This window comes from Dermacentor variabilis, chromosome 3 (genome assembly GCF_050947875.1).
Source record: "Dermacentor variabilis isolate Ectoservices chromosome 3, ASM5094787v1, whole genome shotgun sequence".
In the NCBI taxonomy this organism is placed as follows: Eukaryota; Metazoa; Arthropoda; class Arachnida; order Ixodida; family Ixodidae; genus Dermacentor; species Dermacentor variabilis.
In genome coordinates, this window is record NC_134570.1 from 123,642,052 (window position 1) to 123,786,230 (window position 144,179).

The window sequence follows — 144,179 nt, forward strand, 5'->3', positions numbered from 1 at the left end:
AAAAATTTACACCAGCAGCGAAGTAGAATACACTTGGTTACGGCAATAATTGCTGCTTTTGTCCGTTTGAGCTTTCCGCCGCCAGGTGGATGCACCTTGCAGGCCCCTCCCGTTTATGGCTCCGCCCCAACGCCCCAACTGCGTTTATCCGAATACCGGACACGCTAGACATCTGTAATATATGTAAAAAACGACGTTTGTCGACACTTGCCGAAAGATTTATTAGATTATCTACCCGCTAGCTACTCATAAGTTCTCCGACACCGCGAGAGTCACGTAGGTAACGTGACCACTTAGGGGCAGCGATGTTTACGGCCAGCCAAACAATCCAAGCAAGCGAGTAGACGTAGCCGTCTGCGCATGCGCAGTACCGTCGCCCCTAGTTCTTGCGTAAGCAAACCGCTTGCGTCCCCTAAACTAAAGCTCCCTATTTTGGGATGCGTTATATGACATCACGGTGTCAAAACTAATCCTGAGTCAGCCACTACGGCGTGCCTCCTAATTCGATTGTGGTTTTGGCACCTACAGCCCCATGATCGAATTCAAGTTTGATACTTCTGCCACGATGCGATGTGCCATGTGAGGCAATGACGATGCTCAACCCTCTCGGAGATGATTAAATATGGCGCACAACGTCTAAAGCAAAGATCTCTCCCTGTCTGTGTTCGTTGGCCTACGCGGACAAACAGCAGTGGCGCACGCAAAGCAACGTTTAAAATGATCTCACTGCTCTCGTGTTAGACTAAACGTCGAAGAAATAAAGCTTTCACCGTGAACATCACCGCTAATTATCGTCATTGAAAGCAACCAGCACAGAAAGCGTCGCTTACGTCGATTCCCACAGTGCGTGGAGCCTGCACAATTTTGTTTGCGCTTGGCAATTCCAGGTGGACTTCCCCAAAAAGAAAAGCTTTGCTGCGAAGGAGCCAGACAATTAGTCAAGGTCGAGATTTGGGTGTCGTGGACGGTGGGTGCACCCATGATTTCTAAAAATTGACCAACCCGCCTGCCAGTGTCCGTCGACTGTCGCGCAGACGACAACGCAGCATGGCCACGTTTTCACGAGGCTGGTCCGGGATGTGCCAAAACCTGCCATGCAGGCACATCCTTTTGTTTACCCGTTTCGGTCGTGCGTTGGTCAAGAACAACAATAATAAGCGCAAGTGCTGCGTTTCCCAGTGGAGAAACCGAATTTACCACAACGAGATCAGTTTTCTTCATTCCGGCAAGATCGGCCGAGAAACAATGGTTGGTGAGGCTATGGAGATGTAAGGCCCTGACCTCACCGATGAAGAGGATAATGTGCAATTACAGAAAGTTCGGCGGCCACTTCTTTTAGGAATAAGAAAAATTTGCGATCTGGAGAGGAAATATATAAAGACACCCGCACGTGTGGGTTAGGTCAACACTTGATTACACTTGATCTAGATTCTTATCTTCAGCGTACCGGCTCCAGGATTTTCGGCAGTCATAATAAGCAAATCAAATTTTGTGGTATGCTTACTACTCTTTAATGAGTTACTACGTCCTCAACGCGTTCAAGGTTACGCGGCATAGGATAGGTTGCATAAAATAGGCTGAAAAACATATTTTTCCTAGTATGCTTGCAAGAAGTCGGAGCAATATGTCAGAAACGCACTATTTTATGTCTTCCAATACACTCCGGTGTATTTATTAACAATATTCATGTCGTAGGTCCTTTGCAGTATATTTGCGCGAACGGAAACGTGCAAGAATGGGAGATATTGATATTTCATGTATTGAATATTGCTACGAACATCGGCGAATTCATTTTCTTACCTGCTTATGTAATGTTAGTTAAGTCGAGCATATGAAATAGTATTACTCGTAAGCTTTCTTCGCTTTTTGGTGTTAGTGTGATAAAGCATCGGGTAGGGCAGGTAGTGGGGTGTTGCAGCCCCTCCCCTTAAAATTCTCCCGTGGCGCCCTTATGTACACGACTGGAACGAGCTGTATAACGCCGCACAAAATGAACTAGCATGGATTTAATTTGTGCTTATTGAGCATCATTACCTATAGAATCGCAGTTCCGCTTCCACGCGGCTCAATATGCGAAATATTAAAAGTGGCAGAGTGGTGCAAAATTGTCACAACCCGCCCTACAACACGTTTCCGTGCTCTCAGCTTCAGTTGCGATCCTTTTCCGGACAGCCGTCTTGGTTAGAGTTACTATATATGCTACCGTAGGTAGCAGAGTTGCGCGTAGGTCCGCCATCTTGCCTTAGAAGCAACCAAGTCTATGCGGCGAAGCCACACTCCGTTTTTGCAGGCGACATGCCTAGCGTATCGTCGATCGACCGTGGGCGCTTTTGCATCGCTTGTGCACCGCTTTTCCGCCTAATAGCAAACAAAGCGCATCGAAACAGCTGACCGGATTAGATTGTGAAGAAAAAGACGCTGCCCTTTTCTAGCGCGCGGCGTAAGATGCAGCGCGTATATTAGTTTTTTTTTTGGACTTGCATTCACCTGTGCACTTTATCCGCTCTAACGATTAGATCGCACCGAATAAACTTAGGGAGTATGGTGACGTTATATTATAGATTCCGGAAATCCTACAAAAAGTTTCGTGTGAAAAAGCTACTTCTCAAGGTAGTATAAGTTTCGAAATAACATGGCGTATTAAAAACTGGACAAACTTTACTAATTGAGGTAAACAATCAAATACTTTAATAACTTTCCTTCGCTTGAATACTGCTTGGCACTCAGGTTTTGTTTCAACAGAGATAAATACGCTGCTAAGAGCAGTACAGTGCTCTTTTAGCATGTAAACAGTAACAAAAAGCACCGAGCCGCAACTACCTCTTTTCTGGCAATAAAATCACGATGCGAATTTAGAGAAAAAAACAAGAACACTAGTGAATGCGCGTGCGAATATTTTGATATAGTGAGCTTTATCAAGTGGTGCTCTTTTACAAAGGGAACTGTACTAAATATAATGAGGCCCATACTTGCTTATGTTCCATAGCTCTCAACATGTAGCCAAACTAAAATAGTACTGGTGAATCTATGACCAACCATTGATATTTCGACTCTGGTACCCCATTAGATCTTGTGTAGGAACATATCCATCTACCAGCAAGCAATGGATGTCAGCTACACCTGCAAGTGTGATTTCATTATGTGCCTTTTCGCTGCAGGGATTCCAAAAGTACCCTTCTGTGAGAGTGTAGCGAAAGTTTTTCTCACAGGATTGACGTAGCTACATTATAGGGAATAATTCAAAACACAGTTAGGCGCTTACCGTATGTTACATGACGACATTCATTCCTCTTGCATCCTGCTTCTCATAAGCTGTAGTAGATTAAATATCTTTACTTAGTAGTAACTTCTTTCATACTCAGAAACAACCCAAGCAGTGCATAATCATGATAATGTGAGCTGGCTTTTTTACGACACTTCTGTGAAAGCAGTGTGGTGCATCATATGCAGAAAACTGGTAATTCCAGCTAAATCTTCTGTATAACTCTACGTGCTTCTATTATTTTTAAAACATACAGACTTGCAGTAGCTTTTAATATTCCAGCTGTGAATTTTTTAGCACACCCCAAAAAGCACGTAGCTGCCAGTCAAGCAATTTCATCTCATACACAGTTGACGCAATAGGCAGCTGACTGAAAATTTGTTTGTTCAGGTGTCTTTACCTGAACACCCTTCACTAGTTTTACAAAGGAAGAAAAGCAATTACTGCAGTAAGGTGTCACGAGGCAGGTAAGGTGTCACGAGGCAGGCCGACGAAACAAACGTACGTGAGATGCGCTGCGCACGTTGCGTTGTTGCTACGCAGCTAGGTAGCACGTGGACAGCGAACGGCAAGATCGGCCGGATTGGATTTTAATATGACTGGCGATAACTTGTGTCAATCCAGTTCGCTGCAGCGGCGGCGTCGGGAAATACAAAAATTGGCCCGAACATCTGCTTCTTCTCAATGCACGGTTGCTTGACTACCACGTGATGACGTTCTGCCAACAGAGGCGCTAGCGGCGTGATAAAACAGACGCGCAACTCTGCTACCTGCGGTAGCACATACAGTAACTTTAGTCTTGGTTTGCCACGGGCGCCACCTGTAGGTCGCGGACATCGAGAGTTCGAAACTTTAATGACCTGCAGGTGATCCACCTGCGCGTACAGTATGGTGGACATATTTATAGGCGCTACGCTGGCTCAATGCATAGGTTTCGAGAGGAATGAATTTGTTTCAGTTGCAGTACTATTGAGAAAATGTTGAGTACATGACCACAGCCGCGATAAACAAATAAATGCGTAAAGTTCAATATACAACAGCCTTTCAGTGGCAGGAAACGCAGCAACCGGTCGTTTGTTTACCTCTGAAACATTGATTGGACGTTGTGGAAATGCAAAAGATGAACATGCATACGAGCCCAATAAATAGCAAATAATTCTTGGGAACGCATTTTACTCCACATTTCCCGGCATGTATACTCGGCAGCGTATCGGTAAGCTCAGCTCTTTCTTTAGCGAGGGCGGTGAAACTCCTCATGGTTTGTCGCAGCGTATTAGGTTTATGAAGCGAACGTGAAAACGCCTAAGCTGTGTTTCCGTTCCTGTAACCAAATGAAGCAGTGAATTAATTGTTCTTCGAAGTTTACAACCTAACTGGAGAAACAACACTGAAGCCAAGTTCGATTGCAAGTGACGCTGCTTTTGTTTAGTACCCTTGATCACGACAGAACGGTAGCCTCGACACGTTCACCACCACTGCACAAAACCAATGGATGGGCCAATGTGAAGTCATTTGGACAGACGTTGCCTCTTCTTGTGATCGATTTTTTTTTTCTGTCAGGAATGGGATCCCGACAAGGATACAATGCGGAACGACACGAGATTGACGGGTAAACAACTACTGCCGTAGATCTGAATGTTTGCAATTATATGATTCGTATATTATTATCTCATGTTTGAACCGTTTTTTGTTAGTTAATATTTCTAATAATGAAGACCTTGTTGCTTCATTTCATTTTAACGTGTTGTTTGGAAGATGTATAATTGGCCTAACTTTTTACTACTGCCGTCTTATTGGTTCTTTCCTTTTTCTTTGTGCTTGTCAGAATTAACAGTATTTGGTTTACTTGTGTTCTAACGTTACATAATGTGTACAAAGAATTTGCGGTGTATGCCCGCCGACCCCTATGCAATACCCTCAGGCGTGAGAGGCTTTAGGGGTATGTTCTATAAATAAATTAAAATAAACATAGCAGAGTGTGGGTATATATCAGTTGGTGATTCATTATTTTGCGAAGTTGCCCCAAGCAAAACACGAGACTTGAACAAATTGACAACATGAACCGCTTCGAACTGTCCTTTTCTTTAAGTCTGCTGTTTTCCTTGCGGTAACATCTCAAAATCTGTAATTAAAAATAAGGCACTTTACAGGCGCTTGAAACTCGCAATAATGGGGCAGGGATTTTCAACCAGCAACTTCTGCTAAGTTGCTTATGTCTCAAACATGCAGAATAGGTGGCGCAGCGTGCTAAATATGCAATCAATTTCCCGGCTCTCTCTCTGCACGGGAACTGACCGTGCATGACGCGTACGAATGCAACCCTTCAATGCAAGAGCGTTGACACCGTCGCCAAAGTTGGGCGCGATGATGTCGGACGCGCTTTTGTCAGGTCAAAGGACACGCTATGACAGGCGTCTTTTGCGGGGTCTATGACCTGTACGGAGACGATGTCCACAATCCTGCAAACGTAGAACAGCCCAGTTGTCTAAAGCTTTTAGGGGCCAGTGCAGTGACAGCGTAGCATTTCACATAAACGCTCCTTTGACGGAGTGTTTTGTGATTGCCTGTGCGCTTGTCACTTCTCGCATTCTATGAGAGCGGGCCTGCGGACAAATTACGCAGAAGCGCGATGCCAGAAATTAGAGGCACCCACGCAGCGGGCAGTAGCTAGCAGAACGGGAATATGAGAGAGAGTTATAGCCCTTCGGGAAAAAGTGCGAAACGCTTTCCTAATGTCCGGCGTCACTGCATGCTTATGACATTGGATCAACTTCAAGAAAAAAAAAACAACTTTTCTGCTTCTTTGATGCACCCATCGGCAGCTGCGGCTTTCTGTTTGTCTGTCATGGTTTTGAACAATTCATATTTTCCACAATTCAGGCTAAACATCAATATCGCTAATCGAACAACTACATTGCGCGAAATAATCTGGCTTAATCCTTTGAGCCCTTTACGACAGCGACATTAACTAGTAGATATGGTAGCTTGCGCTGCAATCGCGACGCTCAAGCGGGCAAATCATGTGATATTTTTTGTATTTTGCGGGCATATGGAGTAAGCGGAAAAAGACTAATACGTAATGGATAGAAAGTTAGAAACTGTTTATTCAGATGCCTTGCAAAGCGCCCTATAACTTTCTAATTGTAATTTTTTGCCTTACTTTGTTGCTTCACAAGTTGAACAATTACACTTGACTAATTATGCATTTAAGCAAAAGACATAGAATAGTCTGCAACGTGCATTTGGTAGTGTGGCCTTAGTGCATCGACATTCTTTTAAATTCTGGTTAAATTTAGCTGAGATAACTGTATAGTAACATGAGAAGTGGGTTAATATCGTATATAGTTAATATTGGCAAAGCTGTTCAGAGTCAAAGATTTAAAATTCAAGCAGCGCATTATTATGCGGGCAAATTGTGCAATCAACCGATTCAGCTGCTTTTCGCTATGCTTTGTCGTTGCTTTAGCAGAAAACGGTCAAGACAGCTTTAACTTGTAGGCTCTAAGTGCCAGATTTTGCGCTGTGTAGACAAAAAAAGAAAGTCTTACTCTAAAACCAATTGACACGATCCAGAAGATTCGCTAAGACCAGTGCAGTTATCCGATATTAAGCACGCAGGAGGATGTGCAACGTAGAATATTTCAGAATTTAGAATTTGAAACAATCGTATTCTTGCACAAGGCATCAGGTGATGGCATGGAAATTGGTAATGTCGAAATCCATGACCTGGTGGGAAAGTCATGAAAGTGAATAATGGTCATTCATTTCCCGAATAATACAAGTGCGCAGATACAACCCGTCAACGGGAGGCGATAGTAATTCCCCCACTTAAAGGGGCGGCGTTCCACAGGGCGTGAAAAGCAAAAAGCAGATTTGACACTTCCAAAGACATAGCAGCATTGCGCGTTAGACGAGTTTCTAACAGGTTCCTAACAGGTTGCTGTTAAGAAATAACACGCCACTTAACGTTGCACCAGTCCGGCTAAAGAAAGAGCGCTCCATGTAATTAGTAGCGAATGAAAGCAATGTGCAAATTGTTGCCGCCACAATATCCGTAATGGCGCGCAAAAAAGAAATTTTCTCTGATAGGCAACACAATTTCCATTCCTTTTAAATGCTGTCACATATTTCAGCCCAAGGTGCGCCTAAAAAATGGCGCAACAAATCTCAATATCAGTTGAGATGGAAGAGCAACATACAGTCTCGAATCCGGGTCAGTTCGACGACAATGGGCTAACAATAATAAAAAAGAATTTATTACCTGCAAATAGTAATGCAGGATATCTACTGCAAAATCAAGAGCAAGAATTGTTTGAGCTGCCGGAACGTCAAGCGCAATAAAAGAAACCAAGGCTGAAAAAGAAAACTGAGAAAATGATGGGGTTCGTTCTCAATATTTCGTGGCTTATTGGTTCATAAAAAAAAAACAAGCACCATCGTGGTTGCATAGGAACTGCCAATGGACCAGATCATCTTAGTCAATAGCTATATCTTAATAATGACAACAGAACTAAGAACACACGAAGTACGCCTCCACTAAGAGCGGACTTGTGACAGGGCAGCACTCTTGCCCTGTCCGTCTTCTCCCTCCTAGACATATTTCCGCATCACCACCGAGTCAGCGTAAATATTTTAGCACGTATATATTCCACGCCAATTACACCGGTAAAATTTAGGCCCTTTTGCAGCCATATCTCATCTACCATGAGGAATTTATTGTGCGTGCCATCCATATTACATCGTTAACATTGTCACTTGTCATGGCGATCTTTGGCCAAACCTGGCCTTTGCGCCATAAATTACCACACATCATCATCCATACTAGACATTGGTACAAATCGATGTATTTTACCATATACCTGTCCTAAATCACAGGAATCATTGCGACTAGTAAAGCACGATGTCCGTAACAGCCCGTGTTTGTTATAAAGCCAGGGGCTCACATTGAAGTTTCACGCACTGTTCTTGCATTCCTAGAAGGTAGTCGCGTTGATTGCAATGTGCATTAATTTTTGTTCGCATCCTTCGCGTTGTTCCCACTCAGGAGTGTAGGAGCAACTAGCCGATCTCGCATCATTATTTCGTATTAGAATGGTTTGAATGATGTGTGGCAGCACACATGTGCGGCAAATCGCTAGTCTACACCAGCGTGCTGTGACTTTAACGCTCACCATCCCCTGAGGGGTAGCACTTCGATGAATTCTCGTGGCAAATATTTGGCTGACTTTATGTGTAGTCGGGGACTAAATGTGCTCAATGACGGGTCTCCTACAATTATTCGTGGCACGTCCTACAGCAGTTGTCTTGACCTAACGTGTGTATCAAGGAGCCTTCTGTCTTCAGCATCCTGGTCGACGGATCTAGAGACTAATGGTAGTGACCACCTCCCCACTTACGTTCACTTTAGCTGGTTTCGCCGTTCAGCCTCACGTTGCATTCGTCAAACAGACTGGATTGCATTTAAGAGCTCTGTCGACACCGCCTAGCCGGAGTATGACATCTCCATCCGAAATAGAGGACATCATTGCCTCTACCCTGCGGGACAAAACTAGAGAAGTCAGCATACCGAGGCACAGGTCATCGGTCGACATACAATATGAGGCCCTTCGTGCGATCCGTCGCCGCGCGGAACGGCGATACAGAAGAACAAAGTCACCGTCCGATCTTTCGAGCAGTCGCCGAGCTCAACGACATGTTCTTCGACATCTGGAAAAGCTTGACAGACAGCGTTGAAGGGCTTTCCGTGGATCCCTAGATCCAAGACAGCCTCTATCGAAGATCTGGCGGGTCATACGAAGTCTCCAGGCAACTCCACAACAAAGAAACCCATCCCATGCGGTGGCTCTACATCAACGCCGGACCGAATTGGAGGTAGCAGAGGACTACTGTAAACTGATTGTGGACGCATCTAATGCAGTGACTGCATCCCTTGTCACCATAGCACCCCGTCACCTGATGAGCGACTCGAAGTACCGTTTACGATGCAAGAGCTTGACGCTGCGCTTTCAGTTTCTCGATGCTCATCGGCACCAGGACCAGACGGAATCACGTACGCTGCACTCTGCCATCTTAGCACCGAATCACGACGTCTTCTCCTATCTTTTTATAATACGACGTGGGAGACAGGAAATGTTCCAGATTGTTGGAAATGCAGTCGCGTTGTAGCGCTGCTTAAACCGGGAAAGTGCCCCAACGAGCTTTCCTCCTACAGACCGATAGAAATAGAAATATGATAGGTGCCAGTGATACTAGCCCAAACTGTGAATGCTGTGAAGTGCCAGAAACACTTGAACATATATTTTGCGTGTGTCCCGCGTACGCGCAAGAACGACAGCAACTTGTCCCTTCCATAGCAAACATCCATGAGAGACCGCTATCGGACGAGTTTCTTTTAGGTCCTTGGCCTAATGCAACCAGCGCAGCCCTGGTAACAAGAGCCGCTGTAGCTTTTCTCCAAGCCACTGGGCTGGACGCACGCCTTTAGAGACACCACAACTCTGTGAATTTGTATATACGCATCTCTTCCTTATACCATCATCATTCATCAGCCCTTTCCCTCCCCGTCCCTTTTCCCCAGAGTAGAGTAGCAGGCCAGAGCAAGTTATAGCTCAGGCCGACCTCTCTGCCTTTCTGTAAATAAAGTTCTCTCTCTCTCAGTGTCTAACAGGACTGGCCGACTGGCGTCCTCCGCGAGGGCTCACATTTCTCCGCGCACGGGTGTGGTCTGCTTAATCCTGCCACGGAAAGAAGCGCGCAAGAAAGAAGAGGCACAAGCAAAGAGAAGCGCGAAAGAAGGAAATGACGCACCTATGTTGTTTGTCGACTGCTGGTTGGGTGTACCATACGCGGATTTGCCCTTTCTGGTATAAAACCCGAGAGGTGGTGCGTCCCCGTAGTTAAGCCGCCCCCGGCTCGGCGGACCGTATAAAGAGCGGGGCCCACATGAAATTATCTGTAAAAAAAAAAAAAAAAAGAAACCGCTCAGCTGAATGGGGTAACAAAAGGTTGCTTTTATTTAAATCACTTAAGTCGTTGTATACCAGCCAGCAAAAGGCTACTGCTAGTATCCTTTCTTATTTCTGACGAAATGACACTCCCCTTGAGATGGTCTATCGCTCAACATTTGAGCAAATATGTAACGGTAATGTTCTAAACAATACAGTTCAAAACCCAATATGAAGAGAAGGCACAGTCAGCTTGTATGAATATTTCGAGTATAAACTGACCGTTCCACAACTATAGTACAGGGTTGTTTAGAATGCAATATCTTTATTTAAAATTGCAACATAGGATACACCACAAATACAGCAGGCCTTGCTGGCAGATGACTAGATTGGAAACTTCAAAAGAATAGTATTACTTGCATAATATCACACGAAATCACTTGTATCTTATCACGGTGTTTGTGCCATGCATGTCATCAGAAATCCGTGTTAGCTGACTATGTAAAAGATCGTACTGCAGTCAGGAAGGAAGAAAACAAGGCAAAGGTTAAGTGTATGAGATTCAAGGCACTAAAGCAGGAATGTACACTTGTGTTCAAATCCACCTTGGACTCCATCGAAAAGAAAAGCTTTACACATCCTTTGCAGCTTTAGAGCAGGACAATACACACGTTCCCAATGCAAAGTAGCAAATGCAAAAATATATACAGAGTTTCGGCTATGGTGACACCTAAAAAAGAAGACGGGTCATAAGGCCATGCATGCTTCAAAGCCAATATAAATGTAAATTGGCATCAAGACCAAAAACTAGTCTTTGAACCTGCGTCTCAACAAAGAGAAAATGAAAAACACGTGCTGAAATTAGAGTTTTATACATGTCCATGTAAGCACTGGAGGCAGCATTTTTTCTATGCATGTGAGCAATAAGTATTTCTCAAATGTAGTAACATTTGCATCGTAATACACTACAAGCTATACATGACATCAGTGAAATGATGTTGACTGTCTGTCTAAGTTTGCACTGCGGTTAGCAAACAAGAAAACGAGGAAAATTTGAACTGCACCACGATGTTACAGTCACAACAAGAGGAATGGGGCAACTGTTATTATATTAGCTTTCAAGACCGCACAAGTATTGCTGCACACCCTGTGTACAATAATAATATGGTTCAAAAGACACTCCAAGTGCAATATAGCAAATGCAAAAGCAAATGCAAAAATGTTTGATTACGGGTAACATCTGAAAAAGAAACACTACCATAGAGCCAAGTACAGCGCTTCCAAATAAATATTATAGGGAAAGCGGAAGGGAGAAAAAAAGCAGCCTTTGATGCTGTAATTGAGCATGAATAAAATTAACAACGTATGCTGAAATTAAACGTCTATACATGTTCATGCAAGTAGTAGAAGCAGTACTTGCATTCACGTGAGCTAATATTAAAATCTTAGCAAATATAGCAGACAAATATTTCAAACATGCTGACTAATGTGTAGCAATGTAAAATTGTAAGATCATCACACTTCAATTGTGGCATTTGAGTGATAGAACACACACACCACCACAGATATCAAGAATCACCTTAAATAAAGTATGGCTCACTAGTGAACATTTCTGGGTATTTAAAGTAAATGCTCATATTGCAAATAGAAAATCAAGACTACTGACATTGGTCACGTTGTAATATACATTTCTATTGCTGGCATCACAAGTATTCACTTCGAAGTCTCCTTTAAAGCACGCTGATCTTGTTAAACAGGCTATCGTGTAAGCAACATAGAAGCTTTTCGCTGTGTTTTACTGCGATAATGTATCAGGATCACAGAAAACCATGTGACACTAATAGGACACCTATGGCATCTATAGATGCTATGTTCCTTTGTACGCGGACACTTTGTGAGCTCAAGGTTGCTGTGTTTTTTTTTTCTTTACGGCCATGACGCAATAATGAAAGAAACCTTCGAGCACAGCGCTGCGTGGCAGAACACGTTTATTGCTACAGCAGCACCAGGAATGATGGACATAGACATAAACGTTGAAGGTTCGTGTAAAATATATCTAAATAGAAATACATATAAGTTTTATACCATCATAAGGAAGACGATCTCAGCTCTGTTGAGAGCACAGTCATGTCTCTTTGCGGCCAGTATGTCAGCTGCTAATTCTCCGATCTCCTGTGGAGCCTACAAGAACAGAATAGTAATCTTAAACAGTTATAGTTACTTGTTTAAGTCGCACTGCAAACCGCTATCAACATGTAATGAAAGAGGCATAAATTAACCACGAACAGATAAAATGTTACCACAGAACTTATATTTACAACGCAAAATTTAAGTATGTTCTATCAAGGACATTTTGGTAACAATAGAAATTCAAGGTTAAATATTAAAGAAAAGTAATCAATTCAAACAAATCATGTAAATTAATTTCCAATTCAGTTCGTACTCCTTTTCAGTACAAAAAACAAAACCGGAAGAATGTGACAGTTTAACAGAGGAAACGAGATATCATGTGATTACGAAAGGAATTACTGCAATTATTATTCTTTAATTTAGGATGGTTTACAATTCAGTTCTAAACATATGACCATATCAGCACAAAACACCAGTTCCGTGCATGATGTCTATTGCTGCGTGTACGCACAAAAGTGCAACATGCACTCGAGCTTTATGAATAACCAACACGGTGACTCGTGTTGGTTATTTACTCGTGTTGGAAAAAGACGTGTTTATGAAGCGAGAGAGTTGTGCGCTTCAATAAAACTCAGTAGCGTGAGCATGAGCATGAATTGACGGTGAAATATACGACACACACACACACACACCACCACCAAATAAATAATTGAAAAAGAAGAATTGTTTACCTGAGTCACATTTATGGATATCTTCAGTATTCGTTACAGCACTCACAACATAAGCGATGCCCACCACTCTCGCTTAAGCGAAGGACACTTACCATATTCCATCGGCAATGCGGCTCCTTGCAGCAGCCAGTGCCACGCGGCGCGCCAATATGTCGCTGATCTGCGGCGGCAGTGCTTCTTTTCAGCGGCTCGCGCAGCTTTAGGCGTCTTTTTGGTGACTGGACCACGCGTCATGAGCGACTCAGACAGACAACACGCGTGGTAATCGCACACCACGAAATCAGAGAGCGTTTAACCGTGGATAAAGCGATGAAACAAAGCGCGAAACGACCGTTACAAAAAGACCGCATCGACGATACTCTTCCCGGCATGCTTCTTGAGAGCTACACAACGCAGAGGAGATTTGACTGCGCACGCGTTTGGCTGAAGCTGAAGCCCGTTTGATTATGGCGTCCATCTACAGAGCGCAAATAAAAGCAGTAATCAAGCTACAGTTCCGTCAAAGTGTCACATAACAGTATATGAAGATTCTAATATTCTATAGTTTAAAGATGTTGCTGTTCGTTTGTATTTGTATATTTTCTTTCAGCTCATTTCGCCGGCCGCCATTGTGGCCTCATGCCGTGAGTGCCCGTTCATCTCTCTACGAGACCTTGCTGGAGCGGCTGTCGCCCTCTGTCACGTGAATGTACCGGTGTCATTATGGCGTGTTAGCAAAAGTAGTGCGTGTCTGACGTTCTCTATAGGGAACCCGACATTCGCTGCAGGTTAAGAACCACCTCCTATTATGCGTTAGAAAGGAAAAAATTAAAAAAAGACACAGCGGCATATTACATTCTGTTGCAGTGTACAAAACAGTTCTCTCCCCTACGGAATAGTTATTGGGCCGGCTCGACGCTTTCATTCTGTCGGTCGTCGACCTTTTACAGTATTCCAGCGTGCGCCCGCGTGCACCCTTGAATGTGCGCCCTCCTGTCAAAGGATGTCGTGTTTCAGGAGAAGATTACAAACGCGACTAAAGGAAGCGTTGATTCTCAAAAAAAAAAAAACCCCATTGGGTACAAATGTATATTCAAACACCCTAATTATAGCATCTGCGTTTAGTTTTTCTGAAGGCCGGTTTTATACCACAGCTCTCTACATCTCAGTAAGGTGCCTCGCGGTGGTCTCGTGCTGAAGATGCCCTCTCGGTGAGCGCATATTTCCCCCCTCATCTTTTAAGAGATTCAATACATACAAGCATTTGTCTCGCAAACCAGATTTATTTCAAGGGAATTTCCCACGTCTCAATAATTTCTCTCGTCGTATACGAGTGCTGATTGCCGTGTTATAGTTTGTTAACGAAGCTTCCCCTCAAGTCTAAATATTTTAAGGCAGTTTTCCTAGTCTATAAAGCCGCTCGAGTTCACGCTGCTCCTCTGGCGGCCATTTTTCAAAGAAATTATGCCTTCCAACCACTCAGAATGCCGGTGACAACTTCACGTTTGATCAATTCTGGATATTGTAAATAGTAAACAGCTACTTTTGCTTACATGATCGGCCATGACATTGAAATTGCTGATACAACGGAAAGCATTGCACCGGATGCATGTATATGGAACTGTGTATGTTGAGCGAGATAAGAGCTGCACTATAGGCATCGCAGGCAGTTTTAATTGGAGGCAAACTTGGCAAGTGCGCCTCGAATGATAAATTGTTTTGTCTAAACCGAAACAGCGCGAATTGGTAAGCTGCATGAAAGAGAGACATTCTTATTGAATGACAGGAAGTTATTCGGCATATATCTGGCGATCACTCAGGAAATGGTTGTTGTGGAACGACGAGTCGGTTCTGATGTACTTCGCTATAAAAACGCGCGAGATAGTGTCGAGCAGCCTATATTGGCTTTTGTGTGTGTATATATATATCAATTCTAAATATTGTAAGGCAGTTTGTCGTGTGCGTATCATGGACACGCATGCTTATATCGCCTTCCGTTTCCCTACCACGGTTGCGCTTTAAAACCAACAGCGCGCGCATGCGATCCCATAGATGAGATGAATACATATATATAGAAAAGTATCAGTCATAGCTCTCGTAGTATAGCCTTCTGAGCCGTTTCCCTTTTCTTTTTCTTCTCTTTTTTTTTTCTTTGAAAGAAGTCCTATTAGGGTTATTATAATTACACGAAGGTATTTCGCCCTCGCCAGCAGCAGTACTTGAGATAGCTATTCCGGCGGCTAGCTTCCCACGCTATGCGTGCCGCCCCCGCACATGTTTAAGCTTTTTCCTAGACGCTAGAGCTATACAATATCCGCGCAACCTTGAGCGATCGGAAAGCGCGTTTTCCACCCTGGGCCGGCGGAGAGGGGAGATTTCGTTCCGGCCGCGAAGCTCTCTACATCTCAGTAAGGTGCCTCGCGGTGGTCTCGTGCTGAAGATGCCCTCTCGGTGAGCGCATATTTCCCCCCTCATCTTTTAGGAGATTCAATACATACAAGCATTTGTCTCGCAAACCAGATTTATTTCGAGGGAATTTCCCACGTCTCAATAATTTCTCTCGTCGTATACGAGTGCTGATTGCCGTGTTATAGTTTGTTAACGAAGCTTCCCCTCAAGTCTAAATATTTTAAGGCAGTTTTCCTAGTCTATAAAGCCGCTCGAGTTCACGCTGCTCCTCTGGCGGCCATTTTTCAAAGAAATTATGCCTTCCAACCACTCAGAATGCCGGTGACAACTTCACGTTTGATCAATTCTGGATATTGTAAATAGTAAACAGCTACTTTTGCTTACATGATCGGCCATGACATTGAAATTGCTGATACAACGGAAAGCATTGCACCGGATGCACGTATATGGAACTGTGTATGTTGAGCGAGATAAGAGCTGCACTATAGGCATCGCAGGCAGTTTTAATTGGAGGCAAACTTGGCAAGTGCGCCTCGAATGATAAATTGTTTTGTCTAAACCGAAACAGCGCGAATTGGTAAGCTGCATGAAAGAGAGACATTCTTATTGAATGACAGGAAGTTATTCGGCATATATCTGGCGATCACTCAGGAAATGGTTGTTGTGGAACGACGAGTCGGTTCTGATGTACTTCGCTATAAGAACGCGCGAGATAGTGTCGAGCAGCCTATATTGGCTTTTGTGTGTGTATATATATATCAATTCTAAATATTGTAAGGCAGTTTGTCGTGTGCGTATCATGGACACGCATGCTTATATCGCCTTCCGTTTCCCTACCACGGTTGCGCTTTAAAACCAACAGCGCGCGCATGCGATCCCATAGATGAGATGAATACATATATATAGAAAAGTATCAGTCATAGCTCTCGTAGTATAGCCTTCTGAGCCGTTTCCCTTTTCTTTTTCTTCTCTTTTTTTTTCTTTGAAAGAAGTCCTACTAGGGTTATTATAATTACACGAAGGTATTTCGCCCTCGGCAGCAGCAGTACTTGAGATAGCTATTCCGGCGGCTAGCTTCCCACGCTATGCGTGCCGCCCTCGCACCTGTTTAAGCTTTTTCCTAGACGCTAGAGCTATACAATATCCGCGCAACCTTGAGCGATCGGAAAGCGCGTTTTCCACCCTGGGCCGGCGGAGAGGGGAGATTTCGTTCCGGCCGCGAAGCTCTCTACATCTCAGTAAGGTGCCTCGCGGTGGTCTCGTGCTGAAGATGCCCTCTCGGTGAGCGCATATTTCCCCCCTCATCTTTTAAGAGATTCAATACATACAAGCATTTGTCTCGCAAACCAGATTTATTTCGAGGGAATTTCCCACGTCTCAATAATTTCTCTCGTCGTATACGAGTGCTGATTGCCGTGTTATAGTTTGTTAACGAAGCTTCCCCTCAAGTCTAAATATTTTAAGGCAGTTTTCCTAGTCTATAAAGCCGCTCGAGTTCACGCTGCTCCTCTGGCGGCCATTTTTCAAAGAAATTATGCCTTCCAACCACTCAGAATGCCGGTGACAACTTCACGTTTGATCAATTCTGGATATTGTAAATAGTAAACAGCTACTTTTGCTTACATGATCGGCCATGACATTGAAATTGCTGATACAACGGAAAGCATTGCACCGGATGCACGTATATGGAACTGTGTATGTTGAGCGAGATAAGAGCTGCACTATAGGCATCGCAGGCAGTTTTAATTGGAGGCAAACTTGGCAAGTGCGCCTCGAATGATAAATTGTTTTGTCTAAACCGAAACAGCGCGAATTGGTAAGCTGCATGAAAGAGAGACATTCTTATTGAATGACAGGAAGTTATTCGGCATATATCTGGCGATCACTCAGGAAATGGTTGTTGTGGAACGACGAGTCGGTTCTGATGTACTTCGCTATAAGAACGCGCGAGATAGTGTCGAGCAGCCTATATTGGCTTTTGTGTGTGTATATATATATCAATTCTAAATATTGTAAGGCAGTTTGTCGTGTGCGTATCATGGACACGCATGCTTATATCGCCTTCCGTTTCCCTACCACGGTTGCGCTTTAAAACCAACAGCGCGCGCATGCGATCCCATAGATGAGATGAATACATATATATAGAAAAGTATCAGTCATAGCTCTCGTAGTATAGCCTTCTGAGCCGTTTCCCTTTTCTTTTTCTTCTCTTTTTTTTTTCTTTGAAAGAAGTCCTATTAGGGTTATTATAATTACACGAAGGTATTTCGCCCTCGCCAGCAGCAGTACTTGAGATAGCTATTCCGGCGGCTAGCTTCCCACGCTATGCGTGCCGCCCCCGCACCTGTTTAAGCTTTTTCCTAGAGGCTAGAGCTATACAATATCCGCGCAACCTTGAGCGATCGGAAAGCGCGTTTTCCACCCTGGGCCGGCGGAGAGGGGAGATTTCGTTCCGGCCGCGAAGCTCTCTACATCTCAGTAAGGTGCCTCGCGGTGGTCTCGTGCTGAAGATGCCCTCTCGGTGAGCGCATATTTCCCCCCTCATCTTTTAAGAGATTCAATACATACAAGCATTTGTCTCGCAAACCAGATTTATTTCAAGGGAATTGAAATAAATCGACTGCCGCGGACAAAATCAGTCCCTTTCCACATAAGTATGAGGCTCGGAGCAGGAGCTTTGGCGCTTGAAAGTAACCGTTGGCTTGACGAACCAACCGACTGAGCTACCTTTCCGGGCAATATTGAAGGATCACGAGTTCAAATCACATGTTATGTTCCTTTTTTTTTTTCCTTTATTTTTCTTTTTCTTTTAATGTATTTTCCTTCCTTTTATCACTGTACGGAAACCCTCCTAAAAAAAATTATATATCCTCAATTATGTGTGGCCACACTTGTGCAGGTCATAAATACCAGGTTCTCTAGCCGAGTGCCATCCATGCGGTATAACCGAGCTCAGATTGGTCCACCTTGACTGATCAAATAGAGCACCACTGTAGGTTAAATGAGGCGTACAACTCCTGCGGGACCCGCCGTGGTTGCTCAGTGGTCATGGTGTTAGACTACTGAGCACGAGGTCGCGGGATCGGACCCCGGCCACGGCGGCCGCATTTCGATGGGGGCGAAATGCGAAAACACCCGTGTACTTAGAATTAGGTGCACGTTAAAGAACCCCAGGTGGTCGAAATTTTCGGAGTCCTCCACTACGGCGTGCATAATCAGAAAGTGGTTTTGTCACGCAAAACACCATAATTCAATTTTTAATTTAACTCCTGCGGGGACGGTAGAGTATCCGTCTCCAGTGCAAGAGGACCGTGATTCAAATCCCGGTGACGCGCAATTCTCCACCGGGAAATACAAAAAAAAAAACCGTGTGTTGAGAAAATTGCACAAACAGGCCTGGAGTGCGGCCTGATCCCGGTGACCAGAACCGGTAACGCACTCTCTCACCAGAGCAGGATTGGCCACCCTGGTGCAGTACTTGGCCACAACCTCCTATATGAATACAACAATCAAACCCCGGCCCTCAGTCCCCAGCAGCCGCGAAGCAACTGACCACGGCGGCGGTCAGATCTGTAACGCTGCAGAGGGTGCTAAGAATACCTGGCTCCGGACAGGCCGCCATTGGAATCTGAACCTGGCAACGTTTAACGTTAGAACGCTATCTAGTGAGGCGAGTCTAGCAGTGTTATTGGAGGAATTAGAGGGTAGTAAATGGGATATAATAGGGCTCAGTGAGGTTAGGAGGACAAAAGAAGCATATACAGTGCTAAAAAGCGGGCATGTACTGTGTTACAGGGGCTTAGCGGAGAGACGAGAACTAGGAGTCGGATTCCTGATTAATAAGGAAATAGCTGGTAACATACAGGAATTCTATAGCATTAACGAGAGGGTGGCAGGTCTTGTTGTGAAACTTAATAAGAGGTACAAATTGAAGGTGGTACAAGTCTATGCCCCTACATGCAGTCATGATGACCAGGAAGTCGAAAGCTTTTATGAAGACGTGGAATCGGCGATGGTTAAAGTCAAAACAAAATACACTATACTGATGGGCGACTTCAATGCCAGGGTAGGCAAGAAGCAGGCTGGAGACAAGTCAGTGGGGGAATATGGCATAGGCTCTAGGAATAGCAGGGGAGAATTATTAGTAGAGTTTGCAGAACAGAATAATATGCGGATAATGAACACCTTTTTCCGCAAGCGGGTTAGTCGAAAGTGGACGTGGAGGAGCCCGAATGGTGAGACTAGAAATGAAATCGACTTCATACTCTGCGCGAACCCTGGCATCATACAAGATGTAGATGTACTCGGCAAGGTACGCTGCAGTGACCATAGGATGGTAAGAACTCGAATTAGCCTAGACTTGAGGAGGGAACGGAAGAAACTGGTACACAAGAAGCCAATCAATGAGTTAGCGGTAAGAGGGAAACTAGAGGAATTCCGGATCAAGCTACAGAACAGGTATTCGGCTTTAACTCAGGAAGAGGACCTTAGTGTTGAAGCAATGAACGACTATCTCATGGGAACCATTAAGGAGTGCGCAAAGAAGTCGGTGGTAACTCCGTTAGACAGGAAACCAGTAAGCTATCGCAGGAGACGAAAGATCTGATCAAGAAACGCCAATGTATGAAAGCCTCTAACCCTACAGCTAGAATAGAACTGGCAGAACTTTCTAAGTTAATCAACAAGCGTAAGACAGCGGACATCAGGAACTATAATATGGATAGAATTGAACAGGCTCTCAGGAACGGTGGAAGCCTAAAAACAGTGAAGAAGAAACTAGGAATAGGCAAGAATCAGATGTGTGCGTTAAGAGACAAAGCCGGCAATATCGTTACTAATATGGATGAGATAGTTCAAGTGGCTGAGGAGTTCTATAGAGATTTATACAGTACCAGTGGCACCCACGACGATAGTGGAAGAGAGAATAGCCTAGAGGAATTCGAAATCCCACAGGTAACGCCAGAAGAAGTAAAGAAAGCCTTAGGAGCTATGCAAAGGGGGAAGGCAGCTGGGGAGGATCAGGTAACAGCAGATTTGTTGAAGGATGGTGGTCAGATTGTTCTAGAGAAACTGGCCACCCTGTATACGCAATGCCTCATAACCTCGAGCGTACCGGAATCTTGGAAGAACGCTAACATAATCCTAATCCATAAGAAAGGGGACGCCAAAGACTTGAAAAATTATAGACCGATCAGCTTACTGTCCGTTGCCTACAAAGTATTTACTAAGGTAATCGCAAATAGAATCAGGAACACCTTAGACTTCTGTCAACCAAAGGACCAGGCAGGATTCCGTAAAGGCTACTCAACAATAGACCATATTCACACTATCAATCAAGTGATAGAGAAATGTGCAGAATATAACCAACCGTTATATATAGCTTTCATTGATTACGAGAAAGCGTTTGATTCAGTCGAAACCTCAGCAGTCATGGAGGCATTACGGAATCAGGGTGTAGATGAGCCATATGTAAAGATACTGGAAGATATCTATAGCGGCTCCACAGCCACCGTAGTCCTCCACAAAGAAAGCAACAAAATCCCTATAAAGAAAGGCGTCAGACAGGGAGATACGATATCTCCAATGCTATTCACAGCATGTTTACAGGAGGTATTCAGAGGCCTGGAGTGGGAAGAATTGGGGATAAAAGTTGATGGAGAATACCTTAGCAACTTGCGATTCGCTGATGATATTGCCTTGCTTAGTAACTCAGGAGACCAATTGCAATGCATGCTCACTGACCTGGAGAGGCAAAGCAGAAGGGTGGGTCTGAAAATTAATCTGCAGAAAACTAAAGTAATGTTTAACAGGCTCGGAAGAGAACAGCAGTTTACGATAGGTAGCGAAGCACTGGAAGGGGTAAGGGACTACATCTACTTAGGGCAGGTAGTGACCACGGATCCGGATCATGAGACTGAAATAACCAGAAGAATAAGAATGGGCTGGGGTGCGTTTGGCAGGCATTCTCAAATCATGAACAGCAGGATGCCACTATCCCTCAAAAGGAAAGTGTATAACAGCTGTGTGTTACCAGTACTCAAATATGGGGCAGAAACCTGGAGACTTACGAAAAGGGTTCTGCTGAAATTGAGGACGACGCAACGAGCTATGGAAAGAAGAATGATGGGTGTGACATTAAGGGATAAGAAAAGAGCAGATTGGGTGAGGCAACAAACGCGGGTAAACGACATCTTAGTTGAAATCAAGAAAAAGAAATGGGCATGGGCCGGACATGTAATGAGGAGGGAAGATAACCGATGGTCACTAAGGGTTACGGACTGGATTCCAAGGGAAGGGATGCGTAGCAGGGGGCGGCAGAAAGTTAGGTGGGCGGATGACATTAAGACGTTTGCAGGGACAACATGGCCACAATTAGTACATGACCGGGGTAGTTGGAGAAGTATGGGAGAGGCCTTTGCCCTGCAGTGGGCGTAAATAGGCTGATGATGATGATGATGATGATGATGATGATGATGATGATGATGATGATAAGATGCCTGCAGTGGTAGCGGTAGGCTTTCGACCACACTGAACCCGAGTTACAATTTATGGCACAGCATCGTTCGCCATCTCCGATGTATGTTTAATGTTTCTGTGGCTTGCTTTTACATTATAATGGCCCGCATGCAGTATATAAAATTGATCAATGAATTGCTGCTGGTTGACTTGAGCATGCGCTCGACCAAGACTTAAGCTTTTTTGTATATTGCGAAAACAAACATTCTGACTGGCACCAAAAATATGTTAATTTAGCAAAACCTGCCTCCATCCCGCGGCCGCACACCAAATTTTACACGTTAGACCTGGTTGAAAATATCCTATCAGGATCGCCAATGCGACACAATAATCAGCAAACTTGTAATCCATACAATAGGTCCCCTGAGCCACGAATTGCAACATGCCTCTGTTATCGCGGCCGGAGTTTACGCTATATGGGTTGTTGTTATAAAGATTATAGCTGATAAACACAAAAATGCACTCATATACACTGACTCTTTCAGCACACTGAAGGCTCTACAGCTGAAATCTGAATGCGAACACCTGATTGGAGGCATTTTAAACATGGTGGCTTTTAACGAATACGGGAGGTCAATTCGTTTCTGCTGGGTCCCAAGGCATGTTGGTATACCGGGTAACGAAGCAGCTGATCGATATGCATTGATGGCAGCGCACGAAGACATTACAAACACAACACTCCCATATAAAGATACCATCCGTGCAATTAGAAAAGCCTTAACGGCAAAATGGCAACGCGAATGGGACCGTTGAGCCGACAACAAGCTACATCTCTCGAAACCCATAGTTGGCGAGTGGAAGTCATGCTATCATCAGGAGCGGTTCATCGAAGTAGGTTTATGCCGACTGCGCATTGAGCACACACACCTCACACACAATTACTTACTTACGAAAGAAGACACGCCAACATGCGAGGAATTTCAACAGCCCCTAACAGTTGTGCACATATTACTCACATGTCCACAGACTGAAACACACAGACGAACACCTTTGCACAAATTATATCAACTACACATACCTTTACACCCTGCTCTAATTTTAGGTGATGATCCGCTAGTCCCATTATGTGACATCCGTAAATTTCTAGACGACACTGGCTTTTTACATAAAATATAGATTAACAAAGCATTTTCCTTCATAAACTGGATTTTAAAACATCTCGTGTTTGGCGTAGCATAGCTGCAGCCGCTTTTGCGCCATTAAACCCCATTTAACTAACTAACGAATTGCGACTTTCCTATATAAGTTACAATCGAAAGGTTACGAGACATTTGGCGTTGAATTAAGATTGAAAATAGCATACTTCGAAACATGTAACTTCTAGCCGCGACTGAAATTAGGGAAAATACAAGTATCAAGTTGGTCTAGTAACCTCGTAACCTTTATGTTATAGGTAACTTGCGAATAAAGGTAAACTTAAACGTTACCGTGCTAAGAGTGTAGCCGTAGAGATGGTCTGGCTACCTTTTACGTTTCATTGGAAATATCTGCATGGTAGAAAACTTATATCTCTCAGTTGTGCTGGATACTCCGGGTTGTTGGCAGCAGGGTCTCATTCCGCATCCTTTGCTTGTTGGCACAACTAGACGATCTCGCAACATTATTTCGTATCAGAATGGTTTGATGGATGTGTGGCAGCACACATCTGAAACAAATCGCTAGTCTACACCAGCGAGCTGTTAACCCGCCACCACTACCAGCACCGCCATTATGATATAACTCCGCGTACGCTTCCGTGCAACTTAAGAGTTTTTTTCTAGAAACGAATAAATAAGAGCTTTGCGAAAGGGAAAGCTGTATCGCTAATTTCATAGTAAAAAAACAAACCTGTTGTGCTTGTTAATGAAATATAAAGTGACCGGTACTTCTCAGTTATTAGCTACATCACGATTACAGTATTCACGCTAGCCACAGAGATCGTTTGCCTAACATTTTACCTAGCAAGGGAAATATCTACATGGTAGAAAACTTATACCTCTCAGTTGTGCTGGATTGTCCGGGTTATGCCAGTAGGGTCTCATTCCGCGTCCTTTGAATGTTGGAGCAACTAGCCGATCTCGCAACAATATTTCGTATCAGAATGGTTTGATGGATGTGTGGTAGCAAATATCCGTGACAAATGGCTAGTCTACACTAGCGTGCTGTTAACCCGCCACCACCACCAGCACCGCCATTGCGAAATAATTTCGTGTACGCTTCCGTGCATCTTAAGAAAATCCTTGTAGCAATGAATAAATAAGAGCCTTACGCTAGGGAAAGCTGTATCGCTAATTGCATAGTAAAAAAAAAAGCTATTGTGGTTGTTAATGAAATATAAAGTGACCGGTACTTATCAGTTATTAGCTACATCACGATTACAGTATTCACGCTAGCCACAGAGATGGTTTGCCTAACATTTTATCTAGCAAGGGAAATATCTAAATGGTAGAAAACTTATACCTCTGAGTTGTGCTCGATTGTCCGGGTTGTTGCCAGCACGGTCTCATTCCGCGTCCTTCGCTTGTTGGAACAACTAGCCGATCTCGCAACATTATTTCGTATAAGAATGGTTTGATAGATGTGTGGTAGCATACATCTGAAAGAAATCGCTAGTCTACACCAGCGTGCTGTTAACCCGCCACCACCACCAGCACCGCCATTATGAAATAATTCCGTGTACGCTTCCGTGCATCTTAAGAATTTCTTTGTAGCAATGAATAAATAAGACCTTTACGAAAGGGAAAGCTGTATCGCTAGTTGCATAGTAAAAAAAAACACCTATTGTGGTTAATGAAATATGAAGTGATCGGTACTTCTCAGTTATTAGCTACATCACGATTACAGTATTCACGCTAGCCACAGAGATAATTTGCCTAACATTTTACGTAGCAAGGGAAATATCTACATGGTAGAAAACTTATACCTCTCAGTTGTGCTGGATTCTCCGGGTTGTTGGCAGCAGGGTTTCATTCCGCGTCTTTTGCTTGTTGGAACAACTACCCGATCTCGCAACATTATTTCGTATGAGAATCGTTTGATGGATGTGTGGTAGCAAACATCCGTGACAAATGGCTAGTCTACGCTAGCGTGCTGTTAACCCGCCACCACCACCAGCACCGCCATTGTGAAATAATTCCGTGTACGCTTCCGTGCATCTTAAGAAAATCCTTGTAGCAATGAAGAAATAATAGCCTTACGAAAGGGAAAGCTGTATCGCTAGTTGCATAGTAAAAAAAAAACACCTATTGTGGTTAATGAAATATGAAGTGGTCGGTACTTCTCAGTTATTAGTTACATCATGATTACAGTATTCACGCTAGCCATAGAGATAGCTTGCCTAAACTTTTACCTAGCAAGGGAAATATCTACATGGTAGAAAACTTATACCTCTCAGTTGTGCTGGATTGTTCGGGCTGTTGCCAGCAGGGTCTCATTCCGGGTCCTTTGTATGTTGGAACAACTAGCCGATTTCGCAACATTATTTCGTATCAGAATGGTTTGATGGATGTGTGGTAGCAAACATCTGTGACAAATGGCTAGTCTACACTAGCGTGCTGTTAACCCGCCACCACCACCAGCACCGCCATTATGAAATAATTCCGTGTACGCTTCCGTGCATCTTAAGAATTTCTTTGTAGCAATGAATAAATAAAAGCTTTACGAAAGGGAAAGCTGTAACCTTAGTTGCTTAGTAAAAAAAAAACACCTATTGTGGTTGTTAATGAAATATGAAGTGATCGGTACTTCTCAGTTATTAGTTACATCATGATTACGGTATTTACACTAGCCACAGAGATGGTTTGCCTAACATTTTACCTAGCAAGGGAAATATCTACATGGTAGAAAACTTATACCTCTCAGTTGTGCTGGATTGTTCGGGTTGTTGCCAGCAGGGTCTCATTCCGGGTCCTTTGCATGTTGGAACAACTAGCCGATCTCGCAACATTATTTCGTATCAGAATGGTTTGATGGATGTGTGGTAGCAAACATCTGTGACAAATGGCTAGTCTACACCAGCGTGCTGTTAACCCGCCACCAACACTAGCACCGCCATTATGAAATAATTCCGCGTACGCTTCCGTGCATCTTAAGAAAATCCTTTTAGCAATGAATAAATAAGAGCCTTACGAAAGGGAAAGTTGTATCGCTAATTTCATAGTAAAAAAAAAAAAAACCTATTGTGGTTGTTAATGAAATATGAAGTGACCGGTACTTCTCAGTTATTACCTACATCATGATTACAGTATTCACACTAGCCACAGAGATGGTTTGCCTAACCTTTTACCTAGCAAGGGAAATATCTACATGGTAGAAAACTTATACCTCTCAGTTGTGCTGGATTCTCCGGGTTGTTGCCAGTAGGATCTCATTCCGCGTCCTTTGCATGTTGGAGCAACTAGCCGATCTCGCAACATTATTTCCTATCAGAATGGTTTTATGGATGTGTGGTAGCACACATCTGTGACAAATCGCTAGTCTACACCAGCGTGCTGTTAACCCGCCACCACCACCAGCACCGCCATTATGATAATTCCGCGTACGCTTCCGTGCAACTTAAGAATTTCTTTCTAGAAACGAATAAATAAGAGCTTTACGAAAGGTAAAGGTGTATCGCTAGTTGCATAGTAAAAAAAAAAAAAACCTCACACGTCCCAGTTGTGCCGGATTCAACGGGTCACACTATGTTTGTCTAACCTAACTAACCAGTTTCGCAACATTATTTCGTATAAGAATGGTTTGATGGATGTGTGGTAGCACACATCTTTGACAAGTAAAAGTCATGCTTGGGCTAGTTGGTTCATGCTTGAAGTAGTAAGGGCAAGGCGCGGAAGACCAGGACTCAAGAAGAAGAACACAAACGACAGGACCGTCGCCACTCACAACTAAGTTTATTTCCGCAACAAGCCTGCCTTATATAGGTTTTTCACGCCGAGTCACGCAGTAAACTTTAGAAGTAAAAAACAACAATCTCTCGACCACTCAGGAAGCATATATGGCACATAATATTGAAGGAGTAAACAAGAACCACACGTAGATCATAACGGAAGGCAATTGATCTTGTATAGTCTTTTCCAAGGCACCCGAGAGACAAAAACAAGACATAAAAAGTACCATCTACACTTCCCTATTAAACTATCCACAACATAACACACGTCAAAAGCATAAGGCCCAGTCAGTGATGAAACGCGCACGACTATGGGAATAATGACCAACGAATCTGCGACAAAACTAAAATCTCTAATTGTCACTCACCTAAAAAATTGATAAAACATGTGACCACGCGAAAAATGAACCACGTGACAATGAAATGGACAGAAGAGCTGAACAATGAAGGTCTAAAGAGCAACGTCTGCGTCAAAAAAAATGCAACAAAAGCTTAGGAGCCACTAGAAAATCGTCAACAAAATAAAAACTAGTTAAGTAAAAGGAAGACAGACGGAAAAACCAAATGGAATCTATCTAACAAGATGCCTGAATGAAACCTTCTAAAACCGAGAGAAACGCCCGGCTTGTTCGATTCAGCATCAGAAGAAGTTCACTGAATGCAGGACACTCTAAGTCCCTCTAAGCTGTGGTCGCAGCTATGTCGGCCACACAGGTCGATGTTTCTATGAGCGTGCAATGGAACATTGTTGTAATCTGTGCAACAATGAATTGAGTTTTCTTGCCGAGCATTGTAGAGACTGCACTATTTGCCGCCCTCAGTTGGACAAAACTAAATTTTTGAAGTTTGGAAAAGACAGGTTCGAGCGGGAAATTGTGGAAGCCTTTTTCATCAAGAAAGGGGGAAACGCATGCGTCAGCAGGCCGTCCGTTGTACTTAGTGACAAGGAGACGACTTTTTTTAGAAGGTTTCATTCAGGCCTCATGTTAGAGTGATTCCATTTGATTTTTCCGTCTGTCTTCCTTTTATTTACCTAGTCGTTATTTTGTTGACGATTTTCTAGTATCTCTTAAGCTTTTGTTGCATTTTTCTGACGCAGACGTTGTTGTTTAGACCTTTAGCGTTCAACTCTTGTCCCCATTTCACTGTTTGTCATGTGGTTCATTTTTCGCGCTGTTACATGTTTTATCAATGTTTTAGGTGAGTGACTGTTAGAGATTTTAGGTTTGACGCCTTTTTTATGTTTTTTCCGTGTTATTCGTTGGTCATTATTCCCATAGTCGCGCGAGTTTTATTACTGACTGGGCCTTAGGCGTTTGAAGTGTGTTATGTTGTGGATAACTCGATAGCGAAACGCAGACGGTACTTTTTATGTCTCGTTTTTTGTCGCCGTTGGCTTGGAAAAGACTATACTAGATCAATTGCCTCCCGTGCTGATCCATGTATGATTCTTCTTTGCTCATTCGATATTATGTACCAGATATGATTCCTGAGTGGTCGATAGATTGCTGTTTTTTACTTCTAAAGTTTAGTGCGTGACTCGGCGTGAATAACCTACATAAGGCAGGCTTGTTGCGGAAATAAACTTAGTTGACAGTGGTGCCGGTGCTGTCGTTTGTGTTCTTCTAGAGTCGTGGTCTTCTGCGCCTTGCCTTTACTACTTCAATCTGTGACAAATCGTTAGTATACACCAGTGTGATAACGCTGCACAACCACCAGAACCGCCATTACGAAAAAAATTCCGCTGATGTTTCCGTGCAACTTAAGAATTTCTTTCTAGAAAGGAATAAATAAGAGCTTCATAGTAATTTCATAGTAAAATTTAGTAATTTCATAGTAAAAAGAAATATCGTGCCTGTTACGAAACTGCGAAGCGACCGGAATTTGTCAGTTATAAACTACATCATGATAATGGCATTCGTAGTAATCACGGAGATGGTTCGGCTACGTTTGAGCTAGGAAGGGAAAGATACACGCTGTAGAAAACTCATACCTCCCAGTTGTGCCGAATTCCACCTGTCTTTGCGAGCAGGATCTTGAGAAGTAGCCACTTCCGAAGGTCGAAGCTACGACGCTTGAGAGCTCGAAGCTTGTCCATGGCGAGCCGCTCCACATCGTTCACGTTCAGCGCCATGGCAGTCAAGAGAGCACCTGCGACAAAAAGCAAACGATCACTTTCAGTGGTACACACAGCAAAGAACCGAACAGCACCGCGGGCAGCCACAGAATGAAAAAAACTGGAGCTGCGAGCGGTGCATACTGCCCCCACCCTTACCCAGTGGGAGAGGGCAATGATTTGAGGGGAAAACTCGCCCCTCGTTTTTAAAGCGAAACTTTCTTTGTGTCTTCCTTCGATGTTCCCTCGGCTACTCTCAGGCACGCCGCGTCGGGGTGAGGGGAGGGGGATTGTCCTTGCGTGTGTATACATGACAGGAATGAGTCAGAGAGGAAAGGCTACGCTAGAATGTCGTTTTCACCCCACCGCGTCGAATCTGCACAATGCCCCCTGTAGCTCCTTGGGCGTCACCACATTAACCTCTTGCCAGCTATAATTGCCCGTGGCTTTCCTCAGCAGCATTCCACAAACACCAGCGCTTCCCTTTCAACTGAGGTGTGAGTCTGGAGGGGACGTATGTAGAACTGTAGGGAGAAGAGGCAGTTCCTAGAGAAAGGACGAGGTGGGGGGGAGGTACGTGAGAAGTCAAAACGAAGGCGGTTTCGGGGAAACTGAATAAGCTCAAGTTCAAGGTACACTACAGTACGTTCCAACCATTTCTGTGAAATAAACACAGTGCAGATATGTGAAGCGAAAAAGGCAGTGAATACAGTGATTGGGCCCGGCCCTTTCACATCTGCAATGCAGTGACGAGGCCTGGCTCTTTAACGCCTACACTACAGTGACGGGGCCCGGCTGCACTGAAGCTTCATTCTGGTATGCTGAAATCAACTAAACGTATTGCCATAGGAGTTAATGTCTGAGCATAAAACAGCTATCTACGTAAACAGCTGTTGTGAAACGCAATCGTGCTTTCCCTGTGTCCATATTTCTGTCATCGTCACATGCTACCGGAAGTACTGCCACCGGAAATTTTAGCCTGCCTCTTGTACATAATGCGTGTGTATTTGTTGGAGTTATGACATGGAACAACATACCATCCAAAATAAAAGAAACAAAATTTAGCGAAAGCACTAAAATCATATTTATTAGGTATGAACCACTGGTTTGGTGCCTGTATTCTTGCTTGGCGTTCTGTTCTTTGCGGTGTGATAATTTATGTCATTGCTGATAATTTTCATGCATTAAGTAAAAAACAATTCTTCTTTTCTGTTTTTTTTGTGCTAATGTGTTGCACTCATCCTGTGTTCTTGCAAAAATGTCCTGGAGGGCTCCCGCGTGGTATCTTCATTTATCGACGATAGCCAAAACACTGCGGAGCGCGCCGCGTAATCCATGAGAAGACGCAATTGAGGCGCTTCCGACCGATGCCGACTCCTTAAGTGCTCACCCCCAATACCGACTTCGTTATAGCGACGGCCCCGTGGCTCCAATGTTGTTGTTAAAGTGACGGGCACCGTCACTGTAGCGCTGATGTTAAAGTACCGGGCACCGTAAGTGTAGTGATTATCAGCGGAAAAACTACGCAGGGGGTGCAAAAGCAGAGCCGCATTAATTAAAGCGCGCCGTAGGGTCCAGGCGACACTGCGAAAGCGGTCTACCGCACAATCAACACTTCATGCCCGCGGCGTTAGCTTTACGGCTATTTGGTCCCAACCGCGACAGCCGCATTTCGACGGGGGCGAAATAGAAAGCTTTGATTTTGGCACACGTTTAAGAACATCATGGTGTCGGAATTAATCCGGAGTCCGCCACTACGACGTGCCTCATAATGCGATTGTGCTTTTTTCACGTACAACCCCATAATCCAATTTAAGTTTAGTACTTCAGCCGCATTGCGATGTGCCTTATGATGCAATGACTATGCTCAACCCTTTGACAGGGTATGAAAAATGCCGCACAACAACGCCTCACGCAAACACCTCTCCCTGTATGCTCTGTGTACTACACAAACAGCAGTGGTGCCCGCAAGGTAACGTTTAACATCAACTCATCACTCTCGTCTTAGACTAAACGTTGAAGAAATTAGGCTTTAGCCGTTAGCACCACCGCTAATTATCGTCAATCAAAGCATCCAGCATGGAATGCTTCGCTTACAATGATACCTAGAGCGCGTGGGATCTGCATAATTTTTAAAGCGAAGCTTTCTATGTCTCTTCCTTCGACTTTCCAACTGCAGCTGCTGGCGCTGCTGCAGGCTGGTTTAGGGCATGTTTATACATGGCAGGAGCCGATGAGAAATATGGCGAAGTGAGAAACAACGTTTGGCCCCAACCGCATCGAATGTGCGCAGTGCCTTATGGAGCTCTTTGGGCGTCTCCGCATTATCCTCTTGACAGCTGTAATCATCCGTGACCGTCCTCACAAGCATTGTAGAAACTGCAGTGCTTCCTTTTCTACTCCAGCGGATACTTAGAACTGTAGAGAGGGGGAAGTAAAGATACAGTTCGAATACAAGTAGGGTGGGGAGGTGACGGGATAAGGCAAGGAAACCCTACTGCTATGCAACCGCGGTGGCAGCGATTCTGGATAACCTGAAGTTTAAGGTACGGTGCAGTACGTTCCTACTAGTTCTGAAAAATAAGCCCCAAGCAAAATATGTCAGCAGACAAATTACGCAGGGCGTGCAGAAGCAGAGCTGCAGTAATTAAAGCGCACTGCAGGGTCCAGGCGACACTACGGAAGAGGTCGACCTTCAAATCAACAGTTGTGTGCCCGCTGCGTTAGCCCTGCGGCTATGGCCTTGCTAGATGTCACGGATTTAATCCCAACCGCGGCAGCCGCATTTCGACGGGGCCGAAATAGAAAACCCACGTGCACTTGCACACATTTTACACGTATTGGGACGCGTTATGTGACATCACGGTGTCAAAATTAATCCGGAGGCAGCCACTAGGGCATGCCTCATAATTCGATTGTGGTTTTGGAACCTACAGCCCCATAATCGAATTCAACTTTGATACTTCTGCCACGATGCGATGTGCCATGTGAGGCAATGACGATGCTCAACCCTCTCGGAGATGATTAAATATGGCGCACAACGTCTAAAGCAAACATCTCTCCATGTCTGTGTTCGTTGGCCTACGCGGACAAACAGCAGTGGCGCACGCAAAGCAACGTTTAAAATGAACTCACTGCTCTCGTGTTAGACTAAACGTCGAAGAAATAAAGCTTTCATCGTGAACATCACCGCTAATTATCGTCATTGAAAGCAACCAGCACAGAAAGCGTCGCTTACGTCGATTCCCACAGTGCGTGGAGCCTGTATAATTTTGTTTACGCTTGGCAATTCCAGGTGGACTTCCCCAAAAAGAAAAGCTTTGCTGCGAAGGATCCAGACAATTAGTCAAGGTCGAGATTTGGGTGTCGTGCCAGGTGTGTGCGTGCCTGATTTCTAAAAAAATTGACCAACCCGCCTCGCAGTGCCCGTGGGCTGTCGCACAGATGACAACCCGGAATGGCCACGTTTTCACACGGGTTGTCCGGGATGTGCCAAAACCTGCCATGCAGGCACAACCTTTTGTTTACCCGTCTCGCTCGTGCGTTGGTCAAGAACAACGATAATAAGCGCAGGTGCTGCGTTTCCCGGTGCAGAAACCGAATTTACCACAACGAGATTAGTTTTATTCATTCCGGCAAGATCGGCCTAGAAACAATGGTTGGTGAGGCTATGGAGATGTAAGGTCCTGACCTCACCGATGAAGAGGATAATGTGCAATTACAGAAAGTTCGGCGGCCACTTCTTTTAGGAATAAGAAAAATTTGCGATCTGGAGAGGAAATATAAAAAGACACCCGCACGTCTGGGTTAGGTCAACACTTGATTACAATTGATCTAGATTCTTATCTTCAGCGTACCGGCTACAGGATTTGCGGCAGTCTTAATAAGCAAATCAAATTTTCTGGTATGCTTACTACTCTTTAATGTGTTACTACGTCCTCAACGCGTTCAAGGTTACGCGGCATAGGATACGTTGCATAAATTAGGCTGATAAACATGTTTTTGCTAGTAAGCTTGCAAGAAGTCGGAGCAATATGTCAGAAACACACTGTTTTATGTCTTCCAATACAGTCCGGTGTACTTATTAATAATATTCATGTCGTAGGTCCATTGCAATATATTTGCGCGAAGGGAAATGTGCAATAATGGGAGATATATATGTTTCATGTATTGAACATCGGCGAATTCATTTTCTGACCTGCATATGTAATGTTAATTAAGCCGAGCATATGAAATAGTATTAATTGTAAGCTTTCTTCGCTTTTTTGGTGTTAGAGTGATAAAGCATTGGGTAGGGCAGGTAGTGGGGCGTTGCATCCCCTGCACTTAAAATTCTGCCGTGGCGCTCCAATGTACACGACCGGAACGAGCTGCATAACGCCGCAGAAAATGAACTAGCATAGATTTAATTTGTGCTTATTGAACTTTAATTAGCTACAGAATGGAAGTTCCACTTCCACGCGGCTCAATATGAGAAATATTAGCACTGTCAGGGTGGGGAAAAATTGTCACAACCCGCCATATAACACTTTTCCGTGCCCTCAGCTTCAATTGCAATCGCCCTCCGGTCAGCCATATTGGTTTACCATGGGCCCCGCCTACAGATTGCGGACATCGCGAAATCGAAACTTTAATGACCTGCAGGTGGCCCACCGGCGCATACAGCATGGTGGACATATTTATAGGCGCTACGCTTGTTGAATGCATAGGTTTCGAGAAGAATGGATGTGTTTCAGTTGCAGTTCTATTGAGGAGATGTTGAGTACATGAGCATTGCCGCAATAAACAATTAAATGCGTAAAATTCTATATGCAGCAGCCTCTCAATGGCAGCAAATGCAGTAACCTGTCGTTTGTTGACCTCTGAAACATTGATTGGATGTTGTGGAAATGCAAAAGATGAGCATTCATACCGCCGAGTAAATAGGAAACAATTCTTGTAGACGCATTTTAATCCGCATTTCCCGCCATGTGCTCGACGGCGTATCGGTAAGCTAAGTTCATAGCTTAGCCAGGGCGGTCCTTGTCGAAGCCTATTAAGTCTATGAAGCGAACGTGAAAAGGCCTCAGCGGTGTTCCCGTTCGTGTAACCAAACGAAGCAGCGAATTAATTGTTCTTCGAAGTTTACAACCGAACTGGAGAAACAACATTGAAGGCATATTCGATTGCAAGTGACGCTGCTTTTGTTTAGTACCCTTGATCACGAAAGAACGGTAGGCTCGTTACGTTCACCACCACTGGACAAAACCAATGGATGGGCCAATGTCAAGTCTTTTTGAGAAGCGTTACCTCTTTTTGGGATTAATCTATCTTTTTCTGTCCGGAATCGGGGATTCCGACAAGAATGCAATGGGGAACGACACGACATTGACGGTTATAGAACTACTGCCGCATATTTAAATGTTTGCAATTATATGATTCGTATATTATAATGTCACGTTTGAACCCTTTTTCGTTAGTTAATGTTTCCAATAATGTAGACCTTGTCTTTTCATTTTAACCTGTTGTTTGGGAGATGTATTATCGGTATAATTTGTTACTATAGCAGCCCTCTTATTGGTTCTTTCCTTTTTCTTTGTGCTTGTCAGAATTAACAGTATTCGGTATACTTGTGTTCTAACGTCACGTCATGTGTACAATGAATTTGCGGTGTATTCTATTTTTCATGAATTGCCTGTACCTGTTCACGGACGCCTATGCAATGCCCTCAGGTGTGAGAGCCTTTGGGGTATGTTGTATAAGTAAATAATAAAACAAAACATAGCAGAGTGCGGGTTTAGATCAATTTGTGATTCATTATTTTGGGAAGTTACCGCAAGCAAAACAGAAGACTTGAACAAATGGACAACATGAACCGCTTCGTACTGCCCCTTTCTTCAACTCACCTGTTTTCCTTGCGGTAACTTCCCAAAATCTGTAATTAAAAACAAGGGACTTTACAGATGCTTGAAACTCGCAATAATGGGGCAGGGATTTTCAACCAGCAACTTCTGCTAAGTTGCTTATCTCGCAAACATGCAGAATAGGTGGCGTAGCGTGCTAAATATACAATCAATTTCCCGGCTCTTTCTCTGCACGGGAACTGACCGTGCATGACGCGTACGAATGCAACCCTTCAATGCAAGAGCGTTGACACCGTCGCCAAAGTTGGGGGCGATGATGTCGGACGCGCTTTTGTCAGGTCAAAGGACACGTTATGACAGGCGCCTATTACGGGGTCTATGACCTTTACGGAGACGATGGCCACAATTCTGCAAATGTAGAACAGCCCAGTTGTCTAACGCCTTTAGGGGCCAGTGCTGTGACAGCGTAGCATTTCACATAAACGCTCCTTTGACGGAGTGCTTTGTGATTGCCAGTGCGTGTGTCACTTCTCGTATTCTATGAGAGCGTGCGTGCGGACAAATTACGCAGAAGCGCGATGCCAGAAATTAGAGGCACCCACGCAGTGGGCAGTAGCTAACAGAACGGGAATACGAGAGGGAGAGACAGAGAGAAGGAGAGAGACAGAGAGAGAGCCCTTTGGGAAAGAGTGCGAAACGCTTTCCTAAAGTCCGGCGACGCTGCTAATGGGATTGGGTCAAGTTCAAGAAAAAAAGAACAACTTTTCGACTTCCTTGACGCACCCATGGGTGGCTGCGGCTTTCTTTGTGTCTGACCTATTTTTGAACAATTCATTTTTGTTCCAAAATTCAGGCTACACATCAATATCGCTAATCGAACAACAACATTGCGCGAAATAATCTAGCTTAACCCTTTGAGCCCTTTAAGACAGCGACATTAACTAGTAGATATGGTAGCTTGCGCTGCAATCGCGACGCGCAAGCGGGCACATCGTGTGATATTTTTTATATTTAGCGGGCATATGGAGTAAGCGGAAAAACACTAATACCTAATGGATAGAAAGTTAGAAACTGTTTATTCAGATGCTTTGCAAAGTGCCCTATAACTTTCTAATTGTAATTTTTTGCCTTACTTTGTTGCTTCACAAGTTGAACAGTTACACTTGACTAATTATGCATTTAAGCAAAAGGCATAGAATAGTCTGAAACATGCATTTGGTAGTGTTGCCTTAGTGCATCGACATTATTTTAAATTCTGGTTAAATTTAGCTGGGACAACTGTATAGTAACATGAGAAGTGGGTTAATACCGTATATAGTTAATATTGGCAAAGCTGTTCAGAGTCAAAGATTTGAAATTCAAGCAGCGCATTATTATGCGGGCAAATTGTGCAATCGACCGAATCAGCTGCTTTTCGCTGTGCTTTGTCTTTGCTTTAGCATAAAACGGTCAAGACAGCTATATCTTGTAGGCTCTAAGTGCCAGATTTCGCGTTGCGTAGGCAAAAAAAAAAGTCTTAGTCAGAAACCAATTGACACGATCCAGAAGATTTGCTAAGACCAGTGCAGTTATCTGATATTAAGCACGCAGGAGAATGTGCAACGTAGAATATTTCAGAATTTAGAATTTGAAACAATCGTATTCTTGCACAAGGCATCAGGTGATAGCATGGAAATTGGTTATGTCGAAATCCATAACCTGGTGGGAAGGTCATGAAAGTGAATAAGTGTCATTCATTTCCCGAATAATACAAGTGCGTAGATACAACCCGTCAACGGCAGGCGATAGTAATTCCCCCACTTAAAGGGGCCGCGTTCCACAGGGCGTGAAAAGCAAAAAGCAGATTTGACACTTCCCATGACATAGCAGCATTGCGCGTTAGACGAGTTTCTAACAGGTTCCTAACAGGTTGCTGTTAAGAAATAACACGCCACTTAACGTTCCACCAGTCCGGCTAAAGAAAGAGCACCCCATGTAATTACTTAGTAGCGAATGAAAGCAATGTGCAAATTGTTGCCGCCACAATATCTGTAATGGCGCGCAAAAAAGAAATTTTCTCTGATAGGCAACACAATTCGCATTCCTTTTAAATGCTGTCACATATTTCAGCCCAAGGTGCGCCTAAAAAATGTCGGAACCAATCTCAATATCAGTTTAGATGGAAGAGCAACATACAGCCTCGAATCCGAGTCAGTTCGACGACAATAGGCTAACGATAATAAAAAACAGTTTATTAACTGCAAATAGTAATGCAAGGTATCTACTTCAAAATCAAGAGCAAGAATTGTTTGAGCTGCCGGAACGTCAAGCGCAAGCGCAATTACCACACATCATCATCCATACTAGACATTGGTACAAATCGATGTATTTTACCATATACGTGTCCTAAATAACAGGAATCATTGCGACCCCGCAGGGCCAATGTAAAGTCATTTTGACAAACGTCGCCTCTTCTTGTGATCAATTTTTTTTTTCTGTCAGGAATGGGATCCAGACAAGGATGCAATGGGGAAGGACACGACATTGACGGGTATAGAACTACTACCGCATATTTATTTGAATGTTTGCAATTATATGATTCGTATATTATTATGTCATGTTTGAACCCTTTTTGGTTAGTTAATGTTTCTAATTATGTAGACCCGGTTGTTTCATTTCATTTTAACCTGGTGTTTGGAAGATGTATTATCGGTATAATTTTTTTACTACAGCCCTGTTATTGGTTCTTTCCTTTTTCTTTGTGCTTGTCAGAATTAACAGTATTCGGTATACTTGTGTTCTAACGTCACATCATGTGTACAATAATTTCGCGGTGTATTCTATTTTTCATCAATTGCCTGTACCTGCTCACGGACCCCTATGCAATGGCCCCCGCAGGGGCGTCTGCGCAAGCAGGCGTTTGGTGTGTTGCGACACCACGGACCCGAGCACACGAGGGTTGGACCCTCCCGCGTGTAGCCGTGCGCGGCTTAGCCGTGTCCGGGGAAAGGGGGATCCTGGGGGTTGAGCCAATGCCGGGTGCTCGGACCTTTAAGGCCCCCGGCGGAGGCAACACGCCTCTTTGGCCTCTGCTTCACGCAGACGGCACCCCCGGACTGACCCACCCGGGGGAAATCGGTAGTCGCCTTTTCCTGTCTCTCTCTTCTCAAACCTTCGTCTTTATCTCTCACTTTACATCTTTCCTGTCTTCTTGTCTCTTCTATTTACTTCCTTCTTCTTGGCGGCAAGGGTTAACCCTGTATGGCTATCCAATCTTGGGTACACCATATTTGGTTATAGTGGCGGCGTACGGCTGGCGTCGTGCAGACTTGCATGCAAGCTCTGCAGCGTCCCCTCGTTGGGCTCCGTGGTGGGCGGTCGGCGCTGTTGCCGAATTTTTATACATTTTCATGGAAACTTCTTTCCCCAAACTTCCTGATCGCCCTCAGAAACGAGGGCGCACCGAAGATGTCTTTAAGTTTTTTGGCAATCGTACACAGAACTTTCCCCGCTTTCATGTCATCCACTCTGATAAGCCTGAGAAGACAGTAAGAATGATCTCGCCTTTCGTTGTCTCGAAAACTCTGACGGAAGTATTCGGTCCCGGATACAAAGCATCGAAAATGGCTAGCGGTGATCTTCTCCTAGAGCTCCGCGATCAGAAACAATATGAAAAACTGTCCAAACTTGTATATTTTGGGGGTGTTCCACTCACAGTGACCCCACACCGTACCATGAATACTACCCGTGGCGTTGTATCGGATGCTGATCTGCTAGAATTGTCTGAAGCTGAACTACTAGAGGGTTGGAACGATCAGAACGTGATCGATGTTAAGAGAATTAAAATAAGACGTGACGGAAAAGAAATCAATACCGTGCACCTAATACTTACATTTGGCTCAAGCAACCTACCCGACGCTATCGAGACAGGGTATGTGAAAATCCGAGTGAGACCGTACATTCCAAATCCCCTACGATGCTTTAAGTGCCAGCGATTCGGCCACAGCTCACAGAACTGCCGAGGCCGCCAGACATGTGCAAAATGTAGTTCCCGTGACCATGCCTCTGAAACGTGCGAAAACGCTCCACACTGCGTGAACTGTGATGGCGAGCATGCCGCATACTCGCGGTCATGCCCGTCTTGGAAGAAAGAAAAAGAAATAGTCACTATCAAAGTAAAAGAAAACATATCATTCAAAGAGGCACGCAGGCGGGTTGCATACCTTCCTAAGGCTAGTTTTGCCGAAGTGGCGCGTCAGGGGGCAGCGCCACAACGGTCTCCGGCGGCTGTCCGACCCTCAATCAGTGAGGCGGCAGTGACGCCATCCGCCCCCCCCCCCCCCGGCGGCCGCAGCTGACGCTGCTACGCCAACACAGCAGTCGGGGCCATCGACCTCGAAGGCGGGCGCAGCCGGGGAGGCTGCCCCAACCTCCCCGGCCCCTGCCAGTGCTGGCAACAGCCGGCGCAGCCAAATCCCTCAGGGAGCCCCATCGACCTCCGGGCTGGTGGGCGCAGGGGTCTTGCCCTCCAAGGTGGGACCCTCGCAGGTAACTTCTCGCTCGCAAGAGCACGTGTCCGGCGCCTCACTAGAGGCAATGGGCACTACACCTACCATCAAGGCGCAACAAGCGCCTAAGGAGCGGCGACGCTCCCTCGAGCGCTTCAGAAAAAGCAAAACCCCGGTTACAGGGCCTCGAAAGAGCTCTGTAATCTAAGGCATAACTTCTATTTCCGTACACACAGCACCAAATTAACTTCATTATGGACACGCTAATTATGCAGTGGAACGTCAGAGGTCTCCTCAGAAACCTTGATGATGTTCAAGAACTTCTCTACGAACTCACTCCAAAAGTGCTGTGTGTACAGGAAACCCATCTTAAGTCTAAACACACTAACTTTCTTCGTCATTATGTTATTTTTCGTAAAGATCGTGATGATGCCATCGCATCATCTGGCGGTGTAGCCATTATAGTCGACAAAGGTATAGCGTGCCAACATCTACAACTACAAACGCCCCTAGAGGCAGTGGCCGTTCGAGCCATACTTCTAAACAAACTTATTACCGTCTGCTCTCTTATATACCTCCGCATTATCAGCTCCATAAACATGAATTCCATAAATTATTAGATCAATTACCCCAACCCTATTTGGTTCTAGGAGATTTAAATGCACACAGCAACCTATGGGGCGACTCTCATTGCGATGTGCGAGGTCGACTGATTGAACAGTTTCTCTTTTCATCTGGTGCATGTCTTTTGAATAGTAAGGCACCTACGTATTATAATACTGCACATAAAACCTATTCCTCTATAGACCTCAGTATTGCATCTCCCACCCTTTTACCTGATCTAAAATGGAATGTTATTGGAAATCCATACGGTAGCGACCATTTCCCGATAATTCTGTCTACACCGAAGATGAATGAATGTCCCCCACAGTTTCCTCGGTGGAAAACTGATTCAGCCGACTGGGAACAGTTCTCAAAAATTACTCTCATATCGTGGACTGACATCTGTGCTCTAAGCCTAGAAGCTGCGGTTGGATACTTCACCTTTTTTCTGATTGATGCCGCAACCAAATGTATCCCAGAAACAAAGGGATCATCTAACAAGCGCCGTGTTCCGTGGTGGAACGAGGAGTGTCGTAACGCGCGTAAAAAGCAGAACAAAGCATGGGGGTTGCTCCGCGATTCTCCAACTGCAGAAAACCTTGTTAACTTCAAGCATGTCAAATCTCAGGGAAGGAGAACGCGCCGACAAGCTAGAAGAGAGAGCTGGCAAAAATATATATCAGGAATTAACTCTTACACGGATGAGACAAAAGTCTGGAATAGAGTGCACAGAATCAATGGCCGACAACCTTACTCGCTACCCTTAGTAAATACACAGGGAGATAGTATGGAAGACCAGGTGAACTATCTAGGCGCACATTTTGAACGCATATCCAGTTCGTCACACTATTCTGACACATTTCAAAGACATTAAACACGAATAGAACGGCAGCCATTAGTACGAAAAACTGCAAAATGTGAGGTATATAATAGACCATTTGGCATAGCAGAACTTCAAGCAGCACTAAACGGCTGCAACAAATCTGCCCCAGGCTCTGACCGCATAATATATGAAATGTTAAAACACTTGCCATCTGAAACACTAAAAACTCTTCTTTTTCTTTACAATGGTATATGGTCTTCTGGCCAGATTCCCTCTGTCTGGAAAGAGGCCATTGTAATTCCCATTTTGAAACAGGGTAAGGACCCTTCCTTGGCAAACAGTTATAGACCGATAGCATTGACAAGCTGCCTATGCACACTCTTTGAAAAGATGGTGAATAAACGCTTGCTCCACTATCTTGAAACCAACAAAATATTAGACCCATACCAATGCGGTTTCAGGGAAGGCAGGTCGACGACAGACCAGCTTGTCCGCATGGAAATGTGCATCCATGAAGCCTTTATCCACAAACAGCTTGCCGTTTCTGTGTTCCTTGATATGGAAAAGGCGTATGACACCACGTGGCGCTTTGGGATCCTTCGGGATCTTTCAGGAATGGGTATACGTGGCAACCTGCTGACCATTATTGAAAGCTACCTGTCTGACAGAACGTTTCGTGTTAGAGTTGGCAATGTGGAGTCACGATCATTCGTACAGGAGACAGGTGTACCGCAGGGTGGAGTGCTGAGCTGTACACTCTTTATTGTGAAAATGAACTCCTTACACACCGTCATACCTCGCACACTCTTTTACTCGGTTTATGTAGACGATGTACAGATAGCTTTTAGATCGTGCAATCTTAGCATCTGCGAGAGACAGCTACAGCTCGGCCTAAACAAACTCTCAAAGTGGTCAGAAGAAAATGGTTTTAAATTTAACCCTCAAAAAAGCACATGTGTTCTCTTCTCAAACGAGAGAGGCATAACACCAGGACCCACTATTCACCTTAATGGACAACGACTGTCGGTCAGCCTTGAACACAAATTTTTAGGTATTATCTTGGACTCAAAACTTAATTTTATTCCGCATTTGAAATATTTCAAAGCGAAGTGCCTGAAGACAATGAACCTGCTGAATCTACTTTCTCGAACAAACTGGGGCAGTGACAGGAGGTGTTTGCTTAGCCTATATAGGTGCCTTGTACGATCACGCCTCGACTATGGAGCCATGGTGTACCAATCCGCATCGGATAGTGCTCTCAGAATCCTCGACCCAGTCCACAATCTCGGCATACGGCTGGCAACAGGCGCATTTAGGACAAGCCCTGTGGAAAGTCTGTATGTGGAGGCGTACGAATGCTCGTTACATCTGCGCAGAACGTATCTAAGCTTCTCCTACTTTTTAAAATGTAAATCGAATAACGAACATCCGTGTTACTCAACTGTCCTTGACTTGTCTTCTGCAAGACTTCACCATAACCGCCCATCTGTTCGAGCTCCTCTGTCTGTGCGCTTAGAACAACTAGCTCATGAAACTGGTATTCAACATCGAGAAACAGTCCTAATGACTCCCACTAACATTGCACCCCCTTGGGAATGGGAGAATATCCAGTGTGATATGTCTTTCGTCGCATTAACAAAACATGCGCCTGAGGTACACATACATTCACACTTCTTCGAACTCCAGGCTAAGTACTCCTGCGCAGAGTTTTATACAGACGCTTCAAAGTCAACTTATGGTGTAGCTTATGCAGCTCTCGGACCGTCATTCTCAACGTCCGGTGCATTAAATCCAAACACCAGCATTTTCACAGCGGAGGCTTACGCGATCCTCTCTGCTGTGAAACATATAAAACAAACAGGTATAATAAAGGCTGTCATATTCACAGATTCATTAAGCGTTGTTAATGCCATATCAAGTCTGCGAAAACACAAAAACTCTATCCTTAATGAAGTCTACAACCTTCTATGCTCAGCATACATGTCGAACCAAATAATTGTTCTTTGTTGGGTGCCTGGCCATAGAGGCATAGAGGGCAACGTAGCTGCTGACGAAAGGGCTACATCTGTAGCTTTTTGTGACGCAAACTTCAATATACCTGTACCCTACACAGACCTTAAGCCTTTTTTACAATATAAACTACGGAAATATTGGCAAAGGCAATGGGACACTCAGGTATCCAACAAACTGCATTTAATCAAACCAAAGATAGGGAACTGGATTTCTGAGAAAACAACAAGACATCAGGAAGTACTGCTCTGTAGATTAAGAATTGGGCATACCTATAGCACTCACTCGTACATTCTAACTGGAACTAACCCTCCAACATGCACTAGGTGTGGCAGTAGACTTACAGTCCTTCATGTTATCGTTCAGTGCCCATTATTAGAAAGGGAGAGAAAAAAGTTCTTCCCATTCTTATACCGTCATAATGTGCCTTTACACCCAGTCTTCTTTTTAGGCAATGACCCTCTATTTAATTTTAAATTAGTACTGAACTTCTTAGAAGAAACAAATACAATAGACATTATTTGGCCAGGCTATTTGTAGCACAGCCTCTGCCTAGAGGCTGTAGCTGCAATGGAATCACTCACAAAGCACATGCCTCGCAGCCCTTGCGCTGAAGGGCTCCGCAGAGGCACTGGTGCTGCTATAAATTAACACGTTTTAGTATCTACTCATTCACAACGTACTTTTACAACCATAGAGCTCACTTTTCATTGGCATTATTTTAATAGATACAGATTTTACACCATTTATAGCGAATATTTTAGGCCAATATACAGCCACTCGTTTCACGCCATATTCAACGATACTCATTGCCATTCATAATCAAATGTCATGGCGCTCTTTGGCCATTTCTGGCCCTTGCGCCAAGAAACAATATCCATCATCAGGAATCATTGCGACTAGGCTAAAGTACGATGTCCGTAACAGCCCGTGTTTGTTATGAAGCCAGGGGCTCACATTGACGTTTCACGCACTGTTCTTGCATTCCTAGAAGGTAGTCGCGTTGATTGCAATGTGCATTAATTTTTGTTCGCATCCTTCGCGTTGGTCCTACTCACGAGTGTAGGAGCAAGTAGCCGATCTCGCATCATTATTTCGTCATAGAATGGTTTGAAGGATGTGTGGCAGCACACATGTGCGGCAAATCGCTAGTCTACACCAGCGTGCTGTTAACCCGCCACCAGCAGCGCCATTATGAAATAATTCCGCCTACGCATCCGTGCAACTTAAATATTTCTTTGTAGAAATGAACAAATAAGAGCTTTACGAAAGGGAAAGCTGAATCACCAGTTGCATAATAAAAAAAAAAGCTATTGCGGTTGCTAAAAAATATGAAGCGACCGGTACTTCAAAGCTATTAGCTACATCATGATTGCAGTATGCACGGTACACTCTTAGCACGGCAACGTTTATTAAAGGGGTATATTCTCAGATTTGTGCATCTTTAATCTAAAAGTTCAACATCAAACTTTACAAATTTAACTTCCATTAAAGATAAGTAGGCGCGCACCTAGAGACCAGGTTACGACACTTTTACATCTTGTATAGGCATACAGTATTAAGCGCCTTTGCCTAAATATAGAGGTTACTTGCTACAGTATACCGGTTGAACCATTAAAATGTTTACACAAAGCGGCTTGCTGGGGTTCCCACATGGACACCGCGCTGCGCATGCTCCGTATAGCCGGTGTCGCCTATCAACGTGGATGCTGCTCTGCTTTCTTTCGGGCTTCTTTCTGCTTGCGCCTCTTCTTTCTTACGCGCTTCTTTCTGCAGCCGTATTAGGCAGCCTACAACCATGCGCGGAGAACTGTCCGCTCTCGCGGGGGACGCCCCGCGGCCAGTCCTTTTTGGAGGCTGCCTTTACACGCAGTTGCGCTTCGAATAGTTCGCGTGTCCACCTCGTGCGGTTCCAGGGCAAAGTGTGTCCCTGTGTCCCTCCCAGTCTAAGAAAAAGAAATAAACAGTGATTTTTGCAGGCAACTTAGGCCTTACGCGTACCGCGACATCTCCTGTTCCACCTCCATTATATGATGACAAAATAATGCCACATACTCCCCAAAAAGGCGCAACAAAGGTGAGCGCGGGAGCCACAGAAATTTCTTTACTTTCGAATAGTATATTGTAAGTGACAGACTCATATTCTTTTCGGTTACAATTGTGCTGCCGGTAAACAATAAGTGAGGCAAATTTTCGCCTTACAAACGTCAAGTGTTCCGACCGTTGGCTCGTGCTGTTGCTGTTTTCCTTCTCCTGCACATAAACTTGTGTTTACTCCGTGGATTGCTCCTGAGGTATCGTTTAGCATGTGAAAATGAAAAAAAAAATGAATCTCAGCTGACTGATTTTCTTTTTTAATTTTTGCATGCTGGATGATACCTTTGGAGCAATTCACACAGTAAACGTATATGCATACGCAAGTGGAGAAACACAGCTGGGGTGAGAGGCACAGGGACACCCTTTGCTGTAGAAACTACACGAGGTGGTCAGGTGAACTATTTCAAAGCGCAAGCGCGTGAAGAGACAGTGTCCAACAGGACTGGCCGAGTGGCGTCCTCCGCGAGGGCTCACATTTCTCCGCGCGCGGGTGTAGTCTGCTTAATCCCGCCACGGAAAGAAGCGCGCAAGAAAGAAGAGGCACAAGCAAAGAGAAGCGCGAAAGAAGGAAATGCCGCACCTTTGTTGTTTGTCGACAGCTGGTTGGGTGTACCATGCGCGGATTTGGCTTTTCTGGTACAAAACCCGAAAGGTGGCGCGTCCCCGTAGTTAAGCCGCACCCGGCTCGGCGGATCATAAAGAGCAGGGCCCACATGAAATTTTCTGCAAAAAAAAAAAAACCGCTCAGCTGAATGGGGTAACAAAGGGTTACATTTATTTAAATCACTTAAGTCGTTGTATACCGGCCAGGAAAGGGCTACTGCTAGTATCCTATCGGATTTCTGACGAAATGAAACTCCCCTTGAGATGGTCTACCGCTCAACATTTGAGCAAATATGTAAGGGTAATGTTCTAAACAATACAGTTCGAAAACCAATATGAAGAGAAGGCACAGTTAGCTGGTATGAATATTTCGAGTATAAACTGACCGTTCCACAACTATAGTACAGGGTTGTTTAGAATGCAATATCTTTTTTTGAAAATGCAACATAGGATACGCCACAAATACAGCAGGCCTTGCTGGCAGATGACTAGATTTGAAACTTCAAAAGAATAGTATCACTTGCATAATATCAGAGGAAATCACTTGTATCATATCACGGTGTTTGTGCTATGCATGTCATCAGAAATCCTTGTTAACTGACCATGTAAAAGATCGTACTGCAGTCAGGAAGCAAGGACACAAGGCAAAGGTTAAGTGTATGAGATTCAAAGCACTAAAGCATGAATGGACACTTGTGTTCAAATCCCACCTTGGACCCTACCGAAAAAAAAAGCTTTACACATCCTTTGCAGCTTTAGAGCAGGACAATACACACGCACCCAATGCAAAGTAGCAAATGCAAAAAAAAAATATACAGAGTTTCGGCTATGGTGACACCTAAAAAAGAAGACGGGTCATAAGGCCATTCATGCTTCAAAGCCAATATAAATGTAAATTGGCATCAAGACCAACAACTAGTCTTTCAGCCTATGTCCCAACAAAGATAAAATGAAAAACACATGTTGAAATTAGAGTTGTATACATGTCCATGTAAGCACTGGAGGAAGCATTTTTTCTATGCATGTGAGCAATAAGTATCTCTCAAATGTAGTAACATTTGCATCGTAATACACTACAAGCTATACATGACATCAGTGAAATGCTGTTGACTGTCTGTCTAAGTTTGCACTGCGGTTAGCAAACAAGAAAACCAGGAAAATTTGAACTGCACCACGATGTTACAGTACAACAGGAGGAATGGGACAATTGTTATTATATTACCTTTGAAGACCGCACAAGTATCGCTGCACACCCTGTGTACAATAATAATATGGTTCCAAAGACACTCCAAATGTAATATAGCAAATGCAAAACTGCAAGATTAAAAATGTTTCATTACGGATAACATATGAAAAAGAAACACTACCATAGAGCCAAGTACAGCGCTTCCAAATCAGTATTATAGGGAAAGCGAGAGGGAGAAAAAAAGCAGCCTTTCATGCTGTAATTGAACAAGGATAAAATTAAGAACGGATGTTGAAATTAAACGTCTATACATGTTCATGCAAATAGTAGATGCAGTACTTGCATACATGTGAGCTAATATTAAAATCCTAGCAAATATAGCACACAAATATTTCAAGCATGCTGACTAATGTGTAGCAATGTAAAATTGTAAGATCATCACACTTCAACTGTGGCACATGTGTGATAGAACACACACACCACCACAGGTATCAAGTATCACCTTAAATAAAGTATAGCTCAATAGTCAACATTTCTAGGTATTTAATGTAAATGCTCATATTGCAAATAGAAAATCAAGGCTACTGAGATTGATCACGTTGTTATATACATTTCTATTGCTGGCTCCACAAGTATTCATTTCAAAGTCTACTTTAAAGCACGCTGATCTTGTTACACAGGCTATCGTGTAAGCATGACACAAGCTTTTCGTTGTGTTTTACTGCGATAATGTATCAGGAGCACAGAAAACAATGTGACACTAATTGGACACCTATGGCATCTCTAGATGCTATGTTCGTTTGTACGCGGACACTTTGGGAGCTCAAGGTTGCTCTGTTTTTTTTTTCTTTACGGCCATGACGCAATAATGAAAAAAACCTTCGAGCACAGCGCTGCGTGGCAGAACACGTTTATTGCTACAGCAGCACCAGGAATGATGGAAATAGACATAAACGTTGAAGGTTCGTGTAAAATATATCTAAATAGAAATACATATAAGTTTTATACCATCATAAGGAAGACGATCTCAGCTCTGTTGAGAGCACAGTCATGTCTCTTTGCGGCCAGTATGTCAGCTGCTAATTCTCCGATCTCCAGTGGAGCCTACAAGAACAGAATAGTAATCTTAAACTGTTATAGTTACTTGTTTAAGTCGCACTGCAAACCGCTATCAACATGTAATGAAAGAGGCATAAATTAACCACGAACAGATAAAATGTTACCACAGAACATATATTTAAAACGCAAAATTTAAGTATGTTCTATCAAGGACATTTTCGTAACAATAAAAATTCAAGGTTAAATATTAAAGAAAAGTAATCAATTCAAACAAATCATGTAAATTAATTTCCAAGTCAGTTCGTACTCCTCTTCAATACAAAAAACAACACCTGAAGAACGTGACAGTTTAACAGTCAAAACGCGATATCAAGTGATTACCAAATGAATTACTGCAATTATTATTCTTTAATTTAGGATAGTTTACAATTCAGTTCTAAACATATGACCATATCAGCACAAAATACCAGTTCCGTGCATGATGTCCAATGCTGTGCGTACGCACAAAAGTGCAACATGTAGTCGAGGCTTAAGAATAACCAGCACGGTGACTCGTGTTGGAAAAAGACGTGCTTATGAAGCGAGAGAGTTGTGCGGTTCAGTAAAACTCAGTAGCGTGAGCATGAGCATGAATTGACGGTGAAATATACGACACACACACACAAACACCACCAAATAAATAATTGAAAAAGAAGAATCGCTTACCTGAGTCACATTTATGGATGTCTTCAGCATTCGTTACAGCACTCACAACATAAGCGATGCTCACCACTCTCGCTTAAGCGAAGGACACTTACCATATTCCATCGGCAACGCGGCTCCTTGCAGCGGCCAGTGCCACGCAGCGCGCCAATATGTCGCTGATCTACGGCGGCAGTGCTTCTTTTCAGCGGCTCGCGCAGCTTTAGGAGTCTTTTTGGTGACTGGACCACGCGTCATGAGCGACTAAGACAGACAACACGCGTGGTAATCGCACACCACGAAATCGGAGAGCGTTTAACCGTGGATAAAGCGATGAAACAAAGCGCGAAACGACCGTTACAAAAAGACCGCATCGACGATACTCTTCCCGGCATGCTTCTTGAGAGCTACACAACGCAGAGGAGATTTGACTGCGCACGCGTTTGGCTGAAGCTGAAGCCCGTTTGATTATGGCGTCCATCTACAGAGCGCAAATAAAAGCAGTAATCAAGCTACAGTTCCGTCAAAGTGTCACAGAACAGTATATGAAGATTCCAATATTCTATAGTTTAAACCCCGCAGGGGCGTCTGCGTCAGCAGACGTTTGGTGTGTTTCGACACCACGTACCCGAGCACACGAGGGTTGGACCCTCCCGCATGTAGCCGTGCGCGGCTTAGCCGTGTCCGGGGAAAGGGGGATCCAGGGGTTGAGCAGATGCCGGGTGTTCGGACCTTTAAGGCCCCCCGGCGGAGGCAACACACCTCTTTGGCCTCTGCTTCACGTAGACGGCACCCCCGGACTGACCCACCCGGGGGAAATCGGCAGTCGCATTTTCCTGTCTCTCTCTTCCTACAACCTTCGTCTTTCCCTTACTTTCCACCTTTCCTGTCTCCTTCTCTCTTCTATTTACTTCCTTCTTCTTGGCGGCAAGGGTTAACCCTGTGTGGCTATCCAACCTTGGGTACACCATATTGGGTTATAGTGATGGCGTACGGCTGGCGTCGTGCAGGCTTGTACACAAGCTCTGCCGCGTCCCCTCGTTGGGCTCCGTGGTGGGCGGTCGGCGCTGTTGCCGAATTTTTATATATTTTAATGGAAACCTCTTTCCCCAAACTTCCTGATCGCCCTCCTAAACGAGGGCGCACCGAAGATGTCTTCAAGTTTTTTGGACACCAAATCCAGAATTTCCCCCGCTTCCACGTTATTCATTCTGAAAAACCAAACAAAGCAGTCCGAACCATTTCACCATTCCTTGTCTCAAAGTCCTTGACTGATGTTTTTGGTCCAGGTTACAAGGTGTCCAGGATGGCAAGCGGGGACCTCCTCTTGGAGCTCCGCGATCTGAAACAATATGAGAATCTACAGAAATTAGTGTCATTCGCGGAGACCCACATAACAGTAACGCCGCACCGTACAATGAACACCACCCGTGGTGTTGTGTCAGATGATGATCTGCTTGAGCTGACTGAAGCGGAACTCCTGGAGGGCTTCAGTGAGCAAAATGTTATCAATGTTAGAAGAATAAAGATAAGGCGAGATGGTAAAGAGATTCAGACGAAGCACTTAATAATCACCTTTGGTTCAAGTGTCCTGCCCGATTCAATCGAGGCCGGGTACATCAAGCTCCGTGTTAGGCCGTACGTGCCCAACCCACTCCGTTGTTTCAAATGCCAGCGCTTTGGCCACAGCTCACAGAGCTGCCGAGGCCGCCAAACTTGTGCTAAATGTAGTGCCCACGAACACACATCTGAAGCTTGTCAGAATGCACTCCACTGTGTAAACTGTGACGGGGAGCACGCCGCATACTCGCGGTCGTGCCCCTCCTGGAAGAAAGAAAAAGAAATCGTAACGATCAAAGTTAAAGAGTATATTTCATTCAAAGAGGCACGCAGGCGGGTATCGTACCTGCCCAAGAAAACCTTTGCCGATCTGGCGCGTCAGGGGGCAGGGTCACAACGGCCTCCGGCGGCTGTCCGACCCACGAGCCGTGAGTCGGCAGTTACGCCATCTGCCCCCGCGGCGGTTGCAGCTAGCGCTGCTCCGTCAACCCAGCAGACGGGGCCACCGACCCCGAAGGTGGGCGCAGCCGAGGCTGTCCCAACCTCCCCGGCCCCTTCCAGCGCTGGCAACAGCCGGCGCAGCCAAATCCCTCAGGGAGCGCCGTCGACCTCCGGGCTGGTGGGCGCAGGGGTCTTGCCCTCCAAGGCGAGACTTTCCCGGGAACCTTCTCGCTCGCAAGAGCACGTGTCCGGCGCCTCACCAGAGGCAATGGACACTACACCTATCCTCACGGCGCACCAAGCGCCTAAGGAGCGGCGAGGTACCCTCGAACGCTTCAAAAAGAACAAAACCCCGGTTACAGGGCCTCGAAAGAGCACTGTAATCTAAGGCATAACTTCTATTTCCGTACACACAGCACCAAATTAACTTCATTATGGACACGCTAATTATGCAGTGGAACGTCAGAGGTATCCTCAGAAACCTTGATGATGTTCAAGAACTTCTTTACGAACTCACCCCAAAAGTGCTGTGTGTACAGGAAACCCATCTTAAATCTAAACACACTAACTTTCTTCGTCATTATGTTATTTTTCGTAAAGATCGTGATGATGCCATCGCATCATCTGGCGGCGTAGCCATCATACTCGATAAAGGTATAGCGTGTCAACATCTACAACTACAAACACCCCTAGAGGCAGTGGCCGTTCGAGCCATACTTCTAAACAAACTTATTACCGTCTGCTCTCTGTATATACCCCCGCACTATCATCTCCATAAACATGAATTCCATGCATTAATAGATGAATTACCCAACCCTATTTGGTTCTAGGAGATTTTAATGCACACAGCAACCTATGGGGTGACTCTCATTGCGATGTGCGAGGTCGACTGATTGAACAGTTTCTCTTTTCATCTGGTGCATGCCTTTTGAATAGTAAGGCACCTACATATTATAATACTGCACATAAGACCTATTCCTCTATAGACCTCAGTATTGCATCTCCCACCCTTTTACCTGATCTTAAATGGAACGTTATTAGAAATCCATACGGGAGCGACCATTTCCCGATAGTTCTGTCTACACCGAAGACGAATGAATGTCCCCCACAGTTTCCTCGGTGGAAAACTGATTCAGCCGACTGGGAACAGTTCCGAAAAATTACTGTCATATGGTGGGCTGACGTTTCTGCTCTAAGCCTGGAAGCCGCGGTTGAATACTTCACTTTTTTTCTGATTGATGCCGCGACCAAATGTATCCCAGAAACAAAGGGATCATCTAACAAGCGCCGTGTTCCATGGTGGAACGAGGAATGTCGTAACGCGCGTAAAAAGCAGAACAAAGCATGGGGGCTGCTCCACGATTCTCCGACTGCAGAAAACCTTGTTAATTTCAAGCATGTCAAATCTCAGGGAAGGAGAACGCGCCGACAAGCTAGAAGAGAGAGTTGGCAAAATTATATATCAGGAATTAACTCTTACACGGATGAGACAAAGGTCTGGAATAGAGTGCACAGAATAAAAGGTCGACAACCTTACTCGCTACCCTTAGTAAATACACAGGGAGATAGTATGGAAGACCAGGCGAACTTTCTAGGCGCACACTTTGAACACATATCCAGTTCGTCGCACTATTCGGACACATTTCAAAGACATAAAGCACGAATAGAACGGCAGCCATTAGTACGAAAAACTGCAAAATGTGAGGTATATAATAGACCATTTGGCATAGCAGAGCTTCAAGCAGCACTAAATGGCTGCAACAAATCTGCCCCAGGCTCTGACCGCATAATATATGAAATGTTAAAGCACTTGCCATCTGAAACAAGAAAAACCCTTCTTTTTCTTTACAATGGTATATGGTCTTCCGGCCAGATTCCCTCTGTTTGGAAAGAGGCCATTATAATTCCCATTTTGAAACAGGGTAAGGACCCTTCTTTGGCAAATAGTTATAGACCGATAGCGTTGACAAGCTGCCTATGCAAACTCTTTGGAAAGATGGTGAATAAACGCTTGCTCCACTATCTTGAAACCAACAAAATATTAGACCCATACCAATGCGGTTTCAGGGAAGGTAGGTCGACGACAGACCAGCTTGTCCGGATGGAAATATACATCCGTGAAGCCTTTATCCACAAACAGCTTGTCGTATCTGTATTCCTTGATATGGAAAAGGCGTATGACACCACGTGGCGCTTTGGGATCCTTCGGGATCTTTCTGGAATGGGTATACGTGGCAACCTGCTGACCATTATTGAAAGCTACCTGTCTGACAGAACGTTTCGCGTTAGAGTTGGCAATGTACAGTCACGATCATTCGTACAGGAGACAGGTGTACCGCAGGGTGGAGTGCTGAGCTGTACACTCTTTATTGTGAAAATGAACTCCTTACATACCATCATACCTCGCACACTCTTTTACTCGGTTTATGTAGACGATGTACAGATAGCTTTTAGATCGTGCAATCTTAGCATCTGCGAGAGACAGCTACAGCTCGGCCTAAACAAACTCTCAAAGTGGTCAGAAGAAAATGGTTTTAAATTTAACCCTCAAAAAAGCACATGTGTTCTCTTCTCAAACAAGAGAGGCATATCACCAGGACCGACTATTGACCTTAATGGAGAACGACTGTCGGTCAGCCTTGAACACAAATTTTTAGGTATTATCTTGGACACAAAAGTTAATTTCATTCCACATTTGAAATATCTCAAAGCGAAGTGCCTGAAGACAATCAACCTGCTGAAGCTACTTTCTCGAACAAACTGGGGCAGTGACAGGAGGTGTTTGCTTAGCCTATATAGGAGCCTTGTACGATCACGCCTCGACTATGGAGCTGTGGTGTACCAATCCGCATCGGATAGTGCTCTCAGAATCCTCGACCCAGTCCACAATCTAGGCATACGGCTGGCAACAGGCGCATTTAGGACAAGTCCTGTGGAAAGTCTGTATGTGGAGGCGAACGAATGGTCGTTACATCTGCGCAGAACGTATCTAAGCTTCTCCTACTTTTTTAAATGTAAATCGAATAACGAACATCCGTATTACTCAACCGTACTTGACTTGTCTTCTGCAAGACTTTACCACAACCGCCCATCTGTTCGAGCTCCTCTGTCTGTGCGCTTAGAACAACTGGCTCACGAAACTGGTATTAAACATCGAGAAACAGTCCTAATGACTCTCACTAACCTTGCACCACCTTGGGAATGGCAGTCTATCCAATGTGATATGTCTTTCGTCGCAATAACAAAACATGCGCCTGAGGTGCATATACATTCACACTTCCTCGAACTCCAGGCGAAGTACTCCTGCGCAGAGTTTTATACAGACGCTTCAAAGTCTACTCATGGTGTAGCTTATGCAGCGCTCGGACCTTCATTTTCAACGTCCGGTGCATTAAATCCAAACACCAGCATTTTCACAGCGGAGGCTTACGCGATCCTCTCTGCTGTGAAACATATAAAACAAACAGGTATAATAAAGGCTGTCATATTCACAGACTCATTAAGCGTTGTTAGTTGCATATCAAGTCTACGAAAACACAAAAACCCCATCCTTAATGAACTGTATAACCTTCTATGTTCAGCACACATGTCTAACCAAAGGATTGTTCTTTGTTGGGTGCCTGGCCATAGAGGCCTAGAGGGCAACGTAGCTGCTGACGAAAGGGCTACATCCGTACCTTTTTGTGATGCAAACATTAATATACCTGTACCGGACACAGACCTTAAGCCATTTTTACAGCATAAACTACGGAAATATTGGCAACGGCAATGGGACACTCAGGTATCCAACAAACTGCACCTAATCAAACCGAAAATTGGAAACTGGATCTCTGAGAAAACAACGAGACATAAGGAAGTACTGCTCTGTAGGTTAAGAATTGGACACACCTATAGCACTCACTCGTACATTCTAACTGGAACTAACCCTCCGACATGCACTAGGTGTGGAAGTAGACTTACAGTCCTTCATGTTCTCATTCAGTGCCCATTATTATAAATGGAGAGAAAAAAGTTCTTCCCTTCCTTATACAGTCATAATATACCTCTGCACCCAGTGTTCTTTTTAGGCAATGACCCTCTATTTAATTTTAAATCAGTACTCAAGTTCTTAGAAGAAACTAATACCATAGCAATCATTTGGCCAGGCTATTTGTAGCACAGCCTCTGCTTAGAGGCTGTAGCTGCAATGAAATCACTTACAGAGCACATGCCTCGCAGCCCTTGCACTGAAGGGCTCTGCAGAGGCACTGGTGCTGCTATAAATTAACATGTTTTACTATCTTATTGTTCTCAACGTTCTTTTCCAACCATAGGACTCACTTTTCGTTGACATTATTTTAATAGATACATATTTTACACCATTTAGAGCAAATATTTTAGGCCAATATACAGCCACTCGATTACCGCCATATTCATCGATATTCATTACCATTCATCACCAAATGTCATGGCGCTCTTTGGGCATTTCTGGTCCTTGCGCCAAGAAACGATATCCATCATCATTCTATAGTTTAAAGATGTTGCTGTTCGTTTGTATTTGTATATTTTCTTTCAGCTCATTTGGCCGGCCGCCATTGTGGCCTCATGCCGTGAGTGCCCGTTCAACTCTCTACGAGACTTTGCTGGAGCGGCTGTCGCCCTCTGTCATGTGAATGTACCGGCGTCATTATCGCGTGTTAGCAAAAGCGGTGCGTGTCTGACGTTCTCTATAGGGAACCCGACATTCGCTGCAGGTTAAGAACCACCTCCTATTATGCGTTAGAAAGGAAAAAATTAAAAAAAAGACACAGCGGCATATTACATTCTGTTGCAGTGTACAAAACTGTTCTCTCCCCTACGGAATAGTTATTGGGCCTGCTCGACGCTTTCATTCTGTCGGTCGTCGACCTTTTACAGTATTCCAGCGTGCGCCCGCGTGCACCCTTGAATGATCGCCCTCCTGTCAAAGGGTGTCGTGTTTCAGGAGAAGATTACAAACGCGACTAAAGGAAGCGTTGATTCTAAAAAAAAAAAAAACCCCACTGGGTACAAATGTATATTCAAACACCCTAATTATAGCATCTGCGTTTAGTTTTTCTGACGGCCGGTTTTATACCACAGTATAAGATGCCTGCAGTGGTAGCGGTAGGCTTTCGACCATACTGAACCCGAGTTACAACTTATGGCACAGCATCGTTCGCCATCTCCGATGTATCTTTAATGTTTCTGTGGCTTGCTTTTACATTATAATGGCCCGCATGCAGTATATAAAATTGATCAATGAATTGCTGCTGGTTGACTTGAGCATGCGCTCAAGCAAGACTTAAGCTTTTTTGTATATTGCGAAAACAAACATTCCGACTGGCACCAATAAGATCTTAATTTAGCCTAACCTGCCTCCATCCCGCGGCCGCACACCATATTTTACACGTTAGACCTGGTTGAAAATATCCTATCAGGATCGCCAATGCGACACAATAATCAGCAAACTTCCAATCCATACAATAGGTCCCCTGAGCCACGAATTGCAACATGCCTCTGTTACCGCGGCCGAAGTTTACGCTATATGGGTTGTTGTTATAAAGATTATAGCTGATAAACACAAAAATGCACTCATTTACACTGACTCTTTAAGCACACTGAAGGCTCTACAGCTGAAATCTGAATGCGAACCCCTGATTGGAGGCATTTTAAACATGGTGGCTTTTAACGAATACGGGAGGTCAATTCGTTTCTGCTGGGTCCCAAGGCATGTTGGTATACCGGGTAACGAAGCAGCTGATAGATATGCATTTATGGCAGCGCACGAATACATTACAAACACAACACTCCCATATAAAGATAGCATCCGTGCAATTAGAAAAGCCTTAACGGCAAAATGGCAACGCGAATGGGACCGTTGAGCCGACAACAAGCTACATCTCACGAAACCCATAGTTGGCGAGTGGAAGTCATGCTATCATCAGGAGCGGTTCATCGAAGTAGGTTTATGCCGACTGCGCATTGAGCACACACACCTCACACACAATTACTTAAGAAATAAGACATACGAACATGCGAGAAATGTCAACAGCCACTAACAGTTATGCACATATTACTCACATGTACGCAGACTGAAACACGCAGACGAACATTTTGCACAAATTATATCGACTACACTTACCTTTACACCCTGCTCTAATTTTAGGTGATGATCCGCTAGTCCCATTATGTGACGTCCGTAAATTTCTAGACGACACTGGCTTTTTACATAAAATATAGATTAACAAAGCAATTTCCTTCATAAACTGGATTTTAAAACATCTCGTGTTTGGCGTAGCATAGCTGCAGCCGCTTTTGCGCCATTAAACCCCATTTAACTAACTAACGAATTGCGACTTTCCTATATAAGTTACAATCCAAAGGTTACGAGACATTTGGCGTTGAAGTAAGATTGAAAATACCATATTTCGACACATGTAACTTCTAGTCGCGACTGAAATTAGGGAAAATACAAGTATCAAGTTGGTTTAGTAACCTCGTAACCTTTATGTTATAGGTAACTTGCGAATAAAGGTAAACTTAAACGTTACCGTGCTAAGAGTGTAGCCGCAGAGATGGTCTGGCTACCTTTTACGTTTCATTGGAAATATCTGCATGGTAGAAAACTTATACCTCTCAGTTGTGCTGGATTCTCCGGGTTGTTGGCAGCAGGATCTCATTCCGCATCCTTTGCTTGTTGGCACAACTAGACGATCTCGCAACATTATTTCGTTTAAGAATGGTTTCATGGATGTGTGGTAGCACACATCTGTGACATATCGCTAGTCTACAGCAGCGTGCTGTTAACCCGCCACCACTACCAGCACCGCCATTATGATATAATTCCGCGTACGCTTCCGTGCAACTTAAGAATTTCTTTCCAGAAACGAATAAATAAGAGCTTTACGAAAGGGAAAGCTGTATCGCTAGTTGCATAGTAAAAAAAAAACACCTATTGTGGTTGTTAACGAAATATGAAGCGACCGGTATTTCTCAGTTATTAGCTACATCACGATTACAGTATTCACGCTAGCCACAGAGATCGTTTGCCTAACATTTTACCTAGCAAGGGAAATATCTACATGGTAGAAAACTTATACCTCTCAGTTGTGCTCGATTGTCCGGGTTGTTCCCCGCAGGGGCGTCTGCGTCAGCAGGCGTTTGGTGTGTTGCGACACCACGTACCCGAGCACACGAGGGTTGGACCCTCCCGCGTGTAGCCGTGCGCGGCTTAGCCGTGTCTGGGGAAAGGGGGATCTTGGGGGTTGAGCTGATGCTGGGTGTTTGGACCTTTAAGGCCCCACGGCGGAGGCAACACACCCCTTTGGCCTCTGCTTCACATAGACGGCGCCCCCGGACTGACCCACCCGGGGGAAATCGGTAGTTGCCTTTTCCTGTCTCTCTCTCCCTCCAGCCTTCGTCTTTCTCTCACTTTTCATCTTTCCTGTCTTCTCTTTCCTTCCGCTTACTTCCAAATTTTCCAGGCAGCAAGGGTTAACCTTGTGTGATTAACCAACCTAGGTTATTTCATATTTGGTTATAGTGGTAATGTACAGCTGGCGTTTGCAGGCCGTGTTTCACAGGTCCTGCAACGTCCCCTTGTAGGACTCCACGGTGGGTGGCTGGCGTTACTGCCGAAATTACAATCTCCTATGGCTTCTTCTTTTCCCCCCTTACCTGATCGCTCCCTCAAGAGGGGGCGCACCGATGATGTTTTCGAATTTTTTGCCCGTCAAAAAGAAACTTTTCCTCGTTTCCATGTAGTGCACTCCGAAACACCAGACAAACCAGTGCGAGCAATCTCACCATTCCTCGTGTCCAAGTCTCTGACCCAAGTTCTTGGTACAGGTTACAAAGCATCCAGAATGGCAAGTCGTGATCTCCTCTTGGAGCTCCGCAACCTGAAGCAATATGAAAAGCTACCTAATCTAGTATCATTTGGTGACGCCAAAGTAACAGTAACTCCGCATCGTACTATGAATACAACCCGTGGCGTAGTCTCCGATGATGATCTCTTGGAGCTGACTGAGGCTGAGCTCTTGGAGGGCTTCAGTGAGCAGAATGTCATCAACGTTAAGCGAATTAAGATGAGGCGTGATAATAAGGAAATTCAGACCAAACACCTGATTCTTACTTTTGGCACAAGTGTTCTGCCCGAGTCCATCGAGGCCGGCTATATCAAGCTCCGTGTTCGTCCATATGTCCCAAATCCCTTGCGTTGCTTCAAGTGCCAGCGTTTCGGTCACAGTTCACAGAGCTGTGGAGGCCGCCAAACCTGCGCAAAATGCAGTGCTCATGAGCACACCTCTGAAACTTGTGAAAACTCTCTCCATTGTGTAAACTGTGAAGGGGAGCACGCTGCATACTCGCGGTCGTGCCCATCGTGGAAGAAAGAAAAGGAAATAGTTACAATTAAAGTAAAAGAAAACATAAGTTTCAAAGAGGCACGCAGGCGGGTATCCTTCCTGCCAAAGAACACCTTTGCCGAAGTGGCGCGTCAGGGGGCAGCGCCACAACGGTCTCCGGCGGCTGTCCGACCCACACTCAGTGAGCCGGCAGTGACGCTATCCGCCCCCCCGGCGTATGCAGCTAGTGCTGCTGCGCCAACACAGCAGACGGGGCCATCTACCTCCGGGCAGGTGACCTCAAAGGCCTCGTCCAACGTGCCGAGGCCTTCACGCCAAACAAAGCGCTCGGAAGAGCGCGTCTCCAGCGCCTCGCAAGAGGCGATGGACACAACCACGAGCAAGACGGCGCCACCAGCGCCTAAGGAGCGGCGAGGCGGTCTCGATCGCTCCAAAAGAGACAGAACTCCCGTCACGGCGCCAGAAAAAGGCCCGTGAGCCAATATCAGTGTCTTAAACACACAGCGCCCTACACATATAGCATAATGGATACACAAATACTACAATGGAATGTGCGAGGACCTCTACATAACCTCGACGACATTAAAGAGCTCCTACATGAATATAGACCAAATGTGCTGTGTGTTCAGGAAACGCACCTCAATCATACGCAAACTAATTTTCTCCGACAGTACGCTATTTTTCGTAAAGACCGTGATGACACTGTCGTGTCGTCCGGAGGTGTGGCCATTAGAGTTGCCAAAAGTGTTGCTTGCCGGGAATTAAGACTTCGTACGCCCCTAGAGGCAGTTGCTGTCCGAGGAGTGTTGTTTAACAAATTAGTCACGGTTAGTTCCATATACATTCCTCCGAATTACCATCTTCACAAAAGAGAATTTCAAAACTATATAGATGAACTTCCGGAACCTTACATAGTTGCCGGCGACATCAACGCACATAACACTCTGTGGGGAGATTCTCGTTGCGATGCGAGAGGTCGCCTAATTGAAAACTTCCTCTCCTCCCCAGGAGCATGCATAATTAACAAGAAAGAGCCGACGTACTACAGTGTGGCACATAACACGTACTCATCAATAGACTTAAGTATAGTATCGAGTACACTAATTCCGTATATTGAGTGGAGTGTTCTGAAGAACTGCTTTGGGAGCGACCACTTTCCAATTATTTTAAACCTAACGAAACAGGATGCATGCTCGCCACATTTTCCGCAACGGAACATTAACTCAGCCAACTGGGAATTGTTCCAAGAGTTGACGTATTTAGGCGATGATAACATTGCTGGTTTTAATATAGACGACGCTGTGGCATATATAACAGGTTTTATTATTGACGCTGCAACTAAATGTATCAAGCAAACTAACGGTTTGGCAAGCAAACGTCGCATCCCATGGTGGAACGACGAATGTCGGAAAGCACGAAAAAATCAAAATAAGGCCTGGAGATTGCTTCGAAATTGTCCAACCGCTGAAAACCTTATTAAATTCAAACAAGCCAAGTCACAAGGTCGGAGAACACGTCGACGAGCAAAGAGAGAAAGCTGGGATAGGTACATCTCCAGTATAAATTCACACACTGATGAAACAAGAGTATGGAATAGGGTAAATAAGTTAACAGGCCGGGAGTCACATCCCCTACCGTTAGTAAGTAGCCAAGGTGACAGCCTGGAAAATCAGGCGGATTCTCTAGGCGACCACTTTCAATATATCTCCAGTGCATCGCACTATACAGAAACATTTCTAAGACACAAAGAACGCGAGGAGCGGCATCCCCTAAACCGCAAAGGCTCATCGAGTGATGCTTACAATTGTCCATTTACTTTGGCGGAACTTAAGGCGTCTCTGACTTCTTGCAACCACTCGGCGCCAGGTGGCGATCGTATCATGTACGAAATGATTAGGCACCTACACCCTGAAGCTCTGGAAACACTTCTATCTCTTTTTAATACCATGTGGGCGGCGGGGTACATTCCATCTTCCTGGAATCAAGCTATAGTTATTCCCATACTCAAACAAGGGAAAGATCCGGCCTTAGCCAGCAGCTACAGGCCAATAGCGTTAACAAGCTGTCTGTGCAAAGCTTTTGAAAAAATGGTAAACCGGCGCTTAATCAGCTTCTTAGAGAGCAACAATAAACTAGACCCCCTTCAATGCGGTTTCCGAGAGGGAAGGTCAACAATAGACCACCTTGTCCGCATTGAGGCGAACATTAGAGATGCGTTCATTCATAAACAGTTTTTACTTTCAGTGTTTCTGGACCTAGAGAAAGCGTACGACACGACGTGGCGATACGGGATCCTCCGCGATCTTTCCGCGATGGGTGTCCGTGGGAACATGTTAAACACAGTTGAAAGCTACCTCTCTAACCGCACTTTTCGCGTAAAGGTTGGTAATGTCTTATCGAAATCATTCACCCAAGAAACTGGTGTTCCGCAAGGAGGCGTACTTAGTTGCACACTTTTTATTGTCAAAATGAACAGCCTACATACAGTCGTTCCACGGACAATGTTTTATTCCGTTTATGTTGACGACGTACGAGTTAGTTACAAATCTTGCAATATTGCTGTCTGCGAACGACAAGTGCAGCTTGGGGTAAACAAATTGTCTAAATGGGCAGATGAGAACGGCTTCAAAATAAACACTCAAAAAAGTACCTGCGTACTCTTCTCAAACAAGAGGGGGGTAGCACCACTGCCTAGTATTATGATCAAGGGAGACCACCTCTCTGTGAGCAGTCAGCATAAATTCCTGGGAATCACTTTAGATTCAAAGCTCACGTTTACTCCCCATATTCAAAATCTGAAAATAAAATGTCTGAAAACAATGAACCTCCTCAAGCTTCTGTCACGCACTACATGGGGTAGTGATCGAAAGTGTCTATTAAACTTATACAACAGTCTTGTCCGCTCCCGCCTTGATTACGGAGCAATAATTTATAACTCTGCAACACCAAGTGCATTAAAAATCCTAGACCCCGTCCACCATCTGGGTATCCGTCTCGCGACGGGCGCTTTCAGAACAAGTCCAATCCAGAGCCTCTACGCTGAGTCAAATCAGTGGTCACTTCATCTACAACGGTCATATAGCAGTTTCACATACTTCCTGAGAGTACAAGCGAACAATGAACACCCTTGTTATTCAACCACAAACAATATCACTGCTGCTACGCTCTTCCATAACCGGCCTCCAATGAGAAAGCCGTTTGCTTTGCGTGTGAGGAACCTAATTGAGGAAATGGGTGTTCCCATCCTTGAACAGTGTCCTATGACTCAAGCGAAACTGTTACCGCCATGGCAGTGGCAGATCATAGACTGTGATATGTCGTTTGTAGATGTCGGGAAACATGCGCCAGAGGCACATATTAAAATGCATTTTTTAGAACTCCAGTATAAGTACTCTTGCACTGAGTTTTACACGGACGCTTCCAAGTCGGATGCAGGGGTTTCTTACGCAGCCACCGGCCCATCCTTTTCAGAATCCGGCGCACTGCACCCGGAAACTAGTATATTTACGGCAGAAGCCCAAGCACTGTTGTCGACAGTGAAGCATATAATGAAATCAAAACTTCGAAAAACAGTCATATATACAGACTCTCTAAGCGTCGTAAAAGCCCTGAATTCACTCTCTAAACACAAGAACCCTGTACTTGTTGAGCTCTAATTCGTTTTGTGTAGAGCATACATATCTAACCAGCATATCATTATATGCCGGGTACCTGGCCATAGAGGTATTGAGGGAAATGTTCTAGCAGACCAAATGGCCAGATCAATTACATCGCAAGCTACTCTTACCGCTGGGGTCCCTGCTACTGATCTGAAGCCTCTCTTACGAAGAAAACTACGGAACCACTGGCAACGCCTGTGGGACGCGGAAACAAATAATAAGCTCCACGTGATAAAACCACAATTAGGATTCTGGCCCTATGTAGCAAAATCACGCCGAACGGATGTCCTGTTCTGTCGTCTCAGAATAGGACACACGTTTGGCACCCATAATTTTCTACTCACCGGAAGTGACCCTCCAACCTGTGGTAGATGTGGGGACAGGCTTACCGTCCTCCATGTCCTCCTGGAGTGCCGGAAAGCCGAAGCGGAGAGAAAGAAACATTTTCCTCTTGCATACCATTACCACATTCCTCTTCACCCGGCTAGGTTTCTTGGCAGAGAGCCCCTTTTTAATTGCAAGGCAGTCTTCAATTTCTTAAACGACGTTGTCCTACATGTTATAAGCCCATTACATTCCTAGAGCATCCTCGTTCCAGAGGATGCCGCTACGATAATTGTGTTGCATAGCACATGCCTCGAGACCCTTGCGTTTCAAGGGCTCTAAGGAGGCAGTAGTGCTCCAGCCAATCTTATAACCTTATATATTTTTACACATCCTATCATTCTTTTTAAATGCATCTTAATGTTCATAGCACACATCATACGCCATCGCCATAATATTATTATACAGATTTTACGTACTTTAGAGCAACTACACTTTAAGGCCCCTTTACAGCCACATCGCCCAATTTCATGGAAATCATTAAGTATATTGCAAACCCATTATCATCGACATGGCGCTCTTTGGCCATACATGGCCCTTGCGCCATTAAAAATCAAACATTCATTCATTCATTGTCCGGGTTGTTGCCAGCACGGTCTCATTCCGCGTCCTTTGCATGTTGGAGCAACTAGCCGATCTCGCAACATTATTTCGTATCAGAATGGTTTGAAGGATGTTTGTCAGCACACATCTGAAACAAATCGCTAGTCTACAGCATCGTGCTGTTAACCCGCCACCACTACCAGCACCGCCATTATGATATATTTCCGCGTACGCTTCCGTGCAACTTAAGCGTTTTTTTCTAGAAACGAATAAATAAGAGCTTTGTGAAAGGGAAAGCTGTATCGCTAGTTGCATATAAAAAAATAAAACACCTAATGTGGTTGTTAATGAAGAATGAAGTGATCGGTACTTCTCAGTTATTAGTTACATCATGATTACAGTATTCACGCTAGTCACAGAGATAGTTTGCCTAAACTTTTACCTAGCAAGGGAAATATCTACATGGTAGAAAACTTATACCTCTCAGTTGTGCTGGATTGTCCGTGTTATTGCCAGCAGGGTCTCATTCCGCGTCCTTTGAATGTTGGAGCAACTAGCCGATCTCGCAACATTATTTCGTATCAGAATGGTTTGATGGATGTGTGGTAGCAAACATCCGTGACAAATGGCTAGTCTACACTAGCGTGCTGTTAACCCGCCACCACCACCAGCACCGCCATTGTGAAATAATTCCGTGTACGCTTCCGTGCATCTTAAGAAAATCCTTGTAGCAATGAATAAATAAGAGCCTTACGAAAGGGAAAGTTGTATCGCTAATTTCATAGTAAGAAAAAAAACCTGTTGTGCTTGTTAATGAAATATGAAGTGATCGGTACTTCTCAGTTATTAGTTAGATCATGATTACAGCATTCACGCTAGCCACAGAGATGGTTTGCCTAACATTTTACCTAGCAAGGGAAATATCTACATGGCAGAAAACTTATACCTCTCAGTTGTGCTGAATTGTCCGGGTTGTTGCCAGCAGGGTCTCATTCCGCGTCATTTGCATGTTGGAGCAACTAGCCGATCTCGCAACATTATTTCGTATCAGAATGGTGTGATGGATGTGTGCTAGCAAACATCCGTGACAAATGGCTAGTCTACACTAGCGTGCTGTTAACCCGCCACCACCACCAGCACCGCCATTATGAAATAATTCCGTGTACGCTTCCGTGCATCTGAAGAAAATCCTTGTAGCAATGAATAAATAAGAGCCTTACGAAAGGGAAAGTTGTATCGCTAATTTCATAGTAAGAAAAAAAACCTGTTGTGCTTGTTAATGAAATATAAAGTTACCGGTACTTCTCAGTTATTAGCTACATCTCGATTACAGCATTCACGCTAGCCACAGAGATGGTTTGCCTAACATTTTACCTAGCAAGGGAAATATCTACATCGTAGAAAACTTATACCTCTCAGTTGTGCTGGATTGTCCGGGTTGTTGCCAGCAGGGTCTCATTCCGCGTCATTTGCACGTTGGAGCAACTAGCCGATCTCGCAACATTATTTCGTATCAGAATGGTGTAATGGATGTGTGCTAGCAAACATCCGTGACAAATGGCTAGTCTACACTAGCGTGCTGTTAACCCGCCACCACCACCAGCACCGCCATTATGAAATAATTCCGTGTACGCTTCCGTGCATCTGAACAAAATCGTTGTAGCAATGAATAAATAAGAGCCTTACGAAAGGGAAAGTTGTATCGCTAATTTCATAGTAAGAAAAAAAACCTGTTGTGCTTCTTAATGAAATATAAATTGACCGGTACTTCTCAGTTATTAGCTACATCACGATTACAGCATTCACGCTAGCCACAGAGATAGTTTGCCTAACATTTTACCTATCAAGGGAAATATCTACATGGTAGAAAACTTATACCTCTCAGTTGTGCTGGATTCTCCGGGTTGTTGGCAGCAGGGTTTCATTCCGCGTCTTTTGCTTGTTGGAACAACTACCCGATCTCGCAACATTATTTCGTATGAGAATCGTTTGATGGATGTGTGGTAGCAAACATCCGTGACAAATGGCTAGTCTACACTAGCGTGCTGTTAACCCGCCACCACCACCAGCACCGCTATTCTGAAATAATTCCGCGTACGCTTCCGTGCAACTTAAGAGTTCTTTTTCTAGAAACGAATAAATAAGAGCTTTGCGAAAGGGAAAGCTGTATCGCTAATTTCATAGTAAAAAAAAACCTGTTGTGCTTGTTAATGAAATATAAAGTGACCGGTATTTCTCAGTTATTAACTACATCACGATTACAGTAATCACGCTAGCCACAGAGATAGTTTGCCTAATCTTTTACCTAGGAAGGGAAATATCTACATGGTATAAAACTTATACCTCTCAGTTGTGCTCGATTGTCCGGGTTGTTGCCAGCACGGTCTCATTCCGCGTCCTTTGCATGTTGGAGCAACTAGCCGATCTCGCAACATTATTTCGTATTAGAATGGTTTGATCGATGTGTGGCAGCACACATCTGAAACAAATCGCTAGTCTACACCAGCGTGCTGTTAACCCGCCACCACTACCAGCACCGCCATTATGATATATTTCCGCGTACGCTTCCGTGGAACTTAAGCGTTTTTTTCTAGAAACGAATAAATAAGAGCTTTGCGAAAGGGAAAGCTGTATCGCTAGTTGCATATTAAAAAATAAAACACCTAATGTGGTTGTTAATGAAATATGAAGTGATCGGTACTTCTCACTTATTAGTTACATCATGATTACAGTATTAACGCTAGCCACAGAGATAGTTTGCCTAAACTTTTACCTAGCAAGGGAAATATCTACATGGTAGAAAACTTATACCTCTCAGTTGTGCTGGATTGTCCGGGTTATTGCCAGCGGGGTCTCATTCCGCGTCCTTTGCATGTTGGAGCAACTAGCCGATCTCGCAACATTATTTCGTATCAGAATGGTTTGATGGATGTGTGGTAGCACACATCTGTGACAAATGGCTAGTCTACAGTAGCGTGCTGTTAACCCGCCACCACTACCAGCACCGCCATTATGACATAATTCCACGTACGCTTCCGTGCAACTTAAGAATTTTTTTCTAGAAACGAATAAATAAGAGCTTTACGAAAGGCAAAGCTGTATCGCTAGTTGCATTGTAAAAAAAGAAACACCAATTGTGGTTGTTAATGAAATGTGAAGTGATCGGTACTTCTCAGTTATTAGTTACATCATGATTACAGTATTCACGCTAGCCACAGAGAGAGTTTGCCTAACCTTTTACATAGCAAGGGAAATATCTACACGGTAGAAAACTTATACCTCTCACTTGTGCTGGATTCTCCGGGTTGTTGGCAGCAGGGTTTCATTCCGCGTCCTTTGCTTGTTGAAACAACTAGCCGATCTCGCCACATTATTTCGTATAAGAATAGTTTGATGGATGTGCGGTAGCACACATCTGAAACAAATCGCTAGTCTACACCAGCGTGCTGTTAACCCGCCACCACTACCAGCACCGCCATTATGATATAATTCCGCGTACGCTTCCGTGCAACTTAAGAATTTTTTCCTAGAATCGAATAAATAAGAGCTTTGCGAAAGGGAAAGCTGTATCGCTAGTTGGATAGTAAAAAAAAAACCTATTGAGGTTGTTATAACGAAATATGAATCGACCGGTGCTTCTCAGTTATTAGCTACATCATGATTACAGTGTTCACGCTAGCCAGAGAGATGGTTTGCTAACCTTTTACCGAGCAAGTGAAATATCTGCATTGTAGAAAACTTATGCCTCTCAGTTGTGCTGGATTCTCCGGGTTGTTGCCAGCAGGGTCTCATTCCGCATCCTTTGCATGTTGGAGCAACTAGCCGATCTCGCAACAAAATTTCGTATCAGAATGGTTTGATGGATGTGTGGTAGCACACATCTGAAACAAATCGCTAGTCTACACCAGCGTGCTGTTAACCTGCCACCACTACCAGCACCGCCAGTATGATATAATTCCGCGTACGCTTCCGTGCAACTTAAGTATTTTTTTCTAGAAACGAATAAATAAGAGCTTTGCGAAAGGGAAAGCTGTATCGCTAGTTGCATAGTAAAAAAAAAACACCTATTGTGGTTGTTAATGAAATATGAAGTGATCTGTACTTCTCAGTTATTAGTTACATCATGATTACAGTATTCACACTAGCCACAGAGATAGTTTGCCTAACCTTTTACATAGCAAGGGAAATATCTACATGGTAGAAAACGTATACCTCTCAGTTGTGCTGGACTCTCCGGGTTGTTGGCAGCAGGGTTTCATTCCGCGTCGTTTGCTTGTTGAAACAACTAGCCGATCTCGCAACATTATTTCGCATAAGAATGTTTTGATGGATGTGCCGTAGCACACATCTGAAACAAATCGCTAGTCTACACCAGCGTGCTGTTAACCCGCCACCACTACCAGCACCGCCATTATGAAATAATTACGTGTACGCTTCCGTGCAACTTAAGAATTTTTTTCTAGAAACGAATAAATAAGAGCTTTACGAAAGGGAAAGCTGTATAGGTAGTTGCATAGTAAAAAAAAAAACACCTATTGTGGTTGTTAATGAAATATGAAGCGATCGGTACTTCTCAGTTATTAGCTACATCATGATTACAGTGTTCACGCTAGCCAGAGAGATGGTTTGCTAACCTTTTACCTAGCAAGTGAAATATCTGCATTGTAGAAAACTTATGCCTCTCAGTTGTGCTGGATTCTCCGGGTTGTTGCCAGCAGGGTCTCATTCCGCATCCGTTGCATGTTGGAGCAACTAGCCGATCTCGCAACATTATTTCGTATCAGAATGGTTTGATGGATGTGTGGTAGCACACATCTGAAACAAATCGCTAGTCTACACCAGCGTGCTGTTAACCCGCCTCCACTACCAGCACCGCCATCATGAAATAATTACGTGTACGCTTCCGTGCATCTTAAGAAAATCCTTGTAGGAATAAATAAATAAGAGCCTTACGAAAGGGAAATCTGTATCGCTAATTTCATAGTAAAAAAAAAAAAACCTGTTGTGCTTGTTAATGAAATATGAAGTGACAGGTACTTCTCAATTATTAGCTACATCACGATTACAGTATTCACGATAGCCACAGAGATGGTTTGCCTAACCTTTTACCTAGCAAGGGAAATATCTACATGGTAGAAAACGTATACCTCTCAGTTGCGCTGGATTTTCCGGGTTGTTGCCAGCACGGTCCTAAATCCCTAATTCCCAAATCCCTAATTTCATAGTAAAAAGAAATATCGCGGCTGTTAAGAAACTGCGAAGCGTCCGGAATTTGTCAGTTACAAACTACATCATGATAATATCATTCATAGTAGCCGCAGATATGGTTCGGCTACGCTTGACCTAGGAAGGGAAAGTTACACGCTGTAGAAAACTCATACCTCCCAGTTGTGCCGAATTCTCCTGGTCTTTGCCAGCAGGATCTTGAGAAGTAGCCACTTCCTAATGTCGAAGCTACGACGCTTGAGAGCTCGAAGCTTGTCCATGGCGAGCCGGTCCACATCGTTCACGTTCAGCGCCATGGCAGTCAAGAGAGCACCTGCGACAAAAAGCACACGATCACTTTCAGTGGTACACACAGCAAAGAACCGAAGAGCACCGCGGGCTGCCACAGAATGAAAAAAACTAGAGGTGCGATCGGTGCATACTGCCCCCCCTTACCCAATGGGAGAGGGCAATGAGTGAGGGGAAAACTCGCCCCTCGTTTTTAAAGCGAAACTTTCTTTGTGTCTTCCCTCGATCTTCCCTCTGCTGCTGTCAGGGACGCCGCGTCGGTGTGAGGGGAAGGGGATTGTCCTTGCGTGTGTATACATGACAGGAATGAGTTAGAGAGGAAAGGCTACGCTAGAAAGTCGTTTTCACCCCACCGCGTCGAATCTGCACAATGCCCCCTGTAGCTCCTTGGGCGTCACCACATTAACCTCTTGCCAGCTATAATAGCCCGTGGCTTTCCTCAGCAGCATTCCACAAACACCAGCGCTTCCCTTTCTACTGAGGTGTGAGTCCGGAGGGGACGTATGTAGAACTGTAGGGAGAAGAGGCAGTTCCTATAGAAAGCACGAGGGGGAGGGGGAGGTGACGTGAGAAGACTAAAAGACGGCGGTTTCGGGGAATGTGAATAAGCTCAAGTTCAAGGTACAGTACAGTACGTTCCAACCATTTCTGTGAAATAAACACCGTGCAGATATGTCAAGCGGAAAAGGCAGTGAATACAGTGATTGGGCCCAGCCCTCTCACATCTGCAATGCAGTGACGAGGCCTGGCTCTTTAACACCTACACAACAGTTACGCGGCCCGGCTGCACTGAAGCTTCATTCTGTTATGCTCAAATCAACTAAACATAATTCTATTGGAGTCTGTGTTTGAGCATAAAACAGCTATCTACGTTAACAGCTGTTACGAAACCAATCATCCTTTACCTGTGTCCATATTTCTGTTATCGTCACATGCTACCGGAAGTACTGCCACCGGAAAGTTGAGCCTGCCTCGTGTATATAATGCATGTGAATTTCTTGGAATTATGACACGGAACAACATACCATCGAAAATGAACACTGTGCAGGTATGTGAAGGGGAAAAGGCAGTTATTACTGTGACTGGGCCCGGCCCTTGAACATCTGCCCTGCAGTGACGAGGCCTGGCTCTTTAACACCTACACTACAGTCACGGGGCCCGGCTGTATTGAGCATTCATTCTGTTATGCTCAAATCAACTAAACGTATTGCCATCGGAGTTAATGTCTGACCATAAAAGAGCTATCTACTTAAACAGCTGTTGTGAAACGCAATCGTGCTTTCCCTGTGTCCATATTTCTGTTATCGTCACATGCTACCGGAAGTACTGCCACCGGAAATTGTAGCCTGCCTCCTGTACATAATGCGTGTGAATTTGTTGGAGTTATGACATGGAACAACATGCCAACCAAAATAAAAGAAACAAAATTTCGGGAAAGCACTAAAATCATATTTATTAAGTATGAACCACTGGTTTGGTGCCTGTATTCTTGCTTGGTGTTCTGTTCTTTGCGGTGTGATAATTTACGTATTTGCTGATAATGTTCATGCATAATGTAAAAAAATATACTACTTTTCTGTTTTTTATGTGCTATTGTGTTGCATTCATCCGGTGTACTCGCAAAAATGTCCAGGAGGGCTCCCGCGTGGTGTCCTTATTTATCGGCGATAGCCAAAACATTGCGGAGAGCGCCGCTTTATCCAAGACGCAATTGAGGCGCTTCCGACCGAAGGCGGCTCCGTAAGTGCTCGCCCCCAATACCGACATCGTTATAGTGACGGTCCCGTGGCTCCAGTGTTGTTGTTAAAGTGACAGGCACCGTCACTGTAGTGCTGGTGTTAAAGTACCCGTAACTGTAGTGATTAGCAGCGGAAAAACTACGCAGGGGGTTCAAAAGCTGAGCCGCATTAATTAAAGCGCACCGTAGGGTAGAGACGAGACTACGGAAGCGGTCTACCGCAAAATCAACACTTCGATCCCGCGGCGTTAGCTTTACGGCGATTTGGTCCCAACCGCGACCGCCGTATTTCGACGGGGGTGAAATAGAAAGCTTAGATTTTGGTACACGTTAAAGAACATCATGGTGTCGGAATTAATCCGGAGTCCGCCACTGCGACGTGCCTCATAATGCGATTGTGGTTTTTTCACGTACAACCCCATAACCCAATTTAAGTTTAGTACTTCTGCCACATTGCGATGTGCCTTATAATGCAATGAATATGCTCATCCCTCTGATAGGGTATGAAAAATGGCGCACAACAACGCCTCACGCAAATACCTCTCCCTGTATGCTCTGTGCACTACACAAACAGCAGTGGTGCCCGCAAGGTAACGTTTAACATCAACTCATCACTCCCGTCTTAGACCAAACGTTGAATAAATTAGGCTTTAGCGGTCAGCATCACCGCTAATTATCGTCAATCAAAGCATCCAGCAGGGAATGCTTCGCTTACAATGATACCCAGAGTGCGTGGGATCTGCATAATTTTTAAAGCGAAGCTTTCTATGTTTCTTCCTTCGACTTTCCCACTGCAGCTGCTGGCGCTGCTGCAGGCTGGTTTGAACATGTTTATACATGACAACAGCGAATCAGAAATAAGACGAAGTGAGAAGCAACGTTTGGTCCCAGCCGCATCGAATGTGCGCAATGCTTTATAGAGCTCCTAGAGCGTCGCCGCATTATCCTCTTGACAGCTGTAATTATCCGTGACCGTCCTCAAAAGCATTGTAGAAACTGCAGTGCTTCCTTTTCTACTCCAGAGGAGACATAGAACTGTAGATATGGGGAAGAAAAGAGGCAGTTCCCATACAAGGGGGGTGTTGAGGTGACGGGATAAGGGAAGGTAACGCTACTGCAATGCAACCGCGGTGGCTATGATTCCGGATAATCTGAAGTTCAAGGTACGGTACAGTACGTTTCTGCTAGTTCTGAAAAATAAGCCCCATGCAAAATATGTCAGCAGAGAAATTACGCAGGGCGTGCAGAAGCAGAGCCGCAATAATTAAATCGCACTGCCGGGTCCAGGCGACACTGCGGGAACGCTCGACCTTCAAATCAACAATTGTGTGCCCGCCGCAGCAGCTTTGTGGCTATGGCCTTGCTAGATGTCACGGATTCATTGCCAACCGCGGCAGCCGCATTTCCACGGGGCCGAAATAGAAAACCCACGTGCATTTGCACACATATTACACATACTGGGAGGCGTTATATGACATCACGGTGTCAAAATTAATCTTGAGCAAGCCATTAGGGCGTGCCTCATAAATCGATTGTGGTTTTGGAACCTACAGTCCCATAATCGAATTCAACTTTGATACTTCTGCCACGATGCGATGTGCCATGTGAGGCAATGACAATGCTCAACCCTCTCGGAGATGATTAAATATGGCGCACAACGCCTAAAGCAAACATCTCTCCATGTCTGTGTTCGTTGGCCTACGCGGACAAACAGCAGTGGCGCACGCAAAGGAACGTTTAAAATGAACTCACTGCTGTTGTGTTAGACTAAACGTCGAAGAAATAAATCTTTCAGCGTGAACATCACCACTAATTATCGTCACTGAAAGCAACCAGCTCAGAAAGCGTCGCTTACGTCGATTCCGACAGTGCGTGGAGCCTGCATAATTTTATTTACGCGTGGCAATTCCAGGTGGACTTCCTTAAAAAGTAAAGCTTTGCTGAGAAGGAGCCAGACAATTAGTCAAGGTCGAGATTTGGGTGTCGTGGACGGTGGGCGCACGCATGATTTCCAAAAATTGACCAACCCGCCTCGAAGTGGCCGTCGACTGTCGCGCAGACGACAACGCAGCATGGCCACGTTTTCACGAGGCTGGTCCGGGATGTGCCAAAACCTGCCATGCAGGCACAACCTTTTGTTTACCCGTCTCGCTCGTGCGTTGGTCAAGAACAACAATAATAAACGCAGGTGCTGCGTTTCCCGGTGGAGAAACCGAATTTACCACAACGAGATCAGTTTTATTCATTCCGGCGAGATCGGCCGAGAAACAATGGTTGGTGAGGCTATGGAGATGTAAGGTCCTGACCTCACCGATGAAGAGGATAATGTGCAATTACAGAAAGTTCGGCGGCCACTTCTTTTAGGAATAGAAAAATTTGCGATCTGGAGAGGAAATATAAAAAGACACCCGCACATGTGGGTTGGGTCAACACTTGATTACACTTGATCTAGATTCTTATGTTCAGCGTACCGGCTGCAGGATTTTCGGTAGTCATAGTAAGCAAATAAAATTTTGTGGTATGCTTACAACTCTTTAATGTGTTACTAAGTCCTCAACGCGTTCAAAGTTACGCAGCGTAGGATACGTTGCATAAATTAGGCTGAAAAACATGTTTTCCCTAGTAAGCTTGCAAGAAATCGGAGCAATATGTCAGAAACACACTATTTCATGTCTTCCAATACAGTCCGGTGTACTTATTAATAATATTCATGTCGTAGGTCCATTGCAATATATTTGCGCGAAGGGAAATGTGTAATAACTGGAGATATATATGTTTCATGTATTGAACATTGGCGAATTCATTTTCTGGCCTGCATATGTAATGTTAATTAAGCCGAGCATATGAAATAGTATTACTTGTAAGCTTTCTTCGCTTTCTTGGTGTTAGAGCAATAAAGCATTGGGTAGGGCAGGTGGTGGGGCGTTGCAGCCCCACCATTTAAAATTCTCCCGAGGCGCTCTTATGTACACGACTGGAACGAGCTGTATAACGCCGCAAGAAATGAGCTAGCATGGATTTAATTTGTGCTTATTGAACTTTTATTAGCTACAGAGAGGAAGTTCCACTTCCACGCGGCTCAATACGAGAAATATTAGAAGTGTCAGGGTGCGGAAAAATTGTCACAACCCGCCATATAACACTTTTTCGTGCTCTCAGCTTCAATTGCGGTCGCAGTCCGGTCAGCCATATTGGTTTACGATGGGTCCCACCTGCAGATTGCGGACATCGCGAAATCGAAACTTTAATGACCTGCAGGTGGCCCACCTGCGCATACACTATGGTGGGCATATTTATAGGCGCTACGCTGGTTGAATGCATAGGTTTCGAGAAGAATGCATTTGTTTCAATTGCAGTTCTATTGAGATGCTGAGTACATGACCATTGCCGCAATAAACAAATAAATGCGTAAAATTCTATATACAGCAGCCTCTCAATGGCAGGAAACGCAGCAACCTGTCGTTTGTTTACCTCTGAAACATTGATTGAATGTTGTGGAAATGCAAAAGATGAGCATTCATACCGGCCAGTAAATAGCAAACAATTCTTGTAGACGCATTTCAATCCGCATTTCCCGCCATGTACTCGACGGCGTATCGGTAAGCCAAGTGCATTGCTTAGCGAGGGCGGCCAAACTCGTCATGGCTTGTCGCAGCGTATTAGGTTTATGAAGCGAACGTGAAAAGGCCTAAGCGGTGTTCCCGTTCGTGTAACCAAACGAAGCAGCGAATTAATTGTTCTTCGAAGTTTACAACCGAACTGGAGAAACAACATTGAAGGCATATTCGATTGCAAGTGACGGCGCTTTGTTTTGTACCGTTGGTCGCGAAAGAACGGTAGGCTCGAGCCGTTCACCCCCACTGGACAAAACCAATGGATGGGCCAATGTAAAGTCTTTTTGACAAGCGTTACCTCTTTTTGGGATTAATCTTTCTTTTTCTGTCAGGAATCGGGGATCCCGACAAGAATGCAATGGGCAACGACACGATATTGACGTGTATAGAACTAATGCCGCAGATCTAAATGTTTGCAATTACATGATTCGTATATTATTATGTTACGTTTGAACCGTTTTTCGTTAAGTAATGTTTCTAATAATGTAGACCTTGTCTTTTCATTTCATTTTAACCTGCTTTTTGGAAGATGTATTTTCGGTATAATTTTTTACTGCAGCCATCTTATTGGTTCTTTCCTTTTTCTTTGTGCTTGTCAGAATTAACAGTATTCGGTATACTTGTGTTCTAACGTTACATCATGTGTACAATGAATTTGCGGTGTATTCTATTTTTCATCAATTGCCTATACCCGCCCACGGACCCCTACGCAATACCCTCAGGTGTGAGAGCCTTTGGGGTATGTTGTATAAATAAATAATAAAACTAAACATAGGAGAGTGTGGGTTTAGATCTATTTGTGATTCATTATTTTGGGAAGTTACCGCAAGCAAAACACGAGACTTGAACAAATGGACAACATGAACCGCTTCGTACTGTTCCTTTCTTTACGCCTCCTGTTTTCCGTGCGGTAACTTCCCAAAATCTGTAATTAAAAATAAGGCACTTTGCAGGCGCTTGAAACTCGCAATAATGGGGCAGGGATTTTCAACCTGCAACTTCTGCTAAGTTGCTTATCTCTCAAACATGCAGAATAGGTGGCGCAGCGCGCTAAATATTTCCCGGCTTTCCCGGCTCTCTCTCTGCACGGGAACTGACCGTCCATGACGCGCACGAATGCAACCCTTCAATGCAAGAGCGTTGACACCGTCGCCAAAGTTGGGGGCGATGATGTCGGACGCGCTTTTGTCAGGTCAAAGGGCACGTTATGACAGGCGCCTATTACGGGGTCTATGACCTTTACGGAGACGATGCCCACAATTCTGCAAATGTAGAACAGCCCAGTTGTCTAAAGCCTTTAGGGGCCAGTGTAGCGACAGCGTAGCATTTCACATAAACGCTGCTTTGACGGAGTGCTTTGTGATTGCCTGTGCGCGTGTCACTTCTCGCATTCTATGAGAGCGGGCCTGCGGACAAATTACGCAGAAGCGCGATGCAAGAAATTAGACGCACCCACGCAGCGGGGAGTAGCTAGCAGAACGGGAATATGAGAGAGAGAGAGAGAGAGAGAGCCCTTTGGGAAAGAGTGCGAAACGCTTTCCTAATGTCCGGCGTGTCTGCATGCTTATGAGATTGGATCGACTGCAAGAAAAAAAGAACAACTGTTCTACTTCCTTAACGCACCCATGGGTAGCTGAGGCTTTATTTTTTCTGACATTGTTTTGAAAAAGTGATCTTTTTCGGCAATTCACGCTACACATCAGTATCGCTAATCGAACAACTAGATTGCGCGAAATAATCTAGTTGAACCCTTTGAGCCCCTTACGACAGCGACATTGATTAACTAGTAGATATGGTAGCTAGCGCTTCAATCGCGATGCGCAAGCGGGCACATAATGCGGTATTTTTTTTGTATTTAGCGCGCATATGGAGTAAGCAGAAAAATACTAATACCTAATGGATATAAAGTTAGAAATTGTTTATTCAGATGCCTTGCAAAGCGCCCTACAACTTTCTAATTGGAATTTTTTGCCTTACTTTGTTGCTTCACAAGTCGGACAATTAGACTTGACTAATTATGCAATTAAGCAAAAGACATACAATAGTCTGCACCGTGCATTTGGTAGCGTTGCCTTAGTGCATCGACATTCTTTTACATCCTGGTTAAATTTAGCTGGGAAAATTGTATATTAAAGTGCGAAGTGGGGTTCATTCTGTATATAGTAATTATTGGCGAAGCTGTTCAGAGTCAAAGATTAAAAATTGAAGCATCGCATCATTATGCGAGCAAATTGTGCAATCAACCGATTCAGGTGCTTTTCGATTTGCTTTGACGTTGGTTTAGAAAAAAACGGTCAAGACAGCTTTATCCTGTCGGCTCTAAGTGCCAGATTTTGCGTTGTGTAGAGAAAAAAAAAAGTCTTACACAGAAACCAATTGACACGATCCAGAAGATTTGCTAAGACCAGTGCAGTTATCCGATATTAAGCACGCAGGATAATGTGCAACGTAGAATATTTCAGAATTTAGAACTTGAAACAATCGTATTACCGCACAAGGCATCAAGTGATAGCATGGAAATTGGTTATGTCGAAATGAATGACCTCGTGGGAAGGTCATGAAAGTGAATAATTGTCATTAATTTCCCGAATAATACAAGTGCGTAGATACAACCCGTCAACGGCAGGCGATAGCAATTCCCCCACTTAAAGCGGCGGCGTTCCACAGGGCGTGAAAAGCAAACAGTAGATTTGACACTTCCAAAGACATAGCAGCAGTGCGCGTTAGACGAGTTTCTAAACAGGTTCCTAACAGGTTGCTGTTAAGAAATAACACGCCACTTAAGATCGCACCAGTCCGGCTAAAGAAAAAGCACTCCATGTTATTAATTAGTAGCGAATGAAAGCAATCTGCAAATTGTTGCAGCCACAATATCTGTAATGGAGCGCAAAAAAGAAATGTTTGCTGGCAGACAACACAATTTACATTCCTTTTAAATGCTGTCACATATTTCAGCCCAACGAGCGCCTAAAAAATGGCGGAACCAATCTCAATATCAGTTGAGATGGAAGAGCACCATACATTCTCGAATCCGGGTCAGTTCGACGACAATAGGCTAACAATAATAAAAAAGAATTTAATAACTGCAAATAGTAATGCAAGATATCTACTGCAAAATCAAGAGCAAGAATTGTTTGAGCTGCCGGAACGTTATGCGCAAGAAAAAAAAACCAAGGCTGAAAACAAAGCAAACAGAAAACGATGGGGCTCGTTCTCAATACTTCGTGGCTTATTGGTTCACAAAAAAAAAAAAAAGCACCATCGTGGTTGCATAGGAGCTGTCAATGGACCAGATCATCTTATTCAATAGCTATATCTTAATAATGACAACAGAACTAAGAACACAGGAAGTACGCCCCCAGTAAGAGCGGACTTGTGACAGGGCAGCACTCTTGCCCTGTCCGTCTTCTCCCTCCTAGACATTTTTCCACCCCTGCAGGGGCGTCTGCGCAAGCAGGCATTTGGTGCGTTGCGACACCACGGACCCGAGCACACGAGGGTTGGACCCTCCCGCGTGTAGCCGTGCGCGGCTTAGCCGTGTCCGGGGAAAGGGGGATCCTGGGGGTTGAGCCGATACTGGGTGTTTTGGACCTTTAAGGCCCCCCGGCAGAGGCAACACACCTCTTCGGCCTCTGCTTCGCATAGACGGCACCTCCAGACTGACCCACCTGGAGGAAATCGGCAGTCGCTTTTTCCTGTCTTTCTCTACCCTCATCTTCGCCTTTCTCTCCCACTTTTCCATCTTTCCTGTCTTCTATTCATTTCTTTTAACTTCCTATTTTCTGGGCGGCAAGGGTTAACCTTGTGTAATATATCCAGTCTCGGGTATATGTATATTAGGTTATAGTGGGAACGTACCGCTGGCGTACGCAGAATAGAAGTTTTCTAATCCTGTGACGTCCCCAGGTTGGGCTCCGAGGTGGGCGGCGGGCATTCCTGCCGAATAAAGTAATTCTATAGATGGCTTCAAATTTCCCCACACTCCCTGATCGCTCCCTGAAGAGGGGGCGCACCGATGAAACGTTCAACTTTCTGATGAAACCAAAAGAAATATTTCTCAAATACCACGTAATACATAGTCAACATGAAACCAAGACAGTCCGTACAATATCCCCATTTGTGGTTGCAAAATGTCTGACAGAAGCAATCGGCTCTGGTTACAAAGTTACTAAGATGGGAAGCGGCGACCTTCTTCTGGAAGTGCGTGACAAGCTTCAATACAGTAAACTGACTAAACTTGTTGCGTTTGGTGACATTCCTGTCTCTGTGGGCCCCCACCGGTCAATGAACACTGTGCGTGGTGTCATTTCTGATGACGACCTCCTTGAACTAAGTGAAAGCGAGCTGTTGGATGGATGGCAAGACCAAAACGTTGTAAAGGTGCAGCGAATTAAGCTAAGACGCGATGACAAGGAAATCCCAACAAAGCATGTAATAATAACGTTCGGAACAAGTGAACTGCCTGATTCGATAGAGACCGGATATTGCAAACTTCGCGTACGACCATATATCCCCAATCCGCGCCGATGCTTCAAGTGTCAGCGTTTTGGGCATGCATCTCAGAGCTGCCGAGGGCGTGCTACTTGTGCAAAATGTGCATCTAAAGACCACACATCAGATAACTGTTCTTCCGCAACCCACTGCACTAACTGTGATGGAGACCACCCCGCCTATTCGCGATCGTGCCCATCATGGAAGAAAGAAAAACAAATAATCGAACTGAAGGTTAAACTAAACATTTCTTTTCCAGAAGCGCAGAAGCGTTTTTCTGTCCACCACCAATCAAATCCGTCCTACAGTGATGTGACGCGCCGGGGGGCAGTGCCACATCCTCTGGCGGCCGCGCAAGTCACACGGAGTGTGACGGCGGTTACGCCATCAGCCCCCTTGGCGGGAGCAGCCACTGCTCTTCCGCCCCCTAGCACGAAGGGCCAGCAGACCCCCGAGCCTGCCGGTCCCAGGGCCACTGCTCGAGCAGACAGGCCCCAAAAACCCCCGAGAGTGCCCGCTGAACGGGCGTCATCCAGCGCCTCTGACGAGGCGATGGATGTAACAGAAACTTCTCCGGCGTCTCAAACGCCGAAGGAACGGCGTTGCTCCCTGGAGCGCGTCAAGAAAAAAGAAATACCCCGCATCCAGGGGCCCGGAAAGGTCCCTTGAGCCAACCTAAGTGATATCTCTTGACACACATCACATAAACACAAACAATATGGATACACAAATATTACACTGGAACGTGAGAGGCTTGATCCACAACCTCGACGATGTCAAAGAACTCTTACACAAATACAATCCAAAGGTGCTGTGTGTTCAGGACACACATCTTAAATCTACACAAACAAACTTTCTTAGGCAATACGCTATTTTCCGGAAAGACCGAGATGATGCTGTTGCATCGTCCGGCGGTGTAGCAATAATAGTCGACAGAGGCGTTGCTTGTCGGCAACTGCAACTCCAAACTCCTCTTGAGGCAGTGGCTATCGAAGCAGATATATTCAATAAACTAGTTACCATCACGTCTGTATACATCCCCCCAAGTTATCAACTCTCTAGCACAACATTTCAAAGCTTTATTGATGAGCTGCGTCACCCTTACATAGTCGTCGGTGATCTAAACGCGCATAGCACACTGTGGGGCGACTCTCGCTGTGATGCGAGAGGACGGCTTATAGAAAACATCCTATTCACTTCAAGCTCCTGCTTGCTTAACAAGAAAAATCCAACATTTTACAGCCCTAGGCATAAAACATTTTCTTCCATAGACCTAAGCATAGCGTCTAGTACAATTGTGCCATATCTCCAGTGGGATGTCATTAATAACCCTTATGGCAGTGATCATTTCCCCATCGTTCTAAACCTTAAAAAACAAAGTGCGTGTCATGCACATCTTCCTCGATGGAACGTTGACTCAGCCGACTGGACGAAGTTCCGCGAACTAACGCAGCTGCCCTGGAATGATATCTCTGAACTCAGCTTAGACGACGCAGTAGCATACATAACCGCGTTCATTATTGAGGCTGCATCAGTATGCATTCCCCAAACAAATGGGTCGCCCTCGAAACGACGTATTCCATGGTGGAATGAGGAGTGTAGGGAAGCCAGGAAAAAGCAAAGCAAGGCTTGGAATCTCCTCCGTAACTCACCAACCACAGAGAATCTAATTAATTTCAAGGCAATCAAGTCGCAAGGGAGAAGAACGCGCCGCCGCGCTAAACGGGAAAGTTGGAAAAACTACATAAGCAGCATCAATTCATATACAGACGAACGAAAAGCCTGGAACAGGGTGAACAGAATAAAAGGCCGCGAAACTCATTCCTTACCTTTATTAAATACACAAGGAGACACTCTTGAGGATCAGGCAAATTGTTTAGGATCACATTTTGAGCACATTTCCAGTACATCTCATTACACGGATACATTTCTAAAATACCAGCGGCTTGCAGAACAGATGAATTTGGGTCGGAACAGCTCATCCAATGAAGGATACAATCGTCCATTTGGTATGGCTGAGTTCCAAGCCTCACTGAACTGTTGCAACAAGTCCGCTCCAGGAAGTGACAGAATAATGTATGAGATGATAAGACACTTACACCCTGAAACCCAAAAAACATTACTGTCACTCTTCAATTCCATGTTCTCTGCCGGCTACATTCCTTCTGTCTGGAAAGAAGCAATCGTGATCCCTATTCTCAAAGAGGGCAAGGACCCTTCCTCACCCAACAGTTACAGGCCCATAGCTCTGACTAGTTGTCTATGCAAATTATTTGAGAAAATGATTAACCGTCGCCTCATCCATTTTCTTGAAAGCAACAAGATATTCGATCCATTTCAGTGCGGTTTTAGGGAGGGTAGATCCACAACAGATCACCTTGTCCGCATCGAGACAAATATCCGTGATGCCTTTGTCCACAAACAGTTCTTCCTATCAGTATTTTTTGATATGGAAAAGGCATACGACACAACCTGGCGCTTTGGAATTCTCCGTGATCTGTTTGAAATGGGAGTTCGAGGCAGCTTGCTGAACGTGATTCAGAGTTACCTCTCCAATCGCACGTTCCGGGTTAGAGTTGGTAACGTTCTGTCTCGTCCATTTACGCAAGAGACTGGTGTTCCACAAGGTGGTGTGCTAAGCTGCACTCTTCTTATTGTACAAATGAACTCGATCCAGTCTGCCATCCCACATACTATGTTTTATTCTGTATATGTGGACGACATCCAGATAGGTTTCAAATCATGTAACCTAAGTATCTGCGAGCGACATGTACAGCTTTGCATAAATAAATTATCTAAGTGGGCGGACAAAAACGGTTTCAAGCTAAACCCACAAAAAAGTACATGCGTCCTGTTTTCTAACAAGAGAGGCATACTTCCGGACCCCGCAGTAGAACTGAATGGAGAACGGCTATCTGTGAGCCATGAACACAAATTTCTAGGAATCCGTTTAGACAGCAAGCTGACTTTTGTACCACATCTGAAGTATCTGAAATCAAAGTGCCTCAAGACTATGAATCTGCTGAAGCTCTTGTCGCGCACATCTTGGGGAAGCGACAGGCAGTGCCTTTTAAAGCTTTGCAAAAGTCTAATATTAACACGGCTTGACTATGGAGCAATAGTTTATAATTCTGCTGCGCCTAGCGCTTTGAAAATGCTAGATCCTATTCATCACTTAGGCATCCGCCTTGCTACAGGTGCCTTTAGGACTAGCCCCGTACAAAGCCTGTATGCTGAATCTAACGAGTGGTCCCTGTATCTTCAAAGAACATATTTAAGTCTTTCTTACGCCCTCAAGGTGAAATCAGATTTGCATCATCCATGCCATTCAATTATTTACGACCTGTCTACGGCTAGGCTTTTCCGTAACCGCCCAGGCACTAGACCTCCTCTGTCCCTTCGGTTGGAAGCATTGTCCGAAGAAACGGGTGTGCCGATATTAGAGAATGTCATAATGGCAACTACGCGGCTTCCACCGCCGTGGGAGTGGCAGACTATCGAATGTGACATCTCGTTTGCAGAAATATCAAAACGAGCACCTGAAGCACACATACGGTCACATTTTCTTGAGCTTCAGGAGAAATATTCTTGTGCTGAATTTTACACAGATGCCTCTAAGTCTTCGTCTGGTGTTGCTTACGCAGCACTAAGAGCAGCATTTTTAATATCCGGTACATTGAACCCACATACATGTATCTTCACAGCGGAAGCATATGCAATCCTCTCTGCAGTGAAGCACATCAAGCAAACCAATCTGACTAAGGCTATAGTGTTCACAGACTCACTGAGTGTAGTGCGAGCTTTAATGAATGTACGTAAACATAAAAACACTGTCTTTAATGAACTGCATACATTGCTATGCTCAGCTTATAGTGCTAAACAAATGATCATCCTATGCTGGGTACCTGGCCACTGTGGCATAAAAGGCAACGAAGCTGCTGACGAGAAAGCTACTTTACTAGCTTTTAGTGACACGGACATAAACATACCCATCCCAGCCCCAGATCTTAAAGCATACTTGCGTTACAAGCTCAAAATCTGTTGGCAGCAACAGTGGAATGCCGAGATATCAAATAAACTGCACTTGATAAAGCCTAAATTAGGATATTGGGTATCGGAGAGAATGTCACGATATAACGAAGTCCTCCTTTGCCGATTAAGAATAGGACACACTTACGGCACTCACTCTTACCTCTTGACTGGGGGGGATCCTCCCACTTGCAGTAAGTGCGGCCAAAACCTCACAGTCCTGCACGTTCTTATTCAATGCCCTGCAATAGAAACACAGAGGAAAAAGTATTTCATTTCTGCATATCGCGAAAATATTCCTCCTCACCCGAAATTTTTTCTCGGCAATGAACCGCTCTTTAATCCGAATCTACTTTTAGCATTTTTAGCTGAAAGAGACAGTCTCGAAATCATTTGGCCAGGACATCTTTAGCTCACGTATACCAGCCTTGTATTCAAAGGCTTTCTTGAATCTTAAGTGTCAGTGCTATGTTTTATTGCATCATGCTTTTAACGAAACCCCATTACCATAGCCCACAGCTTTACTTAGAGTCATTATTTTAGCGACTATATATTTTACGCCATCCACAGCGACCGATTCTAGGCCTTTTTACAGCCATGTCACATACACCATGAGAAATTCATTGTCTAATTCATTGCCTGCATCCTTCACAATGCACTGTTAACATTACCTTTGTCATGGTGCTCTTTGGCCATCCCTGGCCCTTGCACCATAAAACACTACACATCATCAGACATTTTTCCACATCACCACCCTGTCAGCGTAAATATTTTAGCACGTATATATTATACGCCAATTACAGCAGCAAAATTTAGGCCCTTTTGCAGCCATATCACATCTTCCATGAGGAATTCATTGTGCGTGCCATCCATAATACATCGCTAACATTGTCACTTGTCATGGCGATCTTTGGCCAAACCTGGCCTTTGCGCCATAAATTACCACACATCATCATCCATACTAGACATTGGTACAAATCGATGTATTTTACCATATGCGTGTCCTAAATCACAGGAATCGTTGCGACTAGGCTAAAGCACGATGTCCGTAACAGCCCTTTTTTGTTATAAAGCCAGGGGCTCACATTGAAGCTTCACGCACTGTTCTTGCATTCCTAGAAGGTAGTCGCGTTGATTGCAATGTGCATTGTTTTTTGTTCGCATTCTTCGCGTTGTTCCCACTCACGAATGCAGGAGCAACTAGCCGATATCGCATCATTATTTCGTATTAGAATGGTTTGAATGATGTGTGGCAGCACATATCTGCCGCAAATCGCTAGTCTACAGCAGCGTGCTGTTAACCCGCCACCACCACCAGCACCGCCATTATGAAATAATCCGGCGTACTCTTCCGTGCTACTTAAGAATTTCTTTGTAGAAATGAATAAATAAGAGCGTTACGAAAGGTAAAGCTGAATTGCCAGTTACATAATAAAACAAAGCTGTCGCGGTTGTTAAAAAATATGGAGCGACCGGTACTTCAAAGCTATTAGCTACATCATGATTGCAGTATGCAGGGTACACTCTTGGCACGGTAACGTTTATTAAAGGGGTATATTCTCAGATTTGTGCATCTTTAATCTAAAAGTTAAACATCAAACTTTACAAATTTAACTTCTACTAAAGTTAAGTATATAGGCGTGCACCTAAAGACCAGGTTACGACACTTTTGCATCTTGTATAGGCATACAGTATTGAGCGCCTTTGCCTAAATATAGGGGTTACTTGCTACAGTATACCGGTTGAACCATTAAAATGTTTACACAAAGCGGCTTGCTGAGGTTCCCAGATGGACACCGCGCTGCGCATGCTCCGTTTAGCCGGTGTCGCCTAGCAACGGGGATGCGGCTCTTCTTTTTTTCGGGCTTCTGTCTGCTTGCGCCTCTACTTTCTTAAGCGCTTCTTTCTGCGGCCTTATTGCGCAGCCTACAACCATGCGCGGAGAAATGTGCGCTCTCGCGGAGGACGCCTCTCGGTCCGTCCTTTTCGGAGGCTGCCTTCACACGCGCTTGCGCTTCGAAATAGTTCGCGTGTCCACCTCGTGCGGTTCCAGGGTAAAGTGTGTCCCTGTGTCCCTCTCAGTCTAAGAAAAAGAAATAAACAGTGAGTTTTGCAGGCAACTTGGACCTTACGCGTATCGCACCATCTCCTGTTCGACCTCCAGGATATGATGACAAAATAATGCCACATACTCCCCAAAAAGGCGCCACAAAGGTGAGCGCGGGAGCCACAGAAATTTCTTTACGTTCGAATAGTATGTTGTAAGTGACAGACTCGCATTCTTTTCGGTTAAAATTGTGCTGCTGGTAACCAATAAGTGAGGCAAATTTTTGCCTTACGAACGTGAAGTGTTCCGACCGTTGGCTCGCGCTGTTGCTGTTTTTCTTCTCCTGCACATAAATTTGTGTTTACTCCGTGGATTGCTCCTGAGGTATCATTTAGCATGTGAAAATGAAAAAAAAAATGAATTTCAGCTGACTGATTTTCTCTTTTTAATTTTTGCATGCTGGATGATTCCTTTGGAGCAATTCACACAGTAAACGTAAATGCATACGCAAGAGGAGAAACACAGCAACAGCACAGGTCAAGGGTTCGAATGCTTGACGTTGTTCACGGGCAAAGCGAAAAATTTCCTAAATAATTGCTTAACAGCTACACAATTGTACTCAAAAAGAGTATCCGCCTGTCACTTACTATGCCATTCGTAAGTAAATACCTGTTCTCCCGCGCTCACCTTTCTTGTGCTTTTTGAGGGGTAGAGTGCATTTTTTTACTACATATCCTTCCGGTCGAAGAGGAGATGCTTCGGCTTGTGTAAATTCCAAGTTGCCACTAAAACGCAGTTTCTTTTGTTGCTTAGGCTGAGAGGCACAGGGACACCCTTTGCTGAAGAAACCACACGAGGTGGACAGGTGAACTATTTCAAACCGCAGGCACGTGAAGATACAGTGTCCTCCGCGAGGGCTCACATTTCTCCGCGCACGGGTGTAGTCTGCTTAATCCCGCCACGGAAAGAAGCGCGCAAGAAAGAAGAGGCACAAGCAAAGAGAAGCGCGAAAGAAGGAAATGACGCACCTATGTTGCTTGTCGACAGCTGGTTGGGTGTACCATGCGCGGATTTGGCCTTTCTGGTACAAAACCCGAAAGGTGGCGCGTCCCCGTAGTTAAACCGCACCTGGCTCGCCGGACCGTATAAAGAGCGGGGCCCACATGAAATTTTCTGCAAAAAAACCTCTCAGCTGAATGGGGTAACAAAAGGTTACTTTTATTTAAATCACTTAAGTCGTTGTATACCAGCCAGCAAAGGGCTACTGCTAGTATCCTTTCGGATTTCTGACGAAATGAAACTCCCCTTGAGATGGTCTATCGCTCAACATTTGAGCAAATATGTAACGGTAATGTTCTAAACAATACAGTTCAAAACCCAATATGAAGAGAAGGCACAGTTAGCTTGTATGAATACTTCGAGTATAATCTGACCGTTCCACAACTATAGCACAGGGTTGTTTAGAATGCAATATCTTTATTTGAAAATGCAACATAGGATACACGACAAATACAGCAGGCCTTGCTGGCAGATGACTAGATTTGAAACTTCAAAAGAAGAGTATCACTTGCATAATATCACAGGAAATCACTTGCATCATATCACGGCGTTTGTGCCATGCATGTCATCATAAATCGGTGCTAACTCTCCATGTAAAAGATCGTACTGCTGTCAGGAAGCAAGGAAACAACGCAAAGGTTAAGAATATGAGATTGCAGGCATTAAAGCATGAATTGGACACTTGTGTTCAGATCCACCTTGGACCCCAACGAAAAGAAAAGCTTTATACATCCTTTGCAGCTTTAGAGCAGGACAATAAGGACGCTCCCAATGCAATGTAGCAAATGCAAAGAAATGTACAGTGTTTCGGCTATGGTGACACATAAAAAAGAAGACGGGTCATAAGGACATGCATGCTTCAAAGCCAACATAAATGTAAATTCGCATCAAGACCAAAAACTAGTCTTTCAGCCTACGTCTCAACAAAGACAAAATGAAAAACACATTTAGAGTTTTATACATGTCCATGTAGGCACTGGAGGAAGTATTTTTTCTATGCATGTGAGCAATAAGTATGTCTCAAAAGTAGGAACATTTGCATCGTAGTACACTATAAGCTATACATGACATCAGTGAAATGCTGTTAACTTTCTGTCTAAGTTTGCACTGCGGTTAGCAAACAAGAAAACCAGGAAAATTTGAACTGCACTACGATGTTACAGTCACAACAAGAGAAATGTGGCAATTATTATATTACCTTTGAAGACCGCACTAGTATTGCTGCACACCCTGCGCACAATAATAATATGGTTCGAAAGACACTCCAAATGCAATATAGCAAGTTCAAAAATGCAAGATTAAAAATGTTTGATTATGGGTAACATCTGAAAAAGAAACCCTACCATTGTTACGTTTCGCCTCCGAAGTGCGGTATAGCCGGCGCGGATGCAACGGACGCCGGGGCTTCGTTCACAGCGGCGGACATTTTGGTCAGTTCAGCGCTGCCCCAACACCTCCTGCTAAGCGCGTCCAGGAATGTTTGAATGCCACGTGTCTTCGTGTGTGTGTGTGTGTGTGTGTGTGTGTGTGTGTGTGTGTGTGTGTGTGTGTGTGTGTGTGTGTGTGTGTGTGTGTGTGTGTGTGTGTGTGTGTGTGTGTGTGTGTGTGTGTGTGTGTGTGTGTGTGTGTGTGTGTGTGTGTGTGTTGGAGCCCACGCTTGTCAAAGCGCGGCAGCCGGGGAGAGGAGCTCCCCAACTGTGAAGCGAGGATGTCTGACCGGTGCCGGCGCGGCGGATACTTGTCACTTATTGTCACAACGTGTCCGCGCGCCGCCTTCACGTGCGCCTCTTACGAGCCGGTCCTTCTTGCCCTCGACTGCGAGAGTATAAAAGCAGCTGCCCGCGGACGCCAAGGGAGAAGCTTCGATTTATTCAGTCGAGTAACGTGGTCTCCCGTTTCTACACTTCGGTCGACCTGACTGGCTGCTCTTTTGCGATGCTAGAATAAACAAGCTGTTCTGTTAGCAGTCGACTCATTATTTGCCAGGACCTTCGGATGCTTCCAGCTGTGCCCCAGGCCGCCATGCCAACGCTACCCTTGGGGCTTGCGACCCATTTGCAACACCATAGTGCCAAGTACAGCGCTTCCAAATCAATACTATAGCGAAAGCGGGAGTGAGAAAAAAAGCAGCCTTTCATGCGGTAATTGAGCAAGAATAAAATTAAGAACGTATGCTGAAATTAAACGTCTATACATGTTCATGCAAGTAGTAGAAGCAGTACTTGCATACACGTGAGCTAATATTAAAGTGTTAGCAAATATAGCAGACAAATATTTCAAACATGCTTACTAATGTGTAGCAATGTAAAATTGTAAGATCATCACACTTCAATTGTGGCACTTGTGTGATAGAACACACACACCACCACAGATATCAAGAATCACCTTAAATAAAGCATAGCTCACTAGTTAACATTTCTAGGTATTTAAAGTAAATGCTCATATTGCAAATAGAAAATCAAGACTACAGACATTGATCACGTTGTAATATACATTTTTATTGCTGGCACCACAAGTATTCACTTCGAAGTCTCCTTTAAAACACGCTGATCTTGTTAAACAGGCTATCGCGTAAGCATGATAGAAGCTTTTCGCTGTGTTTTACTGCGATAATGCATCAGGATCACAGAAAACCATGTGACACTAACAGGACACCTATGGCATCTATAGATGCTATGTTCGTTTGTACTCGGACACTTTGGGAGCTCAAGGTTGCTCTGTTTTTTTTTCTTTACGGCCATGACACAATAATGAAAAAAAAAAACCTTCGAGCACAGCGCTGCGTGGCAGAACACATTTATTGCTACAGCAGCACCAGGAATGATGGAAATAGACATAAACGTTGAAGGTGCGCGTAAAATATATCTAAATAGAAATACATATAAGTTTTATACCATCATAAGGAAGACGATCTATGCTCTGTTGAGAGCACAGTCATGTCTCTTTGCGGCCAGTATGTCAGCTGCTAATTCTCCGATCTCCAGTGGAGCCTACAAGAACACAATAGTAATCTTAAACTGTTATAGTTACTTGTTTAAGTCGCACTGCAAACCGCTATCAACATGTAATGAAAGAGGCATAAATTAACAACGAACAGATAAAATGTTACCACAGAACATGTATATAAAACGCAAAATTTAAGTATGTTCAATCAAGGACATTTTGGTAACAATAAAAATTCAAGGTTAAATATTAAAGTAAAGTAATCAATTCAAACAAATAATGTAAATTAATTTCCAAGTCAGTTCGCACTCCTCTTCAATACAAAAAACAACACCCGAAGAACGTGACAGTGTAACAGTCAAAACGCGATATCAAGTGATTACGAAATGAATTACTGCAATTATTATTGTTTAATTTAGGATAGTTTACAATTCAGTTGTAAACATATGACCATATCAGCACAAAATACCAGTTCCGTGCATGATGTCCAATGCTGTGCGTACGCACAAAAGTGCAACATGTACTCGAGGCTTAAGAATAACCAGCGCGGTGACTCATTGAAATTTAAAAAAAAAACGTGTTTATCAAGCGAGAGAGTTGTGCGCTTCAATAAAACTCAGTAGCGTAAGCATGAGCATGAATTGACGATGAAATATACGACACACACACACACACACCAGCAAATAAATAATTGAAAAAGAAGAATTGCTTACCTGAGTCACATTTATGTATGTCTTCAGTATTCGTTACAGCACTGACAACATAAGCGATGCTCACCACTCTCGCTTAAGCGAAGGACTTTTACCATATTCCATCGGCAACGCGGCTCCTTGCAGCAGCCAGTGCCACGCGACGCGCCAATATGTCGCTGATCTACGGCGGCAGTGCTTCTTTTCAGCGGCTCGCGCAGCTTTAGGAGTCTTTTTGGCAACTGGACCACGCATGATGAGCGACTCAGACAGCACGCGTGGTAAGCGAACACCACGAAATCGGAGAGCGTTTAACCGTGGATAAAGCGATGAAACAAAGCGCGACACGACCGTCACAAAAATACCGCATCGACGATACTCTTCCCGGCATGCTTCTTGAGAGCTACACAACGCTGAGGAGATTTGACTGCGGACGCGTTTGGCTGAAGCTGAAGCCCGTTTGATTATGGCGTCCATGTACAGAGCGCAAATAAAAGCAGTAATCAAGCTACAGTTCCATCAAAGTGTCACATAACAGTATGCGAAGATTCTAATATTCTATAGTTTAAAGAAGTTTCTGTTCGTTTGTACTTGTATATTTTGTTTCAGCTCATTTCGCCGGCCGCCATTGTGGCCTCATGCCGTGAGTGCCCGTTCATCTCTCTACGAGACCTTACTGGAGCGGCTGTCGCCCTCTGTCATGTGAATGTACCGGCGTCATTATCGCGTGTTAGCAAAAGCGGTTCGTGTCGGGCGTTCTCTATAGGGAACCCGACATTTGCTGCAGTTTAAGAACCACGTCCTATTATGCGTTAGAAAGGAAAAAATAAAAAAGAGACACAGCGGCATATTGCATTCGGTAGCAGTGTACAAAACATTTCTCTCCCCTACGGAATAGTTATTGGGCCTGCTCGACGCTTTCATTCTGTCAGTCGTCGAGCTTTTACAGTATTCCAGCGTGCGCCGGCGTGCACCCTTCAATGTGCGTCCTCCTGTCAAAGGGTGTCGTGCTTCAGGAGAAGATTACAAACGTGACTAAAGGAAGCTTTGATGCTCAACTAAAGAAAAAAACCCCATTGGGTACAAATGTATATTCAATCACCATAATTAATGCATCTGCGTTTAGTTTTTCTGAAGGCCGGTTTTATACCACAGTATAAGATGCCTGCAGTGGTAGCGGTAGGCTTTCGACCACACTGATCCCGAGTTACAATTTATGGCACAGCATCGTTCGCCATCTCCGATGTATGTTCAGTGTTTCTGTGGCTTCCTTTTACAATAGAATGGCCCGCATGCAGTATAAAAGATTGGTCACTGAATTGCTGCTGGTTGACTTGAGCATGCGCTCGGGCAAGGCTTAAGTTTTTTTGTATATTGCGAAAACAAACATTCCGACTGGCACCAAAAATATCTTAATTTAGCACAAACTGCCTCCATCCCGCGGCCGCACACCATATTTTACACGTTAGACCTGGTTGAAAATATCCTATCAGGATCGCCAATGCGACACAATAATCAGCAAACTTCCAATCCATACAATAGATCCCCTGAGCCAGAAATTGCAACATGCCTCTGTTTTAACGGCCGAAGTTCACGCTATATGGGTTGTTGTTAAAAAGATTATCGCTGATAAACACAAAAATGCACGCATATACACTGACTCTTTAAGCACACTGAAGGCTCTACAGCTGAAATCTGAGTGCGAACCCCTGATTGGAGACATATTAAACATGGTGACTTTTAACGAATACGGGAGGTCAATTCGTTTCTGCTGGGTCACAAGGCATGTTGGTATACCGTGTAACGAAGCAGCTGATAGATATGCATTGATGGCAGCGCACGAAGACATTACAAAGACAACACTCCCATATAAGGATAGCATCCGTGCAATTAGAAAAGCCTTAAAAGCAAAATGGCAACACGAATGGGACCGTTGTGCCGACAACAAGCTACATCTCACGATACCCATAGCTGGCGAGTGGTAGTCATGCTATCATCAAGAGCGATTCATCGAAGTAGTTTTATGCCGACTACGCATTGGGCACACACACCTCACGCACAATTACTTACTTACGAAAAAAGACACGCCATCATGCGAGGAATTTCAACAGCCACTAACAGTTATGCACATATTACTCACATGTCCAGAGACTGAAACACACAGACGAACACCTTTGCACAAATTATATCAACTACACATACCTTTACACCCTGCTCTAATTTTAGGTGACGATCCGCTAGTCCCATTATGTGACGTCCGTAAATTTCTAGACGACACTGGCTTTTTACATAAAATATAGATTAAGAAAGCCTTTTCCTTTATGAACTGGATTTTAAAACATCTCGTATTTGGCGCAGCATAGCCGCAGACGCTTTTGAGCCATTAAACCACATTTAACTAACCAGCTAACGAATTGCAACTTTCTTATAGAAGTTATAATCCAAAGGTTACGAGACATTTGGCGTTGAAGTAAGATTGAAAATAGCATGCTTCGACACATGTAACTTCTAGCCGCGACTGAAATTAAGAAAAATACAAGTATCAAGTTGGTTTGGTAACCTCGTAACCTTTATGTTATAGGTAACTTGCGAATAAAGGTAAATCTAAACGTTACCGTGCTAAGAGTGTAGCTGCAGAGATGGTTTGGCAACCTTTTACATTTCATTGGAAATATCTGCATGGTAGAAAACTTATACCTCTCAGTTGTGCTGGATTGTCCGGGTTTTTGCCAGCAGGGTCTCATTCCGCGTCCTTTGCATGTTGGAGCAACTAGCCGATCTCGCAACATTATTTCGTATCAGAATGGTTTGATAGATGTGTGGTAGCACACATCTGAAACAAATCGCTAGTCTAAACCAGCGTGCTGTTAACCCGCCACCACCACCAGCACCGCCATTATGATATAATTCCGCGTACGCTTCCGTGCGACTTAAGAATTTCTTTCTAGATAGGAATAAATGTGAGCGTTACCAAAGGAAAAGCTGTATCGCTAGTTGCATAGTAAAAAAAAAGAAAAACCTATTGAGGTTGTTATAACAAAATATGAAGCGACCGGTACTTCTCAGTTATTAGCTACATCATGATTACAGGATTCACGCTAGCGACAGAGATAGTTTGCGTGAACTTTTCCCTAGCAAGGGAAATATCTACATTGTCAAAAACTTATACCTCTCAGTTGTGCTGGATTCTCCGGGTTGTCGCCAGCAGGGTCTCATTCCGCGTCCTTTGCCTGTTGGAGCAACTAGCCGATCTCGCAACATTATTTCGTATCAGAATGGTTTGATGGATGCGTGGTAGCACACATCTGAAACAAATCGCAAGTCTACACCAGCGTGCTGTTAACCCGCCTCCACTACCAGCCCCGCCATTATGATATAATTCCGCGTAGGCTTCCGTGCAACTTAAGAATTTTTATCTAGATACGAATAAATAAGAGCTCTACGAAAGGGAAAGCTGTATCGCTAGTTGCATAGTAAAAAAAAACACTTATTGTGGTTGGTAATGAAATATGAAGTGATCGGTACTTCTCAGTTATTAGTTACATCATGATTACAGTATTCACGCTAGTCACAGAGTTAGTTTGCCTAACCTTTTGCCTAGCAAGGGAAATATCTACATGGTAGAAAACTTATACCTCTCAGTTGTGCTCGATTGTCCGGGCTGTTGACAGCGCGGACTCATTCCGCGTCCTTTGCATGTTGGAGCAACTAGCCGATCTCGCAACATTATTTCGTATCAGAATGGTTTGATGGATGTGTGGTAGCACACATCTGAAACAAATCGCTAGTCTACACCAGCGTGCTGTTAACCCGCCTCCACTACCAGCACCGCCATTATGATATAATTCCGCGTACGCTTCCGTGCAACTTAAGAATATTTATCTAGATACGAATAAATAAGAGCTTCACGAAAGGGAAAGCTGTATCGCTAGTTGCATAGTAAAAAAAACACCTATTGTGGTTGGTAATGAGATATGAAGTGATCGGTACTTCTCAGTTATTAGTTACATCATGATTACAGTATTCACGCTAGCCACAGAGTTATAGTTTGCCTAACCTTTTACCTAGCAAGGGAAATATCTCCATGGTAGAAAACTTATACCTCTCAGTTGTGCTCGATTGTCCGGGTTGTTGACAACACGGACTCATTCCGCGTCCTTTGCATGTTGGAGCAACTAGCCGATCTGGCAACATTATTTCGTATCAGAATGGTTTGATGGATGTGTGGTAGCACACATCTGAAACAAATCGCTAGTCTACACCAGCGTCCTGTTAACCCGCCTCCACTACCAGCACCGCCATTATGATATAATTCCGCGTACGCTTCCGTGCAACTTAAGAATTTTTATCTAGATACGAATAAATAAGAGCTTCACGAAAGGGAAAGCTGTATCACTAGTTGCCTAGTAAAAAAAAAAAACACCTATTGTGGTTGGTAATGAAATATGAAGTGATCGGTACTTCTCAGTTATTAGTTACATCATGATTACAGTATTCACGCTAGCCACAGAGTTAGTTTGCCTAACCTTTTACCTAGCAAGGGAAATATCTACATGGTAGAAAACTTATACATCTCAGTTGTGCTCGATTATCCGGGTTGTTGACAACAGGGACTCATTCCGCGTCCTTTGCATGTTGGAGCAACTAGCCGATCTCGCAACATTATTTCGTATCAGAATGGTTTGATGGATGTTTGGTAGCACACATCTGTGACAAATCGCTAGTCTACACCAGCGTGCTGTTAACCCGCCACCACTACCAGCACCGCCACTAGGATGTAATTCCGCGTACGCTTCCATGCAACTTAAGAATTTTTTCTAGAAACAAATAAATAAAAGCTTTACGAAAGGGAAAGCTGTATGGCTAGTTACATAGTAAGAAGAAAAAAACCTATTGAGGTTGTTATAACGAAATATGAAGCGACCGGTACTTCTCAGTTATTAGCTACATCATGATTACAGTATTCACGCTAGCCACAGAGATGGTTTGCCTAACCTTTTACCTAGCAAGGGAAATATCTACATGGTCGAAAACTTATACCTCTCAGTTGTGCTGGATTGTCCGGTTTGTTGCCAGCAGGGTCTCATACCGCGTCCTTTGCATGTTGGAGCAACTAGCCGATCTCGCAACATTATTTCGTATCAGAATGGTTTGATGGATGTGTGGTAGCACACATTTGAAACAAATCGCTAGTCTAAACCAGCGTGCTGTTAACCCGCCACCACCACCAGCGCCGCCATTATGATATAATTCCGCGTACGCTTCCGTGCGACTTAAGAATTTCTTTCTAGAAACGAATAAATATGAGCTTTACGAAAGGAAAAGCTGTATCGCTACTTGCATAGTAAGAAAAAAAAAAACCTATTGAGGTTGTTATAACGAAATATGAAGCGACCGGTACATCTCAGTTATTAGCTACATCATGATTACAGTATTCACGCTAGCCACAGAGATGGTTTGCCTGACCTTTGACCTAGCAAGTGAAATATCTACATGGTAGAAAACTTATACCTCTCAGTTGTGCTCGATTGTCCGGGATGTTGACAACAGGGACTCATTCCGCGTCCTTTGCATGTTGGAGCAACTAGCCGATCTCGCAACATTATTTCGTATCAGAATGGTTTGATGGATGTTTGGTAGCACACATCTGTGACAAATCGCTAGTCTACACCAGCTTGCTGTTAACCTGCCACCACTACCAGCACCGCCACTAGGATGTAATTCCGCGTACGCTTCCATGCAACTTAAGAATTTTTTCTAGAAACGAATAAATAAAAGCTTTACGAAAGGGAATGCTGTATGGCTAGTTACATAGTAAGAAAAAAAAACCTATTGAGGTTGTTATAACGAAATATGAAGCGACCGGTACTTCTCAGTTATTGGCTACATCATGATTACAGTATTCGCGCTAGCCACAGAGATGGTTTGCCTAACCTTTTAACTAGCAAGGGAAATATCTACATGGTCGAAAACTTATACCTCTCAGTTGTGCTGGATTGTCCGGTTTGTTGCCAGCAGGGTCTCATACCGCGTCCTTTGCATGTTGGAGCAACTAGCCGATCTCGCAACATTATTTCGTATTAGAATGGTTTGATGGATGTGTGGTAGCACACATCTGAAACAAATCGCTAGTCTACACCAGCGTGCTGTTAACCCGCCACCACCACCAGCGCCGCCATTATGATATAATTCCGCGTACACTTCCGTGCGACTTAAGAATTTCTTTCTCGAAACGAATAAATATGAGCTTTACGAAAGGAAAAGCTGTATCGCTACTTGCATAGTAAGAAAAAAAAACCTATTGAGGTTGTTATAACGAAATATGAAGTGATCGGTACTTCTCAGTTATTTGTTACATCATGATTACAGTATTCACGCTAGCCACAGAGATGGTTTGCCTAACCTTTGACCTAGCAAGGGAAATATCTACATGGTAGAAAAATTATACCTCTCAGTTGTGCTCGATATTCCGGGTTGTTGCCAGCACGGTCTCATTCCGCATCCTTTGCATGTTGGAGCAACTAGCCGATCTCGCAATATTATTTCGTATCAGAATGGTTTGATGGATGTGTGGTAGCACACATCTGAAACAAATCGCTAGTCTACACCAGCGTGCTGTTATTCCGCCACAACTACCAGCACCGCCATTATGATAGGTCGGCGTACGCTTCCGTGCAACTTAAGAATTTCTTTCTAGAAACGAATACATATGAACTTTACGAAAGGGAAAGCTGTATCACTAGTTGCATAGTAAAAAAAAAAAAAACCTATTGAGGTTGTTGTAACGAAATATGAAGGCACCGGTACTTCTCAGTTATTAGCTACATCATGATTACAGTATTCACGCTAGCCACAGAGATGGTTTGCCTAACCTTTTAACTAGCAAAGAGGAATATCTACGTTGTAGAAAACTCACGCGTCCCAGTTGTGCCGGATTGAACGAGTCACAGTATGTTTTTCGGCGCCCTTTGCATATAGGAGCAACTAACCGATTCCGCAACATTATTTCGTATAAGAATGGTTTGATGGATGTGTGGTAGCACACATCTTTGACAAGTAAAAGTCATGCTTGGTCTAGTTGGGTCATGCTTGAAGTAGTAAGGGCAAGGCGCAGAAGACCAGGACTCAAGAAGAAGAACACAAAGGACAGGACCGTCGCCACTCACAACTAAGTTTATTAGCGCAACAAGCCTGCCTTATATAGGTTATTCATGCCGAGTCACGCACTAAACTTTAGAAGTAAAAAAAAACAACAATCTCTGGACCACTCAGGACTCATATATGGCACATAATATCGAATGAGCAAACAAGAATCACACGTGGATCAGAACGGGAGGCAGTTGTTCTTGTATAGTGTTTTCCAAGCCAAAGGGGACAAAAAAACAAGACATAAAAAATACCATCTACGCTTCACCATTATACTAGCCACAACATAACACACTTCAAACGCCTAAGGCCCAGTCAGTGTTGAAACCCGCACGAATATGGGAATAATGATCAACGAATAACACGGAAAAAACATAAAAAAGGCGTCTAAGTACAGCGTCTGCGTCAAAACTAAAATCTCTAATTGTCACTCACCTAAAAAATTGATAAATCATGTGACCACGCGAAAAATGAACCACTTGACAAACAATTAAATGGACACAAGAGTTGAACGATGAAGGTCTAATGAGCAACGTCTGCGACAAAAAAAAAAAAGTAATGCAACAAAAGCTTAAGAGCAACTAGAAAATCGTCAACAAAATAAAAACTAGTTAAATAAAAGGAAGACAGACGGAAAAACCAAATGGAATCTATCGAACAAGATGCCTGAATGAAACCTCCTAAAACCGAGAGAAACGCCCGGCTTGTTCGATTCAGCATCAGAAGAAGTTCATGAATGCAGGACACTCTAAGTCCCTCTAAGCTATGGTCGCAGCTATGTCGGCCACACAGGTCGATGTTTCTATGAGCGTGCAATGGAACATTGTCGTAATCTGTGCAACAATGAATTGAATTTCCTTGCCGAGCATTGTAGAGGCTGCACTAATTCCCGCCCTCAGTTGGACAAAACTAAATTTTTGAAGTTTGGAAAAGACAGGTTCGAGCGGGAAATTGTGGAAGCCTTTTTCATCAACAAAGAGGGAAACGCATACGTGAGCAGGTCGTCCGTTGTGCTTAGTGTCAAGGAGACGACTTTTTTTAGAAGGTTTCATTCAGGCCTCATGTTAGAGTGATTCCATTTGGTTTTTCCGTCTGTCCTCCTTTTATTTAACTAGTTTTTATTTCGTTTTTGACACAGACGTTGTTCTTTAGACCTTTATCGTTCAACTACTGTGTCCATTTCATTGTTTGTCACGTGGTTAATTTTTCGCGCGGTCACATGTTTTATCAATTCTTTAGGTGAGTGACTATTAGAGATTTTAGTTTTGGCGCAGACGCTGTACGTTATCCCCCTTTTCATGTTTTTTCCATGTTATTCGTTGGTCATTATTCCCATAGTCGGGCGAGTTTTATTACTGACTGGGCCTTAGGCGTTTGAAGTGCGTTATGTTGTGGATAATTTGATAGTGAAGCGCAGACGGTACTTTTTATCTCTCGTTTTTTGTCGCCGTTGGCTTGGAAAAGACTATACTAGATCAATTGCCTCCCGTGCTGATACACGTGTGGTTCTTGTTTGCTCATTGGATATTATGCACCAGATATGATTCCTGAGTGGTCGATAGATTGCTGTTTTTTACTTCCAAAGTTTTGTGCGGGACTCGGCGTGATTAACCTACATAAGGCAGGCTTGTTGCGGAAATAAAATTAGTTGTGAGTGGTGTCGGTCCTGTCGTTTGTGTTCTTCTTCTTGAGTCCTGGTCTTCTGCGCCTTGCTTTGACTACTTCAATATGTGACAAATCGTTATACACCTGCGTGGTGCTAACCCTCCAGAACCACCGGAACCGTCATTACAAAAAAATTCCGCTGATGCTTCCGCGCAACTTAAAATTTTCTCTCTAGAAATGAATAAATAAGAGTTTTTCGAAAGGAAAAGCTGTATCGCCAATTGCATAGTAAAAAAAGAAGCTTTTTTCGTAGAGTAGTTTGCTGGGCTAGTTGGCGCATGGTGAACGTATAATGGTTTCCAGCAAGTACGGACGCGAGCACAAGTAGAAACGGACAGAACAACGCTGGATTTACAACTGAAGTTTTTTTCTGAAAAGATTCCACAAATCTCCGCCACGCATGCGTATACACCCAAGATCAGTAATAAGATTTGTAGTCAATTATCAACAAAGTTATACACGCACACAAACGCGAAGTCACACCTCTTCTCGACAAAGGCAACAACACGTGGCTTAACGTGATAAATTTAGAAATTGAATTTCTTTATCATTGATATAAGGCGAAGGTTCACTCACACTTGTATGCGCGCCCAACTTTTTCATGTGGAACGCTTCGGAAATTTCTTTGTCCAGTTTACTGCGCTCTCTCCCACTTCATATCAATCATAAAGAACTTTAATTTCTAAATTTATCATGGTAATCCAAGTGTTGCTTTTGTAGGGATGGGGTGTGACTTCGCTTTTGTGTACGTGTATAACTTTGTTGATAATTGACTACAAACTTTGTCATTGATCTTGGGAGTATAGGCATGCGTGGCGGAGATTTATGGAATGTTTTCACAATAAACTTCAGGTGTAAAAAAAAAAGCTATCGCGGTTGCTAACAAAAAATGTAGCGACCGATACTTCTCAGTTATTAGCTACATCGTGATTGCACTATTCACGCTAGCCACAGTAGATGGCTTGGCTACCTTTTACCTAACAAGGGAAATATCTACATGATATAAACTCATGCGACCAAGTTGTGCCGGATTCTCACGGTCTTTGCCAGCAGTAATTTTGTCTGCGCCCTTTGCATGTATGGAGCAACTAGCCAATCCCGCAACATTAATTCGAATAAGAATGATTTATTGAATGTGTGGTAGCACACATGTGTGACAAATCGCTAGCCTACACCAGCGTGCTGATAACCCGCCACAATCACCAGCACCGCTATTATGAAAACATTCCGCGTACGCTTCCGTGCTATTTAAGAATTTCTTTTTAGGAATGAATAAATGAGTGCTTCACGAAATGAAAAGCTGAATCCCTAATTTCATAGTAAAAAGAAATATCGCGGCTGTTAAGAAACTGCGAAGCGACCGGAATTTGTCAGTTACAAACTACATCATGATAATATCATTTATTGTAGCCGCAGAAATGGTTCGGCTACGCTTGACCTAGGAAGGGAAAGATACACGCTGTAGAAAACTCATACCTCCCAGTTGTGCCGAATTCTACCTGTCTTTGCGAGCAGGATCTTCAGAAGCAGCCACCTCCGAAGGTCGAAGCTACGACGCTTGAGAGCTCGAAGCTTGTCCATGGCGAGCCGCTCCACATCGTTCACGTTCAGCGCCATGGCAGTCAAGAGAGCACCTGCGACAAAAAGCAAACGATCACTTTCAGTGGTACACACAGCAAAGAACCGAACAGCACCGCGGGCAGCCACAGAATGAAAAAGACTAGAGCTGCGATAGGTGCATACTGCCCCCCCTTACCCAATGGGAGAGGGCAATGAGTGAGGGGAAAACTCGCCCCTCGTTTTTAAAGCGAAACTTTCTTTGTGTCTTCCTTCGATGTTCCCTCTGCCGCTGTCAGGGACGCCGCGTCGGGGTGAGGGGAGGGGGATTGTCCTTGCGTGTGTATACATGACAGGAATGAGTTAGAGAGGAAAGGCTATGCTAGAAAGTCGTTTTCACCCCGCAGCGTCGAATCTGCACAATGCCCCCTGTAGCTCCTTGGGCGTCACCACATTAACCTCTTGCCAGCTATAATTGTCCGTGGCTTTCCTCAGCAGCATTCCACAAACACCAGGGCTTCCCTTTCTACTAAGGTGTGAGTCCGGAGGGGATGTATGTAGAACTGTAGGGAGAAGAGGCAGTTCCTAGAGAAAGGACGAGGGGGGGGAGGTAACGTGAGAAGGCAAAACGAAGGCGGTTTCGGGGAAACTGAATAAGCTCAAGTTCAAGGTACAGTACAGTACGTTCCAACCATTTCTGTGAAATAAACACCGTGCAGATATGTCAAGCGGAAAAGGCAGTGAATGCAGTGATTGGGCCCGGCCCTCTTACATCTAAAATGCAGTGACGAGGCCTGGCTCTGTAACACCTACACTACAGTGACGGGGCCCGGCTGCACTGAAGCTTCATTCAGTTATGCTAAAATCAACTAAACATAATTCCATTGGAGTCGGTGTTTGAGCATAAAACAGCTATCTACGTTAACAGCTGTTGCGAAATGCAATCATCCTTCACCTGTGTCCATATTTCTGTCATCGTCAACTGCTACCGGAAGTACTGCCACCGGAAATATTAGCCTGCCTCCTGTATATAATGCATGTGAATTTCTTGGAATTATGACATGGAACAACATACCATCCAAAATAAAAGAAACATAAAATTTCTTCAAAGCACTAAAATGACATTTATTACGTATGCACCACTGGTTTGGTGCCTGTATTCTTGCTTGGCGTTCTGTTCTTTGCGGTGTTATAATTTATGTAATTGCTGATAATTTTCATGCATAATGAAAAAGAAAATTCTTCTTTTCTGTTTTTTATGTGTTAATGTGTTGCATTCATCCTGTGTACTTGCAAAAATGTCCAGGAGGGCTCCCGCATGGTATCTTTATTTATCGGCGATAGCCAAAACATTGCGGACCGCGCCGCGTTATCCATGAGAAGACGCAATTGAGGCGCTTCCGACCGATGGCGACTCCGTAAGTGCTGGCCCCCAATACCGACATCGTTATAGCGACGGCCCCGTGGCTCCAGTGTTGTTGTTAAAGTGACGGGCACCGTCACTGTAGTGCTGACGGTAAAGTACCGGGCACCGTAAGTGTAGTGATTACCAGCGGAAAAACTACGCAGGGGGTGCAAAAGCAGAGCCGCATTAATTAAAGCGCACCGTAGGGTAGAGACGAGACTACGGAAGCGGTAGCTTTACAGCTATTTGGTCCCAACCGCGACAGCCGAATTTCGACGAGGGCGAAATAGAAAGCTTAGATTTTGGGACACGTTAAAGAATATCATTCAACAACCCAATTTAAGTTTAGTACTTCTGCCACATTGCGATGTGCCTTATGATGCAATGACTGTGCTCAACCCTCTGAGAGGGTATAAAAAATGGCGCACAACAATGCCTCACGCAAACACCTCACCCTGTATGCTGTGTGTACTACACAAACAGCAGTGGTGCCCGCAAGGTAACGTTTAACATCAACTCATCACTCTCGTCTTAGACTAAACGTTGAAGAAATTAGGCTTTAGCCGTTAGCACCACCGCTAATTATCGTCAATCAAAGCATCCAGCAGGGAATGCTTCGCTTACAATGATACCCAGAGTGCGTGGGATCTGCATAATTCTTAAAGCGAAGCTTTCTATGTCTCTTCCTTCGACTTTCCCGCTGCAGCTGCTGGCGCTGCTGCAGGCTGATTTAGAACATGTTTATACATGACAGGAGCGAATCACAAATAAGGTGAAGTGAGAAGCAACGTTTGGTCCCAACCGCATCGAATGTGCGCAGTGCTTTATAGAGCTCCTTGAGCGTCGCCGCATTATCCTCTTGACAGCTGTAATTATCCGTGACCGTCCTCAAAAGCATTGTAGAAACTGTAGTGCTTCCTTTTCTACTCCAGAGGAGACATAGAACTGTAGATAGGGGGAAGAAAAGAGGCAGTTCCCATACAAGGGCGGTGTTGAGGCGACGGGATAAGGGAAGGAAACCCTATTGCTATGCAACCGCGGTGGCAATGATCCTGGATAATCTTAAGTTCAAGGCACGGTATAGTACGTACCTATCAGTTCTTAAAAATAAACCGCATGCAAAATCTGTCAGCGGAGAAATTACGCAGGGTGTGCAGAATCAGAGCCGCAATAATTAAAGCGCACTTCTGGGTCCAGGCGAGACTGCGGAAGCGGCCGACCGCCAAATCAACAATTGTGTGCCCGCCGCTGCAGCTTTGCGGCTATGGCGTTGCTTGGTGTCGCGGATTTATTCCCGACCGCGGCAGCCGCAATTCGACGGGTGCGAAATAGAAAACCCACGTGCACTTGCACACATTTTACACATTTTGGGACGCGTTATATGACATCACGGCGTCAAAATCAATCCTGAGTCAGCCACTACGGCGTGCCTCCTAATTCGATTGTGGTTTTGGAACCTACAGCCCCATAATCGAATTCAACTTTGATACTTCTGCCACGATGCGATGTGCCATGTGAGGCAATGACGATGCTCAACCCTCTCGGCGATGATTAAATATGGCGCACAACGCCTAAAGCAAACATCTCGCTCTGTCCGTGTTCTTTGGTCTACGCAGACAAACAGCAGTGGCGCACGCAAAGGAACGTTTAAAACGAACTCATCGCCCTCGTGTTAGACTAACCGTCCAAGAAATTAAGCTTTCACCGTGAACATCAGCGCTAATTATCGTCATTGAAAGCAACCAGCACAGAAAGCTTCGCTTACGTCGATTCCCACTGCGCGTGGAGCCTGCATAATTTTGTTTACGCTTGGCAATTCCAGCTGGACTTCCCCAAAAAGTAAAGCTTTGCTGAGAAGGAGCCAGACAATTCGTCAAGGTCGAGATTTGGGTGTCGTGGGCGGTGGGTGCGCGCATGATTTCCAAAAATTGACCAACCCGCCTTGCAGTGCCCGTCTACTGTCGCGCAGACGACAACGCAGCGTGGCCACGTTTTCACGAGGCTGGGCCGAGATGTGCCAAAACCTGCCATGCAGGCACATCCTTTTGTTTACCCGTTTCGCTCGTGCGTTGGTCAAGAACAACAATAATAAGCGCAGGTGCTGCGTTTCCCAATGGAGAAACCGAATTTACCACAACGAGATCAGTTTTCTTCATTCCGGCAAGATCGGCCGAGAAACAATGGTTGGTGAGGCTATGGAGATGTAAGGTCCTGACCTCACCGATGAAGAGGATAATGTGCAATTACGGAAAGTTCGGCGGCCACTTCTTTTAGGAAGAAGAAAAATTTGCGATCTGAAGAGGAAATATATAAAGACACCCGCACGTGTGGGTTAGGTCAACACTTGATTACACTTGATCTAGATTCTTATCTTCAGCGTACCAGCTACAGCATTTTCGGCAGTCATAATAAGGAAATAAAATTTTGTGGTATGCTTAATACTCTTTAATGTGTTACTACGTCTTCAACGCGTTCAAGGTTACGCGGCATAGGATACGTTGCATAAATTAGGCTGAAAAACATGTTTTTCCTAGTAAGCTTGCAAGAAGTCGCAGCAGTATGTCAGAAACACACTATTTTATGTCTTCCAATACAGTCCGGTGTATTTATTTATAATATTCATGTCGTAGGTCAATTGCAACATATATGAGCGAAGGGAAACGTGCAAGAATGGGAGATATATATGTTTCATGTATTGAACATCGGCGAATTCATTTTCTGACCTGTATATGTAATGTTAATTAAGCCGAGCATGTGAAATAGTATTACTCGTAAGCTTTCTTCGCTTTCTTGGTGTTAGAGTGATAAAGCATTGGGTAGGGCAGGTAGTGGGGCGTTGCATCCCCTCCACTTAAGATTCTCCCGTGGCGCTCTTATGTACACGACTGGAACGAGCTGTATAACGCCGCAGAAAATGAACTAGCATAGATTTAATTTGTGCTTATTGAACTTTAATTAGCTACAGAATGGAAGTTCCACTTCCACGCGGCTCAATATGAGAAATATTAGACGCGTCAGGGTGGGGAAAAATTGTGACAACCCGCCATATAACACGTTTCCGTGCCCTCAGCTTCAATTGCAATCGCCCTCCGGTCAGCCATATTGGTTTACCGTGGGCCCCACCTACAGATTGCGGACATCGCGAAATCGAAAGTTTAATGACCTGCAGGTGGCCCACCTGCGCATACAGTATGGTGGACATATTTATTGGCGCTACTCTGGTTGAATGCATAGGTTTCGAGAAGAATGGATCTGTTTCAGTTGCAGTTCTATTGAGGAGATGTTGAGTACATGACCATAGCCGCAATAAACAATTAAATGCGTAAAATTCTATATACGGCAGCCTCTCAATGGCAGGAAACGCAGCAACCTGTCGTTTGTTTACATCTGAAACATTGATTGGATGTTGTGGAAATGCAAAAGATGAGCATTCATACCGCCCAGTAAATAGCAAACAATTCTTGTAGACGCATTTCAATCCGCATTTCCCGCCATGTACTCGACGGCGTATCGGTAAGCTAAGTTCATTGCTTAGCGAGGGCGGCCAAACTCGTCATGGCTTGTCGCAGCGTATTAGGTTTATGAAGCGAACGTGAAAAGGCCTCAGCGGTGTTCCCGTTCGTGTAACCAAACGAAGCAGCGAATTAATTGTTCTTCGAAGTTTACAACCGAACTGGAGAAACAACATTGAAGGCATATTCGATTGCAAGTGGCGGCGCTTTGTCTTGTACCGTTGATCTCGAAAGAACGGTAGGCTCCAGACGTTCACCACCACTGGACAAAACCAATGGATGTGCCAATGTAAAGTCTTTTTGACAAACGTTGCCTCTTTTTGCGATAAATTTTTTTTTCTGTCAGGAATCGGGGATCCCGACAAGAATGGAATGGGGAACGACACGAGATTGAGGGGTATAAAACTGCTGCCGCAGATCTAAATGTTTGCAATTATATGATTCGTATATTATTATGTCACGTTTGAACCCTTCTTCGTTAGGTAATGTTTCTAATAATGTAGACCTTGTCTTTTCATTTCATTTTAACCTGTTGTTTAATAATAATAATATTTGGGGTTTTACGTGCCAAAACCACTTTCTGATTATGAGGCACAACCTGTTGTTTGGAAGATGTATTATCGGTATAGTTCTTTACTACAGCCCTCTTATTGGTGCTTTCCTTTTTCTTTGTGCTTGTCAGAATTAACAGTATTCGGTATACTCGTGTTCTAACGTCACATCATGTGTACAATGATTTTGCGGTGTATTCTATTTTTCATCAATTGCCTGTACCTGCCCACGGACCCGTATGCAATGCCCTCAGGTGTGAGAGCCCTTGGGGTATGTTGTATAAATAAGTAATAAAACTAAACATAGCAGAGTGTGGGTTTAGATCAATTTGTGATTCATTATTTTGGGAAGTTACCGCAAGGAAAACACGAGACTTGAACAAATGGACAACAGGAACCTCTTCATACTGCCCCTTTTTTTAAGTCTCCTGTTTTCTTTGCGTTAACTTCCCAAAATCTGTAATTAAATATAAGGGACTTTACAGATGCTTGAAACTCGAAATAATGGGGCAGGGATTTTCAACCTGAAACTTCTGCTAAGTTCCTTATCTCTCAAACATGCAGAATAGGTGGCGTAGCGCGCTAAATATACAATCAATTTCCCGGCTCTTTCTCTGCACGGGAACTGACCGTGCATGACGCGCGCGAATGCAATCCTTCAATGCAAGAGCGTTGACACCGTCGCCAAAGTTGGGGGCGATGATGTCGGACACGCTTTTGTCAGGTCAAAGGACACGTTATGACAGGCGCCTTTTACGGGGTCTATGACCTTTACGGAGACGATGGCCACAATCCTGCAAATGTAGACCAGTCCAGTCGTTTAAAGCTTTTAGGCGCCAGTGTAGTGCATCACAGCATTTCACATAAGCGTTGCTTTGACGGAGTGCTTTGTGATTGCCAGTGCGTGTGTCACTTCTCGTATTCTATGAGAGCGTGCGTGCGGACAAATTACGCAGAAGCGCGATGCCAGAAATTAGAGGCACCTACGCAGCGAGCAGTAGCTAACAGAACGGGAATATGAGAGAGAGAGAGAGAGAGAGAGAGAGAGCCCTTTGGGAAAGATTGCGAAACGCTTTCCTAAAGTCCGGCGACGCTGCTAATGGGATTGGGTCAACTTCAAGAAAAAAAGAACAACTTTTCGACTTCCTTGACGCACCCATGGGTAGCTGCGGCTTTCTTTGGGTCTGACCTATTTTTGAACAATTAATTTCTTTCCACGATTCAGGCTACACACCCCCGCAGGGGCGTCTGCGCCAGCAGGCGTTTGGTGTGCTGCGACACCACGTACCCGAGCACACGAGGGTTGGACCGTCCCGCGTCCAACCGTGCGCTGCCTAGCCGTGTCCGGGGAAAGGGGAATCCTGGAGGCTGAGCCGATGCCGGGTGTTCGGACCTTTAAGGCCCCCCGGCGGAGGCAACACACCTCTTTGGCCTCTGCTTCACGTAGACGGCACCCCCGGACTGACCCACGCGGGGGAAATCGGTAGTTGCCTTTTCCTGTCTCTCTCTCCCTATTATCTTCGTCTTTCCCTCACTTTCCACCTTTCCTGTCTTCTTCTGGTTTCCTTTTACTTCCAATTTTTCCAGGCAGCAAGGGTTAACCTTGTGTGGATAGCCAACATTGGTTATTTCATATTTGGTTAGAGTGGTAATGTACAGCTGGCGTTTGCAGGCCGTGTTTAACAGGTCCTGCAGCGTCCCCTTGTAGGACTCCACGGTGGGTGGCTGGCGTTACTGCCGAAATCTCACATATCTTATGGCTAACTCCTTCCCCCCACTCCCTGATCGCCGTCAGAAAAGAGGGCGCACCGATGCAGTATTCAAATTTTTTGGTCGGGAAAAAGAATCTTTCCCTCGTTTCCACGTCATCCATTCTGAAAAACCAGCTAAACCAGTGCGAATAATTTCCCCATTCCTTGTATCGAAGTCCCTTACCGAAGTTTTTGGCCCAGGCTATAAGGCGTCGAGGATGGCTAGCGGTGACCTCCTCTTGGAGCTCCGCGATCAGAAACAATTAGAAAAACTGCCTAAACTAGTATCATTTGGGGAGACCCAAATCGTAGTAACCCCGCACCGTACGATGAATACCACCCGCGGCGTTGTCTCGGACGATGATTTGCTGGAGCTCTCTGAGGCTGAACTCTTGGAGGACTTCAGTGAACAGAATGTTATAAATGTCAAAAGAATCAAGATGAGGTGAGATGGTAAAGAAATCGCGACCAAACACTTAATACTCACCTGCAATTCAAGTGTCCTGCCCGAGTCAATCGAGGCCGGGTACATCAAGCTCCGAGTAAGAGCGTATGTGCCAAATCCCCTGAGATGTTTCAAATGCCAACGTTTTGGCCACAGCTCGCAGAGCTGCCGAGGCCGCCAAACATGTGCAAAATGCAGTGCCCATGAACACACGTCTGAAGCTTGCGCGAACTCTTTGCATTGTGTAAACTGTGATGGAGAGCACGCCGCGTACTCGCGGTCGTGCCCATCTTGGAAAAAAGAAAAAGAAATTCTCACGATCAAAGGGAAAGAAAATATATCATTCAAGGAGGCACGTAGGCGGGTGGCATACCTGCCTAAGAACACATTTGCCGAAGTGGCGCGTCAGGGGGCAGCGCCACAACGGCCTCCGGCGGCTGTCCGACCCACACCCAGTGAGGCGGCAGTGACGCCATCCGCCCCCTCGGCGACTGCAGCTAACGCTGCTACGCCAACACAGCAGGCGGGGCCAACGACCCCGAAGGTGGGTGCAGCCGAGGCTACCCCAACCTCCCCGGCCCCATCCAGCGCTGGCAACAGCCGGCGCAGCCAGATCCCTCGGGGAGCCCCATCGACCTCCGGGCTGGTGGGCGCAGGGGTCTTGCCTTCTGAGGCAGGACCCTCACAGAAAACTTCTCGCTCGCAAGAGCATGTGTCCGGCGCCTCGCAAGAGGCAATGGACACTTCACCTGTCCTCACGGTGCGCCAAGCGCCTAAGGAGCGGCGAGGCTCCCTCGAACGCTCCAGAAAGGGCAAAACCCCGATTACAGGGCCTCGAAAGAGCTCTGTAATCTAAGGCATAATTTCCATTTCCGTACACACAGCACTTATTTACATTAAATATGGATACACAAATTATTCAATGGAACATCAGAGGACTCCTTAGAAACCTTGATGACTTGAAAGAACTCATCCACAAACATAATCCAAAGGTGCTGTGTTTACAGGAAACACACCTAAAATCGAAACACACAAACTTCCTCCGAACGTATGTTACGTTTCGCAAAGATCGCGATCATGCCGTCTCATCATCCGGTGGTGTTGCGATTCTCACTCATAAAAGCATAGCCTGTCAACATTTACAGCTACGAACGGCCCTTGAAGCAGTGGCGGTTCGAATTGTTTTGCTAAACAAACTTATGACTATTTGCTCGATTTATATACCCCCACACCAAAACTAAGCAAACATGAATTTCAGTCCTTCATAGATGAATTGCCAGAACCTTACGTTGTACTTGGGTTTTCAATGCGCACAACAGCCTGTGGGGCGACTCTCGAATAGATGCGCGAGGTCGTCTTGTTGAACAGCTCCTCTTCTCTTCTGGTGCATGCCTGCTGAATAAGAAGGCACCCACATATTATTATCTCGCCAACAGAACATTTTCATCATTTGACCTCAGCCTAGTTTCCCCGTCTATACTGCCTGAACTCGAATGGGAAGTTATGAACAATCCTTACGGGAGCGACCACTTCCCCATACTGATAAAAACATCTAAAGAAAACGAATATCCTCCACAAGCTCCTAGGTGGAAGATAGACAAGCCGACTGGCAGAAATTTCGAACTCTCTCTTGCATCTCATGGGCTGACCTGTCTTCTTTAGATATGGATGCTGCTGTGGATTATCTTACAGCATTCATAATAGATGCCGCATCAAAATGCATATCCGAAATAAGTGGTTTGGAATGCAAACCACGTGTACCGTGGTGGAACAGCGAATGTCGGACCGCCCGTAAGAATCAGAACAAGGCGTGGGGGTTGCTGCGAGCTTCTCCCACCGCTGAGAATCTTTTCAACTTTAAAAAAATAAAATCCGAAGGTAGGAGAACCCGCCGGCAGGCCAGAAGAGAAAGCTCGCACAAGCTTTTAGCGAGTATTAAAGGGACACTAAAGGTTACTATTAAGACAACGTGGACTGTTGAAATACCATCACAGAAACCTCGAAACGCTTGTTTCGTGCCAAGGAGAGACTTATTTTAAGAGAAAATGCGTTCTGAAGTGTCCGCGTACCTCTAGCGCAGTTCAAATCGCCCGCCCTCCGATCGAGGAGTACTGACATCATGGTCTCATAGTGACGTTGCGCCATCGGTGAATAGAACGGCGTCCGCAGACGGCGCTACGGCTTTTCTGCGCAAAACGCAAACGCGCGGCCAGAAACAGAGCCAAGACAGAGCCGACAGCAGAGCGAAAGCGGGAGTATGGTGGTTAGCGGAAGGAGAAACGAATTACGTCCCACATTACGTACCACGGCACACGGAGAGTCCGTTTTCGTTAAACTATAGGCTGCGGCGAGCTGGCAGCGTGGTCGGCGTGGTCTGTGAGAAGTGACGAGCCTTTCGCACTCGCAACAGGGCATAAAAAAGTGCGAATCGACGCAAAACTCGGCCTAGAAACGTGCTTCGCCACAGCCAGGGCTCAATACGACCCAAGCTGGCACGACCCAGATGTCGTTTCCCGCACCGCCACCAGGCGCCGCTACTATACCTCAAACTCTAGCGCAAGACGCCCATAAGCTGGTACTTCATTCTATGACGCAAACTTCGACGCACGTCGCAATGGACCCTGACACCGATAGATTGGCTCGCGATGGTGGGCTCAACTTCAGCGATTTGAGCACCGGTGAGCGCGACCTGCTGCTGAGGGCTCGCACTGCCGGCGTCGTTGCGTACTACGACGGCGGCCTCGACACCGGCTCTCCGGAGCGGGAAAGCAACGAGGGCTTCCCACGACATCACATGGACGTGGCATTCTCGCTGCTTGTTCCAAATGGAAGTTTCGCGAGCCAGCAGAACCCTCACAGCACGACGCGATCACGAAACTACTGAAACTCTAAAGCGTGCGCGGCGCAGAGTCGAGCTCGCAGAGTCGAGCGAAAACGAAACCGTTCGATCACCCATACTACTCAAGGGTAACGTCAAAATGTTTTTTCTTTGAATCGAATAGACTTAGACAAGTAGCATTTTTTTCCGTCTTATAATCGAATGAAATGATATTTTTAATACGAGTAGTTGAGTATTAGTAACACAAATTACGAGGAGTCCTTTCGTCATCGGGCTAGTACCGGAATGTCGCTGGGGGGTCTCAAATCGTGTCATGCATTTACCTCAATTTCTCGGTTACTAAAGCTCTGTTCGCGATTATATTGACGCCTTAGACGTTCTATAACATTGCTCGACCACTTTAACTTGAGTTTCTGGTAACCTTTAGTGTTCCTTTAACTCGTTCGGAGATGAGGCCAAAGCCTGGAACAGGGTTAATAGGATTAGAGGGCGCCAAACATATTCACTCCCTCTAGTAAATACACAGGGCGATACACTGAAAGATCAGGCCGACTCACTTGGGGAGCACTTTGAGAGTATATCAAGCTCAAATCATTATTCGCAATCCTTCCTAAAATATAAACAAATAGAAGAATGCAAGCCACTCATTAATAAATGCCGACAGAATGAACCGTAGAATTGCCCTTTTTAGTACTGCCGAGTTGAAAGCTGCCTTGAGCGCATGCAAGAGCTCTGCACCGGGATCCGATAGAATCATGTATGAAATGCTCAAAAACTTACACAATGACACGCAAGTAACACTACTTACACTTTTCAACACTATCTGGGACGCAGGGTACCTTCCAACGGCATGGAAAGAAGCCATTGTGGTCCCTGTTTTGAAACAAGGGAAAGACCCTTCTTCAGTGGCAAATTACCGCCCGATAGCCCTCACAAGCTGCATGTGTAAGGTATTTGAAAAAATGATAAATCGGCGACTCATCCATTTCCTTGAACAAAACAAAATGCTTGATCCCTCTCAGTGTGGCTTTCGAGAAGGGCGCTGCACAACCGACCATCTTGTACGTATTGAAGGACATATTCGTGACGCGTTTGTACACAAACAGTTCTTCTTATCGATATTCCTCGATATGGAGGAGGCGAACGATACGACCTGGCGCTACGGAATCTTGAGAGATTTGTCAGAAATGGGCATTCATGGTAATATGCTAAACGTAATAAAAAGCTACTTGTCCAATCGTACCTTCCGGGTGAAAGTTGGCAATGTGCTGTCACGTCTTTTTGCACAAGAAACCGGTGTACCCCAGGGTGGCGTGCTCAGTTGCACACTCTTTATTGTTAAGATGACAACACTCCGTGCTTCCTTACCACCGGCTATTTTGTATTCCGTCTATGTGGACGACATTCAAATGGGTTTCAAATCCTGTAACCTCGCAGTGTGCGAGAGACAGGTACAGCATGGTTTGAACAAGGTGTCAGGGTGGGCAGAGAAAAATGGATTCAAAATCAATCCTCATAAGAGTTCTTGTGTTTTGTTTACAAGGAAGAGAGGCCTGGTTCCGGATCCCTGCTTAGAAGTGTGTGGACAACAGATAGCTGTAAACAAAGAACACAAATTTCTAGGTGTCATACTTGACTACAGACTCACTTTCGTCCCCCACATTAAACATCTTAAAGAAAAAATGTCTGAAAACAATGAACATAATGAAACTTCTTTCCCAGACTACGTGGGGTAGTGACAGGAAGTGTTTAATGAATCTATATAAAAGCCTCATTCGATCGCGACTAGACTATGGTGCCGTGATTTATCACTCTGCCGCCCCGAGCGCACTAAAGATGCTAGACCCAGTGCACCATCTAGGAATCCGACTGGCCACTGGCGCTTTCAGAACGAGTCCCATACAAAGTTTATATGTAGAATCAAATGAGTGGTCACTTCATCTGCAGAGAACATACATCAGCCATACATATTTTTCTGAAAGTCCACTCAAATCCTCAACATCCCTGTTTTAATACCATTAATGACATGACATATGCTACACTCTTTCGCAATCGTCCCTCCGTAAGACAGCCTTTCTCGCTGCGTGTGAGGGAGATTAGTGAAGAAATGCACGTTCCACTCCTCGAGCTTCGCCTAATGCATCCAGCCAAGCTGCTACCTCCTTGGGAGTGGCAGCAAATACAATGTGATATATCTTCCGTGGAAGTCGCAAAGCATGCTCCAGAGATTGAAATCCTAATGCATTTCCGGGAACTCCAGCACAAATACTCCTGCACGGAGTTCTACACAGACGCATCAAAGTCACACGACGGGGTGTCCTATGCAGCCGTCGGTCCATCCTTCTCGGAATCCGACGTACTGCATCCGGAAACTAGCATCTTTACGGCTGAGGCCTACGCACTGCTGTCGGCCGTAAAACATATAAATAAATCACAACTCCCGAAATCAGTTATATATACGGACTCCCTCAGTGTTGTGAAGGCCTTGATGTCTTTCCGTAATCACAAAAATCCAGTATTTAATGAACTCTACTCCGCACTGTGCAAATCATATATATCTAACCAACATGTGATCATATGCTGGGTGCCTGGACATAGGGGCATCAAGGGAAACGTTCTAGCCGACCAGATGGCCACATCAATCTCATTGCATGCAGTTAACTCTATATCTTCGGTCCCTGTCACAGACCTCAAGCCTTTCTTAAGAAGGAAACTACGAAATCACTGGCAACGCATGTGGGACGAAGAAATAAATAATAAACTGCATGTAATAAAGCCACAATTAGGTTTCTGGCCTCCTGTAACAAAATCCCGCCGGACAGATGTCCTATTCTGCCGTCTAAGAATAGGACACACTTTTGGCACACATAACTTTTTACTCACGGGAAACGAGCCTCCAACCTGTGGTAGATGCGGGGGAAGACTGACCGTCCTCCACGTCCTACTGGAGTCTCGGGAAGCCGAATCCGAAAGAAAAAAACATTTTCTCTTAGCATACCGCCACCACATCCCCCTTCATCCTGTTATGTTACTTGGTCCAGAACCACTCTTTGACACCAGCGCCGTCCTAGGTTTTTTGAAAGATGTTGTGTTGCATGTTATTAGCCCCACACGTTCGTAGCGCTTCCTCTCTCCAGAGGATGCCGCTGCGATAATTATTTTGAATAGCACATGCCTTTAGGCCCTTGTGGTTCAAGGGCTCGGGTGAGGCAGTAGTGCTGTAAGCAATTTAACAGCTCGCATATTTTCAACAATGCATCATTCTTTTACGATGGATTTTAATGTTCATAGTCATCGCCATAATTTTATAGCACGTAGATTTTACGCACTTTACAGCGACTATTTTTAGGCCACTTTACAGCCAAGTCATATCTTCCATAATACATCGTTAACACTACCACTTGTCATGGCGCTCTTTGGCCAAACCTGGCCCTTGCGCCACAAAATACCACACATCATCAGGCTACACATCAATATTGCTAATCGAACAACTACATTGCGCGAAATACTAGTTTAACCCTTTGAGCCTCTTACGTGAGTAATCGGAGTCATTCCTAACAGGTTGCTCTTAAGAAATAATACGCCACTTAACGTTACACCAGTCCGCCTAAAGAAAGAGCACTCCATGTTATTAATTAGTAGCGAATGAAAGCAATCTGCAAATTGTTATTGCCGCCACAATATCTGTAATGGCGCGCAAAAAAGAAATTTTTGCTGGCAGACAACACAATTTGCATTCCTTTTAAGTGCCGTCACATATTTCTGCCCAATGTGCCCTTAAAAAATGGCGAAACCAATCTCAAGATGAATTGAGATGGAAGAGCAACATACAGTCTCGAATCCGGGCCAGTTCGACGAAAATAGGCTAACAATAAAAAAGACAGAATTTAATAACTGCAAATAGAATGCAACATATCTACTGCAACATCAAGAGCAAAAATTCTTGCTTGAGTGGCCGCAACGTGAAGCGGGAAAAGAAGAAAACAAGGCTGAAAAAAAAAACTGAGAAAACGATGGGGCTCGGTCTCAATATTTCGTGGCTTATTGGTTCCTAAAATAACAAGCACCATCGTGGTTGTATAGGAACTGTCAATGGACCAGCTCATCTTAGTCAATAGCTATATCTTAATAATGACACCAGCGCTAGGAAAGGCCGGAGGTACGTCTCCACTAGGAGCGGACTTGTGATGGGGCAGCACTCGTGCCATGTCCGTCTTTTCCCTACTAGACATTATTCAGTTGCCTCCAATAGAAACAGAGAGGAAAAAGTATTTCCCTTCTGAATATCGCGAAGATATACCTCTTCACCAGGCATTTATTCTTAGCGATGAACCATTTTTCAATCTGCAGATAGTTTTAAAATTTCTTAACCGAAAGCGACACCCTGGAAATCGTTCGGTCAGGCAACATTAAGCACATGACTAACAGGCCTGCATTCAAGGGCTCTCATAACTATCGTTTCATTGTTATGTTTTGTTGCATCATGTTTTTAAGAAAAGCCCATTGCCATAGCCCACATCACCACCCAGTCAGCGTAAATATTTTAGCACGTATATATTCTACGCCAACTACAGCGGCAATTTTTAGGCCCCTTTACAGCCGTATCACATCTACCATGAGGAATTAATTGTGCACCCCATCCATAATACATCGTTAACATTGTCACTTGTCATGGTGATCTTTGGCCAAACCTGGCCCTTGCGCCATAAATTGCCACACATCATCATCACCCCTCCTAGACATTGGTATAGTTCGACGTATTTTACCATATACGTGTCCTAAATCACACGAATCGTTGCGACTAGGCTAAAGCACGATGCCCGTAACAGCCCGTGTTTGTTATAAAGCCAGGGGCTCACATTGAAGCTTCACGCACTGTTCTTGCATTCCTTGAAGGTAGTCGCGTTGATTGCAATGTGCATTGATTTTTGTTCGCATCCTTCGCGTTGTTCCCATTCACGAATGTAGAAGCAACTAGCCGATCTCGCAATATTATTTCGTATAAAAATGGTCTGAAGGATGTGTGGCAGCACACATCAGCGGCAAATCGCTAGTCTACACCAGTGTGCTGTTAACCCGCCACCAGCAGCGCCATTATGAAATAATTCCGCATACGCTTCCGTGCAAGTTAAGAATTTCTTTGTAGAAATAAATAAATAAGAGCTTCACTAAAGCGAAAGCTGAATCGCCAGTTGCACAATAAAAAAAAAAAAAGCTATCGCGGTTGTTAAAAAGTATGAAGCGACCGGTACTTCAATGTTATTAGCTAAATCATGATTGCAGTATGCACGGTACACTCTTAGCACGGTAACATTTATTAAAGGGGTATATTCTCATATTTGGGCATCTTTAATCTAAAAGTTAAACATCAACCTTTAGAAATTTAACTTCTGTTAAAGGTAAGTAGGCGTGCACCAAAGCACCAGGTTACAACACTTTTACCTCTTGTATAGGCATATAGTATTCAGCGCCTTTATAGTGGTTACTTGCTACACTATACCGGTTGAACCATTAAAATGTTTACACAAAGCGGCTTGCTGGGGTTCCCAGATGGACACCGCGCTGCGCATGCTCCGTAAAGCCGGCGTCGCCTAGCAACGTAGACGAGGCTTTTCTTTCTTTCGGGCTTCTTTCTGCTTGCGCCTCTTCTAGATTCTAGAATCTTTCTAGAAATGAATAAATAAGGCATTCAAGAAAGGAAAATCTGTATCGCCAGTTGCATAGTAAAAAAAAAAAAAAGCTATCGCGCTTGTTAACAAAATAGGAAGCGACCGGTACTTCTCAGTTATTAGCTAAATCATGATTACAATATCCACGCTAGCCACAGAGATGGTTTTTGGCTACCTTTTTCCTAGCAAGGGAAATATCTATATCGTATAAAACTCATACGTACCAGTTGTGCCGGAATCCCCCGGTCGTTGCCAGCAGGGTCTTTGTCCACGCCCTTTGAATGTATGGAGCAACTAGCCGATCTCGCAACATTATTTCGTATAAGAATGGTTTGAAGGATGTGTTGTAGCACACGTTTGTGACAAATCGCTATAGTCTACACGAGCGTGCTGTTAACCCGCCACCACCACCAGCACCGCCATTATGAAAACATTCCGCGCAAGCTTTCGTGCAACTTAAGAATTTCTTTCTAGAAATGAATTAATAAGAGCTTTACGAAAAGCAAAGCTGTATCGCTAATTGCATAGTAATAAAGAAAAGCTTTTTTAGTAGAGTAGTTTGCTGGGCCAGTTGATGCATGGTGAACGTATAATGGTTTCCAGCAAGTACGGACGCGAGCACAAGTAAGTCGAAACGGACAGGACAACGCTTGACTTTCAACTTAAGTTTATTGTAAAAAGATTCCACAAATCTTCCCCACGCATGCGTATACACCCAAGAACAATAACAATGCTTGTAGTCAACAGTCAACGAAGGTATACACGTACACGAACGCGAAGTCACACCCCTTCTCGACAAAGGCAACAACACGTGGGTTAACATGATAAATTTAGAAATTGAAGTTCGTTATCATTGATATGAACCGAAGTGTTCACTGACACATGTTCTTCCAGATTACTGGAAAAACTGAATCTTTTTCCAGATTACTGCGCTCTCTCAAATTTATCATGTTAATCCAAGTGTTGTTGCCTTTGTCGGGAAAGGGTGTGACTTCGCTTTTGTGCACGTGTATAACTTTGTTGATATTTGACTACAAACCTTGTTAGTGTTCTTGGGTGTATACGCATGCCTGGCGGAGATTTGTGGAATGTTTTCACAATATACTTCAGTTGTAAAAAAAAAAGCTATCGTGCTTGCTAGCAAAAGATGTAGCGACCGGTAGTTCTCAATTACAACAGAACTGCTTGTTGACCTAGATTGTGCTTGCGAAAAGACATGTGTGTGTATAATTGCTCCAAAAACTTAAGTAAGACACATAAAGACAACAGGGGCGCCACTTCCCACTGATTTATTTTGGGCGTTGACCGAAGAATATATAGATACATAACTTACTATATAAAGCTTACTTTATACAATAAAGAAAGGCACAAATTGCTTTAGCGATACATTTATCGTGCTCTATAAATCGGAAACTAGATTGTTTGACCGCTGGGTAACGTAGATCTGTGAACAGCCAGCGCATGCGTGTATGTGTATATTTATTCTTGGGTCAAAACCAAAAATAAATCAGTTGGAAGTGCCGCCCGTGTTGTCTTTGTGTCTTTCTTTTGTGTGTGTACAATTTCGGCATAAAACATGTCTTTTAACTTTTGAGTTATTAGGTACATCATGATTGCAGTATTCACTCTAGTCACAGAGATGGTTTGGCTACCTTTTACCTAGCAAGGAAAATATCTACATCATATAAAACTCATACGTCCAAGTTGTGCAGGATTCTCCGGGTCATTGCCAGCAGAGTCTGTGTCCGCGTCTTTTGCATGAATGGAGCAGCTAGCCGATCCCGCAACATTAATTCGAATAAGAATGATTTGATGGATGTGTGGTAGCACACATCTATGACAAGCCGCTACTTTACGCCAGCGTGCTCATAACCCTGCACCACCACCAGCGCCGCCATTATGAAAAAAATACGTGTAGGCTTCCGTGCAACTTAAGAATTTCTGTCTAGAAATGAATAAATAAGAGCTTCGCGAAAGGAAAAGCTGAATCCCTAATTTCATAGTAAAAAAAAAAAGAGATATCTCAATTTTTTAAGAAACTGTGAAGCGACCGGAATTTGTCAGTTATAAACTACATCATGATAATAGCATTCGTAGTAGCCACGGAGATGGTTCGGCTACGTTTGACCTAGGAAGGGAAAGATACACGCTGTAGAAAACTCATACCTTGACTTGTCTTTGCCAGCAGGATCTTCAGAAGCAGCCACCTCCGAAGGTCGAAGCTACGACGCTTGAGAGCTCGAAGTTTGTCCATGGCGAGCCGCTCCACATCGTTCACGTTCAGCGCATGGTAGTCAAGAGGGCACCTGCGACAAAAAGCACACGATCACTTTCAGTGGTTCACACAGCAAAGAACCGAACAGCACCGTGGGCAGCCACAGAATGAAAAAGACTAGAGCTGCGATCGGTGCGTACTGCCCCCCCTTACCCAATGGGAGAGGGCAATGAGTTGAGGGCAAAACTCGCCCCTCGTTTTTAAAGCGAAACTTTTTTTATGTCTTCCTTCGATGGTCCCTCTGCTGCTGTCAGGCACGCCACGTCGGGGTGGGGGGAGGGGGATTGTCCTTGCCTGTGTATACATGACAGGAATGATTCAGAGAGGAAAGGCTATGCTAGAAAGTCGTTTTCACCCCGCAGCGTCGAATCTGCACAATGCCCCCTGTAGCTCCTTGGGCGTCACCACATTAACCTCTTGCCAGCTATAATTGCCCGTGGCTGTCCTCTGCAGCATTCCACAAACACCAGCGCTTCCCTTTCTACTAAGGTGTGAGTCCGGAGGGGATGTAAGTAGAACTGTAGGGAGAAGAGGCAGTTCCTAGAGAAAGGACGAGGTGGGGGGGGGGGGGGGGGGGTAACGTGAGAAGGCAAAACGAAGGCGGTTTCGGGGAAAGTGAATAAGCTCAAGTTCAAGGTACAGTACAGTACGTTCCAACCATTTCTGTGAAATAAACACCGTGCAGATATGTCAAGCGGAAAAGGCAGTGAATACAGTGATTGGGCCCAGCCCTCTCACATCTGCAATGCAGTGACGAGGCCTGGCTCTTTAACACCTACACAACAGTTACGCGGCCCGGCTGCACTGAAGCTTCATTCTGTTATGCTCAAATCAACTAAACATAATTCTATTGGAGTCTGTGTTTGAGCATAAAACAGCTATCTACGTTAACAGCTGTTACGAAACCAATCATCCTTTACCTGTGTCCATATTTCTGTTATCGTCACATGCTACCGGAAGTACTGCCACCGGAAAGTTGAGCCTGCCTCGTGTATATAATGCATGTGAATTTCTTGGAATTATGACACGGAACAACATACCATCGAAAATAAAAGAAACATAAAATTTCGGCAAAGCACTAAAATCATATTTATTAAATTTGGACCACTGGTTTGGTCTTGCTTGGAGTTCAGTTCTTTTGCGGTTTGATAATTTATGTAATTGCTGATAATTTTCATGCATAATTTTAAAAAAATTCTTTTCTGTTTTTAATGTGCTAATGTGTTGCATTCATCCTGTGTATTGATCCCCCCATGCTTGTAGCGAATGTCTATTATATTACGAATCTGGACGCATCTAACCGCCTGCTGCTATTAGGTCGAGCAGTCCAACAGCTATGCTGATAATAATAAAGAAAGAAAGTAAGAAAGTTAACTGGAAAGGAAAGGGAACGGTAAAAAGCACATTAAAAAAAGGCATGGCATACGTTCATGCTTGTGTAGCTCCAGAAAGCGAATATTGTTCTGGATTAAGAGAAAGAAGGAGCCGGTAATTGTCGCAGCAGCACAGGAGCCACCCACGTGTTAGCCAGCATCATCACAAGTCGCCGTAGCGTTCGAAGTCCCTCATTATAACGAAATTATTTTTGAACAGCTCTGATAGTGATCGTGCAACAATGCTTGCTTGTGTGCTGTGATATGCTCATACGCTGGGGCATAAAGGTCACGGTACGGTGCGAAAACGCGCTCGCAGCGAAAGCAAAGCATTCTGCGTGAACATGCATGCAGACGCGCAGACGGTTACATTGAGTCCGTGCGATCGCTGCATTGAAGCTTCATTCCGTTATGCTACATTTGGCTTCACAGACAGCCCACTATAATAAGGTGTTTTACATAGTTGTCTCTCAGCGATTGCCTACGTTTCACGCAAATAAACCGGTTGGGGGGAATCGATCGCGGCGACTGCGCGCAGTGTCCCAACTTACTCTAGGTAGTAGGTGAGCAGATAGCGTCAGTAAACCATTCTTTGTTTTCTGTTTGTGGAAAGTTATTTATTTAAGTATAATAATTTTGTCATTCCGAGAGTACTTGCAAAAATGTCCAGGAGAGCTCCCGCGTGGCATCTGTATTTAGCGCCAATAGCCAAAACTTTGCGGAGCGCGCCGCGTTATCCATGAGAAGACGCAAGTGAGGAGCTTCCGACCGATGGCGACTGCGTAAGTGCTCGCCCCCAATACCGACATCGTTATAGTGACGTACCCGTGGCTCCAGTGTTGTTAAAGTGACGGGCACCGTCACTGTAGTGCTGATGTTAATGTACCAACCCAATTTAAGTTTAGTATTCTGCCACATTGCGATGTGCCTTATGATGCAATGACTATGCACAACCCTCTGAGAGGGTGTGAAAAATGGCGCACAACAACGCCTCACGCAAACACCTCTCCCTGTATGCTCTGTGTACTACACAAACAGCAGTGGTGCCCGCAAGGTAACGTTGAACATCAACTCATCACTCTAGTCTTAGACTAAACGTTGAAGAAATTAGGCTTTAGCCGTCAACACCACCGCTAATTATCGTCAATCAAAGCATCCAGCAGGGAATGCTTCGCTTAGAATGATACCCAGAGTGCGTGGGATCTGCATAATATTTAAAGCGAAGCTTTCTATGGTCTCTTCCTTCGACTTTCCCACTGCAGCTGCTGGCGCTGCTGCAGGCATGTTTATACATGACAATAGCGAATCAGAAATAAGGCGAAGTGAGAAGCAACGTTCGGTGCCAACCACATGGAATGTGCGCAGTGCTTTATAGAACTCCTTGAGCGTCGCCGCATTATCGTCTTTACAGCTGTAATTAACCGTGACCGTCCTCAAAAGCATTGTACAAACTGCAGTGCTTCCTTTTCTACTCCAGAGGAGACATAGAACTGTAGAGAGGGGGAAGAGGCAGTGACGGGATAAGGGAAGGAAACCCTATTGCTATGCAACCGCGGTGGCAATGATTCTGGATAATCTTAAGTGCAAGGTGCGGTACAGTACGTTCCTACTAGTTCTGAAAAATAAACCGCATGCAAAATATGTCAGCGGAGAAATTACGCAGGGCGTGCAGAATCAGAGCCGCAATAATTAAAGCGCACTTCTGGGTCCAGGCGACACTGCGGAAGCGGTCGACCGCCAAATCAACAATTTTGTGCCCGCCGCGGTAGCGTTGCGGCTATGGCCTTGCTAGATGTCACGGATTTAATCTCAACAGCGGCAGCCGCATTTCGACGGGGCTGAAATAAAAAACGCCCGTGCACTTGCGCACATTTTGCGCACATTTTACACATGAGAGAGATTTAGTTTAGGGCACGCAAGGCGTTGGGGCCGCTATCGCTTGGGTCCGTTTGCGTACGGAAGCAGAAAGACGTTATAGCACAGAACACCTATACAAACTTAGAGAAGGGAAACTGTACCTTCCACAGTGCTACGGAAATAAGCGTAGCGGTGGCGTCGTGAACTAAAGTATGTGACCACGGGTGGCGCTGTACAACAGGAAACGGAAACGGGGTTTTGCACAGTATTGTCGCTTTAACTACTGGGTTCTGGCTGATGCGCATCGATCGTGCTCCCGCCAGTTAGGTTGCTGTGTGGCAAAAGTAGCGCCTACGTACGTATGTAGGCGCTACGTTTGCCACTCAGCAACCAAACTGGCGGGAGCACGATCAAGGCGCAGCAGAATATATGTAGCGCTGAGTCATATCGAGTTAAGGCACACTCTGAACTGACTTTTAAGGGCATCCCGAGCGGTTTTTCGTTTATTACGCCGCCGTTACCCCGAGTTGTGCCGCCGCGCTCCAGCTGTTGCATTTCGTGTAGGGCTACTGACAGAGTGCGGTTTCCAGGTGGCACGATGGCCTCGACTGGAATAAACGCACACACCAAAGATTGAGTAAGCTTGAAAATATTTTATTTGCATTTTACAAGTACAACAAAAAGCACACGTCTACGGATCCACACAAACGCGGTTACATAGTCAAGAACATAGTCAAAAATGGCTCATTAATAAGGGTAGCACAGACGCACAAGAAAGAAGACCTAAGCTACAAAACGTACAGTGGGCTGCTAAACATAAATTCCCTGTCACCGCGTGTCACTTTTATACAGCATCTTTAGAGCACTACCAGGCCGGGTAATTTGGCGAAAAGAACGCAACAGCTTACGGCCGTCAGCTGCCTCTTCCTTACGGGTGTCATAATTATCCTAATCTCCGCATCAACGTCGTGCAAGTCCGCATACAGGTATCTGTATCTGAACCACATATGTCAGCTTAATACATGTGTAGTGAAATTATGATAACCACTGCGTCTTATCAAACGTATTGGTTTTGCAAATGCGCATTACAGCTGACGGAACGACATACTGTAAGTGAAGCACAAGAGAACAAGGACAAAAGGAGGATGAAACACTTGAAGAAGAAGTGAAGAATTAGTAGGCGTACAGCAAACAAGCGATGACGGAGAACACACAATGATGCATCGGGTGTTCTGTGACATCGGTTTGCGTACTTACGGTGTTATGGAGATCAACGGCATAAAAACGTACCTTCAAGCGTATTCTGTCAACCTCCGCCGCATTCATTATGATAATCAACGCCTAAACAAAATGAGGCACTATTTTTTGCCAAGAGTAGACCTCTTTACAGCAAGTCTGTGTAACGACTCGCAGACGAAACCAGCATGCTTTCGAAAATGTTTTACTATTCGAACGCCAACGGCCAGGAAACACATCGATACCAATAGGCTGTCGGCTGTCGGTGGTTAATAAAGTGCAAAAACCTTGACGCTATGACTAAAAAGCAGCTTCAACAATCAAATTAAAAAAAATCAACTGCCTATTTGCCTGAGGTAAAAAAGCATCCTTAGACACCTCGATTGTTCATGTCAATGGTTTGTGCAAATTAAAAAAATCAGCATGTTCAGCGCCCCTAGCAGAGAAAGCACCAATTAAAGTATTCGACCAAATTACAGTAGCTCCACTTGCGCGCTTACGCTGAAACGCGCCTCGATTGATTTTTCGCCCTCTGTGGCCATTTGTTGAACTTGAGAGTGTGCGGGGCCTGGTTATAGGTTGGCGGCCCGAAACGCAAGCCGCAATGAGATCGCATGCGCTCGCAGCGCCATCAACGTCTGATCTTCACTGCGTTATCATATTTTAAAACATGATATCAAGCATATGAAGTAAAGCACATAAAACTATTCTTATTATAAGCAGTTATTAGAGAGGTTTAGAGCGTCCTTTAGTCGAGTAAGTGCAGGCTAGGCCGTTGGGGCGGAGCCATGAACGGGAGCTGCCTGCATGGTGGAGTCACCTGGTGGCGCATAGCTCAAATAGACAAACACAGCTAATATTGCAGTAACCAAGTGTAGTTTACTTTGCTGCGGGTATAAATTTTTGGCAGCAACAGAATTACGCCAGTGCCAAAAATTTACACCAGCAGCGAAGTAGAATAGACTTGGTTACAGCAATAATTGCTGCTTTTGTCCGCTTGAGCTTTGCGCCGCCAGGTGGATGCACATTGCAGGCCTCTCCCGTTTATGGCTCCGCCCCGACACCCCAACTGCGTTTATCCGAATACCGGACACGCTAGAAATCTCTAATATATATAAAAACGACGTTTGTCGACACTTGCCCAAAGATTTATTAGATTATCTACCCGCTAGCTACTCGTAAGATCTCCGACACAGCGAGTGTCACGTAGGTAACGTGACCACTTAGGGGCAGCGATGTTTACGGCCAGCCAAACAACCCAAGGACGCGAGTAGACGTAGCCGTCTACGCATGCCCAGTACCGTCGCCCCTAGTTCTTGCGTACGCAAACCGCTTGCGTCCCCTAAACTAAAGCTCTCTATTTTGGGATGCGTTATATGACATCACGGTGTCAAAATTAATCCTGAGTCAGCCACTACGGCGTGCCTCCTAATTCGACTGTGGTTTTGGCACCTACAGCCCCATAATCGAATTCAACTTTGACACTTCTGCATGTAAGGCAATGACAGTGCTCAACCCTCTCGGAGATGATTAAATATGGCGCACAACGCCAAAAGCAAGCATCTCTCCCTGTCTGTGTTCTTTGGTCTACGCGGACAAACAGCAGTGGCGCACGCAAACGAACGTTTAAAATGAACTCACTGCTCTCGTGTTAGACTAAACGTCGAAGAAATAAAGCTTTCACCGTGAACATCACCGCTAATTATCGTCAGTGAAAGCAACCAGCACAGACAGCGTCGGTTACGTCGATTTCCACAGTGCGTGGAGCCTGCATAATTTTGTTTACGCGTGCCAATTCCAGGTGGACTTCCCCAAAAAAAGTAAAGCTTTGCTGAGAAGGAGCCAAGCAATTAATCAAGGTCGAGATTTGGGTGTCGTGCACGGTGGGTGCGCGCATGATTTCCCAAAAATTGACCAACCCGCCTCGCAGTGCCCGTCGACTGTCGCGCAGACGACAACGCAGCGTGGCCACGTTTTCACGAGGCTGGTCAGGGATGTGCCAAAACCTGCCATGCAGGCACACCGTTTTGTTTACCCGTTTCGGTCGTGCGTTGGTCAAGAACAACAATAATAAGCGCAGGTGCTGCGTTTCCCAGTGGAGAAACCGAATTTACCACAACGAGATCACTTTTCTTCATTCCGGCAAGATCGGCCGAGAAACAATGGTGTAAGGTCCTGACCTCACCGATGAAGAGGATAATGTGCAATTACAGAAAGTTCGGCGGCCACTTCTTTTAGGAATAAGAAGAAATTGCGATCTGGAGAGGAAAAATAAAAAGACGCCCGCACGTGTGGGTTAGGTCAACACTTGATTACACTTGATCTAGATTCTTATCTTCAGCGTACCGGCGACAGGATTTTCGGCAGTCATAATAAGCAAATAAAATTTTGTCGTATGCTTACTACTCTTTCCTGTGTTACTACGTCCTCAACGCGTTCAACGTTACACGGCATAGGATACGTTGCATTTGCGCGAAGGGAAACGTGCAAGAATGGGAGATAAAGATATTTCATGTATTGAATATTGCTAGGAACATCGGCGAATTCATTTTCTTACCTGCATATGCAATGTTAGTTACGTCGACCATATGAAATCGTATTACTCGTAAGCTTTCTTCGCTTTTTGGTGTTAGAGTGATAAAGCATTGGGTATACAGGGCAGGTAGTAGGGTGTTGCAGCCCCTCCCCTTAAATTTCTCCCGTGGCACCCTTATGTACACGACTGGAACGAGCTGTATAACGCCGCACAAAATGAACTAGCATGGATTTAATTTGTGCTTATTGAGCATCATTACCTATAGAATCGCAGTTCCGCTTCCACGCGGCTCAATATGCGAACCCCGCAGGGGCGTCTGCGTCAGCAGGCGTTTGGTGTGTTGCGACACCACGTACCCGAGCACACGAGGGTTGGACCCTCCCGCGCGTAGCCGTGCGCGGCTTAGCCGTGTCCGGGGAAAGGGGGATCCTGGGGGTTGAGCCGATGCCGGGTGTTCGGACCTTTAAGGCCCCCCGGCGGAGGCAACACGCCTCTTTGGCCTCTGCTTCACGTAGACGGCACCCCCGGACTGACCCACCCGGGGGAAATCGGTAGTCGCCTCTTCCTGTCCTCCTCTCCAATCTTCGACTTTCTCTCCCACTTTTACATCTTTCCTGTCTTCTCTTCACTTCTTATTACTTCCTTTCTCCACGGCGGCAAGGGTTAACCTTGTGTATCTGCCCTCCCTTGGGTATAATATATTGGGTTATAGTAGCAATGTACGGCTGGCGCCTGCAGCCTTACGCGTTAAGGGCTGCAGCGTCCCCATGTTGGGCTCCGTGGTGGGTGGCCGCCATTGCTGCCGAACACAAACCAAAATACCATGGGAACGCCCGCTTTTCCCCGCCTACTTGATCGTCACCCTCAGAAGAGGGGACGCACCGAAGAATTCAGCACATGTTTGACCCGCACTAAAGAGAACTACCCGAAATACCATGTTGTACATAGTGAGAATGCTGCAAAACAGGCCAGACTCATTTCACCATTCATAGTTTCAAAATCTTTGACCGAAGCCTTAGGGTCAGGTTACAAGGTGACGAAAATGGCAAGTGGAGATCTTCTTCTTGAGATCCCACAGAAAAATCAATACGAAAAGCTAGACAGACTGGTGACCTTTGGCAACATTCCAGTTTCTGTTACACCACACCGATCAATGAACAGCTCACGCGGAGTCGTCTCAGAGGCAGACCTTCAGGATTTGACAGAAGCTGAACTGCTGGAAGGATGGAAAGATCAAAATGTGACCGATGTAAAGCGTATTATAATTAGACGGGACAATAAGGAAATCCCCACAAAGCATCTTATCCTAACATTTGCATCCAGCGTACTGCCAGAAACCATTGAAACAGGATACATCAGATTAAACGTTCGACCATATATCCCCAACCCTAGAAGGTGTTTCAAATGTCAGAGGTTCGGCCATGGCTCGCAGAGCTGCCGCGGTCAGACAACTTGCGCAAAGTGTGGAGTGCAGGGCCACCCCTCCGAGAACTGCAGTGGCACACCTCACTGTGTGAACTGCAGTGGCGACCATCCAGCTTACTCACGCTCCTGTCCGAACTGGAAGAAAGAAAAAGATATAATCACCCTTAAAGTTAAAGAAAATATTTCGTTTAAGGAAGCCCGTAAACGGTGCTCACCTTTCCACAGCACACCTTATGCTGATGCGGCGCGTCGGGGGGCAGCGTCGCAGCGGCAATCGCCGAGTGCCCTGCCCGCGTGCAGCGAGCAGGCACCCTTGGCTCCTGCCCCCAGGGTGGAAGTAGGTAAGCCTACTCCATCCAACCAGCAACCAGGCCCGGCTACCCTTGGGTTGCCGGTCCCACAAGAGTTATCTGCGGAAACCTGCGCTGCACGCAGCGATCCCGCAGGACGGATAGCGGCCACGAAGGTAGGCGCAGCTGAGGCTGCCTCGACCTCCCCGGCCCCTCCCAGCGCTGGCAACAGCCGGCGCAGCCAAATCCCACAGGGAGCCCCATCGACCTCAGGGCTGGTGGGCGCAGGGGTCTTGCCTTCCGAGGTGAGACTCTCACGAAAAACTTCTCACTCGCAAGAGCGCGTGTCCGGCGCCTCACAAGAGGCAATGGACACAACACCTATACCTACGGCGCAGCAAGCGCCTAAGGAGCGGCGAGGTTCCCTCGAGCGCTCCAGAAAAAACAAAACCCCGGTTACAGGGCCTCGAAAGAGCTCTGTAACCTAAGGCATCACCTCCCTTTCCGTAGACACAGTACTTATTTAAAATAAATATGGATACACAAATTATCCAATGGAACGTCAGAGGTCTTCTTAGAAACCTGGATGACGTACAAGAACTCATACACAAACACAACCCAAAAGTGCTGTGTTTACAGGAAACACACCTAAAATCAAAACACACAAACTTTCTCCGACAGTATATAACTTATCGCAAAGATCGCGATGATGCTATCGCATCATCGGGAGGTGTAGCTATAGTTATCCACAAAAGCATTGCGTGTCAACATTTACTGCTCCAAACGCCTCTTGAAGCAGTGGCAGTTCGAGCTGTCCTCCTAAACAAACTCATCACCATTAGCTCGCTTTACGTACCCCCACACTACAAATTAAACAAACATGAATTCCAGTCATTTATAGACGAATTGCCAGAACCTTATGTTGTTCTTGGCGATCTCAATGCGCACAGCTCCCTGTGGGGTGACTGTCGTATAGATGCGCGAGGTCGTCTTGTTGAACAGTTCCTTTTTTCTTCTGGTGCGTGCCTTTTGAATAAGAAGAAACCCACTTATTACTGTCTTGCAAATAATACCTTTTCTTCAATTGATCTCAGCATAGTTTCCCCGTCTATACTGCCTGAACTGGAGTGGGAAGTTGCGAACAATCCTTACGGAAGCGACCACTTCCCCATACTATTAAGAACACTTAAAGAAAACGAATATCTACCACAGGCTCCTAGGTGGCAGGTCGACACAGCCGACTGGGAGAAATTCCGAACCATAACTAGCATATCATGGGATGACATGTCCTCGTTACAAATTGATGCTGCTGTGGATTACCTTACAGCTTTTATTATAGATGCCGCATCTAAATGCATACGTGAAGTAAGTGGCTCGGCATGCAAACGGCATGTCCCGTGGTGGAACGATGAATGTAGAGTCGCACGTAGGAATCAAAACAAAGCGTGGGGGTTGCTACGCGCTTCGCCCACTGCAGAGAATCTCGTTAACTTTAAGAAAGTTAAGTCTCAAGGCAGGAGAACCCGCCGACAGGCCAGAAGAGAGAGCTGGCAAAAGTTTTTATCGAACATCAACTCGTTTACAGATGAGGCGAAAGTCTGGAACCGCGTAAATAGAACTAGAGGGAGACAAACATATTCACTCCCTCTGGTAAACACACAGGGTGATACGCTGCAACATCAGGCAGACTCACTTGGGGAGCACTTTGAGAGTGTGTCAAGTTCAAAACATTATTCGAAATCCTTCCTGAAATATAAGCAAATAGAAGAATGTAAGCCACTCAAAAGAAAATGTCCACAGAGTGAATCCTACAACTGCCCATTCAGTATTGCTGAGTTGAAAGCTGCCTTGAGCTCATGCAAGAGCTCTGCACCCGGATCTGACAGAATCATGTATGAAATGCTCAAAAACTTACACGATGACACGCAAGTTACACTACTCACACTTTTCAACACCATCTGGGATGCAGGGTACCTTCCAACCGCATGGAAGGAAGCTATTGTGGTCCCTGTTTTGAAACAAGGTAAAGATCCTTCCTCAGTGGCAAGTTACCGCCCGATAGCCCTCACAAGTTGCCTTTGTAAGGTATTTGAAAAAATGATTAATCGGCGACTGATCCATTTCCTTGAAATGAGCAAAATGCTTGATCCTTATCAATGCGGCTTTCGAGAAGGGCGGTCCACAACCGATCATCTCGTACGTGTTGAAGCAAATATTCGGGAGGCATTCATACATAAACAGTTCTTCCTATCGATATTTCTCGATATGGAAAAGGCCTATGACACAACGTGGCGTTACGGAATCTTAAGAGACCTGTCAGAAATGGGCATCCACGGTAATATGCTTAACATAATGGAAAGCTATCTGTCAAATCGTACGTTCCGGGTAAAAGTAGGCAATGCACTCTCACGTCCTTTTACGCAAGAAACGGGTGTACCCCAAGGAGGCGTGCTCAGCTGCACGCTCTTCATCGTGAAGATGAACACGCTTCGCGCTTCATTACCTCAGGCCATCTTTTACTCTGTCTACGTGGACGACATTCAGATAGCTTTCAAATCCTGTAACCTCGCAGTGTGCGAGAGACAGGTACAGCATGGCCTGAACAAAGTCTCAATGTGGGCAGACAGGAATGGCTTTAAGATCAATCCTAACAAAAGCACTTGCGTTCTTTTTACAAAAAAGAGAGGAATGATCCCAGACCCTTGCTTAGAACTGGGTGGACAACAAATACCTGTAAACAAAGAACACAAATTTCTAGGTGTCATACTTGACTACAGACTCACTTTCGTCCGCCACATTAAACATCTTAAAGAAAAATGTCTAAAAACGATGAACATAATGAAACTCCTATCCCAGAGTACATGGGGTAGTGACAGGATGTCTTTATTGAAACTCTATAAAAGCCTCATTCGTTCACGCCTAGACTATGGTGCCGTGATTTATCACTCTGCCGCCCCGAGCGCGCTAAAGATGCTAGACCCTGTTCACCATCTGGGTATCCGTTTAGCCACAGGAGCTTTCAGAACGAGTCCCGTACAAAGCTTATATGCAGAATCGAATGAGTGGTCACTTCATATCCAGAGAACATACATCAGCCAAACATATTTTTTGAAAGTCCACTCTAATCCTGAACATCCCTGTTTTAACACCATTAACGACATGACATATGCTACACTGTTTCGTAATCGTCCTTCCGTAAGACAGCCTTTCTCGCTGCGTGTGAGGGAGCTTAGTCATGAAATGCATGTTCCACTTCTCGAACTTCGCCTAATGCATCCAGCCAAGCTGCTACCTCCTTGGGAGTGGCAGTTGATACAATGCGATACATCTTTCATGGAAGTTACAAAAAACGCCCCAGAGATTGCAATCCAAATGCATTTCCGGGAACTCCAGCACAAATACTCCTGTACGGAGTTCTACACAGACGCATCGAAGTCACACGACCGGGTGTCCTATGCAGCCGTCGGTTCATCCTTCTCGGAATCCGACGTACTGCATCCGGAAACTAGTATCTTTACGGCTGAAGCCTACGCAATATTGTCGACCGTGAAGCATATAAGGAAAACAAAACTCAGAAAATCAGTTATTTTTACGGACTCCCTAAGTGTTGTGAAGGCTTTGGTATCGTTCTGTAAGCGCAAAAATCCTGTTTTAATTGAACTCTATTCCGTGTTATGTAAAGCATATGTATCCAACCAGCATGTGATTATATGCTGGGTGCCTGGCCATAGGGGCATCCAGGGTAACGTTCTAGTGGACCAGATGGCCACATCAATTTCATTACATGCAGTTAGTCCTACTGCTTCGGTCCCTGTCAAAGACCTGAAGCCTTTCTTAAGAAGGAAACTACGAAACCACTGGCAACGCATGTGGGACGAAGAAATAAATAATAAGCTCCACGTGATAAAGCCACAGTTAGGATTCTGGCCTTCCGTAACAAAATCACGCCGGACAGATGTCCTATTCTGTCGTATAAGAATAGGACACACATTCGGCACACATAACTATTTACTCACCGGAAACGAGCCTCCAACCTGCGGTAGATGCGGGGAGAGGCTCACCGTCCTCCACGTCCTTCTGGAGTGTCGGAAAGCCGAATATGAAAGAAAGAAACATTTTCCCATAGCATACCAGCAGCAGATCCCCCTTCATCCAGTAATGTTACTCGGCCCAGAACCGCTATTTGACACCGTCACAGTTCTAAGTTATCTGAAAGATGTTGTGTTTCATGTTTTTAGCCCCACATGTTCGTAGCGTCTCCTCTCTTCAGAGGATGGCGCTATGATAATAATTTTTAATAGCACATGCCTCTAGGCCCTTGTGGTTCAAGGGCTCTGGCGAGGCAGCAGTGCTCCAAGAAATTTTACCATCTTATATATTTTATATTTTGCATCATCCTTCTACGATGGATTTTAATGTTCATAGTACTCGTCATTAATCATCGCCATAATTTTATAGCACATAGATTTTACGCACTTTACAGCGACTATTTTTAGGCCACTTTACAGCCAAGTCACATCTTCGTCACAGAACTCATCATTCCACCGCGAAATCACTAACACTGTCTTGGCGCTCTTTGGCCATATCTGGCCCTTGCGCCACTAAACCACATTCATTCATTCATTCATTCATTCATTCAATATGCGAAATATTAAAAGTGACAGAGGGGTGCAAAATTGTCACAACCCGCCCTACAACACGTTTCCGTGCTCTCAGCTTCAGTTGCGATCCTTTTCCGGACAGCCGTCTTGGTTAGAGTTACTATATATGCTACCGTAGGTAGCAGAGTTGCGCGTAGGTCCGCCATCTTGCCTTAGAAGCAACCAAGTCTATGCGGCGAAGCCACACTCCGTTTTTGCAGGCGACATGCCTAGCGTATCGTCGATCGACCGTGGGCGCTTTTGCATCGCTTGTGCACCGCTTTTCCGCCTAATCGCAAACAAAGCGCATCGAAACAGCTGACTGGATTAGATTGTGAAGAAAAAGGCGCTGCCCTTTTTTTAGCGCGCGGCGTAAGATGCAGCGCGTATATTAGTTTTTTTTGGGGGGGGGCTTGCATTCACCTGTGCACTTTCTCCGCTCTAATAACGTATGGGCACTCGCGTATCTAGGATAGATTGTGTATTCTATATACGCCGATCAGATGCAGCATTCGTGAACCGCGACGGTAACAATTAGATCGCACCGAATAAACTTAGGGAATATGGTGATGTTATATTATAGGTTCCGGAAATCCTACAAAAAGTTTCGTAGGGAAAAGCTACTTCACAAGGTAGTATAAGGTTCGAAATAACACAGCGTATTAAAAACTGGACAAACTTTAGTAATTGAGGTAAACAATCCGATACTTTACTAACTTTCCTTCGCTTGAATACTGCTTGGCACTCAGGTTTTGTTTCAACAGAAATAAATACGTTACTAGGAGCATTGCAGTGCTCTTTTAGCATGCAAACAATAACAAAAAGAACCGAGCCGCAACTGCGTCTTTTTTGGCAATAAAATCACAACGCAAATTTCAGATTTCAGAAATAGAAACACTAGTGTATGCGCGTGCAAATATATTGATATAGTGAGCTTTATGAAGTGGTGCTCTTTTACAAGGGGAACTGTACTAAATATAATGAGGCCCATACTTGCTTATGTGCCATAGCTCTCAACATGTAGCCAGTCTAAAATATTACTGGTGAATCAATGACCAACCATTGATATTTCGACTCTGGTACCCCATTAGATCTTGTGTAGGAACATATCCATCTACCAGCAAGCAATGGATATCAGCTACACCTGCAAGTGTGATTTCATTATGTGCCTTTTCTCTGCAAGGATTCCAAAAGTACCCCTCCGTGGGAGTGTAGCGAAAGCTTTTCTCACAGGATGGACGTAGCTACATTATAGGCAATAATTCAAAACACAGTTAGGCCCTTACCGTATGTTAAATGACGACATTCATTCCTCTTGCATCCTGCTTCTCATAAGCTGTAATAGATTAAATATCTTTACTTTGTACTAACCTCTTTCATATTCAGAAACAACCCAAGAAGTGCATTATCATGAAAATGTGAGCTGGCTTTTTTACGACACTTCTGTGAAAGCAGTGTGGTGCATCACATTCAGAAAACTGGTAATTCCAGCTAAATCTTCTGTATAACTCTACGTGCTTCTATTATTTTAAAAAAATCCAGACTTGCAGTAGCTTTTAATATTCCAGCTGTGAATTTTTTAGCACAGCCCAAAAAGCGTGTAGCTGTTAGTCAAGCGATTTATCTCATACACACTTGACGCAATAGGCAGTTGACTGAAAATTTGTTTGTTCCGGTGTCTTTACCTGAACACCCTTCACTAGTTTTACAAAGGAAGAAAAGCAATTACTGCAGTAAGGTGTCACGAGGCAGGTAAGGTGTCACGAGGCAGGCCGACGAAACAAACGTACGTGAGATTCGCTGCGCACGTTGCGTTGTTGCTACGCAGCTAGCACGCACGTGGACAGCGAACGGCAAGATCGGCCGGATTGGATTTGAATTTGACTGGCGATAACTTGTGTCAAACCAGTTCGCTGCAGCCGCGGAGTCGGGAAATACAAAAATTGGCCCGAACATATGCTTCTTCTCAATGCATGATTGCTTGGCTACCACGTGATGACGTTCTGCCAACAGAGGCGCTAGCGGCGTGATAAAACAGACGCGCAAGTCTCCTACCTGCGGTAGCACATACAGTAACTCTAGTCTTGGTTTGCCACGGGCGCCACCTGTAGGTCGCGGACATCGAGAGTTCGATACTTCAATGACCTGCAGGTGGCCCACCTGCGCATACAGTATGGTGGACATATTTATAGGCGCTACGCTGGCTCAATGCATAGGTTTCGAGAAGAATGGATTTGTTTCAGTTGCAGTACTATTGAGGAAATGTTGAGTACATGACCATAGCCGCGATAAACAAATAAATGCGTAAAATTCAATATACAACAGCCTTTCAATGGCAGGAAACGCAGCAACCCGTCGTTTGTTTACCTCTGATACATTGATTGGACGTTGTGGAAATGCAAAAGATGAACATGCATAACTGCCCAGTAAATAGCAAATAATTCTTGGAAACGCATTTTACCCCGCATTTCCCGGCATGTATACTCGGCAGCGTATCGATAAGCTGAGTTCTTTCTTTAGCGAGGGCGGTGAAACTCTTCATGGTTTGTCGCAGCGTATTAGGTTTATGAAGCGAACGTGAAAACGCCTAAGCGCTGTTTCCGTTCGTGCAACCAAACGAAGCAGTGAATTAATTGTTGTTCGAAGTTTACAACCTAACTGGAGAAACAACATTGAAGGCAAGTTCGATTGCAAGTGACGGTGCTTTTGTTTAGTACCCTTGATCACGACAGAACGGTAGCCTCGAGACGTTCACCACCACTGGACAAAACCAATGGATGGGCCAATGTAAAGTCATTTTGATAAACGTCGACTCTCTTTGCGATCAATTTTTTTTTCTGTCAGGAATGGGATCCCGACAAGGATGCAATGGGGAACGACACGATATTGACGGGTAAACAACTACTGCCGTAGATCTGAATGTTTGCAATTATATGATTCGTATATTATTATCTCATGTTTGAACCCTTTTTCGTTAGGTAATGTTTCTAATAATGTAGACCTTGTCGTTTCATTTCATTTTAACCTGTTGTTTGGAAGATGTATTATCGGTATAATTTATTACTACAGCCCTCTTATTGGTTCTTTCCTTTTTCTTTGTGTTTGTCAGAAGTAACAGTATTCGGTATACTTGTGTTCTAACTTCACATCATGTCTACAATGAATTTGCGGTGTATTCTATTTTTCATGAATTGCCTGTACCTGTTCACGGACCCCTATGCAATGCCCTCAGGTGTGAGAGCCTTTGGGGTATGTTGTATAAGTAAATAATAAAACAAAACATAGCAGAGTGTGGGTTTAGATCAATTTGTGATTCATTATTTTGGGAAGTTACCGCAAGCAAAACAGAAGACTTGAACAAATGGACAACATGAACCGCTTCGTACTGCCCCTTTCTTCAACTCACCTGTTTTCCTTGCGGTAACTTCCCAAAATCTGTAATTAAAAACAAGGGACTTTACAGATGCTTGAAACTCGCAATAATGGGGCAGGGATTTTTAACCAGCAACTTCTGCTAAGTTGCTTATCTCGCCAACATGCAGAATAGGTGGCGTAGCGTGCTAAATATACAATCAATTTCCCGGCTCTTTCTCTGCACGGGAACTGACCGTGCATGACGCGTACGAATGCAACCCTTCAATGCAAGAGCGTTGACACCGTCGCCAAAGTTGGGGGCGATGATGTCGGACGCGCTTTTGTCAGGTCAAAGGACATGTTATGACAGGCGCCTATTACGGGGTCTATGACCTTTACGGAGACGATGCCCACAATTCTGCAAATGTAGAGCAGCCCAGTTGTCTAAAGCTTCTAGGGGCCAGTGCAGTGACAGCGTAGCATTTCACATAAACACTGCTTTGACGGAGTGCTTTGTGATTGCCTGTGCGCTTGTCACTTCTCGCATTCTATGAGAGCGGGCCTGCGTACAAATAAGGCAGAAGCGGGATGCCAGAAATTAGAGGCACCCACGCAGCGGGGAGTAGCTAGCAGAACGGGAATATGAGAGAGAGTTATAGCCCTTTGGGAAAAAGTGCGAAACTCTTTCCTAATGTCCGGCGTCACTGCATGCTTATGAGATTGGATCAACTTCAAGAAAAAAAAGAACAACTTTTCTACTTCCTTGATGCACCCATCGGCAGCTGCGGCTTTCTGTTTGTCTGACATGGTTTTGAACAATTCATATTTTCCACAATTCAGGCTAAACATCAATATCGCTAATCGAACAACTACATTGCGCGAAATAACCTGGCTTAATCCTTTGAGCCCTTTACGACAGCGACATTAACTAGTAGATATGGTAGCTTGCGCTGCAATCGCGACGCGCAAGCGGGCACATCATGTGATATTTTTTTGTATTTAGCGGGCATATGGAGTAAGCGGAAAAACACTAATACGAAATGGATAGAAAGTTAGAAACTGTTTATTCAGATGCTTTGCAAAGTGCCCTATAACTTTCTAATTGGAATTTTTTGCCTTACTTTGTTGCTTCACAAGTTGAACAATTACACTTGACTAATTATGCATTTAAGCAAAAGACACAGAATAGTCTGCAACATGCATTTGGTAGTGTTGCCTTAGTGCATCGACATTATTTTAAATTCTGGTTAAATTTAGCTTGGACAACTGTATAGTAACATGAGAAGTGGGTTAATACCGTATATAGTTAATATATTGGCAAAGCTGTTCAGGGTCAAAGATTTAAAATTCAAGCAGCGCATTATTATGCGGGCAAATTGTGCAATCAACCGATTCAGCTGCTTTTCGCTATGCTTTGTCGTTGCTTTAGCAGAAAACGGTCAAGTTAGCTTTAACTTGTAGGCTCTAAGTGCCAGATTTTGCGCAGTGTAGACAAAAAAAGAAAGTCTTACTCTAAAACCAATTGACACGATCCAGAAGATTTGCTAAGACCAGTGCAGTTATCCGATATTAAGCACGCAGGAGAATGTGCAACGTAGAATATTTCAGAATTTAGAATTTGAAACAATCGTATTCTTGCACAAGGCATCAGGTGATAGCATGGAAATTGGTAATGTCGAAATCCATGACCTGGTGGGAAGGTCATGAAAGTGAATAATTGTCATTCATTTCCCGAGTAATACAAGTGCGTAGATACAACCCGTCAACGGGAGGCGATAGTAATTCCTCCACTTAAAGGGGCGGCGTTCCACAGGGCGGGAAAAGCAAAAAGCAGATTTGACACTTCCAAAGACATAGCAGCATTGCGCGTTAGACGACTTTCTAACAGGTTCCTAACAGGTTGCTGTTAAGAAATAACACGCCACTTAACGTTGCACCAGTCCGGCTAAAGAAATAGCGCTCCATGTAATTAGTAGCGAATGAAAGCAATGTGCAAATTGTTGCCGCCACAATATCCGTAATGGCGCGCAAAAAAAGAAATTTTCTCTGATAGGCAACACAATTTGCATTCCTTTTAAATGCTGTCACATATTTCAGGCCAAGGTGCGCCTAAAAAATGGCGGAACAAATCTCAATATCAGTTGAGATGGAAGAGCAAAATACAGTCTCGAATCCGAGTCAGTTCGACGACAATAGGCTAACAATAATAAAAAGGATTTAATACCTGCAAATAGTAATGCAGGATATCTACTGCAAAATCAAGAGCAAGAATTGTTTGAGCTGCCGAAACGTCAAGCGCAAGAAAAGAAACCAAGGCTGAAAAAGAAAACTGAGAAAATGATGGGGTTCGTTTTCAATATTTCGTGGCTTATTGGTTCATAGAAAAAAACAAGCACCATCGTGGTTGCATAGTAACTGCCAATGGACCAGATCATCTTAGTCAATAGCTCATCTTAGTCAATAATGACAACAGAACTAAGAACACACGAAGTACGCCTCCACTAAGAGCGGACTTGTGACGAGGCAGCACTCTTGCCCTGTCCGTCTTCTCCCTCCTAGACATATTTGCGCATCACCACCCAGTCAGCGTAAATATTTTAGCACGTATATATTCCACGCCAATTACACCGGTAAAATTTAGGCCCTTTTGCAGCCATATCAGATCTACCATGAGGAATTCATTGTGCGTGCCATCCATAATACATCGTTAACATTGTCACTTGTCATGGCGATCTTTGGCCAAACCTGGCCTTTGCGCCATAAATTACCACACATCATCATCCGCCCCGCAGGGGCGTTTGCGTCAGCAGGCGTTTGGTGTGTTGCGACACCACGTACCCGAGCACACGAGGCTTGGACCCTCCCGTGTGTAGCCGTGCGCGGCTTAGCCGTGTCCGGGGAAAGGGGGATCCTGGAGGTTGAGCCGATGCCAGGTGTTAGGACCTTTAAGGCCCCCTGGCGGAGGCAACACACCTCTTTGGCCTCTGCTTCACGTAGACGGCACCCCCGGACTGACCCACCCGGGGGAAATCGGTAGTTGCCTTTTCCTGTCTCTCGCTCTCCCTCCAACCTTCGTCTTTTTTTTACTTTCCATCTTTCCTGTCTTCTCATATCTTCCTCTCACTTCCAATTTTCCAGGCACCAAGGGTTAATCTTGTGTGTATAACCAACCTAGGTTATCTCATATTTGGTTATAGTGATAACGTACAGCTGGCGTTTGCAGGACCTGTTCTTACAGTCCCTGTAGCGTCCCCTTGTAGGACTCCCCGGTGGGTGGCTGGCGGTATTGCCGAAAATTCAATCCCTTTATGGCAACCTCTTTCCCTCCGCTTCCTGATCGCCCTCAGAAAAGAGGACGCACCGATGATGTATTCCAGTTTTTTGGTCGGCAAAAAGAATCCTTCCGTCGTTTTCACGTGATCCACTCTGAAAAACCAGCTAAACCAGTGTGAACTATCTCACCATTCCTTGTTTCTAAGACATTGACTGGAATCTTTGGTCCAGGTTATAAGGCGTCGAGGATGGCAAGCGGTGATCTCCTCTTGGAGCGCCGCGATCAGAAACAATATGAGAAATTGACAAAACTAGTGTCGTTTGGGGAAACCCAAGTAATTGCAACCCCGCATCGTACGATGAACACCAGCCGCGGTGTTGTCTCGGACGATGACTTGCTGGAGCTCACTGAGGATGAACTCTTGGAGGGCTTCAGTGACCAGAATGTTATCAATGTTAAAAGAATTAAGATCAGGCGTGACAGCAAAGAAATCAAGACAAAACACCTTATATTGACTTTCGGCTCAAGTAATCTGCCCGAGTCTGTAGAGGCCGGGCACATCAAGCTTCGTGTTAGGCCATATGTGCCAAACCCCCTGAGATGCTTCAAATGCCAACGTTTCGGCCACAGCTCGCAGAGCTGCCGAGGCCGCCAAACCTGTGCGAAATGCAGTGCCCACGAACACACCTCTGAAGCTTGTGAGAACTCTCTCCACTGCGTGAACTGTGATGGGGAACATGCCGCGTACTCGCGGTCCTGTCCATCATGGAAAAAAGAAAAAGAAATAGTTACAATCAAGGTTAAAGAAAACATATCTTTCAAAGAGGCACGCAGGCGGGTTTCATACCTGCCCAAGAAAAGCTTTGCCGATGTGACGCGTCAGGGGGCAGCGACACAAAGACTTCCGGCGGCTGTCCGACCCACAGTCAGTGAGTCGCCAGTTACGCCGTCTGCCCCCGCGGCGGTTGCAGCTAGCGCTGCTCCGCCAACCGAGGAGAAGGGACCATCGACCCCGAAGGTGGGCGCAGCCGAGGTTGCCTCAACCTCCCAGGTCCCATCCAGCGCTGGCAGCAGCCGGCGCAGCCAAATCCCCCAGGGAGCCCCATCGACCTCCGGGATGGTGGGCGCAGGGGTCTTGCCCTCCAAGGCAGGACTTTCTCTTGTAACTTCTCGCTCGCAAGAGCACGTGTCCGGCGCCTCACAAGAGGCAATGGACACAACACCTATCCTCAAGGCGCACCAAGCGCCTAAGGAGCGGCGAGGCTCCCTCGAACGCTCCAGAAAGGGCAGCACTCCCGTTACAGGGCCTCGAAAGGGCTCTGTAATTTAATCTCTGTAATTTCCATAATCACTACTTCTGTTTCTGTACACACAGCACTTATTGACCTCCAATATGGATACACAAATAATTCAATGGAACGTCAGAGGCCTTCTTAGAAACCTTGATGACGTGCAGGAACTCATCCACAAACACAATCCGAAAGTGCTGTGTCTACAGGAAACACACTTAAAATCTAAACACACAAATTTCCTTCTACAGTATGTTACATTTCGCAGAGATCGCGATGATGCTCTCGCATCATCGGGCGGTGTTGCCATTGTTATTCAGAAAGGCATAGCGTGTCAACGTTTGCAGCTACAAACGCCCCTTGAGGCAGTGGCGGTTCGTGCTGTTCTCCTCAACAAACTTATCACTGTCTGCTCGCTCTACATACCCCCCCCCACATTACAAATTAACTAAACATGAATTTCAGTCCTTCATAGACGAATTGCCAGAACCTTACGTTGTGCTTGGGGATTTCAATGCGCACAGCAGCCTGTGGGGAGACTCTCGTATCGATGCGCGAGGTCGCCTCGTTGAACAGTTCCTTTTTTCGTCCGGTGCGTGTCTGCTGAACAAGAAGACACCCACATATTATTCTCTCGCAAACAGACCTTTTTCTTCAATTGACCTCAGCCTAGTTTCCCCTTGTATGCTGTCTGAACTCGAATGGGAGGTCACCAAGAATCCTTACGGAAGCGACCACTTCCCCATACTGCTAAAAACACATAAAGAAAAAGAATGTCTACCACATGCTCCTAGGTGGAAGATCGATACAGCAGACTGGGAGAAGTTCCGAAACTTAACTAATATCTCATGGAATGACATGTCTTGTTTAGGAATTGATGCTGCTGTGCGGTATCTCACAGCCTTCATTATAGACATGGCATCTAAATGCATATCATAAGCACATGGCTTGGCATGTAAACGGCGGGTCCCGTGGTGGAACGAAGACTGCAGGATCGCTCGTAAGAAACAAAACAAAGCGTGGGGGTTGCTGCGCGCTTCTCCCACTGCAGAGAATCTAGTCAACTTTAAGCAAGTAAAATCCCAAGGCAGAAGAACCCGCCGACTGGCCAGAAGAGAAAGCTGGCAGAAGTATTTATCGAGCATTTACTCGTTTACAGACGAGGCCAAAGTCTGGAACAGGGTAAATAGAATTAGAGGGCGACAAACATATTCACTCCCCCTGGTAAATACACAAGGCGATACACTGCAAGATCAGGCAGACTCACTTGCGGAGCACTTTCAGAGCGTGTCAAGTTCAAACAATTATTCGCAATCTTTTCTCATATATAAAGAAATAGAAGAACGTAAGCCTTTAACAAGAAAAAGCCGAGAGAATGAGCCTTACAACCGTCCTTTCAGTATTGCCGAATTGAGAGCTGCCTTGAGTGCATGCAAGAGCTCCGCACCAGGATCTGATAGAATCATGTACGAAATGCTAAAAACTTACACAATGACACGCAAGTGACACTACTTACACTTTTCAACACTATCTGGGACGCAGGGTACCTTCCGGCCGCATCGAAAGAAGCCATTGTGATACCTGTTCTAAAACAAGGCAAAGATCCTTCATCAGTGGCAAGCTACCGCCCGATGGCCCTCACAAGTTGCATGTGTAAGGTACTTGAAAAAATGATAAATCGGCGACTGATCCATTTCCTTGAACATAACAAAATGCTTGAGCCCTATCAGTGTGGCTTCCGAGAAGGGCGCTCCACAACCGACCATCTTGTACGTATTGAAACAAATATCCGGGACGCATATATACATAAACAGTTCTTCCTCTCGATATTTCTCGATATGGAAAAGGCGTATGACACAACGTGGCGATACGGCATCTTGCGAGACTTATCGGAAATGGGCATTCATGATAATATGCTCAACGTAATAAAAAGCTACTTGTCCAATCGTACCTTCCGGGTGAAAGTTGGCAATGTGCTGTCACGTCCTTTTACACAAGAAACTGGTGTACCCCAGGGAGGCGTGCTCAGTTGCACACTTTTTATTGTTAAGATGACAACGCTTCGTGCTTCCTTACCCCCGGCCATTTTGTATTCCGTCTATGTGGATGATATTCAAATAGGCTTCAAATCCTGTAACCTCGTAGTATGCGTGAGACAGGTACAGCATTGTTTGAACAAGGTGTCAGGGTGGGCAGAGAAAAATGGTTTTAAAATCAATCCTCAAAAGAGTTCTTGTGTGCTGTTCACAAGGAAGAGAGGCCTGGTCCCGGATCCTTGCTTGGAAATGTGTGGACATCAGATACCTGTAAACAAAGAGCACAAATTTCTAGGTGTTATACTCGACAATAAACTTACTTTCGTCCCACACATTAAACATCTTAAAGAAAAGTGTCTGAAAACAATGAACTTATTGAAACTTCTATCCCAGACTACATGGGGTAGTGATAGGAAGTGTTTAATGAACCTATACAAGAGCCTAATTCGGTCTCGATTGGATTATGGTGCCGTTGTGTATAACTCTGCCGCCCCGAGCGCGCTAAAGATGCTAGACCCAGTCCACCATCTGGGAATCCGACTGGCCACTGGCGCTTTCAGAACGAGTCCCATACAAAGTCTATATGTGGATTCAAATGAATGGTCTCTCCACCTACAGAGATCATACATTAGCTTTACATATTTCCTTAAAGTACGCTCCAATCCTGAACATCCATGTTTTCATAACGTTACCGATATGACGTGCGCTACACTTTTCAGCAATCGTCCCTCCATAAGACAGCCTTTCTCGCTGCGTGTGAAGCAGCTTAGCGATGAAATACATGTCCCGCTCCTCGAGCATCGCTTAATGCACCTAACCAAGCTCTGACCTCCTTGGGAATGGCAGGTGATAGAATGTGACATATCCTTTATAAAAGTTACAAAGCACGCTCCTGAGGCTGAAATCCGAATGCATTTCCTAGAACTCCAGCACAAGCACTCCTGCGCAGAGTTCTACACCGACGCTTCCAAGTCAAATGCCGGGGTATCCTGTGCAGCCGTCGGCCCATCGTTTTCGGAATCCGATGTACTGCATCCGGAAACAAGTATCTTTACGGCCGAGGCCTACGCACTACTCTCTGCTGTAGAGCACATAAGAAAATCGAAACCTCCAAAAGCAGCGATCTATACAGACTCTCTCAGCGTTGGGAAGGCCTTAATGTCACTCAGCAAACATAAAAATCCCGTATTTAATGAACTATATTCGGTCTTGTGCAAAGCGTACTCATCTAACCAGAATATCATAATATGCTGGGTCCCTGGCCATAGGGGAATTGAAGGTAACGTTTTGGCGGACGAGATGGCCACGTCAATCACATTGCAAGCTGTTAACCCTACCTCTGCGGTGCCTGTCACAGATCTGAGGCCTTTCTTGCGAAGGAGGTTGCGCGATCACTGGCAACACATGTGGGATGCGGAAACGGATAATAAGCTCCACCTGATAAAACCACAGTTAGGATTTTGGCCGTCTACTACAATATCGCGCCGAACAGATGTCCTATTCTGTCGTCTCAGAATAGGACACACGTTCGGCACCCATAATTTGCTACTCACCAGAAGTGAGCCTGCAACGTGTGGTAGATGCGGGGAGAGGCTGACCGTACTCCACGTCCTCCTGGAGTGTCGGGAAGCCGAATCTGAGAGAAAAAGACATTTTTCATTAGCATACCGACAGCACAATGCTCTTCATCCTGAAATGCTTCTTGGTCCAGAACCGCTTTTTAATACAGACACAGTGCTAGGTTATCTTAAAGATGTGGTCTTACATGTTATTAGTCCCATGAATTCGTAGCGCCTCCTCTCTTGAGAGGATGCCACTGCGATAATTGTTTTGCATAGCACATGCCTCCAGGCCCTTGTGTTTCAAGGGCTCTAAGGAGGCAATAGTGCTCATGGATTTTTCACAATCACATATATTTTACCTATCGTATCATTCTTTTTAAATGCATCTAAATGTTCATAGTACAAGTCACACGTCATCGCCATAATTTTATCATACAGATTTTACGCACTTTAGAGCGTATATTTTAAGGCCTCTTTACAGCCACCTCACACGAACTTCATAGTAATCATAATTACACCGCAAAATGATTAGCACAGACATGGCGCTCTTTGGCCATACCTGGCCCTTGCGCCACAAAACCCCATACATCATCATCACATCATCATCCACACTAGACATTGGTACAAATCGATGTATTTTACCATATACCTGTCCTAAATCACAGGAATCATTGCGACTAGTAAAGCACGATGTCCGTAACAGCCCGTGCTTGTTATAAAGCCAGGGGCTCACATTGAAGTTTCACGCACTGTTCTTGCATTCCTAGAAGGTAGTCGCGTTGATTGCAATGTGCATTAATTTTTGTTCGCATCCTTCGCGTTGTTCCCACTCACGAGTGTAGGAGCAACTAGCCGATCTCGCATCATTATTGCGTATTAGAATGGTTTGAATGATGTGTGGCAGCACACATGTGCGGCAAATCGCTAGTCTACACCAGCGTGCTGTGACTTTAACGCTCACCATCCCCTGAGGGGTAGCACTTCGATGAATTCTCGTGGCAAATATTTGGCTGACTTTATGTGTAGTCGGGGACTAAATGTGCTCAATGACGGGTCTCCTACAATTATTCGT